The following is a 144,179-nucleotide window of genomic DNA, read 5'->3' on the forward strand; positions in this document are numbered from 1 at the left end:
TATGTAGGGAATAGGGTTCCATTTGGAACTGGGCCTGGGTGTCTGACAGTGGGTTGCCTGTAGTGGTCGTTGCTTTAGTAATTTTATAGAACATTAGTTTAGATGTTGTTTCTACCCAGCTGGTTTGAATTCACTTGTTTACTCATTCTAGCACAAATATGTTGTTATTGTTCATCTAACTGCAAAAAAAATAAAAAATCCTAGTCACAGAAATGCAACTCAACAAAATATGACTGCAGATTGATTTGACATTTTAAACCACTACATTTTGTTTAAGATAAAATCCTTTTAAGGAAGCACAGGAGGCTAATGAAATGAGGACGGCTCATAGTAACATCCGGAGTGGAGTGAATGGAATGGCATCAAACGTATGGGAAACGTGTTTGATGTGTTCATTACCATTCCATTGATTCCTGTCCAGCCATTACTTTGATCCCTTCCTACCCAGTTAAGGTGCCTCCGGCCACCTGTGTCAGGAAGTCCTTCTGAAAATAACATTTAATGTGATTGATGTCAATCTGCCCTCTGATGTTTGAGTCTGCGTCTCTAGTTCAACATTTTGAACTGCAACTTTTTGGCATTTCCAATAAGGCATGCTTTCAGGAGTGGAACATGACATATCAATCACTTTATAGGCTATAAAGTGTTGCATTGCTCAGTTAGCGTCTGCTGAGTGGTGTGCTAGAACACATACTAATACACAGAATACTAATACACATACTAATACACATACTAATACACATACTAATACACATCATAATACACATACTACTAATACACATACTAATACACATACTACTAATACACATACTACTAATACACATACTAATACACATACTACTAATACACATCATACTAATACACATACTACTAATATACATACTACTAATATACATACTACTAATACACATACTACTAATACACATACTACTAATACACATACTACTAATACACATATTACTAATACACATAATACTAATACACATACTACTAATACACATACTAATACACATACTACCAATACACATACTAATACACATACTAATACACATACTACTAATACACATACTAATACACATACTACGAATACACATACTAATACACATACTACCAATACACATACTAATACACATACTAATACACATCATACTAATACACATACTACTAATACACATACTAATACACATACTACTAATACACATACTACTAATACACATACTAATACACATACTACTAATACACATCATACTAATACACATACTACTAATATACATACTACTAATATACATACTACTAATACACATACTACTAATACACATACTACTAATACACATACTACTAATACACATATTACTAATACACATAATACTAATACACATAATACTAATACACGTACTAATACACATACTACTAATACACATACTAATACACATACTAATACACATACTACTAATATACATAATACTAATACACATACTAATACACATACTAATACACATACTAATACACATAATACTAATATACATAATACTAATACACATACTAATACACATACTAATACACATACTGATACACATAATACTAATACACATACTACTAATACACATAATACTAATACACATACTAATACACAGAATACTAATATACATAATACTAATACACATACTAATACACATACTAATACACATATTACTAATACACATACTAATACACATAATACTAATATACATAATACTAATACACATACTAATACACATACTAATACACATACTAATACACATAGTACTAATACACATACTACTAATACACATAATACTAATACACATACTAATACACATACTAATACACATACTAATACACATAATACTAATACACATACTACTAATACACATAATACTAATACACATACTAATACACATACTAATACACATACTAATACACATACTAATACACATAATACTAATACACATACTACTAATACACATAATACTAATACACATACTAATACACATACTAATACACATACTACTAATACACATAATACTAATACACATACTACTAATACACATACTACTAATACACATACTACTAATACACATACTACTAATACACATACTACTAATACACATACTAATACACATACTAATACACATACTACTAATACACATACTACTAATACACATACTAATACACATACTAATACACATAATGTAACATGTGTTTCTAATTTTCTCCCATTGCATTTACAAACATCATCATCATCATCATCATCATCATCATCTCATCATCATCACCTAACCAATGTTGACTTTTGCAGGCTGCCACCTAAAGCTCATGCTAAACCATTCACCTCTGGGTTAAAGAAAAGGTAAACTGACTGAGAAAATAAATCCATTTCCCCTTAATGATCTCCTGTATGAAATGGTTTCCGTCGTGTATCTGCAGGCTCATCTGGGCATTGTGACCAGGGTGCATCTCAAATTAAACCCTATTCCATATACAGTGCACTCCTCCTGATATGGGCCCAGGTCAACAGTAGTACACTACCCTATGGGGGCCCTGGTCAACAGTAGTACACTACCCTATGGGGGCCCTGGTCAACAGTAGTACACTACCCTATGGGCCCTGTTCAACAGTAGTGCACTACCCTATGGGCCCTGGTCAACAGTAGTGCACTACCCTATGGGCCCTGGTCAACAGTAGGGCCCAGATCAGTTCAACTCTACCTGCTCTGTACTGTACTGTAGGGCCCAGTTCAGTTCAACTCTACCTGCTCTATACTGTACTGTAGGGCCCAGTTCAGTTCAACTCTACCTGCTCTGTACTGTAGGGCCCAGTTCAGTTCAACTCTACCTGCTCTATACTGTACTGTAGGGCCCAGTTCAGTTCAATTCTACCTGCTCTATACTGTACTGTAGGGCCCAGTTCAGTTCAACTCTACCTGCTCTGTACTGTAGGGCCCAGTTCAGTTCAACTCTACCTGCTCTATACTGTACTGTAGGGCCCAGTTCAGTTCAACTCTACCTGCTCTATACTGTACTGTAGGGCCCAGTTCAGTTCAACTCTACCTGCTCTGTACTGTAGGGCCCAGTTCAGTTCAACTCTACCTGCTCTATACTGTACTGTAGGGCCCAGATCAGTTCAACTCTACCTGCTCTGTACTGTACTGTAGGGCCCAGATCAGTTCAACTCTACCTGCTCTGTACTGTAGGGCCCAGTTCAGTTCAACTCTACCTGCTCTGTACTGTACTGTAGGGCCCAGATCAGTTCAACTCTACCTGCTCTGTATTGTACTGTAGGGCCCAGTTCAGTTCAACTCTACCTGCTCTATACTGTACTGTAGGGCCCAGATCAGTTCAATTCTACCTGCTCTATACTATACTGTACTGTAGGGCCCAGATGAGTTCAACTCTACCTGCTCTGTATTGTACTGTAGGGCCCAGTTCAGTTCAACTCTACCTGCTCTGTACTGTACTGTACTGTAGGGCCCAGTTCAGTTCAACTCTACCTGCTTTGTACTGTACTGTAGGGCCCAGATCAGTTCAATTCTACCTGCTCTGTACTGTAGGGCCCAGTTCAGTTCAAAAAAGAAAGCAACCTTGTTGTCAAGTGAAACAGCAGGATAGTTTTGGGGTATTGGATTCATACTAGGTAGGCTACTATAGATGTGTGTATGTTTCAGAAACGGTCAGGTTTAAGAGATGTGAGATGCTTTATTTAAACTTTATTTATACTGGTATGTCAACTAAGAACAAATGGTTATTTTCTGATGTCCATGTGTGGATGAAAACAGGCAGATGCTCAGTTGGATCTTGGCTGTACTGAACACAAACATTAAGACAAGATGAGTCTTGTAACGAAGCCAAAAGGTTACATCACTTGTAGAAGTGGTTTTCTGTGAAAGTCCAGTTTTGTCGTCCAACAAATGCAGCTGAATCTTTTTCTTTGTTGAAAAAGCAACTTAAAATGATTAACATCTTTCTAGCTTTTATTTAGTTTAAATGGATAAATGATAAACATTTACTCGTCGTTGTGCAATTGGCTGACGGTCTGGTGCAACAATCAAATGAAGAACTGAAAAGTTTAGTATCAGCAGCAAAACATTGAGAATGATAGAACCAATAATGCACACCAGGGTTCAGGGTCAAGACCATTTCAATTCCAGTCAATTCAGGAAGTACACAGGAATTCCAATTCTCTGTAATACCTATGAATGAGGAACATTTTGGAGGTGGAATTTGGTTTAATTTCTGATTTGACTAGTATTGAAATGGAATGGACCCCAACCCCAAATACCAGCCAGTCTTTTCTGTATCATCCCTCCTCCTCCTCCTCCGCCCCACTCCTCCTCCTCCTCCCCCCTCCTCCTCCCCCCCCACTCCTCCTCCTCCTCCTCCGCCCCACTCCTCCTCCTCCTCCCCCCTCCTCCTCCTCCTCCCCCCACTCCGCCTCCTCCTCCTTCTCCCCCCTCCTCCTACTCTTCCCCCTCCCCCTCCTCCTCCTCCTCCTCCTCCTCCTACTCTTCCCCCTCCCCCTCCTCCTCCTCCTCCTCCTCCCTTCTCCCCCCCTCCTCCTCCTCCTCCTCCTACTCCCCCCCTCCTCCTCCCCTCCTCCTCCCCCTCCGCCTCCCCCTCCTCCTCCTCCTCCCCCATTCAAACCCCTCCAGACTGAACACAGAGCGTCAGAAGCACCGGTACCGCCTCCACTCTGTGGCATGTGTTGGCACTGAGGTCCATCTGGCAGCCTGCCCCCTGGAGACCAACAAGGGTAATTATACAGAGAGATTGGACTCTCAGAACGATGTAAAAATATAGAACATACCCCACAAATAGGCACCATGTTCAGACCAGAGTTATGTTGAATATATTCACTGTGCATATCTGTGAGTTATATTCTGTGTATTTACATCATTCCTGAGGCTACTCTCACTCCATAGGTAATGCCACAGAGTCGTGTGAAGGTGGCATGCCAGCCGTGGTCAGCTGTGTACCCGGACCCCAGTACATACAGAACAGCGGACTGAAGAAGAAGAAGCTCAAAACTACGGTAATTAGTAGTAGTAATGTGTGTGTGTGTGTGTGTACGTGCATTTGTGTCTCACTAGCATTGCATAGACTTGAAGCTGGCAAATTCACACTTCATCTACAGTTTCTTAATCTGACCAGTTAGGTGTTCCTGCTCTGTGTTGTCTTCTGTCTGTAGAACACAGTGAGTTAACTGTCTCCTGTCTGTAGAACACAGTGAGTTAACTGCCTCCTGTTAACTGTCTTCTGTCTGTAGAACACAGTGAGTTAACTGTCTTCTGTCAGTAGAACAGAGTGAGTTAACTGTCTTCTGTCTGTAGAACACAGTAAGTTAACTGTCTCCTGTCTGTAGAACACAGTGAGTTAACTCTCCTCTCCTCTCCTCTCCTCTCCTCTCCTCTCCTCTCCTCTCCTCTCCTCTCCTCTCCTCTCCTCTCCTCTCCTCTCCTCTCCTCTCCTCTCCTCTCCTCTCCTCTCCTCTCCTCTCCTCTCCTCTCCTCTCCTCTCCTCTCCTCTCCTCTCCTCTCCTCTCCTCTCCTCTCCTCTCCGTTTCTTTGTAAGTCAACTGTGTCCCTTGCTTTCCTCTCTCATCAGAGCACGGTGAGGCTGAAGGGTGGTGCCAAGCTGGGTGAGGGCAGAGTGGAGGTGCTGAAGAACAATGAGTGGGGCACGGTGTGTGACGACCGTTGGACCCTGCTGTCAGCCAGTGTTGTGTGCAGGGAGCTGGGCTTCGGATCCGCCAAGGAGGCTCTGACTGGAGCTCGCATGGGAGAAGGTGAGGACTGAGCACTGTGGTTTAACCTTATGTAGATCATTGGATTTGTGCAGAGACTTGGTGTAGTGGTTACACTCCCAGAACAGTCACATATATGACATCCAACTGAAGACCGGGGTTCAATCCCTGTGTCCACTTCCCACTGTTTCTCTTCCAATCTCTCCCTTTAATTTCCAACTTGTCTCTATAAAGTGTTAAAACACCTAAAAGAATCTGTAAACACAGTGCCTTCGGGAAAGCATTGAGTCGCCATAACCTTTTCCACATTTTGTTATGTTACAGCCTTACTCTAAAATTGATTCAATTGTTTTTTTACCCTTATCAATCTACACACGATACCCCAAAATGACGAAGCAAAAACATGTTTTTAGAAAATGTTGCTAATTTATGAGAAAATGAAATATCACATTTAGATCAGTATTCTAACCCTTTACTCAATGCTTTGTTGAAGCACCTTTGGCAGCAATTACAGCCTCGAGTCTTCTTGGGTATGACGCTACAAGCTTGGCACACCTGTATTTGGGGAGTTTCTCCCATTCTTCTCTGCAGATCCTCTCAAGGTGTCAAGTTGGATGGGGAGTGTCACTGCACAGCTATTTTCAGGTTTCTCCAGAGATGTTTGATCAGGGTTCAAGTCCGGGCTCTGGCTGGGCCACTCGAGGACATTCAGAGACTTATCCCAAAGCCACTCCTGCATTGTCTTGGCTGTTGGCAGTTTCATCATAGCGCTTGACTGGTTGAGAGAATGCCAAGAATGTTTATTTAAAAAAAAACACTTTCTTGGTTACTACATGATTCCATATGTGTTATTTAATAGTTTTGATGTCTTCACTATTATTCTACAATGTAGAAAATAGTAAAAATAAATAAATAAGAAAAAACCTTGAATGAGCAGGTGTCCAAACTTCTGACTGGTACTGTATATATATTAATGGTATTACACACATGGTGTCACGTGTGTCTTCTTCGTGGAAATGTCTGGACCAAGGTACAGCGTGGTGAGCGTACATTTCTCTTTATTATAAATGTCGCCAACAAAAACAAGAAACAACACACAAAAAAAACGAACGTGAAGCTGACTAGGGCTATACAGGCCACTATAACAAAGACAACTACCCACAAAATACAAAAGGAAAAGGCTGCCTAAGTATGATTCCCAGTCAGAGACAACGATAGACAGCTGTCCCTGATTGAGAACCATACCCGGCCAAACACATAGAAATAGAAAACATAGAAATACAGAACATAGAGTTTCCCACCCGAGTCACACCCTGACCAACCAAACATAGAGAATAAAAAGATCTCTACGTTCAGGGTGTGACACATGGTGAGACATTTCGTTATATATTTTTTAATGTTTTTTTTAGTTCATAAGAGGTTGGAAAGAAATATGCTTTTGGTAATGATTTCCCCCAAAAACGTATTCAAGTCTTTGACGTGGTTTCCCTAAGAAGAAAGTAATTCCAGTAGACCTAAACCCCTGTCTTCCCACAAAACAAGCTGTGTCCAGCAAAAATCTTATTTTAATTTATCTGACTTTTATGTCAAGCCCTTATATCTATGTCAATGAAGTTTTTTTTACCATGTTCTTTACCTCATAATGAAGTGTTTCACCCTGTTCTTTACCTCACAATGAAGTGAGTGAGTGATACAGCAGTGTCTTTCTGTGTGTGTGTGTCTTTAGGGATGGGTCCTATCCACATGAATGAGGTCCAGTGTCTGGGGACGGAGAAGTCGATGTGGAACTGTGGCTTTAAGAACATAACCTCAGAGGACTGCCAACATGTAGAAGACGCCGCTGTGAGGTGCAACACGCCGTACATGGCTCTGGAGAACTCGGTCAGAGACTAACTACTCAGTTTAAACTCAGTTCCATTCTGTTTAATGAACTTCAATCATCCCATAGGGGCCAGTTAGTGCCATTTCCTGTTTTACTGATTTCCTGTTTTACTGAAAACACGTTGTACCCGTCGTTGACAAGATGATGTTCATGTGATCATACAAGTCATACCACATATAACTAGTCTAAACTAGTCTAAACTAGTATAAACTAGTAGCACTGAAGATCAGAGTTATAGCGTGATTGAAATTTAAAGGGAACTTTTGATTGAGCCGACGTAATACAGTGTTTACAGTAATACAGTGTTTACCGTAATACAGTGTTTACAGTAATACAGTGTTTACAGTAATACAGTGTTTACTGTAATACAGTGTTTACCGTAATACAGTGTTTACCGTAATGCAGTGTTTACCGTAATAGTGTTTACAGTAAACAGTATTTCACAGTAATACAGTGTTTACAGTAATACAGTGTTTACCGTAATACAGTGTTTACCGTAATACAGTGTTTACAGTAATACAGTATTTACAGTAATACAGTGTTTACCGTAATACAGTGTTTACCGTAATACAGTGTTTACAGTAATACAGTGTTTACCGTAATACAGTGTTTACAGTAATACAGGGTTTACAGTAATACAGGGTTTACAGTAATACAGTGTTTACTGTAATACAGTGTTTACAGTAATACAGGGTTTACAGTAATACAGTGTTTACAGTAATACAGGGTTTACAGTAATACAGTGTTTACTGTAATACAGTGTTTACAGTAATACAGGGTTTACAGTAATACAGTGTTTACAGTAATACAGGGTTTACAGTAATACAGTGTTTACAGTAATACAGTGTTTACTGTAATACAGTGTTTACAGTAATACAGGGTTTACAGTAATACAGTGTTTACAGTAATACAGGGTTTACAGTAATACAGTGTTTACTGTAATACAGTGTTTACGGGACACGGGAACATTGCCTTTAAATTTAAAATGTAATATACTGTTGACTTTCAGCACTACAGATTGAATCTTGGCCTCAGTAAAAATGTAGTTAAGCAAATTTTTAAGTTTATTGATCAGCGATGTGTTGATAGATCCCTGATTGGGCAGAAATGCTGCAGTAATGTTCAATACAATGTTAGTAGTATTGTGATCAGAGATGTAAACCTGGATGCATCCTGACTATGTGATGTGTGTCATGATCACCTTTACTCTCATCAAACACATGCCTTTAACAATACATAACAATACATGCCTTTAACAATACATACCAATACATAACACTACATAACACTACATAACAATACATAACAATACATAACACTACATAACAATACATAACACTACATAACAATACATAACACTACATAACACTACATAACACTACATAACACTACATTACACTACATTACACTACATAACACTACATAACACTACATAACACTACATTACAATACATAACACTACATAACAATACATAACAATACATACCAATACATACCACTACATACCAATACATAACACTACATACCAATACATAACACTACATTACACTACATTACACTACATAACACTACATAACACTACATTACAATACATAACACTACATAACAATACATTACACTACATTACACTACATAACACTACATACCAATACATAACACTACATAACACTACATTACACTACATTACACTACATAACACTACATTACACTACATAACACTACATAACACTACATTACATAACACTACATAACAATACATATCAATACATAACAATACATACCAATACATAACACTACATGCCTTTAACAATACATACCAATACATAACAATACATTACAATACATAACACTACATACCACTACATAACACTACATGCCTTTAACAATACATACCAATACATAACACTACATAACACTACATAACACTACATAACAATACATACCAATACATAACAATACATAACACTACATAACAATACATAACAATACATAACACTACATAACACTACATAACACTACATTACACTACATTACACTACATACCACTACATTACAATACATAACACTACATAACAATACATATCAATACATAACAATACATACCAATACATAACAATACATACCAATACATGCCTTTAACAATACATAACAATACATAACAATACATTACAATACATGCCTTTAACAATACATAACAATACATACCAATACATGCCTTTAACAATACATAACAATACATAACACTACATAACACTACATAACACTACATAACAATACATAACACTACATTACAATACATACCGATACATAACACTACATAACACTACATAACAATACATGCCTTTAACACTACATAACACTACATAACACTACATAACACTACATAACAATACATAACACTACATTACAATACATAACACTGCATAACACTACATAACAATACATATCAATACATACCACTACATAACACTACATAACAATACATAACAATACATACCTTTAACAATACATATCAATACATACCAATACATAACAATACATAACACTACATAACAATACATAACAATACATAACACTACATAACAATACATAACACTACATAACACTACATAACAATACATAACACTACATAACACTACATAACACTACATAACAATACATAACACTACATAACACTACATAACAATACATAACACTACATAACACTACATAACAATACATAACACTACATAACACTACATAACAATACATAACACTACTTAACAATACATAACAAAGAGCTTCAATAACCCTTAACCTAACGTATAGCACCCAATTAGTCCTGTTCAACAGGGAATAGGGTTCTATAGGGCCCTGGTCTATAGTAGTGCACCATATAGGGAACAGGGTTCTATAGGGCTCTGGTCTATAGTAGTGCACCATATAGGGAACAGGGTTCTATAGGGCTCTGGTCTATAGTAGTGCACCATATAGGGAACAGGGTTCTATAGGGCTCTGGTCTATAGTAGTGCACCATATAGGGAACAGGGTTCTATAGGGCCCTGGTCTATAGTAGTGCACCATATAGGGAACAGGGTTCCATTTGAGATGCAGACATAGTATGTCTACACTCTTAGAAAACAAGATGCTACAGTGCATTCAGAAAGTATTCAGACCCCTTGACTTTTTGTACATTTTGTTACGTTACAGCCTTATTCTAAAATGGATTGAATTAATACAAATCTACACACAATAAACCATAATGACAAAGTGAAAACAGATTTTTAGAAATGTCAGCAAATGTAAAAAATGTCGTTTTTTTTACAGAAATGCCTTATATACATAGGTATTCAGACCCTTTGCTATGAGACTCAATATTGAGCTCAGGTACATCCTGTTTCCATTGATCATCCTTGAGATGTTTCTACAACTTCATTGGAGTCCACCTGTGGTAAATTAAATTGATTGGACATGATTTGGAAAGGTACACACCAATCCATACAAGGGACAAAAACCAAGCTATGAGGTCAAAGGAATTGTCCATAGAGCTCAGAGACAGGATTGTGTCGAGGCACAGATCTGAGGAAGGGTACCAAAAAAAAATTCTCCCAATAACACAGTGGCCTCCATCATTCTTAAATGGAAGAAGTTTGGAACCACCAAGGCTCTTCCTAGAGTTGAGCAATCGGGGGAGAAGTGCCTTGGTCAGGGAGGTGACCAAGAACCTGATGGTCTCTCTGACAGAGTTCCGGAGTTCCTCTGTGGAGATGGCAGAACCTTCCAGAAGGACAACCATCTCTGCAGCACTCCACCAATCAGGCCTGTATGGTAGTGGCCAGACGGAAGCCACTCCTCATTAAAAGGCAAATGACAGCCCACTTGGAGTTTGCCAAAAGGCACCTAAATTACTCTTAGACCATGAGAAACAAGATTCTCTGGTTTGATGAAACCAAGATTGAACTCTTTGGCCTGAATGCCAAGCGTCACATCTGGAGGAAACCTGGCACCATCCCTACGGTGAAGTATGGTGCTGGCAGCATCATGCTGTGGGGATGTTATGCAGTGTCAAGGACTGGGAGACTAGTCAGGATCGAGAGAAAGATAACAGAGCTAAATGCAGAGAGATCCTTGATGAAAACCTGCTCCAGAGCGCTCAGGACCTCAGACTGGTGTAACGATTCTCCTCTTCTTCTGACGAGGAGTAAGAGAGGTCGGACCAATGTGCAGCGTGGTAAGTGTCCATTTTAAAACTGAACACTACAAAAATACAAAATAACAACGTGAATGAACAAACGAAAATCGAAACATTCCCATGTGGTACAAACACAGACACAGGAAACAATCAGCCACCACTCAAAAGTGAAACCAGGCTGCCTAAGTATGGTTCTCAATCAGGGTCAACAATAAACAGCTGCCTCTGATTGAGAACCATACCAGGCCAAACACAGAAATCCCAAAACATAGAAAACGGAACATAGACAACCCACCCAACTCACGTCCTGACCATACTAAAACAAAGACAAAACAAAGGAACTAAGGTCAGAACGTGACAACTGGGGGCGAAGGTTCACCTTCCAACAGGACAACGACCCTAAGCACACAGCCAAGACAAACCAGGAGTGGCTTCAGGATAAGTCTCTGAATGTCCTTGAGTGGCCCAGCCAGAGCCTGGACTTGAACCCGATCGAACATCTCTGGAGAGACCTGAAAATAGCTGTGCAGCAACGCTCCCCATCCAACCTGACAGAGCTTGAGAGGATCTGCAGAGAATAATGGGTCTTAATACTTATGTAAATGGTATATTTTGAGAAAAAAACAACCTGTTATGGGCTATTGTATGTAGATTGATGAGGGAAAGAAACCCTTGAATCAATTCTAGAATAAGGCTGTAACTGTAACGGTTCTGTTGAAGGAGAGGAGGACCAAAAGGCAGCGTGGTTAGTGTTCAACATCTTTAATATAGACGATGAGCGAGAACAATGACTAACACCTGCCTCTGATTGAAAACCATATCAGGCCAAACATAGAAATAGACAAACTAGACATACAACATAGAATGCCCACTCAGCTCACGTCCTGACCAACGCTAAAACAAAGAAATCACAAAAGAACTATGGTCAGAACGTGACAGTGACGTAACAAAATGTGGAAAAAAAATCAAGGGGTCTGAATATTTTCCGAATGCACTGTATCTAGAACCTTTCCACAGAGGGTTCTACACGGAACCCAAAAGGGTTCTACCTAGAACCAAAAATGGTTCTACCTAGAACCAAAAAGGGTTCTACCTGGAACCAAAAAGGTTATCCTATGGGGACAGACGAAGAACCCTTTTGGTACCCTTTTTTCGAAGAGTGTGGCTAAATGTCCTGTATTCAGCCGGACCTTACTTCCCCCGTCTCCGCACTCCTACTCGTACACACCCGCCCTCTGCTTCCTAACCCGTCTGCCCCCCACAGATCCGCCTGACAGGGGGCCGTACGCGGTATGAGGGGCGGGTGGAGGTGCTGAGCACAGAGGCTAACGGGACCAGGAGCTGGGGCCTGATATGTGGAGGGGCCTGGGGCACCAAGGAGGCCATGGTGGCCTGCAGACAGCTGGGGCTAGGCTACGCTAACAACGGCCTGCAAGTAGGTCCATTAGCCATGCTAACTGCTTTTCCACTGCTAATATAATATGCTCAAACCAGGTTATAACCGTGGACTACAATTACCATGAATCTCCAACCTCACTTACCATGGCAACTATGGAACACACGTACATCCCCTCAACCAATCATGATATTACATGAATCCCCTCAACCAATCATGATAATACATGAATCCCCTCAACCAATCATGATATTACATGAATCCCCTCAACCAATCATGATATGACATGAATCCCCTCAACCAATCATGATATTACATGAATCCCCTCAACCAATCATGATAATACATGAATCCCCTCAACCAATCATGATATTACATGAATCCCCTCATGATGATGTAACGAATCAGACATGGTCCGCGGACCTCTCACTCGGGAACCACTGTCTTAACCATTAGACCAGTGGTATTCAGAGTTGGGATCACGCTGGGTCATTGCAGTGCGGTCGCCAAATTTTAAAACCAAAAATGCAGAGTACAGATCCTTTTATGGGACAATATGCAAACTCCATTCCATATTGAGAAAGATCATTTGAAAATAACATTTTCAAATGTATGTATTTGTTAACTCAATTTTGATAGGAGATAAGAAAAAATTGAGTCACCAGAAATTCTCGGGTAAAAAATTAGGTCCTCACTTAATAAGTTTGAATACCACTGGTTTATACTAAATCCCCCACCCCACCCCATTGCTGCGGGTGATGAGCCAACAGCCAACCATAACATACCAGGTGGCGACACCTCATTGGTTCTCCCTAACCACCAGGAAGGAACCAATGTGGCTCCCCCGCTCCATGACTCACCCTGACATGTTCATTCTGACATGTTATTCTATGAGTCTATGGACTAATCCCACAGCAGCAGCTGCATCAGCAAACCCCTGGCCCTCAAGGACTGACATGTTATTCTGTGAGACACTGGGCCCTCAAGGACTGACATGTTATTCTGTGAGACACTGGGCCCTCAAGGACTGACATGTTATTCTGTGAGACACTGGGCCCTCAAGGACTGACATGTTCTTCTATGAGACACTGGGCCCTCAAGGACTGACATGTTATTCTGTGAGACACTGGGCCCTCAAGGACTGACATGTTATTCTGTGAGACACTGGGCCCTCAAGGACTGACATGTTATTCTATGAGACACTGGGCCCTCAAGGACTGGCATTTGACATGTGCGCAGTGTTTCCCAACTCTGGTCCTCCAGAACCCCCAACACCAGGGTGTTGGGGGCTACTGGAGGACCAGGGTGTAGGGGTGTTGGGGGCTACTGGAGGACCAGGGTGTTGGGGGGCTACTGGAGGACCAGGGTGTTGGCGTGTTGGGGGGTACTGGAGGACCAGGGTGTTGGGGGGTACTGGAGGACCAGGGTGTTGGGGGCACTGGAGGACCAGGGTGTTGGGGGTACTGGAGGACCAGGGTGTTGGGGGTACTGGAGGACCAGGGTGTTGGGGGTACTGGAGGACCAGGGTGTTGGGGGTACTGGAGGACCAGGGTGTTGGGGTGTTGGGGGGTACTGGAGGACCAGGGTGTTGGGGTGTTGGGGGTACTGGAGGACCAGGGTGTTGGGGGGTACTGGAGGACCAGGGTGTTGGGGGTACTGGAGGACCAGGGTGTTGGGGGTACTGGAGGACCAGGGTGTTGGGGGTACTGGAAGACCAGGGTGTTGGGGGGAACTGGAGGACCAGGGAGTTGGGGGTACTGGAGGACCAGGGTGTTGAGGGTACTGGAGGACCAGGGTGTTGTGGGTACTGGAGGACCAGGGTGTTGGGGGGTACTGGAGGACCAGGGTGTTGTGGGGTACTGGAGGACCAGGGTGTTGAGGGTACTGGAGGACCAGGGTGTTGTGGGTACTGGAGGACCAGGGTGTTGGGGGGTACTGGAGGACCAGGGTGTTGTGGGTACTGGAGGACCAGGGTGTTGGGGGTACTGGAGGACCAGGGTGTTAGGGTGTTGGGGATCCTGGAGGACCAGGGTGTTGTGGGGTACTGGAGGACCAGGGTGTTGGGGGCTACTGGAGGACCAGGGTGTTGGGGGTACTGGAGAACCAGGGTGTTGGGGGTACTGGAGGACCAGGGTGTTGGGGGTACTGGAGGACCAGGGTGTTGGGGGTACTGGAGGACCAGGGTGTTGGGGGTACTGGAGGACCAGGGTGTTGGGGGTACTGGAGGACCAGGGTGTTGGGGGTACTGCAGGACCAGGGTGTTGGGGGTACTGGAGGACCAGAGTGTTGGGGGTACTGCAGGACCAGGGTGTTGGGGGTACTGGAGGACCAGAGTTGGGAAACACTGGATTAGAGGAAGCACAGACAGGCTACAGACAGGACATCTGATTGACGTCTCCTAGGGGATAAATCTGAGACGTAAATCCCCAGTGGAAATGCACAGAAAGGGGCCTATCACTGACTTCCCCTAGGGCCCTTCTGCAGGTGCGTATCGTGGGAGGCAGGACGTACTATGAGGGCCGTGTGGAGGTTCAGGTGGGGGCGCGGTGGGGCACAGTGTGCTCTGCAGGCTGGACCACTAAAGAGGCCATGGTAGCCTGCAGACAGCTAGGCCTGGGATACTCCATGCATGCCATCACTGTGAGTAAACACTGGGAGAAGAAGAAATGTAAATACTGCGGCTCATTCCTATGAGCCAAAGTATTCTACTCCCTTATCACCATATAGGGATATGTAGTTGTCTTACCTGACAGAGACTCACATCGGAGTTATCTTGTTGAAGGTAATAACGTCCAAGAAAAGAGAAACCGGCACACTGCTCTTTAATCAAGCTATGCTACCAGCAAGAGCAGCGTTCAGGTTTCTCTTTTCTTTAAAGCACAGAGAATAAAGTCAATAGTTCTCTGAGTTAAGGTATTCTACTGTACTGCCTTATCATAGTTGTAAGGTGTCTTTTAGTCAGAGGCTGAGCAAGTTGCTTTTCACAGGCAGATTGATGAGATGGGCAATTCATTTCATCAGTTGTTTATAAATTGTTGATCGTGCACAAATTTAAATGCATTTATTTGCCATAAATTAGCATGAATGCTAACCTAATTGACATACTGTATATCACTCCTCACCTCTCCAACTTGCTAGCTGATGTGTGGTGACCATTCTGGCACAAATGAGTTGCATCACTCAGGTGGGTGCTACACATTGGTGGTGGATGAGTTGGATGAGGAAGAGGTGAGTTTCCCCAGTACACAAGAAAAGTTTTATCTAGAACGGGGATGGGCAACTCCAGTCCTTAGGGGGCCAGAGTGTTGTCACTAGCAAACACAGCTGATTAAACTAATCACGTTCTAAATTGAAGATAAGTTAGTTGATATAATTAGTTGATTATTGGAGCCAGGTGTGTTAGACGGAGGATGGGGAAAAAAGAGGTGACGAAAGTTGCCCATCCTTGATGTAGAACATAAAAGGGCTCTTTGGCTGTCGCCATGGTTGAACCCATTGATGAATCCATTTCGGTTGCAGATAGAACCCTTTTCACAGAGGGTTCTATGTTCAAGTCAAACCGGGTTCTAACTGGAACCCACAACGGTCATTAGGAGGGTTCTTCCATGGGGACACCTAAAGAACCCTTTTGGATGTATTTGTTTCTATGTGTGTATTGCACTTTGAGTTACTGGCAAAAGCACTTTATAAATCAGAACCTCTTAATGTCTGTGCTCTGTTTGTGTGTTTTTTTGGTTATCCTGCCCCCCCCCCTCCCCCCCATCTCTAAGGAAACATGGTACTGGGACAGCAGTAACGTAACAGAGATGGTGATGAGTGGAGTGAAGTGTACAGGGAGCGAGATGTCTCTTAGCCACTGTCAGCATCACAAAACCGTCAGCTGTCAGCAGACAGCTGCTAAGTTCTCTGCTGGCGTCATCTGCTCAGAGAGTGAGTTACGCTGTTTATAAATGGACGTAACAGTGTTATGACACAATCGTAAGCGTTAGTAACACAGTAACAGAATCATAAACATGAATAAACCCTACGATTCTAGAGTGGGTGACCAGAATGCTCAACCAGTATGAGCTAGATATAGTATTGGCTTGTTATTATACATAGATACAGATATAGTATTGGCTTGTTATTATACATTGATACAGATATAGTATTGGTTTGTTATTACACATTGATACAGATATAGTATTGGTCTGTTATTGTACATTGATTCAGATATAGTATTGGTTTGTTATTACACATTGATACAGATATAGTATTGGTCTGTTATTATACATTGATACAGATATAGTATTGGTCTGTTATTATACATTGATACAGATATAGTATTGGTCTGTTATTATACATTGATACAGATATAGTATTGGTCTGTTATTATACATTGATACAGATATAGTATTGGTTTGTTTTTATACATTGATACAGATATAGTATTGGTCTGTTATTATACATTGATACAGATATAGTATTGGTCTGTTATTTTACAATGTAATCACCTGACATAGAAGGAACTAAAATTGAGCTGGAAACTACATGTTGACGATTTGACTGTTACTACCCTCTTCTTCTCTCTTCTCCTCCTCTTCCTCCTCTCCTCCTCTCCTCCCCCTCTCCTCTTCCTATCTCCTCTCCTCCTCTCCTCCTCTCCTCCTCTCCTCTCCTCCCCCTCTCCTCTTCCTATCTCCTCTCCTCCTCTCCTCCCCCTCTCCTCTTCCCTCATCTCCTCTCCTCTTCATCCATCCTCTCCCCTTCTCCTCTCCTCCCCCTCCTCTTCCTATCTCCTCTTCCCTCGTCTCCCATCCTCTTCCTCTCCTCCCCCTCTCCTCTTCCCTCATCTCCTCTCCTCCTCCTCTCCTCCTCTCTCCTCTTCCCTCATCTCCTCTCCTCCTCTCTCCTCTTCCCTCATCTCCTCCCCCTCTCCTCTTCCCTCGTCTTCCATCCTCCTCCTCTCCTCCCCCTCTCTTCTTCCCTCATGTCCTTTCCTCCTCCTCTCCTCCTCTGTCCTCCTCCCCCTCTCCTCCTCTCTCCTCCCAGCTGCGTCTGACCTGGTCCTGAATGCTCCCCTGGTCCAGCAGTCCGTGTACATTGAGGACCGCCCGCTCCACATGTTGTACTGCGCAGCGGAGGAGAACTGTCTGTCTAAGTCTGCTGCTAGTGCTAACTGGCCCTACGGACACCGCCGCCTGCTACGGTTCTCCTCTCAGATCCACAACATCGGACGGGCCGACTTCAGGCCCAAGGCTGGACGCCACTCCTGGGTCTGGCACGCCTGTCACGGGTAACTATGGCAACCTAGTCATCTAGCGCAGTGGTTCCCAAACTTTTTATAGTCCCGTACCCCTTCAAACATTCAACCTCCAGCTGTACCCCCTCTAGCACCAGGGTCAGCGCACTCTCAAATGTTGTTTATTTGCCATCATTGTAATCCTGCCACACACACTATACAATACATTTATTAAACATAAGAATGAGTGTGAGTTTTTGTCACCACCCGGCTCGTGCAAAGTATAGGACCAGGGCACAAATAATAATATAATAATAATAATTTAGCTCTTTATTTAACCATCTTACATGTAAAACCTTATTTGTTCATCGGAAATGGTGAATAACTCACCACAGGTTAATGAGAAGGGTGTGAATAACTCACCACAGGTTAATGAGAAGGGTGTGAATAACTCACCACAGGTTAATGAGAAGGGTGTGAATAACTCACCACAGGTTAATGAGAAGGGTGTGAATAACTCACCACAGGTTAATGAGAAGGGTGTGAATAACTCACCACAGGTTAATGAGAAGGGTGTGAATAACTCACCACAGGTTAATGAGAAGGGTGTGAATAACTCACCACAGGTTAATGAGAAGGGTGTGAATAACTCACCACAGGTTAATGAGAAGGGTGTGAATAACTCCCCACAGGTTAATGAGAAGGGTGTGAATAACTCCCCACAGGTTAATGAGAAGGGTGTGAATAACTCCCCACAGGTTAATGAGAAGGGTGTGAATAACTCACCACAGGTTAATGAGAAGGGTGTGAATAGCTCACCACAGGTTAATGAGAAGGGTGTGAATAGCTCACCACAGGTTAATGAGAAGGGTGTGAATAACTCACCACAGGTTAATGAGAAGGGTGTGAATAACTCCCCACAGGTTAATGAGAAGGGTGTGAATAGCTCACCACAGGTTAATGAGAAGGGTGTGAATAACTCACCACAGGTTAATGAGAAGGGTGTGAATAACTCCCCACAGGTTAATGAGAAGGGTGTGAATAACTCCCCACAGGTTAATGAGAGGGGTGTGAATAACTCCCCACAGGTTAATGAGAAGGGTGTGAATAACTCACCACAGGTTAATGAGAAGGGTGTGAATAGCTCACCACAGGTTAATGAGAAGGGTGTGAATAGCTCACCACAGGTTAATGAGAAGGGTGTGAATAGCTCACCACAGGTTAATGAGAAGGGTGTGAATAACTCACCACAGGTTAATGAGAAGGGTGTGAATAACTCCCCACAGGTTAATGAGAAGGGTGTGAATAGCTCACCACAGGTTAATGAGAAGGGTGTGAATAACTCACCACAGGTTAATGAGAAGGGTGTGAATAACTCCCCACAGGTTAATGAGAAGGGTGTGAATAACTCACCACAGGTTAATGAGAAGGGTGTGAATAGCTCACCACAGGTTAATGAGAAGGGTGTGAATAGCTCACCACAGGTTAATGAGAAGGGTGTGAATAACTCACCACAGGTTAATGAGAAGGGTGTGAATAACTCACCACAGGTTAATGAGAAGGGTGTGAATAACTCACCACAGGTTAATGAGAAGGGTGTGAATAACTCACCACAGGTTAATGAGAAGGGTGTGAATAACTCACCACAGGTTAATGAGAAGGGTGTGAATAACTCACCACAGGTTAATGAGAAGGGTGTGAATAACTCACCACAGGTTAATGAGAAGGGTGTGAATAACTCACCACAGGTTAATGAGAAGGGTGTGAATAACTCACCACAGGTTAATGAGAAGGGTGTGAATAACTCACCACAGGTTAATGAGAAGGGTGTGAATAACTCACCACAGGTTAATGAGAAGGGTGTGAATAACTCACCACAGGTTAATGAGAAGGGTGTGAATAACTCACCACAGGTTAATGAGAAGGGTGTGAATAACTCACCACAGGTTAATGAGAAGGGTGTGAATAACTCACCACAGGTTAATGAGAAGGGTGTGAATAACTCACCACAGGTTAATGAGAAGGGTGTGAATAACTCCCCACAGGTTAATGAGAAGGGTGTGAATAACTCCCCACAGGTTAATGAGAAGGGTGTGAATAACTCCCCACAGGTTAATGAGAAGGGTGTGAATAACTCCCCACAGGTTAATGAGAAGGGTGTGAATAACTCCCCACAGGTTAATGAGAAGGGTGTGAATAACTCACCACAGGTTAATGAGAAGGGTGTGAATAGCTCACCACAGGTTAATGAGAAGGGTGTGAATAGCTCACCACAGGTTAATGAGAAGGGTGTGAATAACTCACCACAGGTTAATGAGAAGGGTGTGAATAACTCACCACAGGTTAATGAGAAGGGTGTGAATAACTCACCACAGGTTAATGAGAAGGGTGTGAATAACTCACCACAGGTTAATGAGAAGGGTGTGAATAACTCACCACAGGTTAATGAGAAGGGTGTGAATAACTCACCACAGGTTAATGAGAAGGGTGTGAATAACTCACCACAGGTTAATGAGAAGGGTGTGAATAACTCACCACAGGTTAATGAGAAGGGTGTGAATAACTCACCACAGGTTAATGAGAAGGGTGTGAATAACTCACCACAGGTTAATGAGAAGGGTGTGAATAACTCACCACAGGTTAATGAGAAGGGTGTGAATAACTCCCCACAGGTTAATGAGAAGGGTGTGAATAACTCACCACGGGTTAATGAGAAGGGTGTGAATAACTCACCACAGGTTAATGAGAAGGGTGTGAATAACTCACCACAGGTTAATGAGAAGGGTGTGAATAACTCACCACAGGTTAATGAGAAGGGTGTGAATAACTCACCACAGGTTAATGAGAATGGTGTGAATAACTCCCCACAGGTTAATGAGAAGGGTGTGAATAACTCACCACAGGTTAATGAGAAGGGTGTGAATAACTCACCACAGGTTAATGAGAAGGGTGTGAATAACTCACCACAGGTTAATGAGAAGGGTGTGAATAACTCACCACAGGTTAATGAGAAGGGTGTGAATAACTCACCACAGGTTAATGAGAAGGGTGTGAATAACTCACCACAGGTTAATTAGAAGGGTGTGCTTTAAAGGATGCACATAACTCTGCAATGTTGGGTTGTATTGGAGAGAGTCTCAGTCTTAAATCATTTTCCACACACAGTCTGAGCCTGTATTTAGTTTTCATGCTAGTGAGGTTCGAGAATCCACTCTCACATAGGTACGTGGTTACAAAGGGCATCAGTGTCTTAACAGCTCGATTTGCCAAGGCAGGATACTCTGAGTACAGCCCTATCCAGAAATCTGGCAGTGGCTTCTGATTAAATTAGATTTTTACAGAACCGCTTGTTGCAATTTCGATGAGGCTCCCTTGTTCAGATATTGTTAAGGAATGACAGGTATGACAGATATGACAGGTATGACAGGTATGACAGATATGACAGGTATGACAGGTATGACAGGTATGACAGGTATGACAGGTATGACAGGTATGACAGATATGACAGGTATAACAGGTATGACAGGTATGACAGGTATGACAGGTATGACAGATATGACAGGTATGACAGATATGACAGGTATGACAGATATGACAGGTATGACAGGTATGACAGATATGACAGGTATGACAGGTATGACAGATATGACAGGTATAACAGGTATGACAGGTATGACAGATATGACAGGTATGACAGGTATGACAGGTATGACAGATATGACAGGTATGACAGGTATGACAGATATGACAGGTATAACAGGTATGACAGATATGACTGGTATGACAGATATGACAGGTACGACAGGTATGACAGATATGACAGGTATGACAGGTATGACAGATATGACTGGTATGACAGATATGACAGGTATGACAGGTATGACAGATATGACAGGTATGACAGGTATGACAGATATGACTGGTATGATAGTTTTTAATAATTCTTCACTACTGTTGCACTCCCCATGCAGGCACTACCACAGCATGGACATCTTTACCCACTACGACCTGCTGTCGTCCAATGGGACCAGGGTGGCTGAGGGACACAAGGCTTCCTTCTGTCTGGAGGACACCGAGTGTCACGAGGGTGAGTCTGGGAGGCAAACCAATCAAAACAGTCTACTGGAAGTCTATTCAATCAGAACAGTCTACTACTGTCCACCCAATCAGAACAGATTCTATTGGCGTGCCATCCAATCAGATCAGACTTCCCTAGATGGCCAGCCAATCAAAAATGGCCTATTTTTGGGTGTTAAGATTATGGATATCTTATCCAAATCCAAGTGAAACATTTTGTACCTGGTTTTGGAGGATATAGTATTTTTGGTTAAAAGTCTAACAGTTGTAAACTGTGTTCTCTAGGTATCTCTAAGTGGTAGGAGTGTATCTGTGTTCTCCAGGTATCTCTAAGAGGTAGGAGTGTATCTGTGTTCTCCAGGTATCTCTAAGTGGTAGGAGTGTTCTGTGTTCTCCAGGTATCTCTAAGAGGTAGGAGTGTTCTGTGTTCTCCAGGTATCTCTAAGAGGTAGGAGTGTTCTGTGTTCTCCAGGTATCTCTAAGTGGTAGGAGTGTATCTGTGTTCTCCAGGTATCTCTAAGTGATAGGAGTGTATCTGTGTTCTCCAGGTATCTCTAAGTGGTAGGAGTGTATCTGTGTTCTCCAGGTATCTCTAAGTGGTAGGAGTGTTCTGTGTTCTCCAGGTATCTCTAAGTGGTAGGAGTGTATCTGTGTTCTCTAAGAGGTAGGAGTGTATCTATATTCTCCAGGTATCTCTAAGTGGTAGGAGTGTATCTGTGTTCTCTAAGAGGTAGGAGTGTATCTATATTCTCCAGGTATCTCTAAGTGGTAGGAGTGTTCTGTGTTCTCCAGGTATTTCTAAGTGGTAGGAGTGTTCTGTGTTCTCCAGGTATCTCTAAGTGGTAGGAGTGTATCTGTGTTCTCTAAGTGGTAGGAGTGTAACTGTGTTCTCCAGGTATCTCTAAGTGGTAGGAGTGTATCTATATTCTCCAGGTATATCTAACTGGTAGGAGTGTTCTGTGTTCTCCAGGTATCTCTAAGTGGTAGGAGTGTATCTATATTCTCCAGGTATCTCTAAGTGGTAGGAGTGTTCTGTGTTCTCCAGGTATCTCTAAGTGGTAGGAGTGTTCTGTGTTCTCCAGGTATCTCTAAGAGGTAGGAGTGTTCTGTGTTCTCCAGGTATCTCTAAGTGGTAGGGGTGTTCTATATTCTCCAGGTATCTCTAAGCGGTATGAATGCGCTAACTTCGGAGAGCAGGGCATCACCGTGGGGTGTTGGGACCTGTATCGCCATGACATTGATTGCCAGTGGATCGACATCACCGACATCAAACCAGGAAACTACATCCTACAGGTGGACTACCATGTTTAAGAGGCTTTTTTTTATCCTGGGGAAGCCCCGAATCAGACACATAACTTCCAACTGCATGAAGTTTTGAAATATGGCAAACTACAAATTTGAGTTGTCAAACTGTGTGAAATTCTTCTGCATGTATTATGTCTGCATTTATTCTGTCTGCATTCAGTCTGTCTGCATTTATTCTGTCTGCATTTATTGTGTCTGCATTTATTCTGTCTGCATTCATTCTGTCTGCATTTATTCTTTCCCCGTTGCTTTTTCATGGACCTTTTGAAAACTCACCGAGCGCCCTTAGGGGTCCGGAACCTCCAGACACACTGCAGACTATGGAGTGACAGAATTATTTTAACGTGAACTCTATGGAGTGACAGAATTATTTTAATGTGAACTCCATATCATTTACCTCTTGTGTTTGACGTTCAATCCTTTCAGATTGTGATCAATCCAAACTTTGAAGTGGCAGAGAGTGACTTCACCAACAACGCCATGAAATGCAACTGCAAGTACGACGGCCACCGGATCTGGCTTCACAACTGCCATATGGGTGAGGAGCTGTACCCCGAGATTTGTCATGCTTTATTGAATGGTCACCAGTCTGAATAAGGTCCTATAGAGGAAATATGGTGTCATTTCAGACATACAGCCCTGGTTTGTTTCAGACTCTTCCACTGCTTTCTGTCTCTGACTGTCGGTTGCCCCTACAGGTGATGCCTTCAGTGAGGAGGCAGAGAGGAAGTTTGAGAAATACCCAGGACAGCTCAACAACCAGATCTCATAATCTGCCTAGCAACACACCAAATCTCATCCGACCCCCATTGTACAAAAAAAAAAAGGGGGTGGCTGATGCGTCTAACCATGTTCAACAATGGGATAACCAATCACCTGCCAGAAACCCAATTTATTATCATATCCCAAACCAACCAACCAATCACAACCAACATCTTTAAATCACAAGCAACATTCCACAGGGCAGCAGTCAACAAAGTGATCTTAGACCAGGATTCAATCCGAACGCATTTTTCTCGACCACATTTTAATAAAAGGTATTGTTTCCTGGGTTTGCAGAGACCGCATTCACGGTAAAACGCTCCGTGTGTCGGCTTCAAATGACCTTTAAAATGTCAAGCTCGCTCTACCGCGGGTCAGATTGAATCCAGGCCTTGACAGGAGGAGCCGTGTTATATGGTGAATCATGTGTTGGTCTATGTTCCATTGTGTCATATAGTGAATGGTGTATGTTGGTGTTATTGTTATTATACTTGAATACTTAGTGCTCTAAGATTTTATTTTTTAACAAACTTATTTCAGATTTTGTTTTTGTTCAAACGTGAGTATATTATGCTCAATTCTGTCACAGAAGAACAAGTCACATGATATCATACTGGTCTTAATGAATGTTTGACTGATTGATGTCTGACGTTCAACCTTTTCATTCATGTTTTGTTAAAGTTATGAATGAAGTTTAGTGTTTTTTTTGTCCAGTCTGTAGTTTTGAAAGGTGACCCAGAGGTGTATTCACTAGGAACCAAGCAGAAGCAAACGAAAACAGGCAAAGGACCTACCTACATTTGTCCAATATAAGCTCTTTGGTTTCGTTGCAAAACGTTTTCAGTTGTTTTGCTACGCTGTGCACTAATGAATACACCTCAGGAGAAGCCGCTCGTCCTTATTCTGCTACAAGACATCTTCATAATGACCTGAGGTATCACAGTCGAACCATCCAATGTTGTAGCATCTCCATGTAGTTCTCATAGTTCACACGTTAAGATCTATTTAGATCAAATTCAAATCTGGACCTTGAAGCCAGTTCCTCTGCTTTTTCCATTCTTCCCCTCTAATCAGGGACTGATTTAGACCTGGGACACCAGGTGGGTGATTCCCCTCTAATCAGGGACTGATTTAGACCTGGGACACCAGGTGGGTGATTCCCTCTAATCAGGGACTGATTTAGACCTGGGACACCAGGTGGGTGATTCCCCTCTAATCAGGGACTGATTTAGACCTGGGACACCAGGTGGGTGATTCCCTCTAATCAGGGACTGATTTAGACCTGGGACACCAGGTGGGTGATTCCCCTCTAATCAGGGACTGATTTAGACCTGGGACACCAGGTGGGTGATTCCCTCTAATCAGGGACTGATTTAGACCTGGGATACCAGGTGGGTGATTCCCCTCTAATCAGGGACTGATTTAGACCTGGGACACCAGGGGGGTGATTTCCCTCTAATCAGGGACTGATTTAGACCTGGGACACCAGGTGGGTGATTCCCCTCTAATCAGGGACTGATTTAGACCTGGGACACCAGGGGGGTGATTTCCCTCTAATCAGGGACTGATTTAGACCTGGGACACCAGGTGGGTGCAATTAATCATCAGAAAACCCGTAGTACTCCGGACCTTAGGGTAAATGCAAATTGTAAAGTGTTGGTCCCATGTTTCATGAGCTGAAATAAAAGATCCCATAAGTTGTCCATGTGCACAAAATGCTTATTTCTCTAAAATGTTGTGCACAATTTTTTTTACATCCCTGTTATTGAGAATTTCTCCTTTGCCAAGATAATCCATCTACCTGACCACGGTGTGGCATATCAAGAAGCTGATTAAACAGCATGATCATTACACAGGTGCACCTTGTGCTGGGGACAATAAAAGGCCCCTATAAAAGGCGCAGTTTATCACACAACACAATGCCACAGCTGTTTTAAGTTTTGAGGGAGCGTGCAATTGGCATGCTGACTTCAGGAATGTCCACCAGAGCTGTTATCAGAGAATTCTCTAACATAAGCCGCCTCCAATGTTTTAGAGAATTTGTCAGTATGTCTAACCAGTCTCACAACCGTAGACCATGCATAACCCCTCCAGCCCAGGAACTCCACATCCGGCTTCCTCACCTGTGGGATTGTCTGAGACCAGCCACCTGGACAGCTGATAAAACTGTGGGTTGGCACAACCAAATAATTTCTGCACAAACTGTCAGAAACCGTCTCAGGGAAGCTCATCTGCTCGTTGTCCTCACCGGGGTCTTGACCTGACTGCAGTTCGGCGTCGTAACCGACATCTGTGGGGAAATGCTCACCTTCGATGGCTACTGGCACGCTGGAGAAGTGAGCTCTTCACGGAGCAATCCCAGTTTCAACTGTACCGAGCAGATGTCAGACGTCTGGCGTTATGTGGGCGAGCGGTGTGCTGATGTATTCCCAGTCATTTGAAATCCCTAGTTAAGGGACCTAATGAATTTATTTCAAATCTTTGAAATGGTTGCATGTTGCGTTTATATTTTTGTTCGGTGGAGTTTGGATTTGCTTGTACACAAACAGAACACACCAGAAAGTGAATCATATTTGTAAATGTGATTCCAGGTGCTAAGGGATGATTATGACTGAGATAAGGAATATTCATTAGGTTATTACACATTAAACGGATAAGGAATATTCATTAGGTTATTACACATTAAACGGATAAGGAATATTCATTAGGTTATTACACATTAAACAGATAAGGAATATTCATTAGGTTATTACACATTAAACGGATAAGGAATATTCATTAGGTTATTACACATTAAACAGATAAGGAATATTCATTAGGTTATTACACATTAAACGGATAAGGAATATTCATTAGGTTATTACACATTAAACAGATACGGAATATTCATTAGGTTATTACACATTAAACAGATAAGGAATATTCATTAGGTTATTACATATAAAAAAGATAAGGAATATTCATTAGGTTATTACATATTAAACAATAGACTGACCTGACCTTTAAAACCACACAGTATTACAACATTAAACAGATGTAGCTTTTCCTATGACTACCCACTAAGAGGATATCCCTATGACTACCCACTAAGAGGATATCCCTGACTACCCACTAAGAGGATATCCCTATGACTACCCACTAAGAGGATATCCCTATGACTACCCACTAAGAGGATATCCCTATGAATACCCACTAAGAGGATATCCCTATGACTACCCACTAAGAGGATATCCCTATGACTACCCACTAAGAGGATATCCCTATGACTACCCACTAAGAGGATATCCCTATGACTACCCACTAATAGGATATCCCTATGACTACCCACTAAGAGCTATGACTACCCACTAAGAGGATATCCCTATGACTACCCACTAAGAGGATATCCCTATGACTACCCCTAAGATGATATCCCTATGACTACCCACTAAGAGGATATCCCTATGACTACCCACTAAGATGATATCCCTATGACTACCCACTAAGAGGATATCCCTATGACTACCCACTAAGAGGATGAGTGAGTGTCACACAGCCTCTATAAGCCTGAGCGCGTGATGGTTCATCTGATAGCATAGTGGGATTTCTTATCAGCGTCAGGATTAGTGTCCCGGGCCAATAGGAGCGCAGCTTCCGGATGAGCATGTTCCTGTTTCCTTATGATCTTATACAGCTGGTTGAGCAACGTCTTAGTGCCAGCATCGGTTTGTGGTGGTAAATAGACAACTATGAAGATGAAAACTCCATTGGTAAAATAGTGTGGTCTACAGCTTATCATAAGGTACTCTACCTCAGGCGAGCAAAACTCCATTGGTATAATAGTGTGGTCTACAGCTTATCATAAGGTACTCTACCTCAGGCGAGCAAAACTCCATTGGTATAATAGTGTGGTCTACAGCTTATCATAAGGTACTCTACCTCAGGCGAGCAAAACTCCATTGGTAAAATAGTGTGGTCTACAGCTTATCATAAGGTACTCTACCTCAGGCGAGCAAAACTCCATTGGTATAATAGTGTGGTCTACAGCTTATCATAAGGTACTCTACCTCAGGCGAGCAAAACTCCATTGGTATAATAGTGTGGTCTACAGCTTATCATAAGGTACTCTACCTCAGGCGAGCAAAACTCCATTGGTAAAATAGTGTGGTCTACAGCTTATCATAAGGTACTCTACCTCAGGCGAGCAAAACTCCATTGGTATAACAGTGTGGTCTACAGCTTATCATAAGGTACTCTACCTCAGGCGAGCAAAACTCCATTGGTATAATAGTGTGGTCTACAGCTTATCATAAGGTACTCTACCTCAGGCGAGCAAAACTCCATTGGTATAATAGTGTGGTCTACAGCTTATCATAAGGTACTCTACCTCAGGCGAGCAAAACTCCATTGGTATAATAGTGTGGTCTACAGCTTATCATAAGGTACTCTACTTCAGGCGAGCAAAGCTCCATTGGTATAATAGTGTGGTCTATAGCTTATCATAAGGTACTCTACCTCAGGCGAGCAAAACTCCATTGGTAAAATAGTGTGTTCTACAGCTTATCATAAGGTACTCTACCTCAGGCGAGCAAAACTCCATTGGTATAATAGTGTGGTCTACAGCTTATCATAAGGTACTCTACCTCAGGCGAGCAAAACTCCATTGGTAAAATAGTGTGGTCTACAGCTTATCATAAGGTACTCTACCTCAGGCGAGCAAAACTCCATTGGTATAACAGTGTGGTCTACAGCTTATCATAAGGTACTCTACCTCAGGCGAGCAAAACTCCATTGGTATAATAGTGTGGTCTACAGCTTATCATAAGGTACTCTACCTCAGGCGAGCAAAACTCCATTGGTATAATAGTGTGGTCTACAGCTTATCATAAGGTACTCTACCTCAGGCGAGCAAAACTCCATTGGTATAATAGTGTGGTCTACAGCTTATCATAAGGTACTCTACCTCAGGCGAGCAAAAATCTATTGGTATAATAGTGTGGTCTACAGCTTATCATAAGGTACTCTACCTCAGGCGAGCAAAAATCCATTGGAATAACAGTGTGGTCTACAGCTTATCATAAGGTACCCTACCTCAGGCGAGCAAAACTCCATTGGTATAATAGTGTGGTCTACAGCTTATCATAAGGTACTCTACCTCAGGCGAGCAAAACTTCATTGGTATAATAGTGTGGTCTACAGCTTATCATAAGGTACTCTACCTCAGGCGAGCAAAACTCCATTGGTATAATAGTGTGGTCTACAGCTTATCATAAGGTACTCTACCTCAGGCGAGCAAAACTCCATTGGTAAAATAGTGTGGTCTACAGCTTATCATAAGGTACTCTACCTCAGGCGAGCAAAACTCCATTGGTATAATAGTGTGGTCTACAGCTTATCATAAGGTACTCTACCTCAGGCGAGCAAAACCTTGAGACTTCATTCATATTAGATTTTGTGCACCAGCTGTTATTGACCAATAGACACAGACCTCCACCCTTTGTCTTACCCGGAGGCAGCTGTTTTATCTTGCCGATGCAGCATAAACACAGCCAACTGTATATTATCCATGTCGTCATTCAGCCACGACTCGGTGAAACATAAGATATTACAGTTTTTAATGTCCCGTTGGTAGGATCGTCTCCAACAGAGCTCATCCAGTTTATTCTCCAGTGATTGCACGTTGGCCAATAGGATGGATGGTAGAGGCGGGTTACCCACTTGCCGACAAATTCTCACATACACCCGGATCTGCAGCCCCTGTCTCTTGGTCTTCTCTTCAATGCGATTGACGGGGTTTGGGCCTGGTCCCGTATTTGCAGTAAATCCTTTGCGGCCGACTCGTTAAAAGAACAAAAATCTTCATCCAGTTTGTGGTGAGTAATCGCTGTTCTGACATCCAGAAGCTCTTTTCAGGAAGCAGAAACATTATGGGGCGGCAGAGTAGCCTAGTGGTTAGAGAGTTGGACTAGTAACCGGAAGGTTACAAGTTCAAACCCCCGAGCTGACAAGGTACAAATATGTCGTTCTGCCCCTGAACAGGCAGTTAACCCACTGTTCCTAGACCAGTTAACCCACTGTTCCTAGGCCGTCATTGAAAATAAGAATTTGTTCTTAACTGACTTGCCTAGTTAAATAAAGGTAAAATAAAATAAATAAATGTACTAAATCTCCTCTGGTGCCATTATAATAATTATAATGATTTAAAGCCACATGACAAGAAAGTAGTAGAGGATCAATTAGGAAGAAACAATTATTTATTACATAACGTTCTCATTGTGACCTTGACAGATGAGAAGTCCATAGATTGAAGTTGTACAGCACTTTCATAACCTGTAAATCCCCCCCCCCCCATAACCAAACTGGTGGAAACATGGGTAATTGTGCCAGGAAACTGCTCATCACACACATAGTGTGCCTGTGATTATTATTATTTGACCATGCTGGTCATTTATGAACATTTGAACATCTTGGCCATGTTCTGTTAAAATCTCCACCCGGCACAGCCAGAAGAGGACTGGCCACCCCACATAGCCTGGTTCCTCTCTAGGTTTATAATCTCCACCCGGCACAGCCAGAAGAGGACTGGCCACCCCACATAGCCTGGTTCCTCTCTAGGTTTATAATCTCCACCCGGCACAGCCAGAAGAGGACTGGCCACCCCACATAGCCTGGTTCCTCTCTAGGTTTATAATCTCCACCCGGCACAGCCAGAAGAGGACTGGCCACCCCACATAGCCTGGTTCCTCTCTAGGTTTATAATCTCCACCCGGCACAGCCAGAAGAGGACTAGCCACCCCTCATAGCCTGGTTCCTCTCTAGGTTTCTTCCTAGGTTTTGGCCTTTCTATGGAGTTTTTCCTAGCCACCGTGCTTCTACACCTGCATTGCTTGCTGTTTGGGGTTTTAGGCTGGGTTTCTGTACAGTTACTGTACAGCACTTTGAGATATCAGCTGATGTACGAAGGGCTATATAAACATTTGATTTGATAGTAGGCTGTCCTTTTTTAAGGGTTGACTTCCTGTCCGACTTCCTGTCCGAATACATCGCAGACGAATGACAGATATTAAAACGCATGACAAGGTATTGAACAAATCATGGCTGTATTCTCTAGGAACCAAACAGAATGAAATGGAAGCAGGGACCTGAATTTGTCTAATAGAAACTATGTTTGTGAAGTGTCAGGGGCCTTACGATACGATATTATCACCACAGTGAGGGACCTTGCCAAACATATTGGTCACTGTATGTCTGCTGCAGAGGCAAGAGAGAACATTAGAAAACACGTTTTTTAATAAATTGGAAATAAAGATGGAGCTACAGGATGAACAGTACTGGAGATCTGAGGTACAGGCGGTCTCCTTTTACAGTAACGCTATACAGCGAGTGTACAAAACATTAAGAACACCTTCCTCATATTGAGTTGCCCTCAGAGCAGCCTCAATTCGCCGGGGCATGGACTCTACAAGGTGTCGAAAGCGTTCCACAGGGATGCTGGTCCATGTTGACTCCAATCCATGTCTCAAGTGTCTCAAGGCTTAAAATGTTTACTTTAACCCGTCTCCTCCCCTTCATCTACACTGATTGAAGTGGATTTAACAAGTGACAATTAGGGATCATAGCTTTCACCTGGATTCACATGGTCAGTCTACGTCATGGAAAGAGCAGGTGTTCCTAATGTTTTGTAGACTGTGTAATATCATCAAAAAAATAACATTGCGATACGTAACTATCGATTCCACCCCCCCCCCCCCCCCCCATTACTAACATAAACGCCACAATTTGCTAGGGCTTGGACAAATGACTACACCCCAGCTAACCAGCTCATGGCAAGACATGTTCTAGATAAAGGAGCCTATTGTTTTTAGACGTGTTCATGCTTTTCTCCGCTGACAAAACAACAGCTGTTTCCAAGTGGGCAGATATCACAACTGTTCAGTGAAGGACTCCGGTAGGATACACATGCCTATAATCAATGAAAAGTGGCTTATCGAGGAGGGGAGGAGGCCTCTTCTGTTTGCCTACTAACGAATCGATAGAGATGCTGGTTAACGTGCTCAACATCTGCTCTGACGACGAGCTCATGTCTGAAGGAGACGACACCTGCGAGGGTAAAAAAAAACACGCCCGGTTAAGAACTCTTTTTATTTTTTAAATATTTTTTATATATATTGACTTTCTTAATGGTTTCCGGGTCAGGAGGAGAGGGTGGAGGAATGAGAAAAGGCCACGCTGCCCGTGTTCCAGAGCATTGTGACGGACTGACTGATCTACAAATAATAATGAGTAGTTATTTATGATGCAAGGTGATTTGTAGATCAGTCAGTCGTGACCCGCATACAATGTCAAACGAGCTCACTATCTTGCCAGTCTCCTCTGAGGCCTCTAGCCAAGGCTCCGAGGTGAAGTTTCCCTTAGGTCTAGATCCAGAATCAGCTTCCAAAGGCTCTGAGGTGAAGTTTCCTTAGGTCTAGATCCAGAATCAGCTTCCATTCCCACAATCCTAACCTGAGCCATAGTGGGGGAAAGGATAAACTGAATCCAGATCAGAGTCTAGGGGCAACTTCACTCTACACTTCCAGCCATCCTCAGTCTCTCTCACTGCAGCACAGTCCTCTTCACCACGCGGCCATCTTTGTCGATGGCAAAGTTATAGTTCTTAGGGTTGTCCAGGGCTTCCTCAATACGCTGGTCCAGGTTCTCCAGGTTGATGAAGCTCTTGGCCTCCTCCTGGAACAAAGCCATGTATGTAGAGAGTTGAGACATTGATGCATTGACACTACAACATTCTAGTTTCAGAGGGAAACAACTTCCACCAACATGGCGCCGCATTTCTTTACAACAAGGTCAATAAACGTAACTTTGGCTTTCAAAAGGTTGACCAAAACTCTACATACCTGAATCCGCATTATCTCCTCTCCCTTCTCTTTAACAAAGCTTTCCATGGCCTGCTCTCGCAGAATGGCTGCCTCTGTCTTCTTGATCTCAGCAGCTTCCACCTCTTTCTGAACTCTCAGTTCCCTAGAGAGAGAGAGAGAGAGAGAGACAGAGACAGAGACAGAGACAGAGACAGAGAGAGACAGAGACAGAGAGAGACAGAGAGAGAGACAGAGAGAGAGACAGAGAGAGAGACAGAGAGAGAGACAGAGAGAGAGACAGACAGAGAGAGAGACAGAGAGAGAGACAGACAGAGAGAGAGACAGAGAGAGAGACAGACAGAGAGAGAGACAGACAGAGAGAGAGACAGACAGAGAGAGAGACAGAGAGAGAGAGAGAGAGACAGACACAGAGACAGACACAGAGACAGAGAGAGACAGAGAGAGAGACAGAGAGAGAGACAGAGAGAGAGACAGAGAGAGAGACAGAGACAGAGAGAGAGACAGAGACAGAGAGAGAGAGAGAGAGAGAGAGAGAGAGAGAGACAGACAGACAGAGAGAGAGACAGAGAGAGAGACAGAGAGAGAGACAGAGAGAGAGAGAGAGAGAGAGAGAGAGACAGACAGACAGAGAGACAGACACAGAGACAGAGAGAGACAGAGAGAGAGACAGAGAGAGAGACAGAGAGAGAGACAGAGAGAGAGACAGAGAGAGAGACAGAGACAGAGACAGAGACAGAGACAGAGAGAGAGAGAGAGAGAGAGAGAGAGAGAGAGAGAGAGAGACATCATTTCCCATTAAGCTTTATGGATTATTTGATGGAGGTGGACATGAAAGGGGCAGTGAAAATTGCTCTGCACTACGTAGGGAATAGGGTGCCATTTGGGACAAATCAGAACCGATGTCCCGTTCCTTCCTGACCTGATCTTGAGCATGCGGAGATTCTCCTCCTGGTTCCAGGTCATGAGGGAGCGGTGCTCCTCCGCCTCCTGCTTCGCCCTCTCCTCCGCCAGGGAGCCCACCTCCTCTTCATACCTCTTCCTCAGCATCTCCTCCTTGAACTCCAGCCTGACAACCACATCACACTAATCACAACCTCATTCATGGACCACAACATTATAACCGCCTTTCTGTGTTCTCCATACTGAAAACTCTCCAAAACCCTTCTTCTGTAAAGGTGAAAGTCAACCAGTCAAATACTGCTTGAGTAAAAGTCTGAAAGTCTTTGGTTTTAAAAATAAAAAAAAGTATCAAAAGTAAAAGTATAAATCATTTTGACTTCCTTATATTAAGGAAACCAGACGGAACAATTTCCTTGTATTTAAATTTTTTTTAATTACGGATAGCCAGGGTCACACTCCAACACTCAGAACAGAATTTACAAACAAAGCATTTGAGTTTAGTGAGTCCGCCAGATCAGAGGCAGTAAAGATGGCCAGGGATGTTCTCTGTTTAGTGAGTCCGCCAGATCAGAGGCAGTAAAGATGGCCAGGGATGTTCTCTGTTTAGTGAGTCCTCCAGATCAGAGGCAGTAAAGATGACCAGGGATGTTCTCTTGATAAATGTGAATTGGACCATTTTCCTGACAAACTGTAATGAGTACTTTTCGGTGTCGGGGAAAATGTATGGAGTAAAAAGTACATTATTTTCTTTAGGAATGTAGTGAAGTAAAAGTTGCCATACATTTAAATAGTAAAGTACAGATACCCCCCAAAACTACTTAAGTGGTATTTTAAAGTATTTCTACTTAAGTACTTTACTGTCCTAATTATGTTGGTAACCAGTTTATAATAGCAATAATGCACCCCGGGGATTGTGGTATATGGCCAATATACCACAGCTAACGGCTGTATCCAGGTACTCCCGTGTTGCATCATGCATAACAACAGCCCTTAGCCGTGGTATATTGGCCATATACCACACCCCCTCGTGCCTTATTGCAGAGAAGTTAATCATATCAGTCGAGTTAAACAGACATCCATTGATGGAAAATGATCTGGCGAGTTTAATGAGGGCAAATTATTTTCTCTTGACACATTTAAATTCCTTTATGATGTCATATCTTGCAATAATAATCATTTTGAGGAAACCCACATTTAGACTCTAACGTCATTACAAGTTACTATGATATTCATTGGCTCAATAACATTATGGAAAAAGTGTTTATTGTATAAATATGGCAACTTCTCCCTTGCTGTGATTTTTTTGTTGGTCTAGTTTACTAACCATGGCGGAGTTAGTGCCTACAAAAACACGCCATATTTATCTTTATGACTATGGATGGGATAACTGAAAGCAAGGTAGCTAACGTTGTCTATTGTCAATACTAAAACTGATCAGTCAGACAATTTCACTTTTATGCAGAACTAACTATCAGTAACCTTAGATTTAATCTTCAGATTTTGTCCTGAAACACACCACGTCTGAAACATAAACGTGCATTGGTCTAGTCTTACCTCAGCGCTCTCATGATCAGGTCATATTCTGTGAATCTCTCCCTGAGGACCACCATCTCCACCGGGTCGACGGGAGGTGGCGTTTTGATGCGCCCCTCTTTGGATTTGGCCTTCGGATCGGTGCGGGTCTTCCTACCCCGGACAGCCTCCACAAGCACGGCTCCACGGGGGGCGAGAAGCCGGATTACCGGGGTACTTCTGGTAATAACTTGAAACATACTGACTGACAATCGACTGCTTACTCTAATAGTTTAAGTGCAAATATTTACCTACAACTATCAATAAAATGCGTGCATGTAGTTAACGGAAACATACAAGTTGCTTTACGAAGCAGCCATGTTGATAAAAGAAATCCCGGAAGAATTCCCAAGGTTACCTAAATAACTTCCGGGTCAATGTCTAGGTTGAAATACAGATAGAACAATGAGACAGATATTTCACCGGATGTATAAATGTGAAGCATTTATACTCACTACCATATTAGGTGGTGAGACAAAATCCAGTGGCTTGTATGTGGGAGAAGATGGATTTTGGCCGATATTCTTCAAATTTTCTTATCGATAAAACATTTAATTTCAATACAGTTTTCTGTTTCTAAAACTAGAATCTGTTACGAACAGAGTGGACACATGTTTGTAGACATTACTCGTTACAAAGGTAAAACAGAAATACGTTGTTTATAAGGAGTGCAAGGACACTTCACAGACTCGGAGTTCCCTAACGGAAATATGCAAATACTTGCGAGAACGCACCAATAGGCTCTCGCTATTTCATGCTTGTCTCTGCCCACTATGATTAATTTGCTCCCATTAGAAACGACAGGCTGTGGTTAATCTTGGCTTAGTTACACACATCTTTGGTCGAAGGGTTTTTACTAAATAGCACAGCCACAACGTCAAAATGGTCTATATCATAAACATTTATGAAAACACAAATGACCTTTTTGGTCTTAATTTAAGGTTAGGTTTAGCCATCTAATGCACATTCAGATGTCATAAATCAGCACTGCAGAGCTCTCCCTGTCCTCTGCCGTGTCTTGATTTTATTACTGTCGATGATATCTGGAAATGTGCATGTACACCCTGGCCCATCTACTGTTGCTAGCCCCAGTTCTGACTTGTACTCTGATATCTGCTTCACTGATTTCTGCTCTCGTAAAAGCCTGCGTTTTCTGCACATTAACACGAGAAACGTATTACCTAAAATGGATCAATTGAAAGTGTGGATTCACAGCTCCAATCCAGATGTGTTGGTCATTACTGAGACGTGGTTAAGGAAGAGTGTTTTGAATACTGATGTTAACCTTTCTGGTTATAACCTTTTTCTGCAAGACAGATCTTCCAAAGGTGGGGGAGTGACAATCTTTACCAAGGATCCCCTTCAGTGCTCGGTTGTCTCCACCAAGTCTGTCCCCAAACAATTTGATTTGCTGGTTTTAAAAGCATTCAACTTTCAAATATCTCTTTGTTGACTGTTGCTAGGTGCTATCGTCCTCCATCAGCACCGGCCTGTACCCTACCTGCCCTAAGCTCTCTACTGGCTCCTTACACTAAGTCTGAATTTGTCCTGCTAGGTGACCTAAACTGGGACATGCTTAAACCACCTGACCAAGTCCTAAAGCAATAGGACTTCTCAGATTATTACCAATCCCACAAGGTATGACTCCAAATACCCAGAAAAGGATTCTCTCCTCGATGTTATCTTCACAATAATCCTGATTGGTATCAGTCTGGTGTTTTCTGTAATGACCTTAGTGATCACTGTTTTAAAGCCTGTGTTTGTAATGGCTGCTCAGTGAAACGACCTGTCCTGATTTGTCATAGACGCTTGCTAAAACACTTTAATGAGCAATCCTTCCTTCATGACCTGGACTCTGTAAAATGGTATAGAATCAGCTTGATCCCCTCTGTCGAAGACGCTTGGACCTTCTTTTTAAAAATATTTTCAGTGGTATAACAAACACGCCCCATAAAGAAAATTAGAATTAAAAACAGGTTCAGCCCCTGGTTCGACCGTGATCTTGCAGTTACTCCACCTCAAGAATTGCATTTGATGAAAGGTTCGGCACACGCATACTCAGGCCGACTGGCTCTCGTTCAGGCAAATGAGAAATAAGTGCACTCAGGCTGTCTTGAAGGCCATAGTTGGTTACTTTAAGGAGCAGTTCTCTCTGTGAGTCGAACCCCAAGAAGTTCTGGAAAACAGTTAAAGACCTGGTGTATTAACCCTCCTCCTCACAGCTGCCCATGTCCCTTAATGTTGATGATGTGGTTGTTACTGACAAGGAGCACATGTCCCTTAATGATGATGTCGTTGTTACTGACAAGGAGCCCATGTCCCTTAATGATGATGTCGTTGTTACTGACAAGGAGCCCATGTCCCTTAATGTTGATGTGGTTGTTACTGACAAGGAGCCCATGTCCCTTAATGTTGATGTGGTTGTTACTGACAAGGAGCCCATGTCCCTTAATGATGATGATGTGGTTGTTACTGACAAGGAGCACATGTCCCTTAATGTTGATGTTGTTGTTACTGACAAGGAGCCCATGTCCCTTAATGTTGATGATGTGGTTGTTACTGACAAGGAGCACATGTCCCTTAATGATGATGGTGTGGTTGTTACTGACAAGGAGCACATGTCCCTTAATGTTGATGTCGTTGTTACTGACAAGAAGCACATGGCTGAGCTCTAATCACCACTTCATTAAGTCAGGATTCCTATTTTTTATTTAATTTAATTTAACCTTTATTTAACTAGGCAAGTCAGTTAAAAACAAATTCTTATTTTCAATGACGGCCTAGGAACAGTGTCTAACCCCAAGAAGTGTTGGAAAAACTTTCTTGATGTCTATAGTATTCTCTCTGGTATGCAATCTGGTTTCTGCTCAGGTTATGGACGTGTCACTGCAACCTTAATGGTCCTCAATGATGTCACCATTGCCCTTGATTCTAAGCAATGTTGTGCTGCTATTTTTATTGACTTGGCCAAAGCTTTTGATAAGGTAGACCGCGCTATTATATATATATATGGTTGCTGATAATGGGCCTCTGTACGCCTATGTAGATATTCCATAAAAAATCTGCTGTTTCCAGTTACAATAGTCATTTACAACATTAAAAATGTCTACACTGTATTTCTGATCAATTTGATATTATTTTAATGGTCCCAAAAAATGTGCTTTTCTTTCAAAAACATGGGCATTTTGAAGTGACACCAAACTTTTTGTTCAAAAGCTGGAAACGGCAGTTTACACAGACCCACCTTTGACAAATAATTCTCAGTGTGAAAAAGGCATCCCATGGTGTTTTATCAACGAGCTCAATGTATTCCAAACACTGGTGAGTAGTAAACAAAGCCCCCATCTGGTATTTTCTAATGAGAACTGTCTGGCACTCGTTGTTTCCCTGTTTTACTACTCAAAATATATTTTACCTAAAATTAGAAATACTCATAATTCAACCCTCTACATGCTTTTGCTCTTCCACTGCGTTAGATGTCGCAGTGACACAGATTTAAACTTGTTTCTTGTTCCTTTTCAGCGAATCTCCCGCTCAAGATTTGCTGGCTTCCTTAGCAACCGCCTTTCGATACGAACTGTGAAGGATCTTAGCAACCGCTCTTCGATGCGAACTGTGAAGAACATAGCAACCGCTCTTCGATACGAACTGTGAAGGATCTTAGCAACCGCTCTTCCATACGAACTGTGAAGGAATAGAAGCGTCCCTGGCTCCGAGACAACAGCAACATGGAGCCTCAGGAGCCAACTTCTCCCGCAGACGAGGCAGATGTAAACAGAGTAAGAAGTGTTCATTTTGTTGTATTAGCTACAATAAACAGGCAATCTTTGTTGTGCGCAAAGTTACAGGCGACCGAGGTATAAAATAACAGGAGTTTAGCCGAGACAAATGCGGAACCACCCCCTTTTGATTCACGTTAACTAGCTAACGACGTTATCTAACCGAGATGGCTAACATTAGCATTAGCTACCAGTAAAGTGGCTAGCTTAGCTACCAGTAACACGGCTAGCTTAGCTACCAGTAACACGGCTAACTTAGCTACCTGTAACACTGCTAGCTTAGCTACCTGTAACACGGCTAGCTTAGCTACCTGTAACACGGCTAGCTTAGCTACCAGTAACACGGCTAACTTAGCTACCAGTAACACGGCTAACTTAGCTACCAGTAAATGGCTAGCTTAGCTACCTGTAACACAGTTGGCTTAGCTACCAGTAACACGGCTAACTTAGTTACCAGTAACACAGCTAACTTAGTTACCAGTAACACGGCTAGCTTAGCTACCAGTAACACGGCTAACGTAGCTACCAGTAACACGGCTAACGTAGCTACCGGTAACACGGCTAGCTTAGCTACCAGTAACACGGCTAACTTAGCTACCAGTAACATGGCTAACTTAGCTACCAGTAAATGGCTAACTTAGGATACCAGTAACATGGCTAACTTAGCTACTAGTAACATGGCTAGCTTAGCTACCTGTAACACAGTTGGCTTAGCTACCAGTAACAAGGCTAACTTAGTTACCAGTAACACGGCTAGCTTAGCTACCAGTAACACGGCTAGCTTAGCTACCAGTAACACGGCTAACGTAGCTACTGGTAACACGGCTAACTTAGCTACCAGTAACACGGCTAACTTAGTTACCAGTAACATGGCTAACGTTACATACATTAGTACAGTCCCATAGAACAAGGAGCACAGTGGTGTGGGTTTTCTACAGAAACATTAAGTAGATTAGCTACATTTATTTGACCCATAAAACATGTCACATGTCTTGCCTGCTTTGCCCAAATAGGTTTTCCCTAACCACTCAAACCTAATAGGTAGTTAGTAACGTTAATTAAGATACAGTAACAAGTAAACTAAACTTATTTTCACAGGTAGACTGGATCTAACAGTCAAATACTCCACTTGAATCGCTTCTCAATTGCGATACGGCTCTAGAAACATAAATCCCTTTTACTTTCATATCACATCAACATCAATTCACAAATGAAAAGTATACACTTCCTGTATATACTGTGTTAACCGGCTTTATCACAGTTGCAGCCGACAGTATTTTTTAGTGAATGCGTTTCTGGTGGCCTTCTGTTTACACACAAGTGTTAGGAGCATTCAAGACAGATAGCTAATTCGATCATGTGGTCCCTCTGTCTTCCGTAAACATGCGCTGTAACATGGAGATATGGCCGTGTGGGAACACTAACCCTATAAATGTGTGTATCAATGTCACCTTTTTATTTAAATGTAATTGTTTTACAAGTAATCGCCGATATGAAAGATAATGTAGAAATTGAGCAAGTTAAGTTGACTAAACTGCTTGGTTGTAACACTGGATTGTGAACTGTCATGGTCGAAACATGTTGATACAACAGTAGCTAAGATGGGGAGGAGTCTGGCCATAATAAAGTGATGCTCTACCTTCTTAAATACACTATCAACAAGGCAGGTCCTACAGGCCCTAGTTTCTACCTTCTTAACAACACTATCAACAAGGCAGGTCCTACAGGCCCTAGTTTCTACCTTCTTAAAAACACTATCAACAAGGCAGGTCCTACAGGCCCTAGTTTCTACCTTCTTAACAACACTATCAACAAGGCAGGTCCTACAGGCCCTAGTTTCTACCTTCTTAACAACACTATCAACAAGGCAGGTCCTACAGGCCCTAGTTTCTACCTTCTTAACAGCACTATCAACAAGGCAGATCCTACAGACCCTAGTTTCTACCTTCTTAACAACACTATCAACAAGGCAGGTCCTACAGACCCTAGTTTCTACTTTCTTAACAATACTATCAACAAGGCAGGTCCTACAGGCCCTAGTTTCTACCTTCTTAACAACACTATCAACAAGGCAGGTCCTACAGGCCCTAGTTTCTACCTTCTTAATAACACTATCAACAAGGCAGATCCTACAGGCCCTAGTTTCTACCTTCTTAATAACACTATCAACAAGGCAGGTCCTACATGCCCTAGTTTCTACCTTCTTAATAACACTATCAACAAGGCAGGTCCTACAGGTCCTAGTTTCTACCTTCTTAACAACACTATCAACAAGGCAGGTCCTACAGGCCCTAGTTTCTACCTTCTTAATAACACTATCAACAAGGCAGGTCCTACAGGTCCTAGTTTCTACCTTCTTAATAACACTATCAACAAGGCAGGTCCTACAGGTCCTAGTTTCTACCTTCTTAACAACACTATCAACAAGGCAGGTCCTACAGGCCCTAGTTTCTACCTTCTTAACAACACTATCAACAAGGCAGGTCCTACAGGCCCTAGTTTCTACCTTCTTAACAGCACTATCAACAAGGCAGGTCCTACAGGCCCTAGTTTCTACCTTCTTAACAGCACTATCAACAAGACAGGTCCTACAGGCCCTAGTTTCTACCTTCTTAACAGCACTATCAACAAGGCAGGTCCTACAGGCCCTAGTTTCTACCTTCTTAACAGCACTATCAACAAGGCAGGTCCTACACGCCCTAGTTTTGTCACACCTGAACTACTGTTCAGTTGTGTAGTTAGGTGCTAGAATGAGGGACTAGAGAATAATATTTATTTATTTTTATTTATTTTACCTTTATTTAACCAGGTAGGCAAGTTGAGAACACCTTTATTTAACCAGGTAGGCAAGTTGAGAACAAGTTCTCATTTACAATTGCGACCTGGCCAAGATAAAGCAAAGCAGTTCGACAGATAAAACGACACAGAGTTACACATGGAGTAAAAAAAACATACAGTCAATAATGCAGTATAAATAAACAAACATACAGTCAATAATGCAGTATAAACAAGTCTATATACAATGTGAGCAAATTAGGTGAGAAGGGAGGTAAAGGCAAAAAAGGCCATGATGGCAAAGTAAGTACAATATAGCAAGTAAAATACTGGAATGGTAGTTTTGCAATGGAAGAATGTGCAAAGTAGAAATAAAAAATAATGGGGTGCAAAGCAGCAAAATAAATAAATAAATAAAAATTAAATACAGTTGGGAAAGAGGTAGTTGTTTGGGCTAAATTATAGGTGGGCTATGTACAGGTGCAGTAATCTGTGAGCTGCTCTGACAGTTGGTGCTTAAAGCTAGTGAGGGAGATAAGTGTTTCCAGTTTCAGAGATTTTTGTAGTTCATTAGCTTTGTAGTTCGTTAATTGCTCAGAACTATTTGATTTTGAACAGGGCAACACGGTTGGCCCTTGGATGTACACAGAGAGGTAACATTAATCATATGCATGTCAATCTCTCCTGGCTCAAAGTGGAGCAGAGATGAAGAGTAGCTGATGCCTTGACAGGAACTAATGGGGATCCATAATAATCCCCAGGAAGAGTAGCTGCTGCCTTGGCAGGAACTAATGGGGATCCATAATAAACCCCAGGAAGAGTAGCTGCTGCCTTGGCAGGAACTAATGGGGATCCATAATAAACCCCAGGAAGAGTAGCTGCTGTCTTGGCAGGAACTAATGGAGATCCATAATAAACCCCAGGAAGAGTAGCTGCTGCCTTGGCAGGAACTAATGGGGATCCATAATAAACCCCAGGAAGAGTAGCTGCTGCCTTGGCAGGAACTAATGGAGATCCATAATAAACCCCAGGAAGAGTAGCTGCTGCCTTGGCAGGAACTAATGGAGATCCATAATAAACCCCAGGAAGAGTAGCTGCTGCCTTGGCAGGAACTAATGGGGATCCATAATAAACCCCAGGAAGAGTAGCTGCTGCCTTGGCAGGAACTAATGGGGATCCATAATAAACCCCAGGAAGAGTAGCTGCTGCCTTGGCAGGAACTAATGGGGATCCATAATAAACCCCAGGAAGAGTAGCTGCTGCCTTGGCAGGAACTAATGGAGATCCATAATAAACCACAGGAAGAGTAGCTGCTGCCTTGGCAGGAACTATTGGGGATCCATAATAAACCCCAGCAAGAGTAGCTGCTGCCTTGGCAGGAACTAATGGGGATCCATAATAAACCCCAGGAAGAGTAGCTGCTGCCTTGGCAGGAACTAATGGAGATCCATAATAAACCCCAGGAAGAGTAGCTGCTGCCTTGGCAGGAACTATTGGGGATCCATAATAAACCCCAGGAAGAGTAGCTGCTGCCTTGGCAGGAACTAATGGAGATCCATAATAAACCCCAGGAAGAGTAGCTGCTGCCTTGGCAGGAACTAATGGGGATCCATAATAAACCCCAGGAAGAGTAGCTGCTGCCTTGGCAGGAACTAATGGGGATCCATAATAAACCCCAGGAAGAGTAGCTGCTGCCTTGGCAGGAACTAATGGGGATCCATAATAAACCCCAGGAAGAGTAGCTGCTGCCTTGGCAGGAACTAATGGGGATCCATAATAAACCCCAGGAAGAGTAGCTGCTGCCTTGGCAGGAACTAATGGGGATCCATAATAAACCCCAGGAAGAGTAGCTGCTGCCTTGGCAGGAACTAATGGGGATCCATAATAAACCCCAGGAAGAGTAGCTGCTGCCTTGGCAGGAACTAATGGGGATCCATAATAAACCCCAGGAAGAGTAGCTGCTGCCTTGGCAGGAACTAATGGAGATCCATAATAAACCCCAGGAAGAGTAGCTGCTGCCTTGGCAGGAACTAATGGAGATCCATAATAAACCCCAGGAAGAGTAGCTGCTGCCTTGGCAGGAACTAATGGAGATCCATAATAAACCCCAGGAAGAGTAGCTGCTGCCTTGGCAGGAACTAATGGAGATCCATAATAAACCCCAGGAAGAGTAGCTGCTGCCTTGGCAGGAACTAATGGAGATCCATAATAAACCCCAGGAAGAGTAGCTGCTGCCTTGACAGGAACTAATGGAGATCCATAATAAACCCCAGGAAGAGTAGCTGCTGCCTTGGCAGGAACTAATGGAGATCCATAATAAACCCCAGGAAGAGTAGCTGCTGCCTTGGCAGGAACTAATGGAGATCCATAATAAACCCCAGGAAGAGTAGCTGCTGCCTTGGCAGGAACTAATGGAGATCCATAATAAACCCCAGGAAGAGTAGCTGCTGCCTTGGCAGGAACTAATGGAGATCCATAATAAACCCCAGGAAGAGTAGCTGCTGCCTTGGCAGGAACTAATGGAGATCCATAATAAACCCCAGGAAGAGTAGCTGCTGCCTTGGCAGGAACTAATGGGGATCCATAATAAATACAAATACAAATAAGGACCTTCCTGTGTTTCCAAAACTGTTCCGGAAGCGATGCATGTTAATGTTCAAACCGAGTGTTGGGGCTCTATAATTTTGTATTTTTTTAAGTATATATATATTATTCCCTACATAATTACTGTTGTGTGTAATGTAATGGAACTGAGAGTCATGGCCAAGGGCTAGCTTACTAGCCAGTCAACATAACTTTTCAGCTATTAGGTTGCTGGAGCTGTCACCCTCAGGTCTGTCACCGAGTAGATGGGAAGTAAATCCAGCTGCTCTCTATGATCCACAATGCTAATGCCAATGCTAATGCCAATGCTAATGCCAATGCTAATGCCAATGCTAATGCCAATGCCAATGCTAATGCCAATGCTAATGCTAATGCCAATGCTAATGCCAATGCTAATGCCAATGCTAATGCCAATGCTAATGCCAATGCTAATGCCAATGCCAATGCTAATGCCAATGCTAATGCTAATGCCAATGCTAATGCCAATGCTAATGCTAATGTCAATGCCAATGCTAATGCCAATGCTAATGCCAATGCTAATGCCAATGCTAATGCTAATGCTCCTATGTTCTGAACATTTGTTGTTTGAAGAGGTACTGTTTTATTCTGTGAAGTTGCGGTTTTATTGAGGAGTTGGTGTTTTTATATTTTTTTTCCTTCTTAGTTTCAGAGGACCGAGTCATGGTTCCATCTCCCAGCAGAAGAGGACAGGAGTCAGTTCCTGGGTCTGGGTAAGACACGAGTCCACCGTGCTATGGAGGGTCAGTCTCAGCACTGTGCCAACCATACGTACAGACACACTTTCAACATGACAAGGCACTGGCAACTCCAACAACTAGATGACAGATTTTGCTCTTTGAAACTAGCTGTCTGTCTGTGTCTGTCATAAAACAACCTTTCTGTTCTGTTTTGAAACATGGGTCTCACAGGTGAATTAATCACCAGCAATGATAGAGATAACATTGTAATACATGTCGTTGTTTTTAATATGTTGATTATTATTTATTTTTTTCATTAGAATTTCAGGACAGTCGTCTGTCACCTGCCCTTGCTCTGCTACCAGAGTATGACTTCTCGGGATACTCTCTCTTCCAACAAACAACAGACTTAGAGTTTGCCCCTTTAAGGTAACGCTTTCTTCATTAGAAAATAAAACTGTTTATTAAAATAATAGTTTCATTACTATAAGGAACAAAGGTCACTATATCAGCATGAATAGTTTTAGGTTATTGAAAAGTAACCCGTGCTTGTGTTATGCACGTCTCCTGTTTGTCTTGTCAGGGGGTCTCCAGACGTGTCTGTAGCCTCTGAGAGGTTTCTGATACCACAGGCCAAGAAGGGCAGTAGCGGCGTTGTCCAGCCGTCTGACCCTCAGCATTCCTCTCTGTCCCAGCATCCTCTAGCCTACAACTCCACCCTGTCTGAGGTCAGCTGATCTTTCTCTACCTGTAACCTTCATATAGTAACCAATGCTTGCTACTTCTTGTCCCTCTTACTGTGCTAGCCTGCCAAATGGAGCCAACACCACCAGATCACAGAGCCAACACCACCAAATCACAGAGCCAAATGTAGCCAACACCACCAGATCACAGAGCCAACACCACCAGATCACAGAGCCAACACCACCAGATCACAGAGCCAACACCACCAAATCACAGAGCCAAATGTAGCCAACACCACCAGATCACAGAGCCAACACCACCAAATCACAGAGCCAAATGTAGCCAACACCACCAGATCACAGAGCCAACACCACCAGATCACAGAGCCAACACCACCAGATCACAGAGCCAACACCACCAAATCACAGAGCCAAATGTAGCCAACACCACCAGATCACAGAGCCAACACCACCAGATCACAGAGCCAAATGTAGCCAACACCACCAGATCACAGAGCCAACACCACCAAATCACAGAGCCAAATGTAGCCAACACCACCAGATCACAGAGCCAACACCACCAAATCACAGAGCCAACACCACCAGATCACAGAGCCAACACCAGCAGATCACAGAGCCAAGACCACCAAATCACAGAGCCAAATGTAGCCAACACCACCAGATCACAGAGCCAACACCACCAGATCACAGAGCTAACACCACCAGATCACAGAGCCAACACCACCAGATCACAGAGCCAACACCACCAGATCACAGAGCCAAATGTAGCCAACACCACCAGATCACAGAGCCAAATGTAGCCAACACCACCAGATCACAGAGCCAAATGTAGCCAACACCACCAGATCACAGAGCCAACACCACCAGATCACAGAACTAACACCACCAGATCACAGAGCCAACACCACCAAATCACAGAGCCAAATGTAGCCAACACCACCAGATGACAGAGCCAACACCACCAGATGACAGAGCCAACACCACCAGATCACAGAGCCAACACCACCAGATCACAGAGCTAAATGTAGCCAACACCACCAGATCACAGAGCCAACACCACCAGATCACAGAGCCAACACCACCAGATCACAGAGCCAACACCACCAGATGACAGAGCTAAATGTAGCCAACACCACCAGATCACAGAGCCAACACCACCAGATCACAGAGCCAACACCACCAGATCACAGAGCCAACACCACCAGATCACAGAGCTAAATGTAGCCAACACCACCAGATCACAGAGCCAACACCACCAGATCACAGAGCCAACACCACCAGATCACAGAGCCAACACCACCAGATCACAGAGCTAAATGTAGCCAACACCACCAGATCACAGAGCCAACACCACCAGATCACAGAGCTAAATGTAGCCAACACCACCAGATCACAGAGCCAACACCACCAGATCACAGAGCCAACACCACCAGATCACAGAGCTAAATGTAGCCAACACCACCAGATCACAGAGCTAACACCACCAGATCACAGAGCCAACACCACCAGATCACAGAGCTAAATGTAGCCAACACCACCAGATCACAGAGCTAAATGTAGCCAACACCACCAAATCACAGAGCTAAATGTAGCCAACACCACCAAATCACAGAGCTAAATGTAGCCAACACCACAAGATCACAGAGCTAAATGTAGCCAACACCACCAGATCACAGAGCTAAATGTAGCCAACACCACCAGATCACAGAGCTAAATGTAGCCAACACCACCAGATCACAGAGCTAAATGTAGCCAACACCACCAGATCATAGAGCTAAATGTAGCCAACACCACCAGATCACAGAGCTAAATGTAGCCAACACCACCAGATCACAGAGCCAACACCACCAGATCACAGAGCCAACACCACCAGATCACAGAGCTAACACCACCAGATCACAGAGCCAACACCACCAGATCACAGAGCCAACACCACCAGATCACAGAGCCAACACCACCAGATCACAGAGCCAACACCACCAGATCACAGAGCCAACACCACCAGATCACAGAGCCAATACCACCAGATCACAGAGCCAACACCACCAGATCACAGAGCCAACACCACCAGATCACAGAGCCAACACCACCAGATCACAGAGCCAACACCACCAGATCACAGAGCCAACACCACCAGATCACAGAGCCAACACCACCAGATCACAGAGCTAAATGTAGCCAACACCACCAAATCACAGAGCTAAATGTAGCCAACACCACCAAATCACAGAGCTAAATGTAGCCAACACCACCAAATCACAGAGCTAAATGTAGCCAACACCACAAGATCACAGAGCTAAATGTAGCCAACACCACCAGATCACAGAGCTAAATGTAGCCAACACCACCAGATCACAGAGCTAAATGTAGCCAACACCACCAGATCACAGAGCTAAATGTAGCCAACACCACCAGATCATAGAGCTAAATGTAGCCAACACCACCAGATCACAGAGCTAAATGTAGCCAACACCACCAGATCACAGAGCCAACACCACCAGATCACAGAGCCAACACCACCAGATCACAGAGCCAACACCACCAGATCACAGAGCCAACACCACCAGATCACAGAGCCAACACCACCAGATCACAGAGCCAATACCACCAGATCACAGAGCCAACACCACCAGATCACAGAGCCAACACCACCAGATCACAGAGCCAACACCACCAGATCACAGAGCCAACACCACCAGATCACAGAGCCAACACCACCAGATCACAGAGCCAACACCACCAGATCACAGAGCCAACACCACCAGATCACAGAGCTAACACCACCAGATCACAGAGCCAACACCACCAGATCACAGAGCTAACACCACCAGATCACAGAGCCAACACCACCAGATCACAGAGCCAACACCACCAGATCACAGAGCCAACACCACCAGATCACAGAGCCAACACCACCAGATCACAGAGCCAACACCACCAGATCACAGAGCCAACACCACCAGATCACAGAGCCAACACCACCAGATCACAGAGCCAACACCACCAGATCACAGAGCCAACACCACCAGATCACAGAGCCAACACCACCAGATCACAGAGCCAACACCACCAGATCACAGAGCCAACACCACCAGATCACAGAGCCAACACCACCAGATCACAGAGCCAACACCACCAGATCACAGAGCCAACACCGTCAGAGGAAATGAAGAATAAACAGAAAATCAACATTGTCTGGTGATATTGTTTAGTGGATCTGGTAGCAACAAGACAATTATAATAATAATTTAGGGGGTGTTTATATTTGTCCTGTTAGACACTGGTACAAGTGTGTATTGGAAATGTGGTTCTCGCATATCCCAACTTCCCCTTAGACACCCCTAGGTAGTGGGGCCAGGGTCACCATTGTCACCAGCTCCCCTGAAGCAATTAGAGTTAAGTGCCTTGCTGAAGGGCACAAGTGACATATTTTTCCTCTTGTCTGCTCTGGGATTCAAACCAGCGACTTTTCAGCTACTGGCCCAATGCTCTAATCTCGAGGCTACCTGCTGCCCCAATTAGTGTCCATAGCTGGTTTGTTTTGTGTTTGGTACGATTTATGCTTTCTGTCTCAGCACCCTCTGGGTCACACCTCCACCCTGTCTCGGTCAGAGGAGAGGGCCAGTAGCTGCTGCTCCCTCTCCGAACACAGCATGTCCCCTGGTGACGGGTTGGGACAACCAGGGGACGACCGCTACCCAGCCACCGTCAGGGATAACGAGGGGCAGAAGACTCATCGTTCTGGGGTACTGTGTAAATTCCTCCATCTATATTCTGTCTCTATATTTTCTCTAATGCTGGCATTACCATATCACCAAGTAAAATTCTGTGTATATGTAAATGTCCTTGGCGAATAAAGGCGGTTTCTGATTCTGATCACTAGACACGTACCAGTCTCCTTGACCCAGACAGACCTCTGGCCGTGTTCCCTGACGACAACGCTTCGTTCCTCAGCGGGGACATCCCTGTCAGAAAGCTGCTGGATCTGCTCCAGAAGGACGTTGGCATGCCCAGCGGTAGCAGCAGTGCCGTCTCCTCTGCCTCTGAGACCTCTCGCAACAGGACTAACTTCTTTGGGGGAGAATCCAGGAGTGACCGCTGTGTTTCCAAACCAGATGGCTTGAGAGAAGAGAGGGATGTGAGCCAAAGAGCGCTGCCTGACGTCTCACCTGAGCTGCTGCCTGACGTCTCACCTGAGCTGCTGCCTGACGTCTCACCTGAGCTGCTGCCTTACGTCTCACCTGAGCTGCTGCCTTACGTCTCACCTGAGCTGCTGCCTGACGTGTCATCGCCAGTCACAGGGAGAAGAGAAGGCCCTCAAGGAGGAGCCTCCGTCTCACCTGAGAAGACGGAGAAACTCAAAAGTAAACCGTCTTCACGGATGTCTGAAATTTCCAACATCACCATCCGTTCCCTGAGCAGCCAGCCGGACGAAAGCAGTAATGCGTCCCGCAGGCAGCTCTGCTCGGAGCTAGAGAGGAGTCTGGACTCTGAGCCTGGAGCAGAGACCCGGGGAGGTACCAGCCGTGGGCCCATACCCTCCTTACACAGTGAAGTCAACACACCTGACATTGTCACCAATACACCTAACGTTTCAACCACTGGATCCGCCAAAGGGAGGTTGAGCGTGACCAGAGGGCTACGGGCCAGTGTGTTAGGGCCAGGGGCTGGGGTCGGGCCCCAGTTTTCAGCAGGGTTCAGTGTGGAGCGAGGCCATAGGGAGAGAGACCTCTGGTCCTCAGGGAACCAGACAGGCACAGAACCAGACGTGTCGTTCCTGAGCCTTCTCCCCCAGCCCGTGTCCCAGTCCACCCCAGGTGTGTTCCTCCACGCTCCAGTCAGATCCAGCACTAAGCTGTCTGCCCTCACCTGTAACATGGAGGTCTCTCAGCGCTCCTCAGGCTCCAGAGTCTCCTCCCAGCCTGCTGTAGACACGCTGCCTGATAGAGCCACCCCTGTCCGGGACCCCCCTCTGCCTGCCAGAGAGACAGTACAGGAGCACTCAGGAAGAAGCCACCATTCTCTCCCCAGTCTTAACTACCTACAGAAGGTTGATGCCTGGAAGGCCAACCAAAGTTCAAACAAGATGTCGTTCTATGACAACTTGTCTCTTCAGGGCTTCTCCGGGGTCTCTCCCAAGCAGAAGGCCTACGATGCAGTCTCTGACTCTCTGACCCGTATGTTGACTCTTCCACAGCTGGGCAACCAGACCCTCAGCATGTGTGAATCTGGACCCTCCCCCCCTAGCAGAGGGGAGGCAGCAGGTAGTGGTCTTCCTGAGAGAGAGGACACAGCAGGGCCTGTAGGAGGGCCATCCCCCCTGGGCAGGTCTCAGTCCCACTCCTCCCTCAACACAGTGGTCACGTCTATCCAGAGAGGTCAGCATGCACAGACATACACTGACCAGGACAGCAGCCAGACACAGCCAGAGGAGGAGAGTGCTACAGGGCAGCGCAGGGAGTTGGAGAGGAGCCGGGGAGGGTCAGGGTCAGACAGGGTTCAGTCAGGAGGTGGACCTGAACAGCCCAGTGGTGCTCCAACCGAGCCCTCTCCCTTCATCAGCCTGGGACGCTTCAATAACGTGTCATCAAAGCGAGACGTCCTCTCCAGCTCCCAGGACAGTGGCCACAGCGGGCAGAACTTTGAGGTGCCCGTCAGGGCTGCTTCTTCTTCTGTGGTCAGTCTGGAGGTGGATAACTATGCCCCGTACTGGTCCTCCAAACCATCCTCACCACACAGGGAGAGGGAGCTGAACATTGAAGAAAGGATTCCGGTAAGACTAATTTGACAACTTATGTGAGGAGGGATGCTGTCCAATGTCGGCTGCTCTGTTGATCTGAAAATAACACCATATCTATACAATGACATATTCTCATGGATTCACTGTATATGACTGTTTTGATTCTGATCTGCAGATGTACCTTCACAACCTTGGGATCGACCAATCTCCTTCTACGATCCTCAATCCCTTTGGACCTCGAGGGCCAATCAGAGAGCCAGAGTTCTCTCCCACTGATCTGTGCACCATAAAGGGATCCACAGCCACTGGCACGCCAACCAAGAGCACACAGCCTTCTGAAGGTAGGTAGGGAACAATCCTAAAGGACAGCCTTCTGATGGTAGGTAGGTAGGTAACCATCCTAAAGGACAGCCTTCTGATGGTAGGTAACAATCCTAAAGGACAGCCTTCTGATGGTAGGTAGGTAGGTAGCCATCCTAAAGGACAGCCTTCTGATGGTAGGTAGGTAAGCATCCTAAAGGACAGTCTTCTGATGGTAGGTAGGTAGGTAGCCATCCTAAAGGACAGCCTTCTGATGGTAGGTAGGTAAGCATCCTAAAGGACAGCCTTCTGATGGTAGGTAACCATCCTAAAAGACAGCCTTCTGATGGTAGGTAGCCATCCTAAAGGACAGCCTTCTGATGGTAGGTAACCATCCTAAAGGACAGTCTTCTGATGGTAGGTAGGTAGGTAACCATCCTAAAGGACAGTCTTCTGATGGTAGGTACCCATCCTAAAGGACAGTCTTCTGATGGTAGGTAGGTAACCATCCTAAAGGACAGTCTTCTGATGGTAGGTAGGTAACCATCCTAAAGGACAGTCTTCTGATGGTAGGTAGGTAGGTAGGTAACCATCCTAAAGGACAGTCTTCTGATGGTAGGTAGGTAGGTAACCATCCTAAAGGACAGTCTTCTGATGGTAGGTAACAATCCTAAAGGACAGCCTTCTGATGGTAGGTAGGTAACCATCCTAAAGGACAGTCTTCTGATGGCAGGTAGGTAGGTAACCATCCTAAAGGACAGTCTTCTGATGGTAGGTAGGTAACCATCCTAAAGGACAGTCTTCTGATGGTAGGTAGGTAGGTAACCATCCTAAAGGACAGTCTTCTGATGGTAGGTAACCCATCCTAAAGGACAGTCTTCTGATGGTAGGTAGGTAGGTAACCATCCTAAAGGACAGTCTTCTGATGGTAGGTAACCATCCTAAAGGACAGTCTTCTGAAGGTAGGTAGGTAACCATCCTAAAGGACAGTCTTCTGATGGCAGGTAGGTAGGTAACCATCCTAAAGGACAGTCTTCTGATGGTAGGTAGGTAACCATCCTAAAGGACAGTCTTCTGATGGTAGGTAGGTAGGTAACCATCCTAAAGGACAGTCTTCTGATGGTAGGTAACCCATCCTAAAGGACAGTCTTCTGATGGTAGGTAGGTAGGTAACCATCCTAAAGGACAGTCTTCTGATGGTAGGTAACCATCCTAAAGGACAGTCTTCTGAAGGTAGGTAGGTAACCATCCTAAAGGACAGTCTTCTGATGGCAGGTAGGTAGGTAACCATCCTAAAGGACAGTCTTCTGATGGTAGGTAGGTAACCATCCTAAAGGACAGTCTTCTGGTGGTAGGTAGGTAACCATCCTAAAGGACAGTCTTCTGATGGTAGGTAGGTAGGTAACCATCCTAAAGACAGCCTTCTGATGGTAGATAGGTAACCATCCTAAAGGACAGTCTTCTGATGGTAGGTAACCCATCCTAAAGGACAGTCTTCTGATGGTAGGTGGGTAACCCATCCTAAAGACAGCCTTCTGATGGTTGGTAGGTAGGTAACAATCCTAAAGGACAGTCTTCTGATGGTAGGTAACCCATCCTAAAGACAGCCTTCTGATGGTTGGTAGGTAGGTAACAATCGTAAAGGAAAGTCTTCTGATGGTAGGTAACCCATCCTAAAGACAGCCTTCTGATGGTTGGTAGGTAGGTAACAATCGTAAAGGACAGTCTTCTGATGGTAGGTTACCCATCCTAAAGGACAGTCTTCTGATGGTAGGTAGGTAGCCATCCTAAAGGACAGCCTTCTGATGGTAGGTAGGTTGGTAGGTAGATAGGTAACCCATCCTAAAGGACAGTCTTCTGATGGTAGGTAGGTAGCCATCCTAAAGGACAGTCTTCTGATGGTAGGTAGGTAGCCATCCTAAATGACAGCCTTCTGATGGTAGGTTGGTTGGTAGGTAGGTAGGTAGGTAACCATCCTAAATGACAGCCTTCTGATGGTAGGTAGGTAGGTTGGTAGGTAGGTAGGTAACCATCCTAAATGACATCCTTCTGATGGTAGGTAGGTTGGTAGGTAACCATCCTAAATGACAGCCTTCTGATGGTAGGTATGTTGGTAGGTAGGTAGGTAGCCATCCTAAAGGGCAGCCTTCTGATGGTAGGTAGGTAGGTTGGTAGGTAGGTAGGTAGGTAACCATCCATCCATAGCCATCCTAAAGGGCAGCCTTCTGATGGTAGGTAGGTTGGTAGGTAGGTTGGTAGGTAGGTAGGTAACCATCCTAAAAGACAGCCTTCTGATGGTAGGTAACCCATCCTAAAGGACAGCCTTCTGATGGTAGGTTGGTAGGTAGGTAGGTAGGTAACCATCCTAAATGACAGCCTTCTGATGGTAGGTAGGTAGGTAACCATCCTAAAGGGCAGCCTTCTGATGGTAGGTTGGTAGGTAGGTAGGTTGGTAGGTAGGTAGGTAGGTAGGTAGGTTGGTAGGTAGGTAGGTTGGTAGGTAGGTAGGTAACCATCCATCCATCCATAGCCATCCTAAAGGGCAGCCTTCTGATGGTAGGTAGGTTGGTAGGTAGGTAGGTATGTAGGTAACCATCCTAAAAGACAGCCTTCTGATGGTAGGTAGGTAACCATCCTAAAATACAGCCTTCTGATGGTAGATAGGTAACCATCCTAAAGGACAGTCTTCTGATGGTTGGTAGGTAGGTAGGTTGGTAGGTAGGTAACCATCCTAAAAGACAGCCTTCTGGTGGTAGGTAGGTAACCATCCTAAAGGACAGCCTTCTGATGGTAGGTAGGTGGGTAGGTAACCATCCATCCATCCATAGCCATCCTAAAGGGCAGCCTTATGATGGTAGGTAGGAAGGTAGGTAGGTAGGCAGGCAGGCTGGTAGGTAGGTAGGTAGGCAGGCAGGCAGGCAGGTAGGTAGGTAGGTAGGTAGGTAGGTAGGTAGGTAGGTAGGTAGGTAGGTTGGTAGGTAGGTTGGTAGGTAACCATCCATCCATCCTAAAGGGCAGTGTTATGAATTAATTCTTATTATTTCATCCTTCCACCAGAAATGGTCCTGAAACAAATATAGCGTTGCTTCCCAAGCCAGCTGGTCCTTCGTTCTATTGGTTCAGTTGCCAGAGACACGACCCAGTCGTTCGGTCTTTTTGTTCTGTATCTATGGACGAGACCCGGTCGTTCAGTCTTTTTGTTCTGTATCTATGGACCCGACCCAGTCGTTCAGTCTGTATCTATGGACACGACCCAGTCGTTCAGTCTGTATCTATGGACACGACCCAGTCGTTCAGTCTGTATCTATGGACACGACCCAGTCGTTCAGTCTGTATCTATGGACACGACCCAGTCGTTCAGTCTGTATCTATGGACACGACCCAGTCGTTCAGTCTGTATCTATGGACACGACCCAGTAGTTCGTTCTAAATGTTCCATTGCCAGACTGGCTGGTAACGTTCTTATCCCTTGCTTGCTAGCTAGCCAACTACGGCTAATTTACAGTCACGTCAGACAGCGTTGCCAGAATAACAGCAAAGTAGCTGCATTTGTTGAAGCTGTTTTCTAGTGACATTTATGTGGATACATCCATAACAATGAGCTAATGAGGCCCGGTTTCACCTGGTATAGAAAATGTGCTCTCTCATCAGGACACTGTTGTTCAGAGGAGCTAGCCAACAACACAGCTAACACAATCACTTCAAACTGAATCTGGAAACACTTCAAACTAGTTGACCTCCGTCTCCATATAGTGGAGACCAAGTTTATAAATTGCCTGGCTGGGCTGATGAGACAGTGGATTGTACAGTCAGATGGAACAGAGTAAATAGGCATTTTAACATCATAGATTTAACCGGTGACAACTTGTGGAATAGACACTGTCTGAAATGAGGTTTTAACCAATCAGCATTCAAGATTAGACCCAAGTAACATCCTCTCCTCTTCCGTGGTGTTCCCAGGCGACAGCCCTCATAAAGGAGAGTTCTCCAGGTCCAGCCTGCTGTCTGTGGCTTCAAGCATGTCTCTACCTCTCAGTGTGGACAGCCTCCATCTCCATCCCATAAGGAGCCAGGCAGAGAACACTAGGAGCTGCCTGTCCCCCTCTCCGGGACCAGACAGAGACAGGTTTCCCAGCCAGGGCAGTCTGAGGATGGCCCTCTGCCCCCTGGATATCTCAGTGGAGAACACAGTGCTCCAGGACTCCCAGCAGGATCCTCACTGCCTCCAGCCATCCTCCCCTGCACCACAGTCCACCCAGCCCCTTGACCTCCACAGCTACCAGCTCCCTGCACCAGAGTCCAAAAATAAAAAGTACCCTGGCTTGCTTCCGGACCTACAGTCCACTGAACAACATCAGAGAGACAGCAGAGTGAATGTCTCTACCCAGGCTGCTATAGAGCTGGCAGGGAGGCTTGAGTCCAGTGCTGACAGCTTATCTCAGTACAGAGACAGGGTCAAAAACAGCTTATCTCATTACAAAGATGGAGACCGAGACAGTTTATACAGGAACAGAGACGTCTTGTCTCAGTACAGAGACAGTGCAGTAGCGTCCTGTCCCCAGGTTAACACCACCATGGATCGTAGTAATCCTGATGATTCCTTCGTAGGCTCCCAGACTCTGCAGGACATTAGGCTTCTGCTGGGCCGGGCTGAAAACATTGTGTCTGGTGGGTCCTCCACCTCTGGCGCCTCCTCCCACCTCCTCCACTCTGACGACGACATCCTGCTCCTCTCTCTCAGGAGGAAGATGGAGGTATTCCAGGACTCCTCCTTCACCTCCTCCTCTGGTGGGGCCGGGGTGGGGGACCCAAGGAGTCACTCCTCCTTGCTTTGGGCCCGCTCCTCCTCTGACTCCATGCTGCCGGCAGTTAGGAAGACGGATAAGGAGAGGGAGAGCTCTGCCTACAACGGGGAAGGTCATGTCAGGCTAACCAGAGAAGCAGAGCATCAGTCCACACCTGCCAGAGAGGAGTCTGGGCGACTACTACAGGACAGAGAGCATTATGGAAGACCACAGGACAGTTCTGAAGATAGAGAGCATCATGGAAGACCAAGGGACAGTTCTGAAGACAGAGAGCATCATGGGAGATCACATGACAGTTCTGAAGACCGAGAGCATCATGGAAGACCAAGGGACAGTTCTGAAGACAGAGAGCATCATGGGAGATCAAATGACAGTTCTGAAGACCGAGAGCATTATGGGAGACCACCACAGGACAGTTCTGAGCACAGAGAGCATTATGGGAGACCACCACAGGACATCTCTGGCAGTAGCTCCACCTTCCTCCTGACCGAATCCGTGCGGAGGGCGGAGCCTGAGGGCTGCAGTGCTGGCCTCTCGGACACGCGGATTGGCCCTGTGCTGTTGTCAGTTATGCCGGTCAGCCAACCTGGTCCCTCATTGGGTGATGCTGGCATTGGCAAGCTGCAGCAGGCTCCAACAACACCAGTGGGAGGAGGACACACAGAAGTGCAGATGGCTCCAGAAGAGGGAAGCTCTTCGTCCTCTTCGTCCTCCTGTCCCATGGGCTCTGAGCAGGGGTGTGGAGGTCTGTCTGAGCCGGCCCACGGTGGGGATCAGGGTGGAGATGCTCTGAGTGATGGTGGCAGCAGCAGCAGTTCTCTAGCAGCCAGGGTAGCCAGGCTGCTCCAGAATGAGTCCCCAGCCACGGTGGCGTCCCTATCCAGCCGAGCCAGTACCGCCACAGCAGACCTGGAGGAAAGCAGAGCCAGAGGTCAGTAACTAACCCACTACCAAGGCTTCGACCCAAATGGAGCCCTATTCTGTAGTGCACTATTTTTGACCAGGGCCTATTGGGCTCTGAGCAAATGTAGTGACACTAAGTAGGGAATAGGGCTCCATTTGGGAGTGTGATGCACTAATAGTACCTACCTAGGGTCTGCTTACCACAAGTATTGGGTAGGGATTAACACCGGTAACTGTCCCGGGAACACTTTACACCCCCCCCCCTCCCCCCAAAAAAATATGACAAGACATGGGAAATGACAATATTTTCCCCAATGTGGCACTAATGCAATTCCACAGTATGAGCAGCAGCAGATTGGCACATTATCCCACCAGGTAGAAGCAGATTGGCACATTATCCCACCAGGTAGAAGCAGATTGGCACATTATCCCACCAGGTAGAAGCAGATTGGCACATTATCCCACCAGGTAGAAGCCGATTGGCACATTATCCCACCAGGTAGAAGCAGATTGGCACATTATCCCACCAGGTAGAAGCAGATTGGCACATTATCCCACCAGGTAGAAGCAGATTGGCACATTATCCCACCAGGTAGAAGCAGATTGGCACATTATCCCACCAGGTAGAAGCAGATTGGCACATTATCCCACCAGGTAGAAGCAGATTGGCACATTATCCCACCAGGTAGAAGCAGATTGGCACATTATCCCACCGGGTAGAAGCAGATTGGCACATTATCCCACCAGGTAGAAGCAGATTGGCACATTATCCCACCAGGTAGAAGCAGATTGGCACATTATCCCACCAGGTAGAAGCAGATTGGCACATTATCCCACCAGGTAGAAGCAGATTGGCACATTATCCCACCAGGTAGAAGCAGATTGGCACATTATCCCACCAGGTAGAAGCAGATTGGCACATTATCCCACCAGGTAGAAGCAGATTGGCACATTATCCCACCATTATCCCACCCGAGCCCGGTGAGCTGAGGCCTTGTCTGACCCGAGCCCGGTGAGCTGAGGCCTGGTCTGACCCGAGCCCGGTGAGCTGAGGCCTGGTCTGACCCGAGCCCGGTGAGCTGAGGCCTGGTCTGACCCGAGCCCGGTGAGCTGAGGCCTGGTCTGACCCGAGCCCGGTGAGCTGAGGCCTGGTCTGACCCGAGCCCGGTGAGCTGAGGCCTGGTCTGACACGAGCCCGGTGAGCTGAGGCCTGGTCTGACACAAGCCCGGTGAGCTGAGGCCTGGTCTGACCCAAGCCCGGTGAGCTGAGGCCTGGTCTGACCCAAGCCCGGTGAGCTGAGGCCTGGTCTGACACAAGCCCGGTGAGCTGAGGCCTGGTCTCGTACGACATCACTGAAGTTAAATGATCCCGAAACTGAAATAAAAAAGGCAGATTTCTAGGAAACAGTAAGCTGTATTGATTTAAGCTGGGGTTGAGAACAGTGGTGAAAGCAGGCAGCAGCATCATGAGGAGACGAGGAAACAGCCATTGGGCCTAGAAAAACTCCCCTTAGTTATGATCAACTGAATTATGAACAGATTGGAATAAAGTAAGCTAATGCAAATAAAGGCATGTCTCAAAGTCTTGCTTACAGTACACTGGAACTCCCTGTTAACTAAGTCATATACAACTGATGTACTCATTATGGGGCGGCAGGGAGCCTAGTGGTTAAGAGTGTAGGGGAGGCAGGTAGCCTAGTGGTTAGTGTAGGGAGGCAGGTAGCCTAGTGGTTAGAGTGTAGAGGAGGCAGGTAGTCTAGTGGTTAGAGTGTAGAGGGTGGCAGGTAGTCTAGTGGTTAGAGTGTAGAGGAGGCAGGTAGCCTAGTGGTTAGAGTGTAGAGGAGGTAGGTAGCCTAGTGGTTAGAGTGTAGGGGAGGCAGGTAGCCTAGTGGTTAATAGTGTAGTCGGGGCAGGTAGCCTAGTGGTTAGTGTAGGGAGGCAGGTAGCCTAGTGGTTAGAGTGTAGAGGAGGCAGGTAGCCTAGTGGTTAGAGTGTAGAGGAGGCAGGTAGTCTAGTGGTTAGAGTGTAGAGGAGGCAGGTAGCCTAGTGGTTAGAGTGTAGAGGAGGTAGGTAGCCTAGTGGTTAGAGTGTAGGGGAGGCAGGTAGCCTAGTGGTTAATAGTGTAGTCGGGGCAGGTAGCCTAGTGGTTAGTGTAGGGAGGCAGGTAGCCTAGTGGTTAGAGTGTAGAGGAGGCAGGTAGCCTAGTGGTTAGAGTGTAGGGGGGGCAGGGAGCCTAGTGGTTAGTGTAGGGAGGCAGGTAGCCTAGAGGTTAGAGTGTAGAGGAGGTAGGTAGCCTAGTGGTTAGAGTGTAGGGGAGGCAGGTAGCCTAGTGGTTAATAGTGTAGTCGGGGCAGGTAGCCTAGTGGTTAGTGTAGGGAGGCAGGTAGCCTAGTGGTTAGAGTGTAGAGGAGGCAGGTAGCCTAGTGGTTAGAGTGTAGAGGAGGCAGGTAGCCTAGTGGTTAGAGTGTAGAGGAGGCAGGTAGTCTAGTGGTTAGAGTGTAGGGGGGGCAGGGAGCCTAGTGGTTAGTGTAGGGAGGCAGGTAGCCTAGAGGTTAGAGTGTAGAGGAGGTAGGTAGCCTAGTGGTTAGAGTGTAGGGGAGGCAGGTAGCCTAATGGTTAATAGTGTAGTCGGGGCAGGTAGCCTAGTGGTTAGTGTAGGGAGGCAGGTAGCCTAGTGGTTAGAGTGTAGAGGAGGCAGGTAGCCTAGTGGTTAGAGTGTAGGGGGGGCAGGTAGCCTAGTGGTTAAGAGTGTAGGGGGGGCAGGTAGCCTAGTGGTTAGAGTGTAGGGGGGGCAGGTAGCCTAGTGGTTAGTGTGTAGGGGGGGCAGGTAGCCTAGTGGTTAGAGTGTAGGGGGGGCAGGTAGCCTAGTAGTTAGAGTGTAGGGGGGGCAGGTAGCCTAGTGGTTAGAGTGTAGGGGGGGCAGGTAGCCTAGTGGTTAGTGTAGGGAGGCAGGTAGCCTAGTGGTTAGAGTGTAGGGGGGGCAGGTAGCCTAGTGGTTAGTGTAGGGAGGCAGGTAGCCTAGTGGTTAGAGTGTAGGGGGGGCAGGTAGCCTAGTGGTTAGTGTGTAGGGGGGGCAGGTAGGTTAGTGTAGGGAGGCAGGTAGCCTAGTGGTTAGAGTGTAGGGGGGGCAGGTAGCCTAGTGGTTAGTGTGTAGGGGGGGCAGGTAGCCTAGTGGTTAGTGTGTAGGGGGGGCAGGTAGCCTAGTGGTTAGAGTGTAGGGGGGGCAGGTAGCCTAGTGGTTAGAGTGTAGGGGGGGCAGGTAGCCTAGTGGTTAGTGTAGGGAGGCAGGTAGCCTAGTGGTTAGAGTGTAGGGGGGGCAGGTAGGTTAGTGTAGGGAGGCAGGTAGCCTAGTGGTTAGAGTGTAGGGGGGGCAGATAGCCTAGTGGTTAGTGTAGGGAGGCAGGTATCTTTACATAGTGGTGCAGCTCCCTCTTATTTGGGGAGAACCTTGGCCTTGTGACCATTTTGGGGATTTTAAACACTTTTAATGGGCATTTCTGATTTTTGCATTTATTTCCCAGGCAGTGGTGTAAATTACTTAAGGAAAAAAAATACTTGAAAGTACTACTTAAGTCGTTTTTCTGGGTATCTGTACTTTGCTATTTATAATTTTTGACCATTTTTTTTCTTCACTACATTCTTGAAGAAAATGGGGTACTTTTTATTCCATACATTTTCCCCGAAACCCAAACGTACATGTTGAATGCTTATCAGGAAAATGGTCTAATTCACACACTCAACATAACATCCCTGGGCATCCCTACTGTCTCTGATCTGGAGGACTCTCTAAACAGAGAACATCCCTGGTCATCCCTACTGCCTCTGATCTGGAGGACTCTCTAAACAGAGAACATCCCTGGTCTTCCCTACTGCCTCTGATCTGGAGGACTCACTAAACAGAGAACATCCCTGGTCATCCCTACTGCCTCTGATCTGATCTGGAGGACTCTCTAAACAGAGAACATCCCTGGTCATCCCTACTGCCTCTGATCTGGAGGACTCTCTAAACAGAGAACATCCCTGGTCATCCCTACTGCCTCTGATCTGGAGGACTCTCTAAACAGAGAACATCCCAGTCATCCCTACTGCCTCTGATCTGGAGGACTCTCTAAACAGAGAACATCCCTGGTCATCCCTACTGCCTCTGATCTGCCTCTGATCTGGAGGACTCTCTAAACAGAGAACATCCCTGGTCATCCCTACTGCCTCTGATCTGGAGGACTCACTAAACAGAGAACATCCCTGGTCATCCCTACTGCCTCTGATCTGGAGGACTCTCTAAACAGAGAACATCCCTGGTCATCCCTACTGCCTCTGATCTGGAGGACTCTCTAAACAGAGAACATCCCTGGTCATCCCTACTGCCTCTGATCTGGAGGACTCTCTAAACAGAGAACATCCCAGTCATCCCTACTGCCTCTGATCTGGAGGACTCTCTAAACAGAGAACATCCCTGGTCATCCCTACTGCCTCTGATCTGGAGGACTCTCTAAACAGAGAACATCCCTGGTCATCCCTACTGCCTCTGATCTGGAGGACTCTCTAAACAGAGAACATCCCTACTGCCTCTGATCTGGAGGACTCTCTAAACAGAGAACATCCCTGGTCTTCCCTACTGCCTCTGATCTGGAGGACTCACTAAACAGAGAACATCCCTGGTCATCCCTACTGCCTCTGATCTGGAGGACTCTCTAAACAGAGAACATCCCTGGTCATCCCTACTGCCTCTGATCTGCCTCTGATCTGGAGGACTCTCTAAACAGAGAACATCCCTGGTCATCCCTACTGCCTCTGATCTGGAGGACTCACTAAACAGAGAACATCCCTGGTCATCCCTACTGCCTCTGATCTGGAGGACTCACTAAACAGAGAACATCCCTGGTCATCCCTACTGCCTCTGATCTGGAGGACTTTCTATACACATGATTAATTTGTAAATGGAGTGTAGGAGAGTGCCCCCTGGCTTTCTGTAAATTAAACCAAAGAAGAACACGTTGCTGTCTGGTTTGCTTAATTTAAGAAATTTAAAAAGGTTTTTAGCCTACTTTTACTTTTGATACTTGAGTAAATTTTAGCAATTACATTTACTTTCAAATATATAAATATATTTAAGTATATTTAAATATACTAAGGATATTTAAAACCAAATACTTGTACACTTTTCTTTCAAGTAGTATTTTACCGGGTGACTTTCACTTTTACTTGAGTCATTTTCTATTAAGGTATCTTGACTTTTACTCAAGTATGACAGTTGGGTACTTTTCCCCACCAATGTTCCCAGGACACTCTGGATAAATACAAATTATTTAAAAAAATAGCTAATTATAGATCATTCCCAGGTTATAACATACATGTTGATGTTTGTATCCCAACTTGCCCTGATTGTGTCAACCCCCAGAGTGGCTGAGGCTGAAGGTGTCGGGGCAGCAGTGTGAAACTCTGGAGCTCAACACGGAGGATAGACAACGCATAGAAGAGATCAAGAGAGAGATACTCTTTAAACACCCACTACAGGTACTATCTTAGTCACTCAATACCAAACACCCACTACAGGTACTGTCTTAGTCACTCAATACCCACTACAGGTACTGTCTTAGTCACTCAATACCCACTACAGGTACTATCTTAGTCACTCAATACCCACTACAGGTACACCCACTACAGGTGTCTTAGTCACTCAATACCCACTACAGGTACTATCTTAGTCACTCAATACCCACTACAGGTACTATCTTAGTCACTCAATACCCACTACAGGTACTATCTTAGTCACTCAATACCAAACACCCACTACAGGTACTGTCTTAGTCACTCAATACCCACTACAGGTACTATCTTAGTCACTCAATACCCACTACAGGTACTATCTTAGTCACTCAATACCAAACACCCACTACAGGTACTGTCTTAGTCACTCAATATCCACTACAGGTACTGTCTTAGTCACTCAATACCCACTACAGGTACTGTCTTAGTCACTCAATACCCACTACAGGTACTGTCTTAGTCACTCAATATCCACTACAGGTACTGTCTTAGTCACTCAATACCCACTACAGGTACTATCTTAGTCACTCAATACCCACTACAGGTACTATCTTAGTCACTCAATACCAAACACCCACTACAGGTACTGTCTTAGTCACTCAATACCAAACACCCACTACAGGTACACCCACTACAGGTGTCTTAATCACTCAATACCCACTACAGGTACTGTCTTAATCACTCAATACCCACTACAGGTGCTGTCTTAGTCACTCAATACCCACTACAGGTACTGTCTTAATCACTCAATACCCACTACAGGTACTGTCTTAATCACTCAATACCCACTACAGGTACTATCTTAGTCACTCAATACCCACTACAGGTACTATCTTAGTCACTCAATACCAAACACCCACTACAGGTACTGTCTTAATCACTCAATATCCACTACAGGTACTGTCTTAGTCACTCAATACCCACTACAGGTACTGTCTTAATCACTCAATACCCACTACAGGTACTGTCTTAATCACTCAATACCCACTACAGGTACTATCGTAGTCACTCAATACCCACTACAGGTACTGTCTTAGTCACTCAATACCCACTACAGGTACTGTCTTAATCACTCAATACCCACTACAGGTACTGTCTTAATCACTCAATACCCACTACAGGTACTATCTTAGTCACTCAATACCCACTACAGGTACTATCTTTGTCACTCAATACCCACTACAGGTACACCCACTACAGGTACTGTCTTAATCACTCAATACCCACTACAGGTACTGTCTTAATCACTCAATACCCACTACAGGTGCTGTCTTAGTCACTCAATACCCACTACAGGTACTGTCTTAATCACTCAATACCCACTACAGGTACTGTCTTAATCACTCAATACCCACTACAGGTACTATCTTAGTCACTCAATACCCACTACAGGTACTATCTTAGTCACTCAATACCAAACACCCACTACAGGTACTGTCTTAATCACTCAATACCCACTACAGGTACTGTCTTAATCACTCAATACCCACTACAGGTACTATCTTAGTCACTCAATACCCACTACAGGTACTATCTTAGTCACTCAATACCCACTACAGGTACTATCTTAGTCACTCAATACCAAACACCCACTACAGGTACTGTCTTAATCACTCAATACCCACTACAGGTACTGTCTTAATCACTCAATACCCACTACAGGTACTATCGTAGTCACTCAATACCCACTACAGGTACTGTCTTAGTCACTCAATACCAAACACCCACTACAGGTACTATCATAGTCACTCAATACCCACTACAGGTACTGTCTTAGTCACTCAATACCCACTACAGGTACTGTCTTAGTCACTCAATACCCACTACAGGTACTGTCTTAGTCACTCAATACCCACTACAGGTACTATCTTAGTCACTCAATACCAAACACCCACTACAGGTACTGTCTTAATCACTCAATACCCACTACAGGTACTGTCTTAATCACTCAATACCCACTACAGGTACTGTCTTAGTCACTCAATACCAAACACCCACTACAGGTACTATCATAGTCACTCAATACCCACTACAGGTACTGTCTTAGTCACTCAATACCCACTACAGGTACTGTCTTAGTCACTCAATACCCACTACAGGTACTGTCTTAGTCACTCAATACCCACTACAGGTACTATCTTAGTCACTCAATACCAAACACCCACTACAGGTACTGTCTTAATCACTCAATACCCACTACAGGTACTGTCTTAATCACTCAATACCCACTACAGGTACTGTCTTAGTCACTCAATACCCACTACAGGTACTGTCTTAGTCACTCAATACCCACTACAGGTACTAAGACAGTACCTGTAGTGGGTATTGAGTGACTAAGACAGTACCTGTAGTGGGTATTGAGTGACTATGATAGTACCTGTAGTGGGTGTTTGGTATTGAGTGACTACGATAGTACCTGTAGTGGGATTGAGTGACTACGATAGTACCTGTAGTGGGTATTGAGTGACTATGATAGTACCTGTAGTGGGTATTGAGTGACTAAGACAGTACCTGTAGTGGGTATTGAGTGACTACGATAGTACCTGTAGTGGGTATTGAGTGATTAAGACAGTACCTGTAGTGGGTATTGAGTGACTATGATAGTACCTGTAGTGGGTGTTTGGTATTGAGTGACTACGATAGTACCTGTAGTGGGTATTGAGTGATTAAGACAGTACCTGTAGTGGGTATTGAGTGATTAAGACAGTACCTGTAGTGGGTGTTTGGTATTGAGTGACTATGATAGTACCTGTAGTGGGTGTTTGGTATTGAGTGACTATGATAGTACCTGTAGTGGGTGTTTGGTATTGAGTGACTATGATAGTACCTGTAGTGGGTGTTTGGTATTGAGTGACTAAGATAGTACCTGTAGTGGGTATTGAGTGACTAAGACAGTACCTGTAGTGGGTATTGAGTGACTAAGACAGTACCTGTAGTGGGTATTGAGTGACTATGATAGTACCTGTAGTGGGTGTTTGGTATTGAGTGACTACGATAGTACCTGTAGTGGGATTGAGTGACTACGATAGTACCTGTAGTGGGTATTGAGTGACTAAGATAGTACCTGTAGTGGGTATTGAGTGACTGTCACTCAATACCCACTACAGGTACTATCGTAGTCACTCAATCCCACTACAGGTACTATCGTAGTCACTCAATACCAAACACCCACTACAGGTACTATCATAGTCACTCAATACCAAACACCCACTACAGGTACTATCATAGTCACTCAATACCCACTACAGGTACTGTCTTAGTCACTCAATACCAAACACCCACTACAGGTACTGTCAGGAATCACTCCTGAACACCAAATGTATAGGCAAGGCTCAACTTCCTCACTCTCTGTTTTAAACCATGTGAATGTTGTCTCATTTTGATGCCTCCTCTCCTTGGACTACCCAGGTGTGGTGGGTAAGGTAACTGTGAGGTGTGTCAGTCTCAGGCATGGTGTGGTGGGTAAGGTAACTATGAGGTGTGTCAGTCTCAGGCATGGTGTGGTGTTCCAAGAAATCTGTTTACGAACCTGTTACACCAACTAGCCTATCTTAGCATCTAAGCAGGTTTTTAGATGTTTCACAATTTTGTTGTAGTCCTGAACTAGCTCATCTTATCCACCTTGTCACGGGCTTGATAATGAGCAGTAGTCCTGAACTAGCTCATCTTATCCACCTTGTCATGGGCTTGATAATGAGCAGTAGTCCTGAACTAGCTCATCTTATCCACCTTGTCAAGGGCTTGATAATGAGTTGACTATCTCCAGAATAGATCAAACACGTGGAATTGCTGGGTGTGGTAGTTCTTCTTCAAGAATGTTGTTTTTCAAACCTGTTAACTATCTTTGCTAAGGTCGAAAAAATTTCGTAACTGAAAAAAAATCCCGGGTTTTCCAGCAATCCTAGTTGTAGGATTCCCTGCTTATTCCCTCTTAATTCCAGGAATATTCAAACGAGGATTTCTAGAAAACCAGGGAGTTTTTGGTAAAAATACAGGAATTTTGTAATCCTAATCTAAGCAGTTTTCTACTATTGCTTCTCTCTGTTATGAGAGGGAAGATGGCGTCGTACTGTATTGCCTGCTGTTTGCTAGCTAGCTCCAACCCACGTTGCTATTTTGTGATTGTTTTGACGTTTATCTTCACTTTTGTTTTGTTTTTTTCACTTAAATGTATCGGCTATCATTTCTTATTGTTCGACAATGACTTTTTGAATCATCAGATCGGCAGTTATTAACCTTAATTCCGGCTTCGACTTCGACTCGTCAGCCCTGGGCTCGTTGTGCAATTCCGACGCTATTTTCGGGGCTACCCAAGAGGAAATGCCAGCCAAAAAGAAGCAGGAGAGGGGAATCCTGGTGAGGTTAAGACGACGGGAAAAGAGGCCACCTCTTATCTCCATTCTATTGGCCAATCACTTGATAATACATCAAATGGATGACCTCTGACCGTGGATTTGCTCCCAACGGTACTCTCGTAATTGCAATATTCTCTTTATTTTCGGAAACTTGTTTTTCGGGCAAGATACCCCTCATGGCTATCCAAACTCGATGGATTCTCCATTCACCGAGCGGACAGGCCATTAGGTTCACAGAAATCAAGAGGGGGAGGGGTATGTCTCTAAATCAACAGCAAATGGTGTGTTGACTCTAGTGCAGTGTAAGTCTCTACCCATTGTTCACCTATCTTGGAATACCTGATTGTCAAATGCAGACCCATCTACCTCCAGAGAGAGTTTATTTGTCATCAAGAATGCTGTAGATATTCCACGTCAGGACAACCACATCGGGCTGGAACTCAACGAACTGTACGAGGCTACGAACAAGCGGGAATCCATGGCTGCTTTTCAATTTCCGACACGTAATGCCCGACTTCCATCAACACGTCTCCTTTGCCACTAGGGGTGATAAAGACCACTCTTACTCTACTCACACGCAAGCGTAAAGGCCCTCCCTTATCCCCCCTATGATTCTATACTCCTGCTTCCTGTCTACAAGTAGAAGAAGCTCAAACAGGAAGTACCCGTGACGCGCTCCATTGAGAAATGATCCTCTGAATCGGAGGCTATGCTATAGGACTGCTTTGCTAGGTCTGACTAGAATACTCCGTCAATAGCGTCGATGAGCTAACCACCTCCGTCACCATCTTCATTAGGGAATGCATCGCCGATGTCGTCCCCACAGTGAGGGTTCGCTGCTTAACCCAATCAAAAGCCCTGGATTAACACAGAGGTTGGTGCTAAGCTAAAGGACAGGGCTACCACACACAGAGCTATCACAGAGCTACCACACACAGAGCTATCACAGAGCTACCACACACAGAGCTATCACGGCTACCACACACAGAGCTATCACAGGGCTACCACACACAGAGCTATCACAGGGCTACCACACACAGAGCTATCACAGACAACCCTGATGCTACGGCTGAGGACAGGAACAAGTACAAGAAGTCCCACTACAACCTCTGCAGAGCCATCAAACACCAAAAGGACCATATAGGAACACGGTGTAATCATATTACACCGGCTCTGACGCCCGCTGCATGTGGCAAGGGGCTACAGTCCATTACGGATTACACAGGAAGACCCAACCGTCATCTGCCCAACGATGCCTCTCTGCCAGACAAACTCACTGCATTTTACATCTGACAAAAACAACACAGAGTTGTGCATGAGGGCACCCGCTGACCCAGAGGACTGGGTTATCTCGCTCTCAGTCAAGTCCTAAGGGTCGCGGAGCCGGACTGTATTTTCCGGGGCGAGTTCCCAGCATGCACAGACCAGCTGGAAGGTCTATTGACTGTTACCTCTCCTCGTCCCAGTCTGTAATGCCCACATGTCTCAAGCTGACCACCATCGTTCCTGTTCCCAAGAACTCTTGAGGCTACCTGCCACAATGACTACCACCCTGTAGCACTCACACCTGTAATCATGAAGTGTTTTGAAAGGCTGTTTATGGCTAACATCAACTCCACCATCCCTGACACCCATGACCCACTCCAATGTGCATGCTGCCCCGCAGCAGATCCATAGACAACGCAATATCAATTGCACTCCACACTTCCCTAACCCACCTAGATAAGCGGAATACCTATGTGACAATGCTGTTTTCATTGACTACAGCTCAGCGTTCAACCCCAGTCCCCCTCAAGCTCGTCACTAAGCTTGTGACCCTGGGACTGAACACCTCCCTATGCAACCGGATCCTAGGCGAAGGGGGGCAACTGGATCCTAGGGGGAGGGGGGCAACTGGATCCTAGGGGGAGGGGGGTGGCTGGATCCTAGGGGGAGGGGGGCAGCTGGATCCTAGGGGGAGGGGGGCAACTGGATCTTAGGGGAGGATGGCAACTGGATCCTAGGGGGAGGGGGGCAACTGGATCCTAGGGGAGGGGGGCAACTGGATCCTAGGGGAGGGGGGCAACTGGATCCTAGGGGGAGGGGGGCAACTGGATCCTAGGGGGAGGGGGGCAACTGGATCCTAGGGGGAGGGGGGCAACTGGATCCTAGGGGGAGGGGGGCAACTGGATCCTAGGGGGAGGGGGGCAACTGGATCCTAGGGGGAGGGGGGCAACTGGATCCTAGGGGGAGGGGGGCAACTGGATCCTAGGGGGAGGGGGGCAGCTGGATCCTAGGGGGAGGGGGGCAGCTGGATCCTAGGGGGAGGGGGGAAAGTGGTACTGGAGCAACACGTCTGACACCAACAGGCTTCTGAACAGCTTTTACTCCCCAGGACATAGACTGTGTAGCCATTTTGTTAACTATTTACAGTCTATCTGCCTCGACTTCTACTTTGTCTTGACTTCTACTTTATCCTGTCTTGACTTCTACTTGATCCTGTCTTGACTTCTACTTTGTCCTGCCTCGACTTCTACTTTGTCCTGCCTCGACTTCTACTTTATCTTGTCTTGACTTCTACTTTGTCCTGCCTCGACTTCTACTTTATCCTGCCTTGACCTCTACTTTATCCTGCCTTGACTTCTACTTTATCCTGCCTTGACTTCTACTTTATCCTGTCTTGACTTCTACTTTATCCTGTCTTGCCTTCTACTTTATCTTGTCTTGCCTTCTACTTTATCCTGTCTTGCCTTCTACTTTATCCTGTCTTGACTTCTACTTTATCCTGCCTTGACTTCTACTTTATCCTGTCTTGCCTTCTACTTTATCCTGTCTTGCCTTCTACTTTATCCTGTCTTGCCTTCTACTTCATCCTGTCTTGACTTCTACTTTATCCTGTCTTGACTTCTACTTTATCCTGCCTCGACTTCTACTTTATCCTGTCTTGCCTTCTACTTTATCCTGCCTCGACTTCTACTTTATCCTGTCTTGCCTTATACTTTATCCTGTCTTGACTTCTACTTTATCCTGTCTTGCCTTCTACTTTATCCTGCCTCGAAAAAATACTTTATCCTGTCTTGACTTCTACTTTATCCTGCCTCGACTTCTATTTAAAAAAATAATAATATTTGACTGAGTCTGCACACTCAACACATTGACACTACCACACACACACTCACATAACACACAAACATACTGACTCACACACACACACACACACACACACACACACACACACACACACACACACACACACACACACACACACACACACACACACACACACTCACATATCATCATCCATAGTTGCTGCTGCTACTCATCTTGATGCCTAGTCACCTTCCCCCTATACAAACCTGCTCCTACCACTCCAGTATCCACATTGTAAGTATAGAATTGGCACTGATCTCGATTACTGCATTATTGGGAAAGAACAAGCTGTACTTGTGCAGAAAACGTTGATCTCATGGCTCCGTTGCAGTAGGAGTCAGCATGGAGTTTGTAGTGGTGGGATGGTTGTGGTGTTTTGGGACGTGTTTCCTCTCCAGCATGCTGTTCAGTGGTGTGGTGTGGAGACAAGTCTTCTTCAGATCGTTTCCTTTCTACTTTATGAAATGTTTTAGGAGTTAATGTTTTAGGAGTCGTTTTAAATTTTTCTGGTCAGTTGATTGTGTTTCTTTCTCCTTCGTTCAGAACCCGAGGAGCACGGACACGGACAGCAGTACTGCGTCCAGCCTTGTAGGTCCAGGGGGCCAGCCTCCCTCCCTACCCCAGCCTGAGGAGCAGTTGGTTGGGGAGAAGAAGCAGTTCAGGGCCCTGAAGGCAGCAGAGGACTGTCTGTCCCACCAGCTACAGCAGCTGAGCAGGAACCCGTTTGACGACAGCGTTGAGCTGCGTACCCCTCTAAGGCAGGACCTAGAGGGCCGGGTCAGACAGATCGCCCTCCGAGAGGGGTTATACGTCCTCCCTAGAACGCACCCTCCACCCCTCACCTCCATCACCATTGCCACCTCCCGCCGCTCCCCCCTCCCCGAGCCTCTACTGGTGTCCCAGTTCACCTTAGAAGGGGTCTCCCAACCCACAGTGCAGGGGTGGGAGAGCACCACCACCTCGACACACTGCTCCATGTCCAGAGACACAACCACCATGACTGGATCACAGGCCAACAGCAGCAGTCTGTACCCCAGAGACAGAAAGACACGCCTGGGCCAGGAGCCGAGACAGGAGCCGGGCCAGGAGCCGGGCCAGGAGCCGGGCCAGGAGCCGGGCCAGGAGCCGAGACAGGAGCCGAGACAGGAGCCGAGACAGGAGCCGAGACAGGAGCCGAGACAGGAGCCGGGCCAGGAGCCGAGACAGGAGCAGGTAGAATCGCGGCTGAATCTATCTTTACCGCTTACTGACTAAAGAACTTACACTGTTATTCACACTCAGATCTGTTATAGACTAACACTGTTAATCACATTCAGATCTGTTATAGACTAACACTGTTATAGACTGACACTGTTATAGACTGACACTGTTAATCACATTCAGATCTTTTATAGACTGACACTGTTATAGACTGACACTGTTATAGACTGACACTGTTATAGACTGACACTGTTATAGACTGACACTGTTATAGATTGACACTGTTAATCACACTCAGATCTGTTATAGACTAACACTGTTATAGATTGACACTGTTATAGACTAACACTGTTAATCACACTCAGATGACCTGGTGTTTAAGAAAAGGAATGTCCTCTGGATCCTAACACTGTCACACTCTCTCTCCCTCCTCTTCCTCGGTCTCCCTCTCCCTCCTCTTCCTCCCTCTCCCTCTTCCTCGGTCTCCCTCTCTCCCATCCAGCTGCCTGGTAGAGACCAAGAGAACCCCTTTACTGGTCTTCCCCACTCTGCAGCTCCTCTCCCTCTGACCCCGGGCATGTACGGGCAGATTTCCCCGTCTCACCCCGACGAAGGACGTCCTGGGTCCATCATGGGTTCTGGAGCAGACTGGGTCTCTGGAGCTTGGACCACCAGGACGGGTCAGGTCTCCCACCTCCACGTCACCCTCTCCCCTGGTCCTAAAGGAGCTGAAGAGAGGTCCCAGAGACTTCTGTCCTTTGCTCCTGTCAGACACTCCTCTGCCGTCTCCAGCAGTGTGGACGAAGACGAGAGCCTAGGTTACGCCCCCGTGCCTGCTCCGGCCAATAAGACGGGGTCGCAGGAGAACAGAGATCCAATTTGCAGACAGGGGCAGGAGACGGCCGACGCCTCAGTCCAGATCACCACGGCAACGGCAACCTCCACCTTCCCACAATGCTTCACACCTCCCCAGAGGCTGACTGGTACCGGTCCGTCTAGGCAGGCGGCGCTGACGGTTCTGTTGCCGTATAAACCACACGGTAGTGAGGAGATGTTCTATGTACCCCAGACGCATCCTGAGCCACAGCTTTCCCCCATACGATCTGACTCCACCATGGAGAGTTCCCACCCAGGTACAGCATCTCTTATCTAGCTAGTTAAAATACATTATTTAGATGTTTCTAAACTATCTATAGTGACGCTGACAGACTGACAGGTATTCCAAGGCATTCAATAATGAATGATCCCCTCGGTCTAGAGAACTCCTGAAGGCTAACTTAGATCGTACTGTAATAGATGCTGCCACCTGGCCCCTCCTCTCTCTCCTCTGGCCCCTCCTCTCTCTCCTCTGGCCCCTCCCCTCTCTCCTCTGGCCCCGCCTCTCTCTCTTCTGACTCCTCCTCTCTCTCCCCTGGCCCCTCCTCTGGCCTCCTCTCCTCTGGCCCCTCCTCTCCTCTGGCCTCTCCTCTGGCCTCTCTTCTGGTCTCTCCTCCGGCCTCTTCTCCTCTCCTCTGGCCTCCTCTCCTTTGGCCTCTCCTCTGGCCTCTCCTCTGGCCTCCTCTCCTCTGGCCTCTACTCTGGCCTCCGGCCTTCTCTACTCTGGCCTCCTCTCCTCTGGCCTCCGGCCTTCTCTACTCTGGCCTCCTCTCCTCTGGCCTCCCCTCCTTTCCTCTGGCCTCCTCTCCTCTCCTCTGGCCTCCTCTCCTTTAGCCTCTCCTCTGGCCTCTCCTCTGGCCTCCTCTCCTTTAGCCTCTCCTCTGGCCTCTCCTCTGGCCTCCTCTCCTCTGGCCTCTACTCTGGCCTCCTCTCCTCTGGCCTTCTCTACTCTGGCCTCCTCTCCTCTGGCCTCCCCTCCTTTCCTCTGGTCTCCTCTCCTCTGGCCTTCTCTACTCTGGCCTCCTTTCCTCTGGCCTCCCCTCCTTTCCTCTGGTCTCCCCTCCTTTCCTCTGGCCTCCCCTCCTTTCCTCTGGTCTCCCCTCCTTTCCTCTGGCCTCCCCTCCTTTCCTCTGGTCTCCTCTCCTCTGGCCTTCTCTACTCTGGCCTCCTTTCCTCTGGCCTCCCCTCCTTTCCTCTGGTCTCCTCTCCTCTCCTCTGGCCCCTCCTCCTCTCCTCCCCCAGACGGTTAGCAGCTGGTCTTTTGTAACGGGCACTGTGTATCAAATTAATGATTCATGTTCCAGTGTGAGTGCAAGAGAGAGACAGAGGCAGTGTCAGGTCCGACAGCGATGATCCTCAGAGATAGTAAGAGAGACAGGGCTTCCTCTCCGAGGCACTTACCCGTTCCTCCCGCTCTCTCTCTCTCTCTCTCTCTCTCTCCTCCCCAGGCTCGGACGACGCGGTGCCCCCTCGCTTCAACATAGAGATCCTGGGGTCACGAGATCAGCAGGTGGACCAGGTGGTGGACAGAGGGGTAAACATCAAACACACAGAGGGTATCTACAGCAAGAGACAAACACTGGGAGAAAACTACAGTATGGAGAGGCCAGGTGAGCACTCAGTATAGTGAGGGTTTAACACTGGGGGAAAGGACCGGGTCAGTATTGTGAGGGTTTAACACTGGGAGAGGACAGGTGAGCACTCAGTATAGTGAGGGTTTAACACTGGGGGAAAGACCGGGTCAGTGTAGTGAGGGTTTAACACTGGGAGAGGACAGGTGAGCACTCAGTATAGTGAGGGTTTAACACTGGGGGAAAGACCGGGTCAGTGTAGTGAGGGTTTAACACTGGGAGAGGACAGGTGAGCACTCAGTATAGTGAGGGTTTAACACTGGGGGAAAGACCGGGTCAGTGTAGTGAGGGTTTAACACTGGGAGAGGACAGGTGAGCACTCAGTATAGTGAGGGTTTTACACTGGGAGAGGACCGGGTCAGTATAGTGAGGGGTTAACACTGGGGGGAAGGACCGGGTCAGTATAGTGAGGGTTTAACACTAGGGAAGGACCGGGTCAGTATAGTGAGGGGTTAACACTGGGGGGAAGGACCGGGTCAGTATAGTGAGGGGTTAACACTGGGGGGAAGGACCGGGTCAGTATAGTGAGGGGTTAACACTGGGGGAAGGACCGGGTCAGTATAGTGAGGGGTTAACACTGGGGCGAAGGACCGGGTCAGTATAGTGAGGGGTTAACACTGGGGTAGGACCGGGTCAGTATAGTGAGGGGTTAACACTGGGGGGAAGGACCGGGTCTGTATAGTGAGGGGTTAACACTGGGGGGAAGGACATGGTCAGTATTGTGAGGGTTTAACACTAGGGAAGGACCGGGTCAGTATAGTGAGGGGTTAACACTGGGGGGAAGGACCGGGTCAGTATTGTGAGGGTTTAACACTAGGGAAGGACCGGGTCAGTATAGTGAGGGTTTAACACTGGGGGAAGGACCGGGTCAGTATAGTGAGGGTTTAACACTGGGGGAAGGACCGGGTCAGTATAGTGAGGGGTTAACACTGGGGTAGGACCGGGTCAGTATAGTGAGGGGTTAACACTGGGGCGAAGGACCGGGTCAGTATAGTGAGGGGTTAACACTGGGGCGAAGGACCGGGTCAGTATAGTGAGGGGTTAACACTGGGGTAGGACCGGGTCAGTATAGTGAGGGGTTAACACTGGGGGGAAGGACCGGGTCAGTATAGTGAGGGGTTAACACTGGGGGGAAGGACCGGGTCAGTATTGTGAGAGTTTAACACTAGGGAAGGACCGGGTCAGTATAGTGAGGGTTTAACACTGGGGGAAGGACCGGGTCAGTATTGTATACAGTATGTATATATTTCATGGACAGAGTCACTGCTTTGTTTGTGAATGTTATTTTCTCTTGAATTCTTAACCAGATACCATTTCCACCCTCAGGTACCTCCGTGCCAGACGATGAAGGCCAACCATTGGTTGACCAGCGTACTCCACAGTCAAAATGCTTCTCTCATGTCACAGGAGGGTTAACCAGAGTACCTGCTATACCAATCACCACCACTAGAGGACCTGCTATACCAACCACTACCACTAGAGGACCTGCTATACCAACCACCACCACTAGAGTACCTGCTATACCAACCACCACCACTAGAGTACCTGCTATACCAATCACCACCACTAGAGGACCTGCTGTACCAACCACTACCACTAGAGGACCTGCTATACCAACCACCACCACTAGAGGTCCTGCTATACCAACCACCACCACTAGAGGTCCTGCTATACCAACCACTACCACTAGAGGTCCTGCTATACCAACCACTACCACTAGAGGTCCTGCTATACCAACCACTACCACTAGAGGACCTGCTATACCAACCACCACCACTAGAGGTCCTGCTATACCAACCACCACCACTAGAGGTCCTGCTATACCAACCACTACCACTAGAGGACCTGCTATACCAACCACCACCACTAGAGGACCTGCTATACCAACCACCACCACTAGAGGACCATCTGCGGCCATGAGAGACCATGGAACCTCAATCGCCACCTCCACACACACCCAGGGTGTCCCAGACACAGACCACCCTGTCCAGCCCTCCCTTCGCTGCAGCCTGGGGGTGGGGGAAGAGGAGCTGGAGGTGTTTCAGCCTCTGCATGTAGAGATGGACTATAGTTCCATGGACCTCCACCATCACTTCCCCAAAACCCACCATCTCCAAATGGACCACCAGATCTCCAACGCTCACCTTGTCCGAACCTCAGCCCCTCACCCAGGCATGGAGCGAGAGCCGGGGAGGCGGGACCACAGTCTAGCCCAGCAGAGTGGCAGCACTCTGGACCAACTGTGGCGCAGGTTCAGTGAGAGGTGGAGCCTGGAGGAGGCCCGGCCCACCAATGAGAGAGAGGCGTCCCTGCTGGAGCGGCTGGAGCGTCTGTCCCGCCTCATCCACAGCACCGGGACCTCCGCCCCGCCAGAGCCAGAACCAACGCAGCAGACTGATACCACAGAACAAGAGGGAGGAGGGAGGAGAAGAGGAGGTGTGGAGGAAGGGAGGAGTAGGAGAGAGGAGAGCAGCAGTGGCCGGAGTGATCCCCATGCTAAAGCTAACCAGGCTACGGCTAGTGTTCCCCGCCAGGCCTGGGAGCAGCAGGATGAGGAGCCCCGGCCCGCAGAGGGGGAGGACAGCTCTAGCCCCTCCCATGGTCCGGCCCACAGCTTTAGCCCCTCCCACCTCCCGGCCCGCAGCCAATACCTGTGTCCAGCAGAGAGAGAGAGGTCTGGGAGCGTCTCAGGGGAGACCAGCAGCTCCATGTCAACAATAGACACAGCCCGACTGGTGAGGGCCTTCGGAGCCCACAGGGTCAGAGGGCTGAATACACAAGGTGGGTTCAGCAAGGGTTCTGCTTGAGGTGGTGAACATGTTACTTGGGAACACTTTTCAATTCAACAAGATTTTTAATGAACATTAGCTAACGTTTACGAACAATTCTCCTTTTGTTCAACTCACCTAGGGACCAGCCACAGGACCAATCACAGGACCAGCCACAGGACCAATCACAGGACCAGCCACAGCCTGAGTAAACTGTACAACACCATCCTCCAGCAGAGGCAGAGCAAGGAGCAGAGGAGAGGAAGGTCCAGAGAGACTCCTCATATCCCCCCAGTCCCCTCAGAGTCTACTGGCACTGATAACTCTGTAGTATGTCTACCGTTCTGTTCACTTGTTCTTCTGTCTCTCTCTTCTCTCCATCTCTCTCTTCCTCTCTCCTCTCTCTTCTCTCCATCTCTCTCTTCCTCTCTCCTCTCTCTCCTCTCTCTCCTCTCTCTTCTCTCCATCTCTCTCTTCCTCTCTCTCCTCTCTCCTCTCCATCTCTCTCTTCCTCTCTCCTCTCCTCTCCTCTCCATTTCTCTTCTCTCTCTCTCTTCTCTCCTCTCTTCTCTCCATCTCTCTCTCTCCTCTCCATCTCTCTCTCTTCTCTCTCTCTCTTCTCTCCATCTCTCTCTCTCCTCTCTCCTCTCCATCTCTCTTTCTTCTCTCCATCTCTCTCTCTCCTCTCTCTCTCTTCTCTCTCTCTCCTCTCTCTCTCTTCTCTCTCTCCTCTCTCTTCTCTCCATCTCTCTCTTCTCTCCATCTCTCTCCTCTCGCTCTCCTCTCTCTCTCTCTCTCTCTTCTCTCTCTCCTCTCTCTTCTCTCCCTCATCTCTCTCTCAATTTCAATTCAAGGACATTATTGGCATGGGAAACATATGTTATCATTGCCAAAGCAAGTGAAATAGATCATAAACAAAAAGTGAAATAAACCGTAAAAATGAACAGTAAACATTACACTTCCAAAAGAATAAAGACATTTCAGATGTCATATGATATCTATATACAGTGTTGTAATGGTCTGGAAATAGTTAACATAAATATAGGTTGTATTTACAATGGTGTGTGTTCTTCACTGGTTGCACCTTTTCTTGTGGCAACAGGTCACACATCTTGCTGCTGTGATGTCACACTGTGATATTTCACCCAATAGATATGGGAGTTTATCAAAATTTGGTTTATTTTCTAATTCTTTGTGGGTCTGTAATCTGAGGGAAATATGTCTCTCTAAAATGGTCATGCATTTGGCAGGAGGTTAGGAAGTGCAGCTCAGTTTCCACCTCATTTTGTGGGCAGTGAGCACATAGCCTGTCTTCTCTTGAGAGCCATGTCTGCCTACGGTGGACTTTCTCAATAACAAGGCTATGCTCATTGAGTCTGTACATAGTCAAAGCTTTCCTTAAGTTTGGGTCAGTCCCAGTGGTCAGGTATTCTGCCGCTGTGTACTCTCTGTTTAGGGCCAAATAGCATTCTAGTTTGCGCAGTTTTTTTTTGTTAATTCTTTCCAATGTGTCAAGTAATTATCTTTTTGTTTTCTCATGATTTGGTTGGGTCTAATTGTGTTGCTGTCCTGGGGCTCTGTGGGGTCTGTTTGTGTACAGATCCCCAGGACCAGCTTGCCTCTCTCTCTCTCCTCCCTCTCTCTCCTCTCCGCTCTCTCTACCCTTTCTGTTATACAACTGTTTGTTTTCAGACCCATCTTTCTCAGGCTCTGTTCTCTACTGTATATTGAATGATCTATAGTTTTGATAGACATTGATCGGCTCCTGTGTATTGTGGCTCCTCAGATTCCAGCTGACTCTGCATCTTCAACCAGCACCTACACCCTCCCCTCGCATCGTGGCCCCTCCTACTCCAAGAAGGCAGTCAAACATGTCAGCAAAGGCGTACAGGCAGGTCAGTAACCCAGTATGTTCTGAAAATAATTTGTAAAAAAGTATTTAGTCACCAATTGTGCAAGTTCTCCCACTTAATAAGATGAGAGAGGCCTGTACTTTTCATAATAGGTACTCTTCAACTATGACAGACAAAATGAGGGGAAAAAATCCAGAAAATCACATTGTAGGATTTCACAATTGGTGGCTGACTAAATACTTTTTTGCCCCACTCTACACTGAATAATAATATAAATGCACCACGCAACAATTTCAAATATTTTACTGAGTTACAGTTCACATAGTGTATTCAGACCTATTTCCACATTTTGTTACTTTACAGCCTCATTCTAAAATGGATTCAATTGTTTTTTCCTCATCAATCTAATACCCCATAATGACATCACAATACCCCATAATGACATCACAATACCCCATAATGACATCACAATAACCCATAATGATATCACAATACCCCATAATGACATCACAATACCCCATAATGACATCACAATACCCCATAATGACATCACAATACCCCATAATGACATCACAATACCCCATAATGACATCACAATACCCCATAATGACATCACAATACCCCATAATGACATCACAATACCCCATAATGACATCACAATACCCCATAATGACATCACAATACCCCATAATGACATCACAATACCCCATAATGACATCACAATACCCCATAATGACATCACAATACCCCATAATGACATCACAATACCCCATAATGACATCACAATACCCCATAATGACATCACAATACCCCATAATGACATCACAATACCCCATAATGACATCACAATACCCCATAATGACATCACAATACCCCATAATGACATCACAATACCCCATAATGACATCACAATACCCCATAATGACATCACAATACCCCATAATGACATCACAATACCCCATAATGACATCACAATACCCCATAATGACATCACAATACCCCATAATGACATCACAATACCCCATAATGACATCACAATACCCCATAGTGACATCACAATACCCCATAGTGACATCACAATACCCCATAGTGACATCACAATACCCATAGTGACATCACAATACCCCATAGTGACATCACAATACCCCATAGTGACATCACAATACCCCATAGTGACATCACAATACCCCATAGTGACAAAGCAAAAACTGGTTTTTAGACATTTTTGCAAATGTATGTAAAAAAAATGAAATACATATATTAAATCACATTTACATAAGTATTCAGACCCTTTACTCAGTACTTTGTTGAAGAACCCTTGGCAGTGATTATAGCCTTGAGTCTACAGCTTGGCATTCAGGCCAAAGAGTTCAATCTTGGTTTCATCAAACCAGAGAATCTTGTTTCTCATGGTCTGAGAGTCCTTTATGTGCCTTTTGGTAAACTCCTAGTGGGCTGTCATGTTCCTTTTACTGAGGAGGGGTTTCCGTCTGGCCACTCTACCATAAAGGCCTGATTGGTGGAGTGCTGCAGAGATGGTTGTCCTTCTGGAAGGTTCTCCCGTCTCCACAGAGGAACTCTGGAGCTCTGTCATAGTGACCATTGGGTTCTTGGTCACCTTCCAGACCAAGGCCCTTCTCCTCTGATTGCTCAGTTTGCCTTGGCGGCCAGCTCTAAGAGTCTTGGTGGCTTCTTCCATTTCAGAATGATGGAGGCCACTGTGTTCTTGGGGACCTTCTATGCTGCAGAAATGTTTTGGTACCCTTCCTCAGACCTTCCCCAAAACTGTGCCTCAACACAATCCTGCCTTGGAGCTCTATGGACAATTCCTTCCACCTCACGGCTTGGTTTTTGCTCTGACATGCACTGTCAACTGCATTTATCACAGGTGGACAACTTGTTTGTGCTTTGTCATTATGGGGCATTGTGCGTAGATTGATGAGAGGAGAAAAATATTGAATCAATTTTAGAATAAGGCTGTAACTAAAGGGGAAGGGGTCTGAATACTTTCCAAATGCACTGTATAAGGAATTCAGTCAATTGAAATATATTCACGAGGCCCTAATCTATGAATTTCACATTACTGGGAATACAGATGTTGGTCACAGAGACCTAAAACCTCTTATGGATCTGACCCTGTTTTTCAATTTTCTCCTAAAATAACACACCCAAATCGAACTGCCTGTAGCTCAGGACCTGAAGCAAGGATATGCATATTCTTGATACCATTTGAAAGGAAACACTTAATGTCGGAGAATATATCACATTAGATCTGGTAAAAGGTAATACAAACAAACAAAAACATGCATTTTCATTTATTTGTTTATTTATTTTTATCATCTTTGAAATCCAAGCGAGGCCATAATATAATATTACAGTTTAGGCGTAATTTATATTTTGGCCACTAGATGGCAGCAGCGCGTCTGTAAAGTTTCAGATTGATCGAGTGAAGAATTTGCAATACTGGACAATATGTTGCTACATTGTATCTCTGGGAGCCTCAGGATGACCAATCAGAGCCAGATCACTGAATGTAAGTACATTATTTACCTCCAGAGGTGAATGTATCAAACCAGTTGCCGTGACGAAAGTGTTCTGTTCCTCAAACAATAGCATAGTATTATTTCACTGTAAAAGCTACTATAAATTGGACAGTGCATTTACAGTAACACGAATTTAAGCTTTCGGCCCATATATAAGACATGTCTATGTCCTGGAAAGTTTGCTGTTACTTACAACTGTCATGCTAATCACATTAGCGCACGTTAGCTCAACTGTCCTATTGGCGGGAACTGGAACATGCTGTCGTACACGTCGATCCAGAGCATCCCAAACATGCTCAATGGGTGACATGTCTGGTGAGTATGCAGGCCATGGAAGAACTGGGACATCTTCAGCTTACAGGAATTGTGTCCAGATCCTTGCGACATGGGGCTGTGCATTATCATGCTGAAACATGAGGTAATGGCTGATGATTAATGGCACAACAATGGGCCTCAGGATCTCGTCACGGTATCTCTCTGCATTCAAACTGCCATCGATAAAATGCAATTGTGTTTGTTGTCCATAGCTTATGTCTGCCCATACCATAACCCCACCGCCACCATGGGGCACTCTGTTCACAACATTGACATCAGCAAATTTCTCGCCCACACAACGCCATACACGCTGTCTGCCATGTAGACAGGATGAGATGTTATCTGCTTGGTGCACTTGAAACCGGGATTCATCCGTGAAGAGCACACTTCTCCAGCGAGGCCAGTAGCCATAGAAGGTGATCATTTCCCCACTGATGTCGGTTACAACACCGAACTGCCGTCAGGTCAAGACCCCGGTGAGGACGACGAGCACGCAGATGAGCTTCCCTGAGACGGTTTCTGACAGTTTGTGCATGACATTTTTCAGTTGTGCAAATCCACCGTTTCATCAGCTGTCCGGGTGGCTGATCTCAGATGATCCCGCAGGAGAAGGAGTGGGCTGGCGTGGTTACACGTGGTCTGCTGTTGTGAGGCTGGTTGGACGTACTGTCAAATTCTCTAAAACAACATTGGAGGCGGCTTATCATAGAGAAATTAACTTTCAAGCCTCTGGCAACAGATCTGGTGGACATTCCTGCAGTCAGCATGCAAACTGCACGCTCCCTCAAACAGCACATTTTAGAGTGGCCTTTTATTGTCCCCCCCAGCACAAGGTGCACCTGTGTAATGATCATGCTGTTTAATCAGCTTCTTGATATGCCACACCTGTCAGGTGGACGTATTATCTTGGCAAAGGAGAAATGCTCACTAACAGGGATGTAAACAAATTTGTGCAGAAAATTTGAAATAGATAATATTTTTCTCCGTATGGAACATTTGTGGGTTCTTTTATCTCAGCTCATGAAACATGGGACCAACACTTTACATGTTCCGTTTTGATATTTTTGTTACGTGTATAAACATTGAGGTGTGGAGGGAGTGGCTCAATCATGGACACTCGACCATCTCTCACTCTCCTCTCCGCAGGGGACCTGGAGATTGTGAGTAACGGAACACGTCGCCACACCCGAGACGTCGGCACAACGTTCCCCTCGCCAGGCTCAGCCAGGGGTGCCAGGTTGCTCCCCTCCTCACACTCTGGTAGCAAGAGGGGTAGAGCGGGGGACAGGAGCCCTCCTAAAACGCAGAGGAAGAGGAAGATGAGCCAACCCTCTGCCAGGCCCTACTACCCTCAAGGTAAGGAGACATTTTACAGTTAAACTCTGGAGCGCTCCAAATCAGTAACAAAATACTAATCCAATATTATTTAAAGACAGAAACGAGCAATGTGCAGTGGGACCTCACTATTTGAAAGCCCCCCCCCCCTTTCCTAGTATTGAGTTGCACCCCCCCCCCCCCTTTCCTAGTATTGAGTTGCACCCCCCCCCCCCTTTCCTAGTATTGAGTTGCATCCCCCCCCCCCTTTCCTAGTATTGAGTTGCACCCCCCCCCCTTTCCTAGTATTGAGTTGCACCCCCCCCCCCTTTCCTAGTATTGAGTTGCACCCCCCCCCCCCCTCTCCTAGTATTGAGTTGCACCCCCCCCCTCTCCTAGTATTGAGTTTCACCCCCCCCCCCCTTTCCTAGTATTGAGTTGCACCCCCCCCCCCTTTCCTAGTATTGAGTTGCACCCCCCCCCCCTTTCCTAGTATTGAGTTGCACCCCCCCCCCTTTCCTAGTATTGAGTTGCACCCCCCCCCCCTTTCCTAGTATTGAGTTGCACCCCCCCCCCTTTCCTAGTATTGAGTTTCACCCCCCCCCCTTTTCCTAGTATTGAGTTGCACCCCCCCCCTTTCCTAGTATTGAGTTTCACCCCCCCCTTTCTAGTATTGAGTTGCACCCCCCCCCCCTCTCCTAGTATTGAGTTGCACCCCCCCCCCTCTCCTAGTATTGAGTTTCACCCCCCCCCCCTTTCCTAGTATTGAGTTGCACCCCCCCCCCTTTCCTAGTATTGAGTTGCACCCCCACCCCCTTTCCTAGTATTGAGTTGCACCCCCCCCCCTTTCCTAGTATTGAGTTGCACCCCCCCCCCCCTTTCCTAGTATTGAGTTGCACCCCCCCCCTTTCCTAGTATTGAGTTTCACCCCCCCCCCCTTCCTAGTATTGAGTTTCACCCCCCCCCCCCCCCCCCCCCCCCCCCCCCTTTCCTAGTATGAGTTGCACCCCCCTTTCCTAGTATTGAGTTGCACCCCCCCTTTCCTAGTATTGAGTTGCACCCCCCCTTTCCTAGTATTGAGTTGCACCCCCCCCTTTCCTAGTATTGAGTTGCACCCCCCCCCCCTTTCCTAGTATTGAGTTGCCCCCCCCCCCCCCTTACCCCTCAGAACAGCCTCAATTCATTGGGTCATGGACTCTACAAGGTGTCCAAAGGGATGCTGGGCCCATGTTGACTCCAATGCTTCCCACAGTTTTGTCAAGATGTCTGGATGTCCTTTGGGTGGTGGACCATTCTTGATACACACAGGAAACTGTTGAGTGTGAAAAACCCAGCAGTGTTGCAGTTATTCACACACTCAAACCGGTGCTCCTGGCACCTACTACCATACCCTGTTCAAAGGCACTTACATATGTTGTCTTCCCCATTCACCCTCTGAATGGCACACACACACAATCCATGTCTCAATTGTCTCAAGGCTTAAAAATCCTTCTTTAACCACCTGTTTCCTCCCCCTTTATCGACACTGATTGAAGTGGATTTAACAAGTGACATCAATAAGGGATCATATCTTTCACCTGGATTCACCTGGTCAGTGTATGTCATGGAAAGAGCAGGTGTTCCTAATGTTTTGTAGACCCAGTGTATATCTGCATGTATCGCTGTCTGATAAGAAGTGAGTACCATGCAGTTCTACCAACCTTATTGTTAGTGTCCGCCCTGAGATTGGAAGGTTATGAGTTCAATCCCTGGACGAGTCATACCACAGACCTGATGGGTCTCTGTTTGGCACTCGGCAGTAAGGAGATAGTTTAGGGCACTCGACATTAAGGAGATAGTTTAGGGCACTCGGCAGTAAGGAGATAGTTTAGGGCACTCGGCAGTAAGGAGATAGTTTAGGGCACTCAGTTTAGGGCACTCTGCATTAAGGAGATAGTTTAGGGCACTCGGCATTAAGGAGATAGTTTAGGGCACTTGGCATAGCTTTCACCTGGTCAGTGTACGTCATGGCATTAAGTAGATAGTGTTTCCTACTTCCAGGTGTGTCTTCCTGTCTGTTTCCTACTTCCAGGTGTGTCTTTCTGTCTGTTTCCTACTTCCAGGTGTGTCTTCCTGTCTGTTTCCTACTTCCAGGTGTGTCTTCCTGTCTGTTTCCTACTTCCAGGTGTGTCTTCATGTCTGTTTCCTACTTCCAGGTGTGTCTTCATGTCTGTTTACTACTTCCAGGTGTGTCTTTCTGTCTGTTTCCTACTTCCAGGTGTGTCTTCCTGTCTGTTTCCTACTTCCAGGTGTGTCTTCATGTCTGTTTCCTACTTCCAGGTGTGTCTTTCTGTCTGTTTCCTACTTCCAGGTGTGTCTTTCTGTCTGTTTCCTACTTCCAGGTGTGTCTTCATGTCTGTTTCCTACTTCCAGGTGTGTCTTCATGTCTGTTTCCTACTTCCAGGTGTGTCTTCATGTCTGTTTCCTACTTCCAGGTGTGTCTTCCTGTCTGTTTCCTACTTCCAGGTGTGTCTTCATGTCTGTTTCCTACTTCCAGGTGTGTCTTCCTGTCTGTTTCCTACTTCCAGGTGTGTCTTCATGTCTGTTTACTACTTCCAGGTGTGTCTTCCTGTCTGTTTACTACTTCCAGGTGTGTCTTCCTGTCTGTTTCCTACTTCCAGGTGTGTCTTCCTGTCTGTTTCCTACTTCCAGGTGTCTCTTCCTGTCTGTTTCCTACTTCCAGGTGTCTCTTCCTGTCTGTTTCCTACTTCCAGGTGTCTCTTCCTGTCTGTTCCTACTTCCAGTGTCTCTTCCTGTCTGTTTCCTACTTCCAGGTGTCTCTTCCTGTCTGTTTCCTACTTCCAGGTGTCTCTTCCTGTCTGTTTCCTACTTCCAGGTGTCTCTTCCTGTCTGTTTCCTACTTCCAGGTGTGTCTTCATGTCTGTTTCCTACTTCCAGGTGTCTCTTCCTGTCTGTTTCCTACTTCCAGGTGTGTCTTCATGTCTGTTTCCTACTTCCAGGTGTGTCTTCCTGTCTGTTTCCTACTTCCAGGTGTGTCTTCATGTCTGTTTCCTACTTCCAGGTGTGTCTTCCTGTCTGTTTCCTACTTCCAGGTGTGTCTTCCTGTCTGTTTCCTACTTCCAGGTGTGTCTTCATGTCTGTTTCCTACTTCCAGGTGTATCATGGTACATCCCTGCTGAGGACCTGAGAGCTGAGGGCAGGAAGGAGAACAAGCCGGAGCAGCAGCCTCCCAGGGCCCGGCCTGGTTTGAACCCTACAGCAGAACCACCCGGCCCTGGAGAGAACCACTCAGACAGAGACAAATACAAGACAGGTCTGTCTGTCTAATCTGTTTTAATCTACTATTTGTTTAAAAATGTATTGTTTAAAAAAAATCTTTATTTTTTATTATTCTATTGTATAGTGTAAGAACTTTGAACTGTTTTTTTTTGTGGTTATAAGAACTGTGCTGTGATTTGTCAGGGAGAGACTGACAGACAGACTACAGACCAATCAGCTGGAGGCTGACCGCGACAGACCCAGTGGGAGGCAGCACAACAAGCACAGCATCATCACCCCTCCTGGGCCTGAACCCACTGGCAACGCCCCTGCCGCCCTGGTCCGCATCTCTCTCCAGGTCTGGTTCACTACTCTGTGTTTCGCTGTGTCTGTTACCTACTCTGTGTCTGTTACCTACTCTGTGTCTGTTACCTACTCTGTGTCTGTTACCTACTCTGTGTCTGTTACCTACTCTGTGTCTGTTGCCTACGATGTGTCTGTTGCCTACGCTGTGTCTGTTGCCTACTCTGTGTCTGTTGCCTACTCTGTGTCTGTTGCCTACTCTGTGTCGGTTGCCTACGATGTGTCTGTTGCCTACGATGTGTCTGTTGCCTACTCTGTGTCTGTTGCCTACTCTGTGTCTGTTGCCTACTCTGTGTCTGTTGCCTACTCTGTGTCTGTTGCCTACTCTGTGTCTGTTGCCTACGCTGTGTCTGTTGCCTACGCTGTGTCTGTTGCCTACTCTGTGTCTGTTGCCTACTCTGTGTCTGTTGCCTACTCTGTGTCTGTTGCCTACTCTGTGTCTGTTGCTACTCTGTGTCGGTTGCCTACGATGTGTCTGTTGCCTACGATGTGTCTGTTGCCTGCGCTGTGTCTGTTACCTACTCTGTGTCGGTTGCCTACGATGTGCCTGTTGCCTACTCTGTGTCTGTTGCCTACTCTGTGTCTGTTGCCTACTCTGTGTCTGTTGCCTACTCTGTGTCTGTTGCCTACTCTGTGTCTGTTGTCTACGCTGTGTCTGTTGTCTACGCTGTGTCTGTTACCTACTCTGTGTCTGTTGCCTACTCTGTGTCTGTTGCCTACGATGTGTCTGTTGCCTACGCTGTGTCTGTTGCCTACTCTGTGTCTGTTACCTACTCTGTGTCTGTTACCTACTCTGTGTCTGTTGCCTACTCTGTGTCTGTTACCTACGCTGTGTCTGTTACCTACGCTGTGTCTGTTACCTACTCTGTGTCTGTTGCCTACGATGTGTCTGTTGCCTACGCTGTGTCTGTTGCCTACGCTGTGTCTGTTGCCTACGCTGTGTCTGTTGCCTACGCTGTGTCTGTTGCCTACGCTGTGTCTGTTGCCTACGCTGTGTCTGTTGCCTACGCTGTGTCTGTTGCCTACGACGTGTCTGTTGCCTACGACGTGTCTGTTGCCTACGACGTGTCTGTTGCCTACTCTGTGTCTGTTACCTACTCTGTGTCTGTTACCTGCCTACGACGTGTCTGTTGCCTACGACGTGTCTGTTGCCTACGGCGTGTCTGTTTCCTACTCTGTGTCTGTTGCCTACGACGTGTCTGTTGCCTGCTACGTGTCTGTTGCCTACTCTGTGTCTGTTGCCTACTGCGTGTCTGTTGCATACTCTGTGTCTGTTGCATACTCTGTGTCTGTTGCATACTCTGTGTCTGTTGCATACTCTGTGTCTGTTGCATACTCTGTGTCTGTTGCATACTCTGTGTCTGTTGCATACTCTGTGTCTGTTGCCTACGACGTGTCTGTTGCCTACGACGTGTCTGTTGCCTACGTTGTTGGTCAAAGGTCAGACAAACTGCTCCTCTTCAACACGATTAAGCCGATCTAAAACCTGTTCTTCAACTCCTGTAGGAGGCTCTGGAGCTGCGTCGGCCAGAGTTTGTGTCTCGGTCTCGGGAGAGGGTGAAGCGTCTGGTGCTGCAGGTAGAGGAGAGGAAGCTGCAGGTCGTCTTCAGCAGAGAGAGAAACGAGCTCTTCAACCAACCCAGAAGACCAGGGAGACTGTCCCTACCCGCAGGTACCAACCTTCCCCCTAGTCTCCCAACCTGCAGGTACCAACCCTCCCCCTAGTCTCCCAACCCGCAGGTACCAACCTTCCCCCTAGTCTCCCAACCTGCAGATACCAACCCTCCCCTAGTCTCCCAACCTGCAGATACCAACCCTCCCCCTAGTCTCCCAACCTGCAGATACCAACCCTCCCCCTAGTCTCCCAACCTGCAGATACCAACCCTCCCCCTAGTCTCCCAACCTGCAGATACCAACTCCCCCTAGTCTCCCAACCTGCAGGTACCAACCCTCCCCCTAGTCTCCCAACCTGCAGATACCAACCCTCCCCTAGTCTCCCAACCCGCAGGTACCAACCTTCCCCCTAGTCTCCCAACCTGCAGATACCAACCCTCCCCTAGTCTCCCAACCTGCAGGTACCAACCCTCCCCCTAGTCTCCCAACCTGCAGGTACCAACCCTCCCCCTAGTCTCCCAACCTGCAGATACCAACCCTCCCCCTAGTCTCCCAACCTGCAGGTACCAACCCTCCCCTAGTCTCCCAACCTGCAGATACCAACCCTCCCCCTAGTCTCCCAACCTGCAGGTACCAACCCTCCCCCTAGTCTCCCAACCTGCAGATACCAACCCTCCCCCTAGTCTCCCAACCTGCAGATACCAACCCTCCCCCTAGTCTCCCAACCTGCAGGTACCAACCCTCCCCTAGTCTCCCAACCTGCAGATACCAACCCTCCCCCTAGTCTCCCAACCTGCAGGTACCAACCCTCCCCCTAGTCTCCCAACCTGCAGATACCAACCCTCCCCTAGTCTCCCAACCCGCAGGTACCAACCTTCCCCCTAGTCTCCCAACCTGCAGATACCAACCCTCCCCCTAGTCTCCCAACCTGCAGGTACCAACCCTCCCCCTAGTCTCCCAACCTGCAGGTACCAACCCTCCCCCTAGTCTCCCAACCTGCAGATACCAACCCTCCCCCTAGTCTCCCAACCTGCAGGTACCAACCCTCCCCTAGTCTCCCAACCTGCAGATACCAACCCTCCCCCTAGTCTCCCAACCTGCAGATACCAACCCTCCCCTAGTCTCCCAACCTGCAGATACCAACCCTCCCCCTAGTCTCCCAACCTGCAGATACCAACCCTCCCCCTAGTCTCCCAACCTGCAGGTACCAACCCTCCCCTAGTCTCCCAACCTGCAGGTACCAACCCTCCCCCTAGTCTCCCAACCTGCAGGTACCAACCCTCCCCCTAGTCTCCCAACCTGCAGATACCAACCCTCCCCCTAGTCTCCCAACCTGCAGGTACCAACCCTCCCCTAGTCTCCCAACCTGCAGATACCAACCCTCCCCCTAGTCTCCCAACCTGCAGGTACCAACCCTCCCCCTAGTCTCCCAACCTGCAGATTCAACAACTTAACACAATAGGTTTGTTAAACATGTCTGACTGTACCGTCTTCTCTCCCAAGGCACAGCGGTGTTTCAAAGAGCCGTTCCCAAGAAGGAGATGGTGCAACGATCTAAACAGTAAGCCTGGATCGATGTCGACTTTAATCACCTCTGCTTTTTAGCATTAAACATTTGTGCTTTTCATTTTGAATGAGGATGTCTCTCATTTTAATTATCAACAAGTGGAAATACATGCAGGTTATTTTCCATAAACTGTTGTTTACCCTCCCGTAACTCCACCCCTCTTCTGTTCCCCTCTCGTAACCCCTCCCCTCTTCTGTTCCCCTCTCGTAACCCCTCCCCTCGTCTGTTTACCCTCTCGTAACCCCTCCCCTCGTCTGTTTCCCTCTCGTAACCCCTCCCCTCTTCTGTTTCCCTCTCGTAACCCTTCCCCTCTCGTAACCCCTCCCCTCTTCTGTTCCCCTCTCGTAACCCCTCCCCTCGTCTGTTTACCCTCTCGTAACCCCTCCCCTCATCTGTTTCCCTCTCGTAACCGCTCCCCTCTTCTGTTTCCCTCCCGTAACCCCTCCCCTCTTCTGTTTACCCTCTCGTAACCCCTCCCCTCTTCTGTTCCCCTCTCGTAACCCCTCCCCTCTTCTGTTCCCCTCTCGTAACCCCTCCCCTCTTCTGTTCCCCTCTCGTAACCCCTCCCCTCTTCTGTTCCCCTCTCGTAACCCCTCCCCTCTTCTGTTCCCCTCTCGTAACCCCTCCCCTCTTCTGTTCCCCTCTCGTAACTCCACCCCTCTTCTGTTTCCCTCTCGTAACCCCTCCCCTCTTCTGTTCCCCTCTCGTAACTCCACCCCTCTTCTGTTCTCTCTCGTAACCCCTCCCCTCTTCTGTTTCCCTCCCGTAACCCCTCCCCTCTTCTGTTCCCCTCTCGTAACCCCTCCCCTCTTCTGTTTCTCTCTCGTAACCCCTCCCCTCTTCTGTTTCTCTCTCGTAACCCCTCCCCTCTTCTGTTTCTCTCTCGTAACCCCTCCCCTCTTCTGTTTACCCTCTCGTAACCCCTCCCCTCTTCTGTTTTCTCTCTCGTAACCCCTCCCCTCTTCTGTTTCTCTCTCGTAACCCCTCCCCTCTTCTGTTTCTCTCTCGTAACCCCTCCCCTCTTCTGTTTCTCTCTCGTAACCCCTCCCCTCTTCTGTTTCTCTCTCGTAACCCCTCCCCTCTTCTGTTTCTCTCTCGTAACCCCTCCCCTCTTCTGTTTCCTTCTCGTAACCCCTCCCCTCTTCTGTTTCTCTCTCGTAACCCCTCCCCTCTTCTGTTTCTCTCTCGTAACCCCTCCCCTCTTCTGTTTCTCTCTCGTAACCCCTCCCCTCTTCTGTTTCTCTCTCGTAACCCCTCCCCTCTTCTGTTTCCTTCTCGTAACCCCTCCCCTCTTCTGTTTCTCTCTCGTAACCCCTCCCCTCTTCTGTTTCTCTCTCGTAACCCCTCCCCTCTTCTGTTTCTCTCTCGTAACCCCTCCCCTCTTCTGTTTCTCTCTCGTAACCCCCTCCTTGTGCTATCAGACGGTCAGGTCAGGAACAGGAAGCAGGCTCTAACAACAGGGGGGCCAGGAGGAGGAGGTAGGTTACACAACATTGATAACCCTAACCCGTGCTGTCAGACAGGGCAGGAACAGGAAGCAGACATTAATAACACTGAGACCAGACAGGAGGGACACAACTGACACTTAAACCAACTATCCAAAACCTAAAACTGACCCTTTACCTAAACCTAATTGAGATATGTTCTGGGGCGTCATGCGTGTCCTTATAGGAGGAGGTAAGTCACAGGTCAGACAGCATGCATGGATAACCCTGGTTCAAAAAGCCGCTTCACCAGCAATGTGTCTTGTGTCCGTCTTATCCTGCCATGGATTAACCAGGAGCCTATCCGTAAAGGTTTCCGAATGGTCTCCCCGACTCGTCAGGCTTCTGCCACCAGGCTTCTGTCATCAGGCTTCTGTCACCAGGCTTCTGCCACCAGGCTTCTGTCATCAGGCTTCTGTCATCAGGCTTCTGTCATCAGGCTTCTGTCATCAGGCTTCTGCCACCAGGCTTCTGCCACCAGGCTTCTGCCACCAGGCTTCTGCCACCAGGCTTCTGCCACCAGGCTTCTGCCACCAGGCTTCTGCCACCAGGCTTCTGTCATCAGGCTTCTGTCATCAGGCTTCTGTCACCAGGCTTCTGCCACCAGGCTTCTGCCACCAGGCTTCTGTCACCAGGCTTCTGTCACCAGGCTTCTGCCACCAGGCTTCTGCCACCAGGCTTCTGCCACCAGGCTTCTGTCACCAGGCTTCTGTCACCAGGCTTCTGTCACCAGGCTTCTGCCACCAGGCTTCTGTCACCAGGCTTCTGTCACCAGGCTTCTGCCACCAGGCTTCTGCCACCAGGCTTCTGCCACCAGGCTTCTGCCACCAGGCTTCTGTCATCAGGCTTCTGCCACCAGGCTTCTGCCACCAGGCTTCTGTCACCAGGCTTCTGCCACCAGGCTTCTGTCACCAGGCTTCTGTCACCAGGCTTCTGTCACCAGGCTTCTGTCACCAGGCTTCTGTCACCAGGCTTCTGTCACCAGGCTTCTGTCACCAGGCTTCTGTCACCAGGCTTCTGTCACCAGGCTTCTGTCATCAGGCTTCTGTCATCAGGCTTCTGCATTATTCACAGTTCACATGGGCCTCCCTGCAGTGCATACTGCATGTATCCATCCCCTTTACCAAAGAGCTGCCTCTTGTCCGGTTCACCGAAGACACGCCCCTCCAAACATTATTGGAATGATCCCGTCCTATCAGGCCACATCAACAGGAGTCCTGGGATGTCTCTGTCTTATTGAGAACAGGTCCCCACACAATACAATTGACAGGAGCCTATGTGTAAAGACGTCCTCAGGACAATGTTGACTGTCGACACGCCAAACATTTTTACTGTTGTTAGTACTCGTTACTGTAGCCTATGCTATTTAGTAAACTGTAGTATCAATCCACAATGGACTAGAATATTCCGTGCCCCCAGAGACCGTCAATAATCTGCAGAACTGGAGACAATGGCCCGCGCTGATTGGCCAAGCCCTCGTCACCGGGGCGGCAGGGTAGCCTAGTGGTTAGAGCGTTGATTGGCCAAGCCCTCGTCACCGGGGCGGCAGGGTAGCCTAGTGGTTAGAGCGTTGATTGGCCAAGCCCTCGTCACACCCTCGCCGTTTCTCCCCACCGCCGCCAGCTATTGTGCTCAGAATTCCTGCTGTGAAAATAGCCAAAGTATTTCTGACACACCAACTGGACCTACAGGGCATTCTGAAAGTATCCAGACCCCTTCTTGACTTTTTCCACACTTTGTTACGTTACAGCCTTATTCTAAAATGGATTAAATAAATAAAATATCCTCAGCAATCTACACACAATACCCCATAATGACATCACAATACCCCATAATGACATCACAATACCCCATAATGACATCACAATACCCCATAATGACATCACAATACCCCATAATGACATCACAATACCCCATAATGACATCACAATACCCCATAATGACATCACAATACCCCATAATGACATCACAATACCCCATAATGACATCACAATACCCCATAATGACATCACAATACCCCATAATGACAGCCCAATACCCCATAATGACATCACAATACCCCATAATGACATCCCAATACCCCATAATGACATCCCAATACCCCATAATGACATCCCAATACCCCATAATGACATCACAATACCCCATAATGACATCCCAATACCCCATAATGACATCACAATACCCCATAATGACATCACAATACCCCATAATGACATCACAATACCCCATAATGACATCACAATACCCCATAATGACATCACAATACCCCATAATGACATCACAATACCCCATAATGACATCACAATACCCCATAATGACATCACAATACCCCATAATGACATCACAATACCCCATAATGACATCACAGTACCCCATAATGACATCACAGTACCCCATAATGACATCACAGTACCCCATAATGACATCACAGTACCCCATAATGACATCACAATACCCCATAATGACATCACAATAACCCATAATGATATCACAATACCCCATAATGACATCACATACCCCATAATGACATCACAATACCCCATAATGACATCACAATACCCCATAATGACATCAAATACCCCATAGTGACAAAGCAATACCCATAATGACATCACAATACCCCATAATGACATCACAATACCCCATAATGACATCACAATACCCCATAATGACATCACAATACCCCATAATGACATCACAATACCCCATAATGACATCACAATACCCCATAATGACATCACAATACCCCATAATGACATCACAATACCCCATAATGACATCCCAATACCCCATAATGACATCACAATACCCCATAATTGACATCACAATACCCCATAATGACATCACAATACCCCATAATGACATCCCAATACCCCCATAATGACATCACAATACCCCATAATGACATCACAATACCCATAGTGACAAAGCAATACCCCATAGTGACAAAGCAATACCCCATAATGACATCACAATACCCCCATAATGACATCACAATACCCCATAATGACATCACAATACCCCATAATGACATCACAATACCCCATAATGACATCACAATACCCCATAATGACATCACAATACCCCATAATGACATCACAATACCCCATAATGACATCACAATACCCCATAATGACATCACAGTACCCCATAATGACATCACAGTACCCCATAATGACATCACAGTACCCCATAATGACATCACAGTACCCCATAATGACATCACAATACCCCATAATGACATCACAATAACCCATAATGATATCACAATACCCCATAATGACATCACAATACCCCATAATGACATCACAATACCCCATAATGACATCACAATACCCCATAGTGACAAAGCAATACCCCATAATGACATCACAATACCCCATAATGACATCACAATACCCCATAATGACATCACAATACCCCATAATGACATCACAATACCCCATAATGACATCACATACCCCATAATGACATCACAATACCCCATAATGACATCACAATACCCCATAATGACATCACAATACCCCATAATGACATCCCAATACCCCATAATGACATCACAATACCCCATAATGACATCACAATACCCCATAATGACATCACAATACCCCATAATGACATCCCAATACCCCATAATGACATCACAATACCCCATAATGACATCACAATACCCCATAGTGACCAAAGCAATACCCCATAGTGACAAAGCAATACCCCATAATGACATCACAATACCCCATAATGACATCACAATACCCCATAATGACATCACAATACCCCATAATGACATCACAATACCCCATAATGACATCACAATACCCCATAATGACATCAGGTTTTAAAAATATAAATAAAAAACACATTCCATATTTACTTTATTTATTTTCAAATTTTGGCAAATGTATTAAAAATGGTAAACAGAAATACTTTATTTACATCAGGATTCAGACCCTTTGATATGAGACTCTAAATGGAGCTCAGGTGCTTCCTGTTTCCATTGATCATCCTTGAGATGTTTCTACAACTTGATTTACCGGTGGTAAATTCAATTGATTGGACATGATTTGGAAAGGCACACACCTGTCTATATAAGGTCCCACAGTTGACAGTGCATGTCAGAGCAAAAACCAAGCCATGAGGTCGGCGGAATTGTCGGTAGAGCTCTGAGGCAGGATTGTGTCGAGGCACAGATCTGGGGAAGGGTACCAACACATTTCTGCAGCATTGAAGGTCCCCAAGAACACAGTGGTCTCCATCATTCTTAAATGGTGACCAAGAACCCAATGGTCACTATGACAGAGCTCTAGAGTTCCTCTGTGGAGATGAGAACCTTCCAGAAGGACAGCCATTTCTGTAGCACTCCACCAATCAAGCCAGACGGAAGCCACTTCTCAGTAAAAGGTACATGACAGCCCACTTGGAGTTTGCAAAAGGCACCTAAAGGACTCTCAGACCATGAGAAACAAGATTCTCTGCTCTGATGAAACATGGCACCGTCCCTACGGTGAAGCATGGTGGCAGCATCATGCTGTGGGGATGTTTTTCAGAGGCAGGGACTGGGAGACTAGTCAGGATTGAGGGAAAGATGAACGGAGCAAAGTACAGAGAAAACATTCTCCAGAGCGCTCAGGACCTCAGACTGGGGCAAAGGTTCACCTTCCAACAGGACAAGGACCCCTAGCACACAGCCAAGACAACGCTGCCGTGCAGCAACGCCCCCCCCCCCCCCCCCCCCCCCCCCCATCCAAGCTGACAGAGATTGAGAGGATCTGCAGAGAAGAATAGGAGAATCTCCCCAAATACAGGTGTGCCAAGCTTGTAGCATCATACCCAAGAAGACTGTAAGAGGCTGTAATCGCTGCCAAAGGTGCTTCAACAAAGTACTGAGTAAAGGTCTGAATACCGATCTAAATGTGATATTTCAGTTTATTTTATTTTATCCATTTGCAAAAATGTATATAACCTGTTTTTGCTTTGTCATTATGGGGTGTTGTGATGTCATTATGGGGTGTTGTGTGGAGATCCATTTTAGAATAAATCTGTAACGTGACAAAACATAGAAAAAGTCAAGAGGTCTAAATACTTTCAGAATGAACTGTATATTGCTACTGCTAGCGCTAATGAACTGTATAGACTAAGACTCGACGCTAAGACTCGACGCTAAGACTCGACGCTAAGACTCGACGCTAAGACTCGACGCTAAGACTCGACGCTAAGACTCGACGCTAAGACTCGACGCTAAGACTCGACGCTAAGACTCGACGCTAAGACTTAGCCCTGCCTTAGCCTTGCCTTGACTTAGCCCTGCCTTAGCCCTGCCTTAGCCTTGACTTAGCCCTAGCCTTAGCCTTGCCTTAGCCCTGCCTTAGCCTTGACTTAGCCTTGCCCTAGCCTTAGCCTTGCCTCAGCCCTGCCTTAGCCTTGCCTTAGCCCTGCCTTAGCCCTGCCTCAGCCTTAGCCCTGCCTTAGCCTTGCCTTGGCCCTAGCCTTAGCCCTGCCTTAGCCCTGCCTCAGCCCTGCCTTAGCCCTGCCTTAGCCCTGCCTTAGCCTTGCCTTAGCCTTGCCTTAGCCCTGCCTTAGCCCTGCCTTAGCCTTGCCTTAGCCTTGCCTTAGCTTTGACTTAGCCTTGCCTCAGCCCTGCCTCAGCCCTGCCTTAGCCCTGCCTCAGCCTAGCCTTAGCCCTGCCTTAGCCTTGACTTAGCCTTGCCTTAGCCTTGCCTTAGCTTGGACTTAGCCCTGCCTTAGCCCTAGCCTTAGCCTCATCAGCCCTGCCTCAGCCCTGCCTTAGCCCTGCCTTAGCCCTGCCTTAGCCTTGACTTAGCCCTGCCTTAGCCTTGCCTTAGCCCTGCCTTAGCCTTGCCTTAGCCCTGCCTTAGCTTTGACTTAGCCCTGCCTTAGCCTTGCCTCAGCCCTGCCTTAGCTTTGACTTAGCCCTAGCCCTGCCTTAGCCCTAGCCCTGCCTTAGCCCTGCCTTAGCCCTGCCTTAGCCCTGCCTCAGCCTAGCCTTAGCCCTGCCTTAGCCTTGACTTAGCCCTGCCTTAGCCCTGCCTTAGCCCTGCCTCAGCCTAGCCTTAGCCCTGCCTTAGCCCTCCCTTAGCCCTGCCTCAGCCTAGCCTTAGCCCTGCCTTAGCCTTGACTTAGCCCTGCCTTAGCCTTGCCTTAGCCCTGCCTTAGCCCTAGCCTTAGCCCTGCCTCAGCCTAGCCCTAGCCCTGCCTTAGTCTTGACTTAGCCCTGCCTTAGCCCTGCCTTAGCCCTGCCTCAGCCTTAGCCCTGCCTTAGCCTTGCCTTAGCCCTGCCTTAGCCCTAGCCTTAGCCCTGCCTCAGCCTAGCCCTGCCTTAGCCTTGCCTTAGCCCTGCCTTAGCCCTAGCCTTAGCCCTGCCTCAGCCTAGCCTCAGCCTAGCCTTAGCCCTGCCTTAGCCTTGCCTTAGCCCTGCCTTAGCCCTAGCCTTAGCCCTGCCTCAGCCTAGCCTTAGCCCTGCCTTAGCCCTGCCTTAGCCTTGCCTCAGCCTAGCCTTAGCCCTGCCTTAGCCTTGCCTTAGCCCTGCCTTAGCCCTGCCTCAGCCTAGCCTTAGCCCTGCCTCAGCCTAGCCTTAGCCCTGCCTTAGCCCTGCCTTAGCCTTGCCTCAGCCTTAGCCCTGCCCAAATACAGGTGTGCCAAGCTTGTAGCATCATACCCAAGAAGACTGTAAGAGGCTGTAATCGCTGCCAAAGGTGCTTCAACAAAGTACTGAGTAAAGGTCTGAATACCGATCTAAATGTGATATTTCAGTTTATTTAATTTTATCCATTTGCAAAAATGTATATAACCTGTTTTTGCTTTGTCATTATGGGGTGTTGTGATGTCATTATGGGGTGTTGTGATGTCATTATGGGGTGTTGTGATGTCATTATGGGGTGTTGTGATGTCATTATGGGGTGTTGTGTGGAGATCCATTTTAGAATAAATCTGTAACGTGACAAAACATAGAAAAAGTCAAGAGGTCTAAATACTTTCAGAATGAACTGTATATTGCTACTGCTAGCGCTAATGAACTGTATAGACTAAGACTCGACGCTAAGACTCGACGCTAAGACTCGACGCTAAGACTCGACGCTAAGACTCGACGCTAAGACTCGACGCTAAGACTCGACGCTAAGACTCGACGCTAAGACTCGACGCTAAGACTCGACGCTAAGACTTAGCCCTGCCTTAGCCTTGACTTAGCCCTAGCCTTAGCCTTGCCTTGACTTAGCCCTGCCTTAGCCCTGCCTTAGCCTTGACTTAGCCCTAGCCTTAGCCTTGCCTTGCCTTAGCCCTGCCTTAGCCTTGACTTAGCCTTGCCCTAGCCTTAGCCTTGCCTCAGCCCTGCCTTAGCCTTGCCTTAGCCCTGCCTTAGCCCTGCCTTAGCCCTGCCTCAGCCTTAGCCCTGCCTTAGCCTTGCCTTGGCCCTAGCCTTAGCCCTGCCTTAGCCCTGCCTCAGCCCTGCCTTAGCCTTAGCCCTGCCTTAGCCCTGCCTTAGCCTTGCCTTAGCCTTGCCTTAGCCCTGCCTTAGCCCTGCCTTAGCCTTGCCTTAGCCTTGCCTTAGCTTTGACTTAGCCTTGCCTTAGCTTTGACTTAGCCTTGCCTCAGCCCTGCCTTAGCCCTGCCTCAGCCTTAGCCCTGCCTTAGCCTTGACTTAGCCTTGCCTTAGCCTTGCCTTAGCTTGGACTTAGCCCTGCCTTAGCCCTAGCCTTAGCCTCATCAGCCCTGCCTCAGCCCTGCCTTAGCCCTGCCTTAGCCTTGACTTAGCCCTGCCTTAGCCTTGCCTTAGCCCTGCCTTAGCTTTGACTTAGCCCTGCCTTAGCCTTGCCTCAGCCCTGCCTTAGCTTTGACTTAGCCCTAGCCCTGCCTTAGCCCTAGCCTTGACTTAGCCCTGCCTTAGCCCTGCCTCAGCCTAGCCTTAGCCCTGCCTTAGCCTTGACTTAGCCCTGCCTTAGCCCTGCCTCAGCCTAGCCTTAGCCCTGCCTTAGCCCTCCCTTAGCCCTGCCTCAGCCTAGCCTTAGCCCTGCCTTAGCCTTGACTTAGCCCTGCCTTAGCCCTGCCTTAGCCTTGCCTTAGCCCTGCCTTAGCCCTAGCCTTAGCCCTGCCTCAGCCTAGCCCTAGCCCTGCCTTAGCCTTGACTTAGCCCTGCCTTAGCCCTGCCTTAGCCCTGCCTCAGCCTAGCCTTAGCCCTGCCTTAGCCCTGCCTTAGCCTTGCCTTAGCCCTGCCTTAGCCCTAGCCTTAGCCCTGCCTCAGCCTAGCCCTGCCTTAGCCTTGCCTTAGCCCTGCCTTAGCCTTAGCCCTGCCTCAGCCTAGCCTTAGCCCTGCCTTAGCCCTAGCCTTAGCCCTGCCTTAGCCCTGCCTCAGCCTAGCCTTAGCCCTGCCTTAGCCCTAGCCTTAGCCCTGCCTCAGCCTAGCCTTAGCCCTGCCTTAGCCTTGCCTTAGCCCTAGCCTTAGCCCTGCCTCAGCCTAGCCCTGCCTTAGCCTTGCCTTAGCCCTGCCTTAGCCCTAGCCTTAGCCTTAGCCCTGCCTCAGCCTAGCCTTAGCCCTGCCTTAGCCCTAGCCTTAGCCCTGCCTTAGCCCTGCCTCAGCCTAGCCTTAGCCCTGCCTTAGCCCTAGCCTTAGCCCTGCCTCAGCCTAGCCTTAGCCCTGCCTTAGCCTTGCCTTAGCCCTGCCTTAGCCCTGCCTTAGCCCTAGCCTTAGCCCTGCCTTAGCCCTGCCTTAGCCTTGCCTCAGCCTAGCCTTAGCCCTGCCTTAGCCTTGCCTTAGCACCCTGCCTTAGCCCTGCCTCAGCCTAGCCTTAGCCCTGCCTCAGCCTAGCCTTAGCCCTGCCTTAGCCCTGCCTTAGCCTTGCCTCAGCCTTAGCCCTGCCTTAGCCCTGCCTTAGCCTCATCAGCCCTGCCTCAGCCCTGCCTTAGCCCTGCCTCAGCCCTGCCTTAGCCTTGCCTTTGCCTTGCCTTAGCCTTGCCTCAGCCCTGCCTTAGCCCTGCCTTAGCCTTGCCTTAGCCCTGCCTTAGCCTTGACTTAGCCCTGCCTTAGCCCTGCCTTAGCCCTGCCTTAGCCTTGCCTCAGCCTAGCCTTAGCCCTGCCTTAGCCCTGCCTTAGCCCTGCCTTAGCCTTGCCTTAGCCCTGCCTTAGCCTTGACTTAGCCCTGCCTTAGCCTCATCAGCCCTGCCTCAGCCCTGCCTTAGCCCTGCCTTAGCCCTGCCTTAGCCCTACCTTAGCCTTGCCTTAGCCTTGCCTTAGCCCTGACTTAGCCCTGCCTTAGCCCTGACTTAGCCCTGCCTTAGCCCTGCCTTAGCCTTGCCTTAGCCCTGCCTCAGCCTAGCCCTGCCTCAGCCTAGCCTTAGCCCTGCCTTAGCCCTGCCTTAGCCTTGCCTTAGCCCTGCCTTAGCCCTGCCTTAGCCTTGCCTTAGCCCTGCCTCAGCCTAGCCTTAGCCCTGCCTCAGCCTAGCCTTAGCCCTGCCTTAGCCCTGCCTTAGCCCTGCCTTAGCCTTGCCTTAGCCTTGCCTTAGCCCTGCCTTAGCCTTGCCTCAGCCCTGCCTTAGCCTTGCCTTAGCCTTGCCTTAGCCCTGCCTTAGCCCTGCCTTAGCCCTGCCTTAGCCTTGCCTTAGCCCTGCCTTAGCCTTGCCTTAGCCTTGCCTTAGCCCTGCCTTAGCCCTGCCTTAGCCCTGCCTTAGCCTTGCCTTAGCCCTGCCTTAGCCCTGCCTTAGCCTTGCCTTAGCCCTGCCTTAGCCCTGCCTTAGCCCTGCCTTAGGAGTACTGGAGTACTGCTGGAAAAATCAAGAGTTGCTGCTGGTCAGAATACAGTTATAATATGCTGGACAACCTAATGATTCATACTCATGATTATATCTGGACAGGTAATGTTTATCTATCTCCCCTCTCCTCCCCCTCTCTCATCTCTCCCCTGTCATCTCCCCCCCTCCTCTCTCCCCATCAGGATGTATGAGCAGCTGCCAGAGGTGCAGAGGAGGAGAGAGGAGGAGAAGAGGAGAGAGGAGTACCGCTCTTACAGACTCAACGCTCAGCTCTACAACAAGGTAGTAGTTCAAACCCACAACTCTACCGCATGGGTCCTGGTCAACAGTAGTGTTCTATATAGGGTCCTGGTCAACAGTAGTGTACTATATAGGGTCCTGGTCTACAGTAGTGTTCTATATAGGGTCCTGGTCAACAGTAGTGTTCTATATAGGGTCCTGGTCTACAGTAGTGTACTATATAGGGTCCTGGTCAACAGTAGTGTACTATATAAGGTCCTGGACTACAGTAGTGTTCTAATATAGGGTCCTGGTCAACAGTAGTGTTCTATATAGGGTCCTGGTCAACAGTAGTGTTCTATATAGGGTCCTGGTCAACAGTAGTGTACTATATAGGGTCCTGGACCTACAGTAGTGTTCTATATAGGGTCCCTGGTCTACAGTAGTGTACTATATAGGGTCCTGGTCTACAGTAGTGTTCTATATAGGGTCCTGGTCAACAGTAGTGTTCTATATAGGGTCCTGGTCTACAGTGGTTGTACTATATAGGGTCCTGGACTACAGGACAGCAGCAGTAGTATATAATGACTACAGGACAGCAGCAGTAGTATATAATGACTACAGGACAGCAGCAGTAGTATATAATGACTACAGGACAGCAGCAGTAGTATATATGACTACAGGACAGCAGCAGTAGTATATAATGACTACAGGACAGCAGCAGTAGATATAATGACTACAGGACAGCAGCAGTAGTATATAATGACTACAGGACAGCAGCAGTAGTATATAATGACTACAGGACAGCAGCAGTAGTATATAATGACTACAGGACAGCAGCAGTAGTATATAATGACTACAGGACAGCAGCAGTAGTATATAATGACTACAGGACAGCAGCAGTAGTATATAATGACTACAGGACAGCAGCAGTAGTATATAATGACTACAGGACAGCAGCAGTAGTATATAATGACTACAGGACAGCAGCAGTAGTATATAATGACTACAGGACAGCAGCAGTAGTATATAATGACTACAGGACAGCAGCAGTAGTATATAATGACTACAGGACAGCAGCAGTAGTATATAATGACTACAGGACAGCAGCAGTAGTATATAATGACTACAGGACAGCAGCAGTAGTATATAATGACTACAGGACAGCAGCAGTAGTATATAATGACTACAGGACAGCAGCAGTAGTATATAATGACTACAGGACAGCAGCAGTAGTATATAATGACTACAGGACAGCAGCAGTAGTATATAATGACTACAGGACAGCAGCAGTAGTATACAGGACATCAGCAGTAGTATATAATGACTACAGGACAGCAGCAGTAGTATATAATGACTACAGGACAGCAGCAGTAGTATATAATGACTACAGGACAGCAGCAGTAGTATATAATGACTACAGGACAGCAGCAGTAGTATATAATGGACTACAGGACAGCAGCAGTAGTATATAATGACTACAGGACAGCAGCAGTAGTATATAATGACTAAAGGACAGCAGCAGTAGTATATAATGACTACAGGACAGCAGCAGTAGTATATAATGACTACAGGACAGCAGCAGTAGTATATAATGACTACAGGACAGCAGCAGTAGTATATAATGACTACAGGACAGCAGTGTTAGTATATTGTTTATATCTAATGGAATATTATGTATATTAGGTTGTCCAGCATATGTATACATGTAAACTAGTATAGAATGTATTTTACATTCTTTAGGAGTTTCCTCAGTTGAATGAAATCAGCCGTAGTGAATGAATCAACCGTAGTGAATGAATCAAACCGTAGTGAATGAATCAACCGTAGTGAATGAATCAACCGTAGTGAATGAATCAACCGTAGTGAATGAATCAACCGTAGTGAATGAATCAGCCGTAGTGAATGACTCAACCGTAGTGAATGACTCAACCGTAGTGAATGACTGAACAGTAGTGAATGAATCAACTGTAGTGAATGAATCAGCCGTAGTGAATGAATCAGCCGTAGTGAATGAATCAGCCGTAGTGAATGAATCAGCCGTAGTGAATGACTCAACCGTAGTGAATGAATCAAATGTAGTGAATGAATCAACTGTAGTGAATGAATCAAACGTAGTGAATGAATCAGCCGTAGTGAATGAATCAGCCGTAGTGAATGAATCAGCCATAGTGAATGACTCAACCGTAGTGAATGAATCAAATGTAGTGAATGAATCAACTGTAGTGAATGAATCAAACGTAGTGAATGAATCAGCCGTAGTGAATGAATCAAACGTAGTGAATGAATCAAACGTAGTGAATGAATCAAACGTAGTGAATGAATCAACCGTAGTGAATGAATCAACCGTAGTGAATGAATCAACCGTAGTGAATGAATCAACTGTAGTGAATGAATCAACTGTAGTGAATGAATCAACTGTAGTGAATGAATCAACTGTAGTGAATGAATCAACTGTTGTAAATGAATCAACCGTAGTAAATGAATCCTTTGTGTTGCAGAGAATAACCAACAGAGTCCTGGGCAGACAAACACCATGGCAGTGAGCGCCTAGGAGGACTTTTACACTTGATTCCGTGTACGTGTGCTGTGGAATAAAATACAATGATGTTCAATTGTTTACATTTTCTAACGTTTTATTCCGATCTGCTTCCATTTTGTTCACCTTTTTTAACAAATTATGAAGTGAAAAGTAAATCATTTGTCTGTTTCTAAAGAGACAGGGTCATAATTGGTGTGTATTTAAATACTTATTATTATCGTTTTTTCTATGACCAAAATAAAAATAAACATGCTTTCTAAACTCTAGCTGCTGTCTGTTTGTCCCAACCTTGTGTTAGGCAGAAAGCAGAATACAAAACAGTGTAGTCATTCCCTCAAGTTCTCCCGCAAAGAAATCAATCAGGCAAAATGTCAGTATAGAGACAAAGTGGAGTCTCAATTCAACGGCTCAGACACGAGACGTATGTTGGCAGGTGTCATGACTGGCCTGTTCGGGTCAGGTTACCGCGGACCACAGTCCTACAGAGATATTTGTTTGTGACACCTCGCGTGTGTAAATCTTAAGGCAGCAGACAGAATCCAGGGTCTAAAGACATTACAAAATGAAAACCAGCCCTGTTGCGGACACCGTCTCGCTTCCGGATAAGTTAAACACCTTCTTCACCCGCTTTGAGGATAACTCGGTGCCAATGACGCAGCCCGCTACCAAGGACTGTGGTCTTTCCTTCTCCGTGGACGACGTGAGTAAGACATTTAAGCGTGTTAACCCTCGCAAGGCTGCCGGTCCAGACAGCATCCCTAGCGCGTCCTCAGATCATGTGGAGACCGGCTGGATGGTGTGTTTCCAGACATATTCAATCTCCCTATCTCAGTCTGCTGTCCACACATGCTTCAAGATGGCCACCATTGTTTCTGTACCCAAGAACGCAAAGGAACTGAACTAAATGACTATCACTCACTTCTGTCATCATGAAATGCTTTGAAAGACTAGTCAAGGATCATATCACCTCCACCCTACCTGATACCATAGACCCACTTCAATTTGCTTACTGCCCCAATAGATACACAGAGGATGCAATCTCAACCACACTCCACACTGCCCTATCCTATCTGGACAAGGGGAATTTTTGATTACCAACAATGACGAGACAGCCTACAGGGAGGAGGTGAGGGCTCTGGGAGTGTGGTGTCAGGAAAATAACCTCACACTCAACGTCAACAAAACAAAGGAGATGATCGTTGACTTCAGGAAACAGCAGAGCACCACCTTATCCACATCAACATGAGGATCAGTGGAGAAAGTGGAAAGCTTCGAGTTCCTCTCTCCACATCACGGATAAACTGAAATGGTCCACCCACACAGACAGTGTGGTGAAGAAGGTGCAACAGTGCCTCTTCAACCTCAGGAGGCTGAGAAATTTGGTTTGGCACCTTAAAACCCTCACAAACTTTTACAGATGTGCAATTGAAAGCATCCTGTCTGGCTGTATCACCACCTGGTACGGCAACTGCTCCACCCACAACCGTAAGGCTCTCCAGAGGGTATTGAGGTCTGCACAACGCATCACCGGGGGCAAACTACCTGCCCTCCAGGACACCTACACCACCCGATGTTACAGGAAGGCCATAAAGATCATCAAGGACAACAACCACCAGAGCCACTGCCTGTTCACCCCGCTATCATCCAGAAGGCGAGGTCAGTACAGGTGCATCAAAGCTGGGACCGAGAGACTGAAAAACAGCTTCTATCTCAAGGCCCTCAGACTGTTAAACAGCCATCACTAGCACATTAGAGGCCGCTGCCTATATACATAGACTTGAAATCACTGTCCACTTTAATAATGGAACACTGGTCTCTTTAATAATGTTTACACATCTGGCATTACTCATCTCATATGTATATACTGTATTCTATACTATTCTACTGTATCTTAGTCTATGCATTACTCATCTCATATGTATATACTGTATTCTATACTACTGTATCTTAGTCTATGCATTACTCATCTCATATGTATATACTGTATTCTATTCTACTGTATCTTAGTCTATGCATTACTCATCTCATATGTATATACTGTATTCTATTCTACTGTATCTTAGTCTATGCATTACTCATCTCATATGTATATACTGTATTCTATACTATTCTACTGTATCTTAGTCTATGCATTACTCATCTCATATGTATATACTGTATTCTATACTATTCTACTGTATCTTAGTCTATGCATTACTCATCTCATATGTATATACTGTATTCTATACTACTGTATCTTAGTCTATGTATTACTCATCTCATATGTATATACTGTATTCTATACTATTCTACTGTATCTTAGTCTATGCATTACTCATCTCATATGTATATACTGTATTCTATACTATTGCATCTTAGTCTATGTATTACTCATCTCATATGTATATACTGTATTCTATTCTACTGTATCTTAGTCTATGTATTACTCATCTCATATGTATATACTGTATTCTATTCTACTGTATCTTAGTCTATGCATTACTCATCTCATATGTATATACTGTATTCTATTCTACTGTATCTTAGTCTATGCATTACTCATCTCATATGTATATACTGTATTCTATTCTACTGTATCTTAGTCTATGCATTACTCATCTCATATGTATATACTGTATTCTATTCTACTGTATCTTAGTCTATGTATTACTCATCTCATATGTATATACTGTATTCTATTCTACTGTATCTTAGTCTATGCATTACTCATCTCATATGTATATACTGTATTCTATTCTACTGTATCTTAGTCTATGCATTACTCATCTCATATGTATATACTGTATTCTATTCTACTGTATCTTAGTCTATGCATTACTCATCTCATATGTATATACTGTATTCTATTCTACTGTATCTTAGTCTATGCATTACTCATCTCATATGTATATACTGTATTCTATTCTACTGTATCTTAGTCTATGCATTACTCATCTCATATGTATATACTGTATTCTATACTACTGTATCTTAGTCTGTGGTGACATTGCTCATCCATATAGTCTTAATTCCATTCCTTTACTTAGATTTGAATATGTGTGTATTGGGTTTATGTCGTGAAATGGTTAGATATTACTGCACTGTCGGAGCTAGAAACACAAGCATTTCGCTACACCCGCAAATAACATCTGCTAAACACGCGTATGTGACCAATAAAATTCGATTTGAATTTGAAAGAGCGGGTGTTCTTAAAGTTTTGTGTAGTCAGTGTAGCTCAAAAAACATTTGGGTGAACTGTTGGAATCACATAAACAGGGACGACTATTCTAATTCTATGGTTGGTGTTGGCATGATAGGGTAGCCTAGTGGTTAGAGCATTAGACTAGTAACCGAAAGGTTGCAAGTTCAAATCCCCGAGCTGACAAGGTACAAAATCTAAAACCTCCATGTGTCTGTGACAGTCTCTGCACGCTCAACCCACTGGTTTACCACAATGTGTACATCGCAATTTCTTCCAGAATGAGTCCGTTCATGTACAAAGTATTAGCATGTCCATGAGTACCATTATCCACTGTGTGTAGTGAATCCATGTTGTCTTTCCCGCTCTTTCTCAGTCCCCACCCCTTTCCTTTGTCTACCAAGCCATCATATCGGTTTCGTCCGCTAGGGACTTTTTCTTTCTATCATGTTAGTAAGTAAATATCTACTGTTTGTTATGTAATTCTTTGTTATTATTTAGTTAGTTAGTAAATACATAATTAAGCCAATTTGTATATTGCTGATTCATTATGGAAACTAGGGTTCGTGCAGATTTCCAAGGTTTGCCAAGTTCAGTAATGAGATCTGATACGGTAACAATTAATAATCATTAATGGAAGACCTAATTGAGTTCTGTTCTGGAAATTTTCATTCTAAACATTTTCCCGTGGTGCCCCGATTTCCTAGTTAATGAATGTTTACATGATTCGTTTAATCACGTGCCAATTAAAGCTAGAGAATTGATTTGATAGTATACAGTCTTCACGTTTAATGATAGTCCAGATACGACCGTGGACTACAGACGCTGACGAACATCTACAGACAGACAGACAGACAGACAGACAGACAGACAAGACAGCAGGACATTCCTTCTCCTTCAGCTTATTTATTGTTGAGATGGTTACAGTGCAGTAATAGCTGCTACATTACAGTGGTGTAAACCTGACGACTTTCCCCAAATTCTCTCAGGTTTTCCAGAAATCACGGTTTGAAGATTCCTGGATTTTCTGCTTATCAGATAACATGAATCTCCCAATCGGGATTTCTGGAAAACCTGGGAATTTGAGGAAAGTTACCATATATTTGCAACCCTAAACAGCAGTAATAGTTACCGTGGAGACACAGGGCTCTGGAAAATTCTATCAGTTGCACACAAATAAAGGTTACAAGCATTTCGCTGCACCCGCAAAAACATCTGCTAAATGTGTGTATGTAACCAATCAAATTTGATTTGATTTGAAATACCTTTTGGGGCATAGAGCACAATGATAGAGGCCAGAAGCAGGGTTGTAGTAGATATATGCTAGCAACAGGCTGCACAGAGGTACATTATATGCTAGCAACAGGCTGCACAGAGGTACATTATATGCTAGCAACAGGCTGCACAGAGGTACATTATATGCTATCAACAGGCTGCACAGAGGTACATTATATGCTATCAACAGGCTGCACAGAGGTACATTATATGCTAGCAACAGGCTGCACAGAGGTACATTCTCTATAAATCACTAATGCATAAAATAATTAATACCATGTTAATATATTATCTCTCAAATGATAATGTAAGGAAAGCCAACAATGCCATGAAAATAATGCCAATATAACTTGAGGTTATAAAAAAAAACTATAAAGCTTTTATGATACCAGTATGACCCTTCATAGCAGAGATGACATAGCCTTTATGATACCAGTATGACCCTTCATAGCAGAGATGACATAGCCTTTATGATACCAGTATGACCCTTCATAGCAGAGATGACATAGCCTTTATGATACCAGTATGACCCTTCATAGCAGAGATGACATAGCCTTTATGATACCAGTATGACCCTTCATAGCAGAGATGACATAGCCTTTATGATACCAGTATGACCCTTCATAGCAGAGATGACATAGCCTTTATGATACCAGTATGACCCTTCATAGCAGAGATGAGAAAGCCTTTATGATACCAGTATGACCCTTCATAGCAGAGATGACATAGCCTTTATGATACCAGTATGACCCTTCATAGCAGAGATGAGAAAGCCTTTATGATACCAGTATGACCCTTCATAGCAGAGATGAGATAGCCTTTATGATACCAGTATGACCCTTCATAGCAGAGATGACATAGCCTTTATGATACCAGTATGACACTTCATAGCAGAGAAAAAAAACTAAGCCTCTATGGCCAATACGTATTTTTGCTGACAGTAACTGATGAGGCATGTAGTTTAATGAAGCCTAAACCGGAGTCATTCTACACAGCAAGAGTCTCACCTGTAATACACATGACTATATTAGCTACTTAAAACAGATTACAGCCAATCAGGTAACAGATGACTCTCACAATTTACTGGCATTTAATATGTACAATAAATATGAAATAAATTAATCTACGACCCGTAAAAGTTAAACATGACACTGATTTGATGAAATCAAAACATTTTATCCATGTTTCATAAAATCCCTTCAAATGAATTATATTTTCACTCCCGTTGAAATGGAAATTACACTGCAGTAATATAATAACAACTTAATACACAGAAATCTGACAACTTTCTCTCCCTTTAGATCATGTGTCAAACTCAAGGTTGTTTGAATTGTTTATTTACTTGTATTCTGCGGGGGAGGGGGGACTGCGGCGCTCAGTCAAGACCGAATACGGCCTTCTGGGAAAAGGAGTTTGACACCCCTGCTGTAGATAGTTAAGAGTAAAAGGAATAGTTGTATGTACAACGACACCGTCTACACAACAACACTGTCGTGAACTACGGGACAACGGACAGGAAATAACTCGGTCACTTTTATATTGATGTTGGACCTGGAAACTATAATGGGTCTGATTCAGACCTGAGATAAATAGACTCAACATGGATATAAAACACGCCTGATGTACAAATATTGTTGATTTGAGTCCATGTTAAAGTCAACTTATGTCAAGTCTAAACAGGGCCTAATGTGCATTGACCATCTTAAATAAATGATGAAACAGTATGATGGGTAGCAGGCAGCATCACCCTCGGCAGACAGACAGTAAGATGGGTAGCAGGCAGCATCACCCTCGGCAGACAGACAGTAAGATGGGTAACAGGCAGCATCACCCTCAGCAGACAGACAGAAAGATGGGTAACAGGCAGCATCACCCTCAGCAGACAGACAGTAAGATGGGTAACAGGCAGCATCACCCTCAGCAGACAGACAGAAAGATGGGTAACAGGCAGCATCACCCTCAGCAGACAGACAGTAAGATGGGTAACAGGCAGCATCACCCTCAGCAGACAGACAGTAAGATGGGTAGCAGGCAGCATCACCCTCGGCAGACAGACAGTAAGATGGGTAACAGGCAGCATCACCCTCAGCAGACAGACAGTAAGATGGGTAACAGGCAGCATCACCCTCAGCAGACAGACAGTAAGATGGGTAACAGGCAGCATCACCCTCAGCAGACAGACAGTAAGATGGGTAACAGGCAGCATCACCCTCAGCAGACAGACAGTAAGATGGGTAGCAGGCAGCATCACCCTCAGCAGATAGACAGTAAGATGGGTAGCAGGCAGCATCACCCTCAGCAGACAGACAGTAAGATGGGTAAAAGGCAGCATCACCCTCAGCAGACTGGTTAGTATGATGGGTAGCAGGCAGCATCACCCTCGGCAGACAGACAGTAAGATGGGTAGCAGGCAGCATCACCCTCAGCAGACTGGTTAGTATGATGGGTAGCAGGCAGCATCACCCTCAGCAGACTGGTTAGTATGATGGGTAGCAGGCAGCATCACCCTCAGCAGACAGACAGTAAGATGGGTAACAGGCAGCATCACCCTCAGCAGACAGACAGTAAGATGGGTAACAGGCAGCATCACCCTCAGCAGACAGACAGTAAGATGGGTAGCAGGCAGCATCACCCTCAGCAGATAGACAGTAAGATGGGTAGCAGGCAGCATCACCCTCAGCAGACAGACAGTAAGATGGGTAACAGGCAGCATCACCCTCAGCAGACAGACAGTAAGATGGGTAACAGGCAGCATCACCCTCGGCAGACAGAAAGTAAGATGGGTAACAGGCAGCATCACCCTCAGCAGATAGACAGTAAGATGGGTAGCAGGCAGCATCACCCTCAGCAGACTGGTTAGTATGATGGGTAGCAGGCAGCATCAACCTCGGCAGACAGACAGTAAGATGGGTAACAGGCAGCATCACCCTCGGCAGACAGACAGTAAGATGGGTAACAGGCAGCATCACCCTCAGCAGACTGGTTAGTATGATGGGTAGCAGGCAGCATCACCCTCGGCAGACAGACAGTAAGATGGGTAACAGGCAGCATCACCCTCGGCAGACAGACAGTAAGATGGGTAGCAGGCAGCATCACCCTCAGCAGACTGGTTAGTATGATGGGTAGCAGGCAGCATCACCCTCAGCAGACTGGTTAATATGATGGGTAGCAGGCAGCATCACCCTCAGCAGACAGTGTAGTAGTGTAGTAGGCAGCATCACCCTCAGCAGACAGTGTAGTAGTGTAGCAGGCAGCATCACCCTCAGCAGACAGTGGTTAGTAGTGTAGCAGGCAGCATCACCCTCAGCAGACAGTGGTTAGTAGTGTAGCAGGCAGCATCACCCTCAGCAGACAGTGTAGTAGTGTAGCAGGCAGCATCACCCTCAGCAGACAGTGTAGTAGTGTGTGTTTACGTAATATAATTTGGCAGACGCTTTAATCCAAAGTGTCTGACAGTCATGCGTGAATACATTTTTGTGTATAGGTGGTCCTAGGAATCAAACCCACTATCCTGCCGTTACAGGCCCTATGCTCTACCAAATGATCTACAGAGGAAATAAGTATGATCTACAGAGGAAGTGAGCGTATGATCTGCAGAGGAAGTGAGTATGATCTACAGAGGAAGTGAGTATGATCTACAGAGGAAGTGAGTATGATCTACAGAGGAAGTGAGTATGATCTACAGAGGAAGTGAGTATGATCTACAGAGGAAGGGAGTATGATCTACAGAGGAAGTGAGTATGATCTACAGAGGAAGTGAGTATGATCTACAGAGGAAGTGAGCGAGCGATCTAGAGGAAGTGAGCGAGCGACCTACAGAGGAAGTGAACGAGCGATCTAGAGGAAGTGAGCGAGCGACCTAGAGGAAGTGAGCGTATGATCTACAGAGGAAGTGAACGAGCGATCTAGAGGAAGTGAGCGAGCGATCTAGAGGAAGTGAGCGTATTAATACTCTAACTGTACGTATGAACGGGGCTTGACTTGACGCTGGTACTTATTGTAGGTGCTGCTACCGTTTATATCCAGGGGCCAGAACTTTTCAATAATGGCAGAATGGAACTCAGGCAATAGAGATAATTAAGGTTCTGGCGCTCAGTTCAGTGAGCTCACGGCCCAAGTCAAGCACAGTCTGCGTACGAACACAAACCCAATGCTTTGGCCTAAAAAAAAAACAGACAGAGATGGGAAGGAGCAACAGGGCAGGTTGAAGGTGGAGCCTATGTCAGCAGGGTGGGTTGTGGGTGGAGCCTATGTCAGCAGGAGGCGGTGCACTCTTTGGAGCTGAGGCTGTGATAGGACGAGACGGTGGACCTGCTCCTGACCACGGGAACACGGCATCATCACCTTCCCCACCAGCACCATGTCCCCCCTCTTCTCCTCCTGGACCTGCAGAGAGACAGACACTAGTTACAGACCTGGCCCCTCCCCCACCATGTCCCCCCTCTCCTCCTCCTGGACCTGCAGACAGACAGACACTAGTTACAGACCTGGCCCCTCCCCCACCATGTCCCCCCTCTTCTCCTCCTGGACCTGCAGACAGACAGACACTAGTTACAGACCTGGCCCCTCCCCCACCATGTCCCCCCTCTCCTCCTCCTGGACCTGCAGACAGACAGACACTAGTTACAGACCTGGCCCCTCCCCCACCATGTCCCCCCTCTCCTCCTCCTGGACCTGCAGACAGACAGACACTAGTTACAGACCTGGCCCCTCCCCCACCATGTCCCCCCTCTTCTCCTGTTTATGTAGTGAGACAGCTTGATGGACAGGACACTAGTCTGTCTCCTGTTTATGTAGTGAGACAGCTTGATGGACAGGACACCCCCTGGACAGGACACTAGTCTGTCTCCTGTTTCTGTAGTGAGACAGCTTGATGTACCAGGACACCCCCTGGACAGGACACTAGTCTGTCTCCTGTTTCTGTAGTGAGACAGCTTGATGTACCAGTACACCCCCTGGACAGGACACTAGTCTGTCTCCTATTTCTGTAGTGAGACAGCTTGATGTACCAGGACACCCCCTGGACAGGACACTAGTCTGTCTCCTATTTCTGTAGTGAGACAGCTTGATGTACCAGGACACCCCCTGGACAGGACACTAGTCTATCACAGGACCTTACCTCCAATCTAATCTCCTTAATGCCGAGTGCCAAGTAGAGACGCATCAGGTCTCATTTGTACAGTCTTTGGTATGATTTGGCCAGGTATTGAACTCCCAACACTTCAATCTCTGGGGTGGACACTCTAACCTCAAAATCACCTAAGTTGGGTATTTCCTACATATAGTGGTCACCAACTTTTTCTGAGTCAAGATCACTTTCGCATTGAAAAGCGATTGGCTTTTCTACAGCCGTGTTGTCTTTTCTACAGCCGTGTTGTCTTTTCTACAGCCGTGTTGTCATTGGCTTTTCTACAGCCATGTTGTCCTTGTCTTTTCTACAGCCGTGTTGTCGTTGGCTTTTGGTTGGTGACCACTGTCCTAATTGACCAGTCCACTGGTTGGTGACCACTGCCCTAATTGACCAGTCCACTGGTTGGTGACCACTGCCCTAATTGACCAGTCCACTGGTTGGTGACCACTGCCCTAATTGACCAGTCGACTGGTTGGTGACCACTGCCCTAATTGACCAGTCCACTGGTTGGTGACCACTGCCCTAATTGACCAGTCCACCGGTTGGTGACCACTGCCCTAATTGACCAGTCCACTGGTTGGTGACCACTGCCCTAATTGACCAGTCCACTGGTTGGTGACCACTGCCCTAATTGACCAGTCCACTGGTTGGTGACCACTGCCCTAATTGACCAGTCCACTGGTTGGTGACCACTGTCCTAATTGACCAGTCCACTGGTTGGTGACCACTGTCCTAATTGACCAGTCCACTGGTTGGTGACCACTGTCCTAATTGACCAGTCCACTGGTTGGTGACCACTGCCCTAATTGACCAGTCGACTGGTTGGTGACCACTGCCCTAATTGACCAGTCCACTGGTTGGTGACCACTGCCCTAATTGACCAGTCCACCGGTTGGTGACCACTGCCCTAATTGACCAGTCCACCGGTTGGTGACCACTGCCCTAATTGACCAGTCCACTGGTTGGTGACCACTGCCCTAATTGACCAGTCCACTGGTTGGTGACCACTGCCCTAATTGACCAGTCCACTGGTTGGTGACCACTGTCCTAATTGACCAGTCCACTGGTTGGTGACCACTGTCCTAATTGACCAGTCCACTGGTTGGTGACCACTGTCCTAATTGACCAGTCCACTGGTTGGTGACCACTGTCCTAATTGACCAGTCCACCGGTTGGTGACCACTGTCCTACATAATGTACTACCTGGCCTATGGGGCCATATCTGGGTCCATTGGACGACCAGGAGGAGTTGGCAAGACGGTATGGCTGGTGACGGCACAAACAGATCTGCTCGTATTCCAAGTGTGTGTGGCTGGATGACCCTGGAGTGTGTGGCTGGGTGACCCTGGAGTGTGGCTGGGTGACCCTGGAGTGTGTGGCTGGTTGACCCTGGAGTGTGTGTGGCTGGGTGACCCTGGAGTGTGTGTGGCTGGGTGACCCTGGAGTGTGTCGCTGGTTGACCCTGGAGTGTGTGTGGCTGGTTGACCCTGGTTGACCCTGGAGTGTGTGGCTGGTTGACCCTGGAGTGTGTGGCTGGTTGACCCTGGAGTGTGTGGCTGGTGATCCTGGAGTGTGTGGCTGGTTGACCCTAGAGTGTGTGGCTGGTTGACCCTGGTTGATCCTGGAGTGTGTGTGGCTGGGCGACCCTGGAGTGTGTGGCTAGTTGACCCTGGAGTGTGTGCGGCTGGGTGACCCTGGAGTGTGTGTGGCTGGGTGACCCTGGAGTGTGTGTGGCTGGGTGACCCTGGAGTGTGTGTGGCTGGGTGACCCTGGAGTGTGTGTGGCTGGGTGACCCTGGAGTGTGTGTGGCTGGTTGACCCTGGAGTGTGTGTGTGGCTGGGTGACCCTGGAGTGGGTGTGTGGCTGGGTGACCCTGGAGTGTGTGTGGCTGGGTGACCCTGGAGTGTGTGTGGCTGGGTGACCCTGGAGTGTGTGGCTGGGTGACCCTGGAGTGTGTGTGGCTGGGTGACCCTGGAGTGTGTCGCTGGTTGACCCTGGAGTGTGTGTGGCTGGTTGACCCTGGAGTGTGTGTGGCTGGTTGACCCTGGTTGACCCTGGAGTTTGTGGCTGGTTGACCCTGGAGTGTGTGGCTGGTTGACCCTGGAGTATGTGGCTGGTGATCCTGGAGTGTGTGGCTGGTTGACCCTAGAGTGTGTGGCTGGTTGACCCTGGTTGACCCTGGAGTGTGTGTGGCTGGTTGACCCTGGAGTGTGTGGCTGGTTGACCCTGGAGTGTGTGTGGCTGGTTGACCCTGGTTGACCCTGGAGTGTGTGGCTGGTTGACCCTGGAGTGTGTGTGTGGCTGGTTGACCCTGGAGTGTGTGGCTGGTTGACCCTGGAGTGTGTGTGTGGCTGGTTGACCCTGGTTGACCCTGGAGTGTGTGTGGCTGGTTGACCCTGGTTGACCCTGGAGTGTGTGTGGCTGGTTGACCCTGGAGTGTGTGTGGCTGGTTGTGGCTGGTTGACCCTGGGTGACCCTGGAGTGTGTGTGGCTGGTTGACCCTGGAGTGTGTGTGGCTGGTTGACCCTGGAGTGTGTGCTGGTTGACCCTGGTTGACCCTGGAGTGTGTGTGGCTGGTTGACCCTGGAGTGTGTGTGGCTGGTTGACCCTGGAGTGTGTGTGGCTGGTTGACCCTGGAGTGTGTGGCTGGGTGACCCTGGAGTGTGTGGCTGGGTGACCCTGGAGTGTGTGGCTGGTTGACCCTGGAGTGTGTGTGGCTGGGTGACCCTGGAGTGTGTGGCTGGGCGACCCTGGAGTGTGTGTGGCTGGGCGACCCTGGAGTGTGTGGCTAGTTGACCCTGGAGTGTGTGTGGCTAGTTGACCCTGGAGTGTGTGTGTCTGGGTGACCCTGGAGTGTGTGTGGCTGGGTGACCCTGGAGTGTGTGTGGCTGGGTGACCCTGGAGTGTGTGTGGCTGGGTGACCCTGGAGTGTGTGTGGCTGGGTGACCCTGGAGTGTGTGTGGCTGGGTGACCCTGGAGTGTGTGTGGCTGGGTGACCCTGGAGTGTGTGTGGCTGGGTGACCCTGGAGTGTGTCGCTGGTTGACCCTGGAGTGTGTGTGGCTGGGTGACCCTGGAGTGTGTCGCTGGTTGACCCTGGAGTGTGTGGCTGGTTGACCCTGGAGTGTGTGTGGCTGGTTGACCCTGGTTGACCCTGGAGTGTGTGGCTGGTTGACCCTGGAGTGTGTGGCTGGTTGACCCTGGAGTGTGTGTGGCTGGTTGACCCTGGTTGACCCTGGAGTGTGTGGCTGGTTGACCCTGGAGTGTGTGGCTGGTGATCCTGGAGTGTGTGTGGCTGGTTGACCCTGGAGTGTGTGGCTGGTTGACCCTGGAGTGTGTGGCTGGTTGACCCTGGTTGACCCTGGAGTGTGTGTGGCTGGTTGACCCTGGTTTACCCTGGAGTGTATGTGGCTGGTTGACCCTGGTTGACCCTGGAGTGTGTGTGGCTGGTTGACCCTGGAGTGTGTGTGGCTGGTTGACCCTGGAGTGTGTGGCTGGTTGACCCTGGGTGACCCTGGAGTGTGTGTGGCTGGGTGACCCTGGAGTGTGTGGCTGGTTGACCCTGGAGTGTGTGGCTGGTTGACCCTGGAGTGTGTGTGGCTGGTTGACCCTGGAGTGTGTGGCTAGTTGACCCTGGTTGACCCTGGAGTGTGTGTGGCTGGTTGACCCTGGAGTGTGTGTGGCTGGTTGACCCTGGAGTGTGTGTGGCTGGTTGACCCTGGTTGACCCTGGAGTGTGTGTGGCTGGTTGACCCTGGAGTGTGTGTGGCTGGTTGACCCTGGTTGACCCTGGAGTGTGTGTGGCTGGTTGACCCTGGTTGGTGTGTGGTTACCTTGACGAAGGAGGAGCAGGGGAACGTGGCAAAGTCAGACAAGGCTCTAGCTCCAGGTCTCTGGGTCACCACATGTTCTGATACCTCATCCTGTGAGAGAGAGAGAGAGAGACAGAGAGAGACAGAGAGAGACAGAGAGAAGAGACAGAGAGAAGAGACAGAGAGAAGAGACAGAGAGAAGAGACAGAGAGAAGAGACAGAGAGAAGAGACAGAGAGAGACAGAGAGAAGAGACAGAGAGAGAGAGAGGATAGAGACAGAGAGAGACAGAGAGAGGAGAGAGACAGAGAGAGAGAGACAGAGAGAGAGAGACAGAGAGAGAGAGAGAGAGAGAGAGAGAGAGAGAGAGAGAGAGAGAGAGAGAGAGAGAGAGAGAGAGAGAAGAGAGAGAGAGAGAGAGAGAGAGAGAGAGAGAGAGAGAGAGAGAGAGAGAGAGAGAGAGAGAGAGAGAGAGAGAGAGAGAGAGAGAGAGAGAGAGAGAGAGAGAGAGAGAACAATAGGGGGGATGTTATAGAGGGGAGAGAGAAGGGAAGCGATCAGGAGAAAAGTTATTTAGCATACTGCAAACACACATTTGCCTGCCCTCCTCCCTACCACTACCTGTCTAAGGCAGCATGCATTCTGGGATACCTTTTTGTATTGTCGGGATTCAATCCGATCGCGCCTGTCCACAATGCACCATTTTAAGGTTACTTTCAAAGGAGGCGACATCTGCAGTATTAATGTTGTGAACGCGGGAACATCTGCAGTATTCATTCTGTGAACGCGGGAACATCTGCAGTATTCATTCTGTGAACGCGGGAACATCTGCAGTATTCATTCTGTGAACGCGGGAACATCTGCAGTATTCATTCTGTGAACGCGGGAACATCTGCAGTATTCATTCTGTGAACGCGGGAACATCTGCAGTATTCATTCTGTGAACGCGGGAACATCTGCAGTATTCATTCTGTGAACGCCGGAACATCTGCAGTATTCATTCTGTGAACGCGGGAACATCTGCAGTATTCATTCTGTGAACGCGGGAACATCTGCAGTATTCATTCTGTGAACGCCGGAACATCTGCAGTATTCATTCTGTGAACGCGGGAACATCTGCAGTATTCATTCTGTGAACGCCGGAACATCTGCAGTATTCATTCTGTGAACGCGGGAACATCTGCAGTATTCATTCTGTGAACGCGGGAACATCTGCAGTATTAATGTTGTGAACGCGGGAACATCTGCAGTATTCATTCTGTGAACGCGGGAACATCTGCAGTATTCATTCTGTGAACGCGGGAACATCTGCAGTATTCATTCTGTGAACGCCGGAACATCTGCAGTATTCATTCTGTGAACGCCGGAACATCTGCAGTATTCATTCTGTGAACGCGGGAACATTGTCTTGAAAAAAGGTGAATTGTGAACAAACTAGGATAGGATTGAAGACCCCCAGCCTCGGTGTTTGTTTACCTTCAGTCTGTCCAGAGTGTTGCTAAGGGACTGGAGTCTGGCTGTGTGTTCCAGCAGCTGGGCACTAGGAGTTACTACTCAACGACACACATAAAACAAAACATCAATCTGCTACAGCAACAACAAGAAACGTTTATTTTTTGAGTATGAATATGCTTTCGTGACATTTTTTTTTTGGGGGGGGGGGGCCTTTATGTAAATAATTACGTCATTGAGAATGACTCTTCTACAGGTACAACAGAGAACAAGAAGGGGGGGGGCATCATACCTGGGGATTTGCCAGTGATGTCCACCACTTTGACGTTGGCACTCATCTGCAGTAACGTGTCCAGTAATTGGTCAGTCTTACGATAGAGGGCGCTAGAGAGCACCTCTGGGTGAGAGCCGTCTCTAGTGGGGAGCTTGGAGACATGGAGAGGTGGTAGGGAGGACAGCTGGGCACGCATCTTCTCAGCCTGGAGGAGGAGAGAGGAGGGAGGAAGGAAGGAGGAGGAGAGAGTGGGAGGGGGGAGGAGAGAGTGGGAGGGGGAAGGAGAGAGTGGGAGGGGGAAGGAGAGAGTGGGAGGGGGAAGGAGAGAGTGGGAGGGGAGGGGAGGGGAGGGGGGAGAGAATTAGTCCCGCAGAATTATACCTTCGGAGGAGCAGCTTCTATGCAGGAACTTTGAATGTCTTTGAACTTCCGAGAGTTGGTTTAACGTTGGACCAGAGAAGCTCGTTAAGAAGCTCGTTAAGAAGCTCGTTAAGAAGCTCGTTAAGAAGCTCGTTAAGAAGCAGAGTGTCACCAGAATTAAAACAATGTTTTACCTTTTTGGAGTTAATTAATCCAACGTGTTAACTAGAGTGTCCCTAACTAGCGTTGAAAAAGTAAATCCCTTCTTCTCTAATTAAATCCCTCCTTGTCTTCTGAATCACGCTTGTAACATCAGTAGGCTACAGTAACCTTCAGAGAAGGAGGGGTAGGTAGACTACACAAACTGGCAAAGATTTCCAGCTGGCAGACAGACACTGGCATAAGTTTCTGATTGACAGAAGCAGGCACTTTGTTAAAAAAAAAAATTGTGGGACTGGGAAAAAAAAATCCTGGAACGTAAAATAAACATTATTAACCGGTTCCCATGCTTTTAAAATAACAGTTCTGTTCCGGGACAGTATAGATCACTTTCGTTCCCAGTTCTGATTCTGTTCTTTGAAACAGTTGGTTATTTTCCAGTTTTCGGTTTTGTTCCCTGAACCGGAACCGACTGGCACTCAGGCTAACGTTCAATGAGTGACAAGGCATTGCAGTTGGCGTAAAATCTTTACGTTTTTTTCAAACACAAAAGAAGACTACTTTAAAATGGAGATAGCCCTCGATGGTGCTGTCAAAGATACAAAGATGAGTCCTCTATCTCCCTCTATGGTCTATCTCCCTCTATGGTCTATCTACCTTGAGTCTGTTGTTCTCATTCTTCAGGTGTTTGATGCTGTGTCTCTGAGCCTCAATCTGCTGCGTCAGGAGAGGAGAGTCTATCACCGGGACCCCCGACCCAGGACCCATACCGGGACCAATACTGGGACCCATACTGGCCAGAGTCGCTGTAGAGAGACACAGAGGCACACACACTTAGTACGGGCCAATACACACACACACACATCACTATTAATGCAGGCCAATACACACACACACACACACCACTATTAACACAGGCCAACACACACACACACACACACACACCACTATTAACACAGGCCAATACACACACACACACACACACACCACTATTAACACAGGCCAATACACACACACACACACACACACACACACACACACACACACACACACACACACACACACACACACACACACACACACACACACACACACCACTATTAACACAGGCCAATACACACACACAATACACACACACACCACTATTAACACAGGCCAATACACACACACACACCACTATTAACACAGGCCAATACACACACACACACCACTATTAACACAGGCCAATACACACACACACACTACTATTAACGCAGGCCAATACACACACACACAAGCAACACACCGTCAGCTAAATTGTGTAGCAGAGTAGCAGAAACATGCAAATACCTTTCTGTTCTTCTGTAGATTAGAAGGGTAGAGAGAGAAGAGAATTGGAAAGAGAGAGGAGACAAGAGGGAAAGAAGAGGAAGGGGAAGAGAGAGGAGAGGAAAGAGGGAGAGAGAGAAGAGGATTGGAAAGAGAGAGGAGGTGAGAGGGAAAGAAGAGGAGGGGGAAGAGAGAGGAAAGAGGATTGGAAAGAGAGAGGAGGCGAGAGGGAAAGAAGAGGAGGGGGAAGAGAGAGAGAGAGAGAAGAGGATTGGAAAGAGGAGGCGAGAGGGGAAGAAGAGGAGGGGGAAGAGAGAGGAGAGGAAAGAGGGAGAGAGAGAAGAGGATTGGAAAGAGAGGAGGCGAGAGGGGAAGAAGAGGAGGGGAAAGAGGGAGAGAGAGAAGAGGATTGGAAAGAGAGGAGGCGAGAGGGGAAGAAGAGGAGGGGAAAGAGGGAGAGAGAGAAGAGGATTGGAAAGAGAGGAGGCGAGAGGGAAAGAAGAGGAGAGGAAAGAGGGAGAGAGAGAAGAGGATTGGAAAGAGAGAAGCGAGAGGGGAAGAAGAGGAAGAGAGAGAAGAGGGGGGAAGAATAGGAGGGAGAAGAGAGAGAGAGAGGAGAGGGAAGAGGAGGGGGAAGAGGGAGAGAGAGTGTGACAGTGTTAGGATCCAGAGGACATTCCTTTTCTTAAACACCAGGTCATCTGAGTGTGATTAACAGTGTTAGTCTATAACAGTGTCAGTCTATAACAGTGTCAGTCTATAACAGTGTTAGTCTATAACAGTGTTAGTCTATAACAGTGTCAGTCTATAACAGTGTTAGTCTATAACAGTGTCAGTCTATAACAGTGTTAGTCTGTAACAGTGTCAGTCTATAACAGTGTCAGTCTATAACAGTGTTAGTCTGTAACAGTGTCAGTCTATAACAGTGTCAGTCTATAACAGTGTCAGTCTATAACAGTGTCAGTCTATAACAGTGTCAGTCTATAACAGTGTCAGTCTATAACAGTGTTAGTCTATAACAGTGTCAGTCTATAACAGTGTTAGTCTATAACAGTGTTAGTCTATAAAAGATCTGAGTGTGATTAACAGTGTTAGTCTATAACAGATCTGAGTGTGATTAACAGTGTTAGTCTATAACAGATCTGAGTGTGATTAACAGTGTCAGTCTATAACAGATCTGAGTGTGATTAACAGTGTCAGTCTACCTGCCTCCTCTACACTCTAACCAATAGGCTACCTGCCACCTCTACACTCTAACCACTAGACTACCTGCCTCCTCTACACTCTAACCACTAGACTACCTACCGCCTCTACACTCTAACCACTAGACTACCAGCCGCCTCTACACTCTAACCACTAGACTACCTGCCTCCTCTACACTCTAACCACTAGGCTACCTACCTCCTCTACACTCTAACCACTAGGCCACCTGCCGCCCCTACACTCTAACCACTAGACTACCTGCCTCCTCTACACTCTAACCACTAGACTACCTGCCTCCCCTACACTCTAACCACTAGGCTACTAGGCCACCTGCCGCCCCTACACTCTAACCACTAGACTACCTGCCTCCTCTACACTCTAACCACTAGGCTACCTGCCACCCCAACACTCTAACCACTAGACTACCTGCCTCCCCCCACACTCTAACCACTAGGCTACCTGCCTCCTCTACACTCTAACCACTAGGCTACCTGCCTCCCTACACTAACCACTAGGCTACCTGCCGCACCCCTACACTCTAACCACTAGGCTACCTGCCTCCTCCACACTCTAACCACTAGGCTACCTGCCTCCTCTACACTCTAACCACTAGACTACCTGCCTCCTCTACACTCTAACCACTAGACTACCTGCCTCCTCTACACTCTAACCACTAGACTACCTGCCTCCTCTACACTCTAACCACTAGACTACCTGCCTCCTCTACACTCTAACCACTAGGCTACCTGCCGCCCCCTACACTCTAACCACTAGACTACCTGCCTCCTCTACACTCTAACCACTAGGCTACCTGCTGCACCCCTACACTCTAACCACTAGACTACCTGCCTCCTCTACACTCTAACCACTAGGCTACCCTGCCGCCTCTACACTCTAACCACTAGGCTACCTGCCTCCTCTACACTCTAACCACTAGACTACCTGCCACCTCTACACTCTAACCACTAGGCTACCTGCCTCCTCTACACTCTAACCACTAGGCTACCTGCCTCCTCTACACTCTAACCACTAGACTACCTGCCGCCTCTACACTCTAACCACTAGACTACCTGCCGCCTCTACACTCTAACCACTAGACTACCTGCCTCCTCTACACTCTAACCACTAGCCTACCTGCCGCCTCTACACTCTAACCACTAGCCTACCTGCCTCCTCTACACTCTAACCACTAGGCTACCTGCCTCCTCTACACTCTAACCACTAGGCTACCTGCCTCCTCTACACTCTAACCACTAGACTACCTGCCTCCCCTACACTCTAACCACTAGGCTACCTGCCTCCTCTACACTCTAACCAGTAGGCTACCTGCCTCCTCTACACTCTAACCACTAGGCTACCTACCTCCTCTACACTCTAACCACTAGACTACCTGCCTCCCCTACACTCTAACCACTAGGCTACCTGCCTCCTCTACACTCTAACCACTAGGCTACCTGCCTCCTCTACACTAAAACCACTAGGCTACCTACCTCCTCTACACTCTAACCACTAGGCTACCTGCCGCCCCTACACTCTAACCACTAGACTACCTGCCGCCTCTACACTCTAACCACTAGACTACCTGCCTCACCCCACACTCTAACCACTAGGCTACCTGCCTCCTCTACACTCTAACCACTAGGCTACCTGCCTCCCTACACTAACCACTAGGCTACCTGCCGCACCCCTACACTCTAACCACTAGGCTACCTGCCTCCTCTACACTCTAACCACTAGACTACCTGCCTCACCCCACACTCTAACCACTAGGCTACCTGCCTCCTCTACACTCTAACCACTAGGCTACCTGCCTCCCTACACTAACCACTAGGCTACCTGCCGCACCCCTACACTCTAACCACTAGGCTACCTGCCTCCTCTACACTCTAACCACTAGGCTACCTGCCTCCTCTACACTCTAACCACTAGGCTACCTGCCGCACCCCTACACTCTAACCACTAGACTACCTGCCACCTCTACACTCTAACCACTAGGCTACCTGCCTCCTCTACACTCTAACCAGTAGGCTACCTGCCTCCTCTACACTCTAACCACTAGGCTACCTACCTCCTCTACACTCTAACCACTAGACTACCTGCCTCCCCTACACTCTAACCACTAGGCTACCTGCCTCCTCTACACTCTAACCACTAGGCTACCTGCCTCCTCTACACTAAAACCACTAGGCTACCTACCTCCTCTACACTCTAACCACTAGGCTACCTGCCGCCCCTACACTCTAACCACTAGACTACCTGCCGCCTCTACACTCTAACCACTAGACTACCTGCCTCACCCCACACTCTAACCACTAGGCTACCTGCCACCTCTACACTCTAACCACTAGGCTACCTGCCTCCTCTACACTCTAACCACTAGGCTACCTGCCTCCTCTACACTCTAACCACTAGGCTACCTGCCGCACCCCTACACTCTAACCACTAGACTACCTGCCACCTCTACACTCGAACCACTAGGCTACCTGCCGCACCCCTACACTCTAACCACTAGGCTACCTGCCGCACCCCTACACTCTAACCACTAGACTACCTGCCTCCTCTACACTCTAACCACTAGGTACCTGCCGCACCCCTACACTCTAACCACTAGACTACCTGCCACCTCTACACTCTAACCACTAGGCTACCTGCCGCACCCCTACACTCTAACCACTAGACTACCTGCCTCCTCTACACTCTAACCACTAGGCTACCCTGCCGCCTCTACACTCTAACCACTAGGCTACCTGCCTCCTCTACACTCTAACCACTAGGCTACCCTGCCGCCTCTACACTCTAACCACTAGGCTACCTGCCTCCTCTACACTCTAACCACTAGGCTACCTGCCACCTCTACACTCTAACCACTAGGCTACCTGCCTCCTCTACACTCTAACCACTAGGCTACCTGCCTCCTCTACACTCTAACCACTAGGCTACCTGCCTCCCCTACACTCTAACCACTAGACTACCTGCCTCCTCTACACTCTAACCACTAGGCTACCTGCCACCTCTACACTCTAACCACTAGACTACCTGCCACCTCTACACTCTAACCACTAGGCTACCTGCCACCTCTACACTCTAACCACTAGGCTACCTGCCCCCCCCACACTCTAACCATTAGACTACCTGCCTCCTCTACACTCTAACCACTAGACTACCTGCCGCCCCTACACTCTAACCACTAGGCTACCTGCCTCCTCTACACTCTAACCACTAGACTACCTGCCTCCTCTACACTCTAACCACTAGGCTCCCTGCCTCCTCTACACTCTAACCACTAGGCTACCTGCCTCCTCTACACTCTAACCACTAGGCTACCTGCCCCCCCTACACTCTAACCACTAGACTACCTACCTCCTCTACACTCTAACCACTAGACTACCTGCCACCTCTACACTCTAACCACTAGACTACCTGCCACCCCTACACTCTAACCACTAGGCTACCTGCCACCCCTACACTCTAACCACTAGGCTACCTGCCTCCTCTACACTCTAACCACTAGGCTACCTGCCGCCCCTACACTCTAACCACTAGACTACCTGCCACCTCTACACTCTAACCACTAGACTACCTGCCACCTCTACACTCTAACCACTAGACTACCTGCCTCCCCTACACTCTAACCACTAGGCTACCTGCCACCCCTACACTCTAACCACTAGGCTACCTGCCTCCTCTACACTCTAACCACTAGGCTACCTGCCGCCCCTACACTCTAACCACTAGACTACCTGCCACCTCTACACTCTAACCACTAGACTACCTGCCACCTCTACACTCTAACCACTAGACTACCTGCCTCCCCTACACTCTAACCACTAGACTACCTGCCTCCCCTACACTCTAACCACTAGACTACCTGCCACCTCTACACTCTAACCACTAGACTACCTGCCACCTCTACACTCTAACCACTAGACTACCTGCCTCCCCTACGCTCTAACCACTAGGCTACCCTGCCGCCTCTACACTCTAACCACTAGACTACCTGCCTCCTCTAAACTCTAACCACTAGGCTACCTGCCTCCTCTACACTCTAACCACTAGACTACCTGCCTCCTCTACACTCTAACCACTAGACTACCTGCCACCTCTACACTCTAACCACTAGACTACCTGCCTCCCCTACGCTCTAACCACTAGGCTACCCTGCCGCCTCTACACTCTAACCACTAGACTACCTGCCTCCTCTAAACTCTAACCACTAGGCTACCTGCCTCCTCTACACTCTAACCACTAGACTACCTGCCTCCTCTACACTCTAACCACTAGACTACCTGCCACCTCTACACTCTAACCACTAGACTACCTGCCTCCCCTACACTCTAACCACTAGTCTACCTGCCTCCTCTACACTCTAACCACTAGGCTACCTGCCACCCCTACACTCTAACCACTAGACTACCTGCCACCTCTACACTCTAACCACTAGACTACCTGCCACCTCTACACTCTAACCACTAGACTACCTGCCACCTCTACACTCTAACCACTAGACTACCTGCCACCTCTACACTCTAACCACTAGACTACCTACCTCCTCTACACTCTAACCACTAGACTACCTGCCTCCTCTACACTCTAACCACTAGACTACCTGCCTCCCCTACACTCTAACCACTAGACTACCTACCTCCTCTACACTCTAACCACTAGGCTACCTGCCGCCCCTACACTCTAACCACTAGGCAACAAACAGGTCACTGACCATCTCGAATCCCACCGTACCTTCTCCGCTGTGCAATCTGGTTTCCGAGCCGGTCATGGGTGCACCTCAGCCACACTCAAGGTACTCAACGATATCATAACCGCCATCGATAAAAGACTGTACTGTGCAGCCGTCTTCATCGACCTTGCCAAGGCTTTCGACTCTGTCAATCACCATTTTCTTATCGGCAGACTCAGGATAATAATACTCATAATACCTAGTACATTTAATGTCTAAATTGTTTTATGTATTATGTGGGTTGAACACTGAACAACACAGAATAATCAATAAAAGTCCCATGATGGTAGTGACCTGACCATTACTGATTATCACTAATTAACATTCATTTATTCACATTACTTTAATAAACTATTTCAGTTGTTGTGTATATAACTTTAGTTTTATTTGATGACTTTATTTCATAATCATCTCTAATAGAGCCGCTGTCTGACCAAAATCACTATTTAGTATTTCTTCAAAGCAAATAAATACTATGACTGTCACTTAGATCAGGTACTATCAGGTAGAGATACCTGGTGAAGCAACAGCTGCTCTCTATATGTCTTTACAATCTCGTTCTGCTGTCTCTTCTGTAGCAGGCGTAAAAGAAACAGACCAGACAAGTAGATGCGCTATGGATTATGGTCATTGTAGTTAATTACCATGATTTATGCACTAAACTATGTAGAATATTAGCCTGTTGGAAACTACAACTCCCTACTACATTGCACAGTTCAGTCTGGATCTGATTTATCTCTAGAGAAACTACAACTCCCTACTACATCACACAGTTCAGTCTGGATCTGATTTATCTCTAGAGAAACTACAACTCCCTACTACATCACACAGTTCAGTCTGGATCTGATTTATCTCTAGAGAAACTACAACTCCCTACTACATCACACAGTTCAGTCTGGATCTGATTTATCTCTAGAGAAACTACAACTCCCTACTACATCACACAGTTCAGTCTGGAACCAAACACTCTTGCAAAGCCGTTACGCACCTGTATTAATTTAAGTCTGAATCCCAACTACTGAGAAGTTCTTAGGAAAGGTTAACAATTCCTACGTCTGAATAGTCCCCTAACAGATGGGAGTAGGTTTACAATTCCTACGTCTGAATAGTCCCCTAACAGATGGGAGTAGGTTTACAATTCCTACGTCTGAATAGTCCCCTAGCAGATGGGAGTAGGTTTACAATTCCTACGTCTGAATAGTCCCCTAGCAGATGGGAGTAGGTTTACAATTCCTACGTCTGAATAGTCCCCTAGCAGATGGGAGTAGGTTTACAATTCCTACGTCTGAATAGTCCCCTAACAGATGGGAGTAGGTTTACAATTCCTACGTCTGAATAGTCCCCTAGCAGATGGGAGTAGGTTTACAATTCCTACGTCTGAATAGTCCCCTAGCAGATGGGAGTAGGTTTACAATTCCTACGTCTGAATAGTCCCCTAGCAGATGGGAGTAGGTTTACAATTCCTACGTCTGAATAGTCCCCTAGCAGATGGGAGTAGGTTTACAATTCCTACGTCTGAATAGTCCCCTAACAGATGGGAGTAGGTTTACAATTCCTACGTCTGAATAGTCCCCTAGCAGATGGGAGTAGGTTTACAATTCCTACGTCTGAATAGTCCCCTAGCAGATGGGAGTAGGTTTACAATTCCTACGTCTGAATAGTCCCCTAGCAGATGGGAGTAGGAATAACAGCAGATTTTAAATGGTTTCAAGGTCCTATTCAGGAAGACGATGCCCCACTAACCTCCTGTCATCCCCGTGACAATGGAGGCGATTCCCGACGCTGGCGCTCCTCTCAGCCCGTCCATGGTCATCTTTGATTGGCTGTTCAGACGCTGCTTCAGATCCGCCTTCTCCGACTCCAATTGGTCGATATCAGCCTGCAGCGCGTCCATGGTCTCCTCAAACTCCCTACAGAGGAAATAGACATCTGTTATAAAAACTGATTCTAGATCAGCCTGATTGACAATGACCCCTCTATAGTAAGGATGAATGGTGATCAATCAGCCAAACTGGAGCAATATTGGGTATGACAATACTATCCTACATATTCTCTCTATACCAGGGTTCTCCAACCCTGTTCCTGGAGAGAAACCCTCCTGTAGGGTTTAACTCCAACCCTGTTCCTGGAGAGAAACCCTCCTGTAGGGTTCTCCAACCCTGTTCCTGGAGAGAAACCCTCCTGTAGGGTTCTCCAACCCTGTTCCTGGAGAGATATCCTCCTGTAGGTTTTAACTCCAACCCTGTTCCTGGAGAGAGACCCTCCTGTAGGTTTTAACTCCAACCCTGTTCCTGGAGAGAGACCCTCCTGTAGGTTTTAACTCCAACCCTGTTCCTGGAGAGAGACCCTCCTGTAGGTTTTAACTCGAACCCTGTTCCTGGAGAGAAATCCTCCTGTAGGTTTTAACTCCAACCCTGTTCCTGAAGAGATACCCTCCTGTAGGTTTTAACTCCAACCCTGTTCCTGAAGAGATACCCTCCTGTAGGTTTTAACTCCAACCCTGTTCCTGAAGAGAGACCCTCCTGTAGGTTTTGAAAAAAGATGCTAGCTAGAACCTAAAATAGTTTTCCGGCAGTCCCTCGTAGGAGAACCTAAAAGAGTCCATAGGTTCTCCAACGGCCAAAGAACCGTTTTGGAACCCTTTATTCGAAGAGTTTATGTTGCAGACATGAGGTTTCTCCTGGTCACGTGATGAGGTACCCCCGCCTGCGATGGTATACAGTAGCTCCTGGTCACGTGATGAGGTAGCCCCGACCTGCGATGTTATACAGTCCCTTCCTTTGCCCAAGAGGGAAAGAAACTGATTTTAAAGTTGCAGGCGGAGGCTACCTCATCACGTGACCATGACCCTACACGTATACCATCGCAGGCGGATGACCCTACACGTATACCATCGCAGGCGGGGGCTACCTCATCACGTGACCATGACCCTACACGTATACCATCGCAGGCGGATGACCCTACACGTATACCATCGCAGGCGGGGGCTACCTCATCACGTGACCATGACCCTACACGTATACCATCGCAGGCGGATGACCCTACACGTATACCATCGCAGGCGGGGGCTACCTCATCACGTGACCATGACCCTACACGTATACCATCGCAGGCGGGGGCTACCTCATCACGTGACCATGACCCTACACGTATACCATCGCAGGCGGGGGCTACCTCATCACGTGACCATGACCCTACACGTATACCATCGCAGGCGGGGGCTACCTCATCACGTGACCATGACCCTACACGTATACCATCGCAGGCGGAGGCTACCTCATCACGTGACCATGACCCTACACGTATACCATCGCAGGCGGGGGCTACCTCATCACGTGACCAGGACCCTACACGTATACCATCGCAGGCGGAGGCTACCTCATCACGTGACCATGACCCTACACGTATACCATCGCAGGCGGAGGCTACCTCATCACGTGACCATGACCCTACACGTATACCATCGCAGGCGGAGGCTACCTCATCACGTGACCAGGACCCTACACGTATACCATCGCAGGCGGATGCTACCTCATCACGTGACCATGACCCTACACGTATACCATCGCAGGCGGAGGCTACCTCATCACGTGACCATGACCCTACACGTATACCATCTAGACATGTGTATGTTGCAGGCGGAGGCTACCTCATCACGTGACCATGACCCTACACGTATACCATCGCAGGCGGAGGCTACCTCATCACGTGACCATGACCCTACACGTATACCATCGCAGGCGGATGCTACCTCATCACGTGACCATGACCCTACACGTATACCATCGCAGGCGGAGGCTACCTCATCACGTGACCATGACCCTACACGTATACCATCTAGACATGTGTATGTTGCAGGCGGAGGCTACCTCATCACGTGACCATGACCCTACACGTATACCATCGCAGGCGGAGGCTACCTCATCACGTGACCATGACCCTACACGGATACCATCGCAGGCGGAGGCTACCTCATCACGTGACCAGGACCCTACACGTATACCATCTAGACATGTGTATGTTGCAGGCGGAGGCCACCTCATCACGTGACCAGGACCCTACACGTATACCATCTAGACATGTGTATGTTGCAGGCGGAGGCTACCTCATCACGTGACCAGGACCCTACACGTATACCATCTAGACATGTGTATGTTGCAGGCGGAGGCTACCTCATCACGTGACCATGACCCTACACGTATACCATCTAGACATGTGTATGTTGCAGGCAGAGGCTACCTCATCACGTGACCATGACCCTACACGTATACCATCGCAGGCGGAGGCTACCTCATCACGTGACCAGGACCCTACACGTATACCATCTAGACATGTGTATGTTGCAGGCGGAGGCTACCTCATCACGTGACCAGGACCCTACACGTATACCATCTAGACATGTGTATGTTGCAGGCGGGGGCTACCTCATCACGTGACCAGGACCCTACACGTATACCATCTAGACATGTGTATGTTGCAGGCGGAGGCTACCTCATCACGTGACCAGGACCCTACACGTATACCATCTAGACATGTGTATGTTGCAGGCGGAGGCTACCTCATCACGTGACCAGGACCCTACACGTATACCATCTAGACATGTGTATGTTGCAGGCGGAGGCTACCTCATCACGTGACCAGGACCCTACACGTATACCATCGCAGGCGGAGGCTACCTCATCACGTGACCAGGACCCTACACGTATACCATCGCAGGCGGAGGCTACCTCATCACGTGACCATGACCCTACGCGTATACCATCTAGACATGTGTATGTTGCAGGCGGAGGCTACCTCATCACGTGACCAGGACCCTACACGTATACCATCGCAGGCGGGGGCTACCTCATCACGTGACCAGGACCCTACGCGTATACCATCGCAGGCGGGGGCTACCTCATCACGTGACCATGACCCTACACGTATACCATCTAGACATGTGTATGTTGCAGGCGGAGGCTACCTCATCACGTGACCAGGACCCTACACGTATACCATCTAGACATGTGTATGTTGCAGGCGGAGGCTACCTCATCACGTGACCAGGACCCTACACGTATACCATCTAGACATGTGTATGTTGCAGGCGGAGGCTACCTCATCACGTGACCAGGACCCTACACGTATACCATCGCAGGCGGAGGCTACCTCATCACGTGACCAGGACCCTACACGTATACCATCGCAGGCGGAGGCTAGCTCATCACGTGACCATGACCCTACACGTATACCATCGCAGGCGGAGGCTACCTCATCACGTGACCAGGACCCTACACGTATACCATCTAGACATGTGTATGTTGCAGGCGGAGGCTACCTCAACACGTGACCAGGACCCTACACGTATACCATCTAGACATGTGTATGTTGCAGGCGGGGGCTACCTCATCACGTGACCAGGACCCTACACGTATACCATCTAGACATGTGTATGTTGCAGGCGGAGGCTACCTCATCACGTGACCAGGACCCTACACGTATACCATCTAGACATGTGTATGTTGCAGGCGGAGGCTACCTCATCACGTGACCAGGACCCTACACGTATACCATCTAGACATGTGTATGTTGCAGGCGGAGGCTACCTCATCACGTGACCATGACCCTACACGTATACCATCTAGACATGTGTATGTTGCAGGCAGAGGCTACCTCATCACGTGACCATGACCCTACACGTATACCATCGCAGGCGGAGGCTACCTCATCACGTGACCAGGACCCTACACGTATACCATCTAGACATGTGTATGTTGCAGGCGGAGGCTACCTCATCACGTGACCAGGACCCTACACGTATACCATCTAGACATGTGTATGTTGCAGGCGGAGGCTACCTCATCACGTGACCATGACCCTACACGTATACCATCTAGACATGTGTATGTTGCAGGCAGAGGCTACCTCATCACGTGACCATGACCCAACACGTATACCATCGCAGGCGGGGGCTACCTCATCACGTGACCAGGACCCTACGCGTATACCATCGCAGGCGGGGGCTACCTCATCACGTGACCATGACCCTACACGTATACCATCTAGACATGTGTATGTTGCAGGCGGAGGCTACCTCATCACGTGACCAGGACCCTACACGTATACCATCTAGACATGTGTATGTTGCAGGCGGAGGCTACCTCATCACGTGACCAGGACCCTACACGTATACCATCTAGACATGTGTATGTTGCAGGCGGAGGCTACCTCATCACGTGACCAGGACCCTACACGTATACCATCGCAGGCGGGGGCTACCTCATCACGTGACCAGGACCCTACGCGTATACCATCTAGACATGTGTATGTTGTGTTGTGTTCTTACTTCTCTTTCTTCTTGAGCAGAGTCTGAGTCTCGTCTAGTTGAGTTTGGATCTTCTCTACGCGCTCGTCTGCGTCTCTAGATGAACTGTCGAGTTTCTTCTCCAACAGACTGAGCCGAACGCTAGCCTCACTCAGCTCCTCTCCCTGAGGACACACACAAGATGGTGTCGACAGACATGGTCGCCCTGTTCCCAGCTCCTAAACAACTTTCAAGGAATTTTTGAATGTTTGTTGTTATTTCGTACATTATTTGCTACAGAATGATGTCTTAATGCCTTTATTTGCTACAGAATGATGTCTTAATGCCTTTATTTGCTACAGAATGATGTCTTAATGCCTTTATTTGACATTGTGTTGGATGATGTGTGTGATGTTTTGTGTTGTCGGGTATTACTGCACTGTTGGAGCTAGGAACACAAGCGTTTCGGTACATCAGCGATAACATCTGATAAATATGTGTATCGGACCAATAAAATAAAATTGATTTTGATTTGACAACAAACTGTAATGATCCCTGGTGATACTGTCCTACAAGGGACCCATCTCTCAATGTGACCACATAGGAAGGGTGCATTTAGCCTACAGTGTTCAGCCTTAGGTCGGGATTCAATCTGAAACCACACTGTTAGACATTTAAAAGGTAATTTCCAATTGAACCCACATCTGCAGCCTTTAATGCGGGTCTCCATGAACACGGTAACATTGCCTTAAAAAGCAGGCGTTGTCTATGAGCCAGATGGTATTAAATCCCAGCCTTAGTAAGGCTGGTTAACTCTGTGTCAGGGTGGTGCATTCATTGTTGTTAAACCATTGAGAGGTCATCAGGAAGTGTTTTAGTGTACCTTGATCTAGTGTGTTCAGAGAGGTCATCAGGAAGTGTGTTAGTGTACCTTGATCTAGTGTGTTCAGAGAGGTCATCAGGAAGTGTGTTAGTGTACCTTGATCTAGTGTGTTCAGAGAGGTCATCAGGTACCTTGAACTAGTGTGTTCAGAGAGGTCATCAGGTACCTTGAACTAGTGTGTTCAGAGAGGTCATCAGGTACCTTGAACTAGTGTGTTCAGAGAGGTCATCAGGTACCTTGAACTAGTGTGTTCAGAGAGGTCATCAGGTACCTTGAACTAGTGTGTTCAGAGAGGTCATCAGGTACCTTGAACTAGTGTGTTCAGAGAGGTCATCAGGTACCTTGAACTAGTGTGTTCAGAGAGGTCATCAGGTACCTTGAACTAGTGTGTTCAGAGAGGTCATCAGGTACCTTGAACTAGTGTGTTCAGAGAGGTCATCAGGTACCTTGAACTAGTGTGTTCAGAGAGGTCATCAGGTACCTTGAATTTGAGTGACTTCTTGAGCTCCTTGATGACTGTGTCTCTGTCCTCCAGCTTCATGCCCAGTCCTTCTGCGTCTGTGATCTCCGCTCTGAGGGCTGTGGCACGCAGCTCCACCGGAGGAAGTGTCTGGGAAGGGACAAGGAAAAACACAACCACATCAACCAATCAAAAAGGGACCAACACAACCACATCAACCAATCAAAAAGGGACCAACACAACCACATCAACCAATCAAAAAGGGACCAACACAACCACATCAACCAATCAAAAAGGGACCAACACAACCACATCAACCAATCAAAAAGGGACCAACACAACCACATCAACCAATCAAAAAGGGACCAACACAACCACATCAACCAATCAAAAAGGGACCAACACAACCACATCAACCAATCAAAAAGGGACCAACACAACCACATCAACCAATCAAAAAGGAACCAACACAACCACATCAACCAATCAAAAAGGAACCAACACAACCACATCAACCAATCAAAAAGGAACAAACAACCACATCAACCAATCAAACTTCATAGAGCACAGTTCCAACAAACAAAAATGCAGTTCAAAGTGCATAACATAATAAACTAATAAAAATGAATATATCCATGTTTTCCAGTTCCAACTAAACATGGAGGACTGACACAGACCAGTATGTTAAACCGGAGTCTAACATCGGGGACTAAGACTACATAATGTACAGTCAAGATGTTGCTGTTGATAGAGTATGTTGGTGGTGTCTCTCTGATACAGTACCTACAGTCAAGATGTTGCTGTTGATAGAGTATGTTGGTGGTGTCTCTCTGATACAGTACCTACAGTCAAGATGTTGCTGTTGATGGTGGTGTATGTTGGTGGTGTCTCTGATACAGTACCTACAGTCAAGATGTTGCTGTTGATAGAGTATGTTGGTGGTGTCTCTCTGATACAGTACCTACAGTCAAGATGTTGCTGTTGATAGAGTATGTTGGTGGTGTCTCTCTGATACAGTACCTACAGTCAAGATGTTGCTGTTGATAGAGTATGTTGGTGGTGTCTCTCTGATACAGTACCTACAGTCAAGATGTTGCTGTTGATGGTGGTGTATGTTGGTGGTGTCTCTCTGATACAGTACCTACAGTCAAGATGTTGCTGTTGATAGAGTATGTTGGTGGTGTCTCTCTGATACAGTACCTACAGTCAAGATGTTGCTGTTGATAGAGTATGTTGGTGGTGTCTCTCTGATACAGTACCTACAGTCAAGATGTTGCTGTTGATAGAGTATGTTGGTGGTGTCTCTCTGATACAGTACCTACAGTCAAGATGTTGCTGTTGATGGTGGTGTATGTTGGTGGTGTCTCTCTGATACAGTACCTACAGTCAAGATGTTGCTGTTGATAGAGTATGTTGGTGGTGTCTCTCTGATGAAGTACCTACAGTCAAGATGTTGCTGTTGATGGTGGTGTATGTTGGTGGTGTCTCTCTGATGAAGTACCTACAGTCAAGCCGTTGCTGTTGATAGAGTATGTTGGTGGTGTCTCTGATACAGTACCTACAGTCAAGACGTTGCTATAGTTACCGTGATCTGGGGTCTATCTGCGTCGTACTCTCCCTCCTGCATGGCGGTGGCCATCTTGTTCATGGTTGCTATGACGATGCAGCAGGACTGGCGCAGGCACCCATAGGGGTTAGAACCTTGAGTTCCATAGATCTGGAGACAGAACAGACAGGTTAGATATAGGGGTACTGTATGTGTGTTTGTTTGGTTTTTACTATACTTGTGGGGACCAGAAGTCCTAACAAAGATAGTAAAACAAGGAAAATTCGGGACATTTCGTCGGCCCCCACAAGGAAAAAGACTAGCGGTTAGGAGTTAAGTGTAGGTTAAGGGTTTGGAGTTAAGGTTCGAGAAAATATGATTTTGAATGGGAATCAACTGTTTGGTCGTATGTATGTGTGTGTGTGTGTGTGTGTGTGTGTGTGTACTACCTGCTCTCCAGCCTTAAAGGCCACGTCCTCTAGTTTGAGTGCGGAGAGTCCCTCCTGCTCCCCTAGATGGGCAACCATCTGCGCCCCTGCAGCCGCCACCTCCTGCAGCACAGCCACCACCCAGGTCAGGTGTTTCCTGCAGTCCAGCAGAATATCTGCCACCTGGGGGAGAAAAAAAACACAGAGACCACATCAGATCACACCTGGGGGATCAAACAGTCCGAAGTCAGCTACTTAAATAACATGCTAGCTAAAGTTTCTAGCAAGTCAACATGCTAGCTAAAGTTTCTAGCAAGTCAACGTGCTAGCTGAAGTTTCTAGCAAGTCAACATGTTAGCTGAAGTTTCTAGCAAGTCAACATGCTAGCTGAAGTTTCTAGCAAGTCAACATGTTAGCTGAAGTTTCTAGCAAGTCAACATGCTAGCTGAAGTTTCTAGCAAGTCAACATGTTAGCTGAAGTTTCTAGCAAGTCAACATGTTAGCTGAAGTTTCTAGCAAGTCAACATGTTAGCTGAAGTTTCTAGCAAGTCAACATGTTAGCTGAAGTTTCTAGCAAGTCAACATGCTAGCTGAAGTTTCTAGCAAGTCAACATGCTAGCTGAAGTTTCTAGCAAGTCAACATGCTAGCTGAAGTTTCTAGCAAGTCAACATGCTAGCTGAAGTTTCTAGCAAGTCAACATGCTAGCTGAAGTTTCTAGCAAGTCAACATGTTAGCTGAAGTTTCTAGCAAGTCAACATGCTAGCTGAAGTTTCTAGCAAGTCAACATGCTAGCTGAAGTTTCTAGCAAGTCAACATGCTAGCTGAAGTTTCTAGCAAGTCAACATGCTAGCTGAAGTTTCTAGCAAGTCAACATGCTAGCTGAAGTTTCTAGCAAGTCAACATGCTAGCTGAAGTTTCTAGCAAGTCAACATGCTAGCTGAAGTTTCTAGCAAGTCAACATGCTAGCTGAAGTTTCTAGCAAGTCAACATGCTAGCTAAAGTTTCTAGCAAGTCAACATGCTAGCTGAAGTTTCTAGCAAGTCAACATGCTAGCTAAAGTTTCTAGCAAGTCAACATGTTAGCTAAAGTTTCTAGCAAGTCAACATGCTAGCTAAAGTTTCTAGCAAGTCAACATGTTAGCTAAAGTTTCTAGCAAGTCAACTGACTCGCAGCTTGACCACAACTACAGGGAGGAAATGGGTGTTAACGCTGACATCACAGGAGACAGCTGGACTCTCTGTTAAGTGAAATAAACAACGAGGTAAAGAGATGGGTAATCCTCCCACACCTGCCATGGAAGAGCTCTTGAATGTAACCAGTGTCCTGGAAGCAGTAAATAACCTGACAAAAGATGATAGAAGATTTTGGTTCTCAACTAAAGACAAAACACTGTCATGGTTGCACGCTTGGAGGGAAGGTCTGAAATACTTTTTCTGAGGCCCATTAACAGACAGAGCATTAATACATCCCCCCTAGCATTGGAAACACTAAACACAGGTAGTTAAATGTTTAAAGTCAGCTAACTTGACCTGATTACGAGGAGAGATGTTATAGTTTACAGTCAGCTAACTGAACCTGATTACGAGGAGAGATTTTATAGTTTTAACAAGGGCCATTGTTCTACTAACTACAGTAGTAAGTTACAACCTCTCTTGTTTACATGTATCTAATCGTTTGACTAGTATTTATTTGGTATGTTCACACTTTGTTCTTTAAATGCAAGGGGACTCAAAAACAATCTTAAAATGAAAGCCGTTACTATTTATTTTGTAAAGGGGGGGAAAAAAATGGAATTGCACTTTTCTTTAAGAGATGCAATTAAAGTGCTGAGGTCATAACGTTTCGGACTAATCAAGTGGGCGATAAAACCCCCTTCAGTCGTTGCTCCACATGTTCAGCGGGAGTCGGCATCTTGCTATATAACTGTCCAGGCAATAAGAAAGAAGAAGAGCCCAGTCATTGGTTGTGTTGAATCTGGAGAAGTCTTTTCTCATTCTGTTTAACATAGTTAAGTTATAGTAGTTATAGTTATAGTAGTTAGTTAGTTATAGTTAGTTATAGTAATAGTTATAGTTACAATAACGAACGGCAAAAAAAATAAAATAAGAACTCTTTTTGAAAATGTGTCAAATCTAAATCGAACAACTGTCAGGAAATGTTTCTCACTTATTTGCATCTCATGCTTCTAGAATTGACCATTGTTTAGTTTCTAGTGTTGTTTTAGAATGTATTTCACAAGTGGCCATGTCTGCTACCCCATTAACAGACTATGTAATTATCTCATTACACCTAATGGGGTTTGCAATAATGGCTACTGGAAGTTTTAATTCAACATCTTCTTAATTACCAGGACACGGATGGCCTTACTGTAAACTTTTACAAGCATTTCTGGGAAAACCTTAGATTGGTGGAAATCCTTACAGATTACATACTCCCATGCCATTAATGAAACATGGTGTATATAATCTTGATTCCCAAACCTGGAAAAGATCCCCAATTCACCCATCCGTCGACAGATGTTTACAAATCACAAATCCCCTTAAGGAAAGTATGGAACAATCTTTTTTTCATGACAGGAAGATTAATTCACAACAACATAAAATGAGTTTTTTACTTGAAAACAGAGACCTAATTGAGGATGCCGGCTTTTATCTTACTTTTAGAAAGACATTTGATACGGTCGAATATTAATGTAATCTTCTGGAATACTTGAATTCTTTGGTTTTGGGGAAAGTAAGTTTATAGATTTGATCAAAGCCTGCTACCAGGACATAAATAGCTCCTGTGTCATTAGCAGGTGGGCACATCACCTCATTTAGAAGTTAAACTTGGTAATTATACAAGTGTGTTCAGTTAGTCCACATTATGGAGGCTGAGATGCTGGCTATCCAGCCAAAGGTCTATAATGATATAAAAACAGCTATCTGTGCTGGGTACTGACATCTCAGTTCGCCAACTAGCTGAAGACAACACAGTTGTTAAAATATATAGATATATTTGACCTTTATTTAACTAGGCAAGTCAGTTAAGAACAAATTCTTATTTTCTAAGACGGCCTAGGAACAGTGGGTTAAACTGCCTTGTTCAGGGGGCAGAATGAAATGGTTTTTTTTTTACCTTGTCAGCTCGGGGATTTGATCTTGCAACCTTTACGGTTACTAGTCCAACGCTCTAACCATATAATATATACAACCACCAATAACCAAACCACATTATATCAGGCAGACTATAATGGTTAGGTGTGGAATGACCAAACCACATTATATCAGGCAGACTATAATGGTTAGGTGTGGAATGACCAAACCACATTATATCAGGCAGACTATAATGGTTAGGTGTGGAATAACCAAAACCCCATTATATCAGGCAGACTATAATGGTTAGGTGTGGAATAACCAAAACCCCATTATATCAGGCAGACTATAATGGTTAGGTGTGGAATGACCAAAACCCCATTATATCAGGCAGACTATAATGGTTAGGTGTGGAATAACCAAAACCCCATTATATCAGGCAGACTATAATGGTTAGGTGTGGAATAACCAAACCCCATTATATCAGGCAGGCTATAATGGTTAGATGTGGAATAACCAAAACCCCATTATATCAGGTCAGACTATAATGGTTAGATGTGGAATAACCAAAACCCCATTATATCAGGCAGACTATAATGGTTAGGTGTGGAATAACCAAAACCCCATTATATCAGGCAGACTATAATGGTTAGATGTGGAATAACCAAAACCCCATTATATCAGGCAGACTATAATGGTTAGATGTGGAATAACCAAAACCCCATTATATCAGGTCAGACTATAATGGTTAGGTGTGGAATAACCAAAACCCCATTATATCAGGCAGACTATAATGGTTAGGTGTGGAATAACCAAACCCCATTATATCAGGCAGACTATAATGGTTAGATGTGGAATAACCAAAACCCCATTATATCAGGCAGACTATAATGGTTAGGTGTGGAATGACCAAACCCCATTATATCAGGCAGACTATAATGGTTAGGTGTGGAATGACCAAACCCCATTATATCAGGCAGACTATAATGGTTAGGTGTGGAATAACCAAAACCCCATTATATCAGGCAGACTATAATGGTTAGGTGTGGAATGACCAAACCCCATTATATCAGGCAGACTATAATGGTTAGGTGTGGAATGACCAAACCCCATTATATCAGGCAGACTATAATGGTTAGGTGTGGAATAACCAAAACCCCATTATATCAGGCAGACTATAATGGTTAGGTGTGGAATGACCAAACCCCATTATATCAGGCAGACTATAATGGTTAGGTGTGGAATAACCAAACCCCATTATATCAGGAAGGGTCAGACTTTAAAGAACGTAGTTTAAGATTGATTTGGACTGTTTTAATGACATTATAAAAGTTAACTGTCTCAAATCCTTTTTGAGTAACAGTTATGCCTTCTGGCTTTGTATGTCTGGAGAATTATCCCTAGAGAAGTATCCCTGGAGAAGTATCCCTGGAGAAGTATCCCTGGAGAAGTATCCCTGGAGAAGTATCCCTAGAGAAGTATCCCTGGAGAAGTATCCCTGGAGAAGTATCCCTGGAGAAGTATCCCTGGAGAAGTATCCCTGGAGAATTATCCCTAGAGAAGTATCCCTGGAGAAGTATCCCTGGAGAAGTATCCCTGGAGAAGTATCCCTGGAGAATTATCCCTAGAGAAGTATCCCTGGAGATGTATCCCTGGAGAAGTATCCCTAGAGAAGTATCCCTGGAGAAGTATCCCTAGAGAAGTATCCATATAGAAGTATCCCTGGAGAAGTATCCCAAGAGAAGTATCCCAAGAGAAGTATCCCTGGAGAAGTATCCCTGGAGAAGTATCCCTGGAGAAGTATCCCTGGAGAAGTATCCCTGGAGAAGTATCCTTGGAGAGAAGTGTATAGGAAAGTGGGCGGATAACGTGTTCTCCTTTCATGTGATGTTTAATATCTCTAAGCTCCCTGTCAAGTTATCTGCCTTTCACCAGCCAGCCCTTCTCTGCTGGAAGGTGCTTTACATCTTCTCTGCTGGAAGGTGCTTTACATCTTCTCTGTTGGAAGGTGCTTTACATCTTCTCTGCTGGAAGGTGCTTTACATCTTCTCTGTTGGAAGGTGCTTTACATCTTCTCTGCTGGAAGATGCTTTACATCTTCTCTGTTGGAAGATGCTTTACATCTTCTCTGTTGGAAGATGCTTTACATCTTCTCTGTTGGAAGATGCTTTACATCTTCTCTGTTGGAAGATGCTTTACATCTTCTCTGTTGGAAGATGCTTTACATCTTCTCTGTTGGAAGATGCTTTACATCTTCTCTGTTGGAAGATGCTTTACATCTTCTCTGTTGGAAGATGCTTTACATCTTCTCTGTTGGAAGATGCTTTACATCTTCTCTGCTGGAAGATGCTTTACATCTTCTCTGTTGGAAGATGCTTTACATCTTCTCTGTTGGAAGATGCTTTACATCTTCTCTGTTGGAAGATGCTTTACATCTTCTCTGTTGGAAGATGCTTTACATCTTCTCTGTTGGAAGATGCTTTACATCTTCTCTGCTGGAAGATGCTTTACAGACCATAATGACTCTATGTTATACAGAACACTGGATGGACCGTATTAAATATCATGAATGATGGGTTCGGGATTTTCTCTCTTATAATGATGTTTGTGTTCAATTTGATTTCATACCGTTTATTTTGCAATTCAGGAATGTCGTTAATGCTGTTCCTAAGGCCTTCCTTTGCTATTTTCTAAGAGGAATATGGTTAATACATTTTACTTTGTTGATGGAACATTGCATATTTGTTAACTTGAGAAATACTGCACCATACACCTTAGTTAGATGTAAAATTGCGCAAAATATTGTATTATTTTCTATTTAAATACTGCTCAGGCCTCTGTCTATATGATATTGTGCCAAAACTGAGGCCAGTCTCTACCCACTGTGACCCTAACCAAGAGTGCAGCTCAGTAAAACTGATTGGTTACCTGCTGTAAGAAGGTGAGTGCTGATTGGTTACCTGCTTTAAGAAGGTGAGTACTGATTGGTTACCTGCTGTAGGAAGGTAAGTGCTGATTGGTTACCTGCTGTAAGAAGGTGAGTGCTGATTGGTTATCTGCTGTAAGAAGGTGAGTGCTGATTGGTTACCTGTTGTAAGAAGGTGAGTGCTGATTGGTTACCTGCTGTAAGAAGGTGAGTGCTGATTGGTTACCTGCTGTAAGAAGGTGAGTGCTGATTGGTTACCTGCTGTAAGAAGGTGAGTGCTGATTGGTTACCTGCTGTAAGAAGGTGAGTGCTGATTGGTTACCTGCTGTAGGAAGGTGAGCACTAATTGGTTACCTGCTGTAAGAAGGTGAGTGCTGATTGGTTACCTGCTGTAGGAAGGTGAGTGCTGATTGGTTACCTGCTGTAGGAAGGTGAGTGCTGATTTGTTACCTGCTGTAAGAAGGTGAGTGCAGCAGGTATCCCAGGTACGTCCGTACCAGGCATGCGTCGGCGGATCTTCTTACAGAACTGTCTGATGTCAGAACAGGAAGTCTCTAGATCCTTCAGCAGCACGGCCAGGTCCGTCTTCTCCTGCCCTGTGTGTAGGAACGCACGCAGACGACCAACCTCCACACACATACAGTCCAACGCACTCTGGGTAAACTACAGACAGGGAGAGGGGGGGGGGGGGGAAGAGGGAGGGAGCAGGAGGGAGGGAGCAGGGGGGAGAATGAGGGCGAGAAAGATAGAGAATGCGGAAGGGGGGGAACAAGAGAGATAGCGGGGGGGGAGAAAGAGAGATAGTGGGGGGGAGAAAGAGATAGTGGGGGGGAGAAAGAGAGATAGTGGGGGGGAGAAAGAGATAGTGGGGGGGAGAAAGAGAGATAGTGGGGGGGAGAAAGAGATAGTGGGGGGGAGAAAGAGAGATAGTGGGGGGGAGAAAGAGATAGTGGGGGGGAGAAAGAGAGATAGTGGGGGGGAGAAAGAGAGATAGTGGGGGGAGAAAGAGAGATAGTGGGGGGAGAAAGAGAGATAGTGGGGGGGAGAAAGAGAGATAGTGGGGGGAGAAAGAGAGATAGTGGGGGGGGGATAGCGGGAGGGAGGGAGGGAGCCGGGGGGAGAACAAGGGAGATAGCGGGGGGGGGG

At 46.7% G+C, this 144,179-nt stretch overlaps 5 protein-coding genes across 10 annotated transcripts in view; 3 read left to right on the plus strand and 2 right to left on the minus strand.

The window, feature by feature from the left end:
- Positions 1-26,274, plus strand: part of LOC109880867 (lysyl oxidase homolog 3B-like) — a 53,719-nt gene extending 27,445 nt beyond the window's left edge. Inside the window, exons 4-15 of one of the 2 annotated variants that reach the window (XM_031787629.1) lie at positions 2,318-2,368; positions 4,667-4,767; positions 4,937-5,046; positions 5,619-5,799; positions 7,484-7,638; positions 13,075-13,245; positions 16,977-17,136; positions 18,238-18,481; positions 22,399-22,514; positions 23,661-23,797; positions 24,236-24,347; positions 24,508-26,274. In XM_031787629.1, coding sequence (XP_031643489.1) covers positions 2,318-2,368; positions 4,667-4,767; positions 4,937-5,046; positions 5,619-5,799; positions 7,484-7,638; positions 13,075-13,245; positions 16,977-17,136; positions 18,238-18,481; positions 22,399-22,514; positions 23,661-23,797; positions 24,236-24,347; positions 24,508-24,581 — 1,612 coding nt within the window. In that variant the 3' untranslated portion in view covers positions 24,582-26,274. Of the gene's footprint in view, positions 1-2,317; positions 2,369-4,666; positions 4,768-4,936; positions 5,047-5,618; positions 5,800-7,483; positions 7,639-13,074; positions 13,246-16,976; positions 17,137-18,237; positions 18,482-22,398; positions 22,515-22,789; positions 22,822-23,660; positions 23,798-24,235; positions 24,348-24,507 lie in introns of those variants that run through there. The other variant, XM_031787630.1, reaches the window with a different exon arrangement.
- A 5,359-nt stretch (positions 26,275-31,633) lies between these two features.
- Positions 31,634-36,278, minus strand: mrps26 (mitochondrial ribosomal protein S26). Its single transcript, XM_020473055.2, has 4 exons — positions 35,881-36,278; positions 34,346-34,492; positions 33,445-33,568; positions 31,634-33,277 (listed from the first exon to the last, which is right to left on the minus strand). The coding sequence occupies exons 1-4, from the start codon at positions 36,096-36,098 to the stop codon at positions 33,146-33,148; spliced, it is 621 nt and encodes a 206-aa protein (XP_020328644.1). The 5' UTR covers positions 36,099-36,278; the 3' UTR covers positions 31,634-33,145.
- Positions 36,279-39,404: 3,126 nt separating this feature from the next.
- Positions 39,405-76,844, plus strand: alms1 (ALMS1 centrosome and basal body associated protein). The gene is made up of 14 exons (XM_031787584.1): positions 39,405-39,677; positions 45,721-45,787; positions 46,075-46,183; positions 46,338-46,482; positions 50,034-50,204; positions 50,342-52,231; positions 52,374-52,539; positions 56,459-58,234; positions 63,605-63,720; positions 71,781-72,449; positions 72,940-73,570; positions 74,762-74,923; positions 76,271-76,641; positions 76,815-76,844. The coding sequence occupies exons 1-14, from the start codon at positions 39,627-39,629 to the stop codon at positions 76,842-76,844; spliced, it is 6,354 nt and encodes a 2,117-aa protein (XP_031643444.1). The 5' UTR covers positions 39,405-39,626.
- Positions 76,671-104,815, plus strand: LOC109880870 (Alstrom syndrome protein 1 homolog). 2 transcript variants are annotated; one of them, XM_031787631.1, is made up of 11 exons: positions 76,671-77,725; positions 77,855-78,042; positions 79,499-79,607; positions 83,570-83,779; positions 86,892-87,050; positions 87,200-87,353; positions 88,865-89,030; positions 90,476-90,533; positions 91,961-92,017; positions 101,971-102,070; positions 104,509-104,815. In XM_031787631.1, exons 1-6 carry the CDS (start codon positions 76,861-76,863, stop codon positions 87,208-87,210), a joined length of 1,542 nt encoding a protein of 513 aa, XP_031643491.1. In that variant the 5' UTR covers positions 76,671-76,860; the 3' UTR covers positions 87,211-87,353; positions 88,865-89,030; positions 90,476-90,533; positions 91,961-92,017; positions 101,971-102,070; positions 104,509-104,815. The 2 variants fall into 2 exon arrangements, with proteins under 2 accessions (XP_031643491.1, XP_031643492.1); XM_031787632.1 differs by lacking the exon at positions 91,961-92,017.
- Positions 104,816-108,613: 3,798 nt separating this feature from the next.
- LOC109884295 (dynactin subunit 1) overlaps positions 108,614-144,179 on the minus strand; it is a 110,808-nt gene continuing 75,242 nt past the window's right edge. For all 4 annotated transcript variants that reach the window (XM_031787635.1, XM_031787634.1, XM_031787633.1 and 1 more), the window contains 12 exons: positions 143,484-143,696; positions 137,054-137,215; positions 136,644-136,775; positions 135,080-135,208; positions 133,758-133,900; positions 129,176-129,342; positions 121,516-121,527; positions 120,844-120,992; positions 119,686-119,872; positions 119,418-119,491; positions 117,964-118,053; positions 108,614-113,388 (listed from right to left, as the gene is read on the minus strand). In XM_031787635.1, the coding sequence (XP_031643495.1) occupies positions 113,251-113,388; positions 117,964-118,053; positions 119,418-119,491; positions 119,686-119,872; positions 120,844-120,992; positions 121,516-121,527; positions 129,176-129,342; positions 133,758-133,900; positions 135,080-135,208; positions 136,644-136,775; positions 137,054-137,215; positions 143,484-143,696 (1,596 nt within the window). In that variant the 3' untranslated portion in view covers positions 108,614-113,250. The remainder of the gene's footprint in view (positions 113,389-117,963; positions 118,054-119,417; positions 119,492-119,685; positions 119,873-120,843; positions 120,993-121,515; positions 121,528-129,175; positions 129,343-133,757; positions 133,901-135,079; positions 135,209-136,643; positions 136,776-137,053; positions 137,216-143,483; positions 143,697-144,179) is intronic.

This window comes from Oncorhynchus kisutch, linkage group LG14 (assembly GCF_002021735.2).
Source record: "Oncorhynchus kisutch isolate 150728-3 linkage group LG14, Okis_V2, whole genome shotgun sequence".
Lineage (NCBI taxonomy): Eukaryota > Metazoa > Chordata > Actinopteri > Salmoniformes > Salmonidae > Oncorhynchus > Oncorhynchus kisutch.

Excerpts from the sequence above, each read along its gene's own strand:
- LOC109880870 (XM_031787631.1), top strand. The coding sequence starts at position 76,861 with ATGAGAGACCATGGAACCTCAATCGCCACCTCCACACACACCCAGGGT. Across the intron at positions 77,726-77,854 it reads CAGAGGGCTGAATACACAAG|GGACCAGCCACAGGACCAAT; the intron begins GTGGGTTCAGCA and ends CAACTCACCTAG. Across the intron at positions 79,608-83,569 it reads CAGCAAAGGCGTACAGGCAG|GGGACCTGGAGATTGTGAGT; the intron begins GTCAGTAACCCA and ends TCCTCTCCGCAG.
- mrps26 (XM_020473055.2), bottom strand. The coding sequence starts at position 36,098 with ATGTTTCAAGTTATTACCAGAAGTACCCCGGTAATCCGGCTTCTCGCC. Across the intron at positions 33,569-34,345 it reads CTCCGCATGCTCAAGATCAG|GGAACTGAGAGTTCAGAAAG; the intron begins GTCAGGAAGGAA and ends CTCTCTCTCTAG. Across the intron at positions 33,278-33,444 it reads AGGAGATAATGCGGATTCAG|GAGGAGGCCAAGAGCTTCAT; the intron begins GTATGTAGAGTT and ends GCTTTGTTCCAG.
- alms1 (XM_031787584.1), top strand. The coding sequence starts at position 39,627 with ATGGAGCCTCAGGAGCCAACTTCTCCCGCAGACGAGGCAGATGTAAAC. Across the intron at positions 52,232-52,373 it reads ACATTGAAGAAAGGATTCCG|ATGTACCTTCACAACCTTGG; the intron begins GTAAGACTAATT and ends TCTGATCTGCAG. Across the intron at positions 73,571-74,761 it reads CATGGAGAGTTCCCACCCAG|GCTCGGACGACGCGGTGCCC; the intron begins GTACAGCATCTC and ends TCTCCTCCCCAG.